Genomic DNA, 130676 nt, shown 5'->3' on the forward strand with positions numbered 1-130676 from the left:
ATCGACACACATACCATCCAATCGTGGAACACACATTCCAAGAAGATTACATGGGCTTGTCCACGTTTAATGAACATTAACATGCATGCACAACACTCGAACATTAACATGAACTAGTGTTAGCCCACGCGCAATGCGCGACACATAATATTTTTGTTCTAATTACATTGTGAATAAACTAAATAAAATAAAAATAAAATCTTTACATAAGATTAAAAAATATATATTTATATTGTATAATATATTAAATAATTATACATGTAAAATTAAATAAATTCTAAATTAAACCAACATGAAAATATTTGTTAATTATGACACTTATAGGTCTCCACATTGAAGAAAAATATCATCGTTACAACAAATATACTTCAGTACTATAATAATAATAAATTGGTATAAAATATTTAATACACAACTAAAACGTATGATGAGGACAATAATAAACAATAGATCGTAAGAATGTAAAAAACTTATATGTGAACAGCCTTCATTGTACAATTATAAGAATAGCAAAATAAAGAACAAATATAAAATAAAACCCAAACTCCAATATCCCGCTGACTCTTACCCAACCTTATTTTCCTTCTTAAACTCCAAATTAATGATTGATGCATATGCGCGAAAACAAATGTGATAGTTTATGATCTTCGTCTTCTTTGCTTCCTTTCATCATTTTGTTGGTTTAGGTGTTTTCTTTGCATGAAAACTATGGAGTAACGAAGTTGGCGACAAATATGTAAAGTTGTAGCTTCAAAATAATATAGATAGTCATAAATTTATGCAATTTCTATATTTGTGAAAAAAAGAACTATTATAGCATGGACGGAAAAATTAAAACAAAACCACAACAAATAAAACAATCTAACTAAGAAAAACTTAAATATGAACTAACATTACCGAAATAAAATAATATTACATAAATGTACTACTATAGGTAAAGAGTAATAACCATACCGAGAAATATTTTTCCTTTTGCAGAGAATTCATGATACAATGGGACAAAACAATGAGGAATAAATTATAACCTAACAAATGATACATATTCAAAGAAAAAAAGTTAAAAGTATTATGTACATTCCTGGGAACCGTGTCTTGAATTCTTGTTCCCTGCATCAAAAAAAATAAACAATGTATGATTTTAGTTTTAGTAAAAGACTTAAAAAATAGTAATAAGCTAAGCAACGACATGCATACCATCCGATCGTGGAACACACTCCAAGGAGATTACATTGGTTTGTCCAGGTTTAATGAATTTATAAACGCGCACGCACCGGCCTAAAATTACTGACTGTAGATCGTTAAAGAAATTCCATTATGTGAACAAATTTATATTTTAGCGGAAAGTTGTGATGAAGTGAAGAGAGAAATTGAAAAATGAAATAGCATCTTGCAATTGATACATATTTATAGATATATAAAGTATTGAAAAGGAATGATAAGTGTGACTGTTACAAATTAATAATTTGCATGATTACATTCATTTTTGTTTGTTTTTTTTACTTATGAGGAACTGTAGTGATAATTGATAAACGTAATCTAAGTTTATGGAATAAGAAGCGTTTTATTTTTATATATTAAAGTCCACAAGACCTAGAATTTAATTAGTTGACCTTTCAATATAATAACTCTAAAATTTATATAGGTTCATTAATCAATTAATAATTCTTAATTATAAAGAACAAATTAACGGCTGCATTTAAGATGTAACTGCCGTATATAATTTTATCATTGCGCATACAATGAATTAGTTATTTCATAAATATTCAAATTAATTCCATAATTTATAAATATTCTAGAATGAGGACAAAACTTATAAGTATTTCATAAGAAGGCCAAAACTCGCCTTTTATATATGTATAGATTCCATGATGTGAACAAATTTTTACTTTTGCCTCAAATTTTTACTCTTGCAAATTATACATATTTATAGATATAAAGTATTGAAAATGAATCATTAATGTGGCAGTTACAAAATAACACGGAACCATTGTATTTTGTCCAATCACTAATTTGAATATTGTGAGTCAACAAAGTAACTCCTAAATTGAGTGAGACTAATAATCATCAAAATAATTGTCAAAGTAACTGACAATGTAAAATAAATATAAATAAATATAATATGGTGATTAGTTATTCCATAAATATTTAAATTGATCCCATAACTTATAAATATTTTGGAATAAGGACACAACTTATAAATATTTTAAAAGAAGACCAAAACTCGCCTTTTATATATAAAACCGGAGTAAAACAAAAACCAGGAAGTTAAAAATATAACTCAAAATAAGTAAATTATCTTTTTCGCCCCTAAACGATGTCCAATGACCAATTCCGACACAACATTTTTGGCACATTTTCAGCGTCGCCGACGTCTATTGCTGGAATTGCATCACTTTATTTTGTTTGACGCTAGAATAGGAACCGACAAGGTCTGATAGAATGATCAAGTCATGACCATAGATCAAACAAATGTTGACAAATCTAGTTAATACATCAATGTTGAGACAATTTTGTTCAATGCATAAAGTTTAGCATGTGCTTTCCTATGTATGCGGTCCCAACAGTCATTATGAAGGATTGGGACTCATTTGGCACAATGCATAAAGTTTAGCACGTGCATTTCCCATTTATTCTATCAAATACTCCTTCCGTCCCACTTTATGATTCCAAGTCACTTTTGCACACTCGTTTTGTAAAAATCATAATAAATAGTTAAAGTGGAGAAATTGTTAAGTAAGAGAGAGAATAATGTAGATAAGAGTATTTTCTACACTAATATCTCTCTTACTCTGCTATTTCACTACTTTAACTATTTTTTATGATTTTTATGAAATGGGTGTACAAAAATGACCGAGACTCCTAAAGTTGGACGGATGGGGTAAATAGAAAGGTTTGGCATTAGCACATGTATTCCTAGTCCCTTTATTAGAATGGTGGTTGGCACACATTGTTATCAAATCATATAGTCAATTGGAGTGAGTAAAAGTTAAGAATATTATATGTATATATACAAGGCTAAAAATTAACCATGACACATCACAACCCCACTACTAAACATGAAGATCAACAAAACCAGCACCAAGTTGATCAAACCACTGACCCCAACTCCTCAAAACCTCAAGAACTACCACATTTCCTTTCTAGATCAGCATGTTGTGAAGAAGTACATTGCTGTTGTTCTCTGCTACCAATCGGCCCCCGACAACGGCCGGTTGGAAGAATCACTCGCCGAAACCCTAGTCCACTTTTACCCTCTCGCCGGAAGATACATCAAGACCGATCTCATGGTGGATTGCAATGACCAAGGCGCCGAGTTTATCGAAGCAGAAGCTCAAGACGATGTTGAAGTAACGGATATGATCGGGAAGACCGACACCATCCACCTCTGTCCAGAGCAATACTTTGGTCTGGACGAGGGTGCTGATGATCCGCTCCTGTCGATCCAGGTCACGCGTTTCTCGTGCGGTGGGGCCACCATCGCAGTCAGTGTTTCTCATAGGGTTTTCGACGTGTCATCTCTGGAGACATTCCTTTCTGCTTGGTCGAGCGTGAGTAAAACGGATGGAGGAGTCGTCCCGGTCATCCCATCTTTCGTGCTCGCCACGTTGCTTCCAAACAAGGATGAAAAATTCGGGCTGGATTCGAACAAGTGTCAAGGAAAGGAGCAAAAGATTGCTGTGAAGCGGCTTTTGTTCGAACAAAAGGCCTTAACGAGGCTCAAGAGTGAGAGAAGTATAACAATAGTCTCTTCTCACTATCAAAAATTGAGACGCAATTACTAGCGTTAGAAAATTATTAAAAACACAAAATAAACCGTCCAGAACAAATTATCTTAATAAAAAGACGCTTTCTAATTTTTTTTTGGGACACTAAAACACTTTATAAAGCGTTGGTGGTAAAATTAGATGCACAAATTAGCTTCTTTAATAGCATTAAAAAGTGTCCTTATCCGATTTTTTTTGTTGCAGTGTCTGGTGTTCGTGTAGCTTGTGCCGTCATAACAAAAGCCTTGATCCGTGTTGACCGCGCAACGCAAGGCAAGAGAAGAGACTTCGTCGTGTTTCAGCCAATCAACATGCGGGGGAGGACCAGCGCGTCGTCTCCTAAAAACGCTTGTGGGAACATGTCGTTTGGCTCATTCACACGACGCGTTTCTTCTTCTGAGGAGGAGCTCGGGATAGGGGAGCTCATGGATCTGATCAGGGACGGTGTGCGGAAGGGCATTGCCGAATACAAGGAGATACTAGATCCGCATCGAGACGGGCGCGATGTCATCATACATGTTCGCAACAAGAATATAAAAGAGGTGTTTAAACCTGAGACCTTTGTGGTTTCTTTTACAGATTGGAGCAAGTTTGGATTCTATGAAGTGGATTTTGGGTGGGGGAAGCCGATTTGGAGCGGCGTCGGGCCGCAGCGGCCGCGTGGGAACCAGACTATAATGATGAGAAGCAAAGAGGGAGATGGGATTGAGGCGTGGGTGCACTTGAATGAGGATGACATGGATTTGTTTGAGCAAGATGAGGAGATCAAATTATTTATATCCTAAAATAGTACTTTAATAACGTTTTTATGAATTCACTTTTGAAATAAGTCTTTGTTAGTGTTCAGCATTCCTATTTCTTAGCTAGTATCTGTTTAGATAGTGTTCCTTATTGTTATCTATTTTCAGTTATGATAATTTGACCTTGTGTTTTTAGAGGTCTTATAAATAGCACCTCATTTTAGTGGAATAAATAAGTCATTTTGAGTCATCTTCTTCTTCTGATACGTTTTTTGGCTACAAATATTATCTCATTCTGTGTTCTCTGCCTTCTTTTTCCAACATGTGTATCTTGCAATTATGGTATAAATAGTAGTAGTAATATTTTTATGTGTTATGTGTAAGTTTTCACAAATGTGAAAATAGAATAAGTTTTCATAAATATAATGAGTTTTCAGTTTTACTAAAAAATTTGATGTCAAAGTTCTATAAAAATGATCGAACCCAAAGAGAATTTCATAGAAACTTTAATGTAATATATTAACAAATAAAAAACTGTAAAATTTATTTTCTCCACTATTTATGTGAGATCCATATATAAGAGCATCTCCAATGGAGATAAGAATTGGAGATAAGCTAGTCACAGGCTAGCCACTGATGCAGTTTCAACGTAGAAATCGGGCAAAAGCCGGCGGTGTCAGATTGATTTGAAATTCGCACGGTACATGCGAAACGCAATTTGGGATCGAACTCATCACGACTTGGTCGAGATGATGGACGATGGATTTTGGTCATCTGACATCGTTTAGGGGGCGAAAACTGCAATTTACTGTTTTTATCGGCTTATTTTTAATTTTTAATTTTCTGTTTTATTTCCTTATGAACTTCTAGGGTTTTTTAAACGCTTATAAATAGCGTTGCTTTTGTTTTGGGCCGGAGTTGAATTTTTGATAATAATATTTCGTTTTTCATTGAAACTAGGGTTTCTCTGAATTTCTTCTCCGTTCAGTCAATTTCTCTATACGTTTTGCATCAGCCACTCTCTCTCCCTGCCACGTCATCAACACTAAAATTTCACCTGCCACATCATCATTTTAAGTAAATAGACTAGCCTAAGGCCACAGGCTAGCCGCAGTAAAAATAATTAAAAAACAACTAAATTTACGGAATTAAATATACGATAAATTACGGAATTAAATTTACGAGACATATTAATTTCATTTAAAAAAAAGTACATTCATTAAAAAAAATACATAATAAAGAAAAAAACTATCGCCGTGTAGTCTTTCGTGCCCACAACTCTTCAATTAAATCCTTTTGGAGTTGAATATGAGCATCCACTTGGCGCATGTCGGCATGTGCCTGGATGCGGCCGACTTCATCGTGAGGTACCCCACGTCGTACGTTAGGGGTGGCCATTCCGTGACTTGGACCGGCTGCATCAGTATCGTCATTGGCCCAATTAGTCAGTTGTACGCCTTCGTCTTCGACGATCATGTTGTGCATGATAATGCAGACGTACATTATATCAGCAATGCAACCGACATCCTACAAACGCGTTGGGCCCTTAATTGCCGCCCATCGAGACTGGAGCACACCAAATGCGCGCTCCACGTCCTTGCGCGCCGACTCCTGCCGTTCTGCAAAGTAGGTCTTCCTGTCATCATTTGCGTGCCTGAACGTCTTCACAAAGATGGGCCACCTAGGGTATATCCCATCCGCCAAGTGGTAGCCCATATCATGCCGGTTGTCGTTGGCCACAAAACTGACAGCCGGACCGATGCCCTGACACTGCTCGTTGAAAAGGGGCGACAAGTTGAGGATGTTTAGGTCGTTGTTCGACCCAGCTACCCCAAAATATGCGTGCCAAATCCATAACCGATAATCAGCTACGGCCTCGAGGATCATCGTGAGATTCTTTTCCTTGTAGCCGGTCGTGTAGGCCCCCTTCCAGGCAGTCGGACAGTTCTTCCACTCCCAATGCATACAATCTATGCTGCCTAACATCCCGGGGAATCCATGTTGCTCCCCGTGCATCTGCATCAGATCCTGACAATCTTGGGGGGTAGGGCTTCGAAGGTACTGATCACAGAATATTTCAATCACGTCCTGACAGAAAAACATCAGACATTCCAGGGCTGTCGACTCACCGATGTGGAGGTACTCATCCCACATGTCTGCTGCGCCTCTGTAGGCCAACTGCCTGATTGCCGCCATGCACTTTTGAGTAGGGGTGTGGCCGGGTTTGCCAGCCGCATCGTGCCTGAAGCGAAAACACAGATATCGCTGCTCCAAAGCGTCAACGATACGCATAAACAACTCCCTGCGCATTCTAAAACGCTGTATGAATAGGTTGGCCCCAAACCGCGGGTTATCTGAGAAGTAGTCGTCATATAGCCGCTGATGTGCAGCTACGTGATCCCGATCAATCACTGTTCGGGGGGTGGACAACAGGTCGAGGGCGAGGTACCGTCGGCTGCAAGGCCCTTTGCATGTACCGCTCTATCTCGCGGTTCATGTAGGCGTCCAATGACTCGTTCATTCGCCGTTCCTCCTCAGCATCCTCACCACTACCTCCACTACCACAACTACTACCACCCGCGTTACTCATTTTGCGTTGTTGCTCTTGTACATAAATTTAGATAGAGAGAAAACTCGTTAAAACAAGTGGTGCAAATGAAAATGACGTGAAAATCACGAATATATAGTGTTTCAAAAATTTTAAAAAAAATAATAATAAAAAATTGCGCTGGCTGATCGCTCGCTGATCGCCAGCCTGCAATGGCGGCCAGCGCATCGGCCAGCGCCTAGAAATTGGCGTGCGCTCACCTAATTTCTCGCCGATTCGGCGTTGGCCGGTTGCAGTAGTTCGGCTAGCCGACCGGCTAGCGCCGCGAATCGGCTAGCCGATGGGCAAGCCGCTATTGGAGATGCTCTAAATCGTGGCAACTAAAAAGGAAACAATGGGAAAACACAAAAATCAAAACAAAATTCGGACGATAATAAAATGATGTTTTCGTCTCTTAAACGATCTCCTATTGATTGAGTGCTTAGTTAGTTCCTTAGCCCATTTCACAAATTCAGTCTGAATTAAGTGATTTCTAGACAATGACATTTTCAGCTTAGACTATAACTACATTATCTGTCCTCATTAAGTTGTCTCAAGTGTTCTCTTCTTAAAAATAGATAAGCTTATCCCACTAATTGGGCTCATTGATCAGTCCTACACGACACGCAAATCCTACTCCACATGTTCATCTTGCATAAGTTAGGGCATCCACAATGGAGGCCTATCTCTGGAGCCCATTTCAGAGCCTATCTCTATTTTCTCATGCTACGTCAACAAACCTATCTCAGAGCTATCTCCCTGCAATGAGAGTCCATCCCAGAGTCTATCTCAGAGTCCATCTCATTTCTATATCATTACTATTTTTATATATTTCACTTTTAATTGTTGGTGTAAATTAAAGACAACGTAATATAAGGTAAAAAAACAAATTTCATTAATAACAAGCGAGTTTCCCGCAAGCAGGTTCGGAAACTAACCTCCTTGGCCGGGCAAACTGGTTCCCATCGTCGGAATTAGTGGACTCATCGGAATTTATTTGTTACAGAGAAGTAAAAAATTAAGATTGGAAAGGAATGAATGTGAATTGGGGAATAAGGTATATATAGTGTAGATGAGATGAACTAATTTTTTTTTAAAAAAAATAGATATCGGCCCTGCATCGGCCCGAAGATCTCGCAATGGAGGCCGATAGACAAGCCGATGAGGGCCGATATTGGCTGGGGCGATGCAACGACCTTGGGGCGGAGGCGGAAGGGAGTGGCCATCGTCTCCCTCTCCATAGTGGAAGCTAGGGCTGACAATTTTCAACACAACACGATAATCCGACACGAATCCGCACTAAATTATTGGGTTGGGGTCAAGCCTTATTGGGTGCGTGTCCTTATCGGGTTGACCCATTAAGAACCCGATAATTTCGGGTTGGATGCAGGTCGGATACAGATAACCCATTAAGAAATAATATTATTATTTTTATTATTATTTAAAAAAATATATATTACTTTAATTTTTTTATTTCTTGTAAATTAGGTCTAATTAGTAAAAAAAGAATTTTATCGTGTAAATTAGGTTGAAAAATAAGGTTTAATCGTGTAATATTAGGTTCGGTCGTTATCGTGTCGTTTCAATCCATGTTATATCGTGTCGGGTGTGGGTTGTGTTCAGATTTGAAGGTAGCAGGTCGGGTTCGTGTTCGGATTTACAATTTCCTTAACAGATCGGATTCGAGTTAGGCCTTATTGGGTTGGGTCGTTATCAGGTTGACCCGATAAAGGTCCAATCCGCACGATTCGCCAGCCCTAGTGGAAGCCGATTGGGGGTGGGGGAGGGGGAAGGGGGGAGCAATCAACCCCCATTGTGAGTGCTCTTAAGGGTTAGACTTAAATTACTCCTTCTGTCTCTTCAATATGTGTCCTACTTTGACTCAACATGAGTTTTAAAAAATGTAAAGGAAAGTGAGTTGAAAAAGTTAGTGCTAGGTGGATCATACCTTTTTATAATATAATATGAGGAAAATGATTTAATAGATTGTGAGGTCAATTACCAAAATAAGTAAAAGTGAAGTGAGACAATTAATAAGGGACAAACAAAATAAGATTAAAATAGTTATTTAAATCACCGAATTTGGTTAAAATCTGATCTATTCCAAAAAGCTTAAATTCCACTAATTAAATCACGAAGTTTCAGATTTTCTAGTTTATCCCATGGGTCTAATTTTAGGTGGAATACTTGCATCTCTACATTGAAATCCATCTTGAAATTTCAATCTATGTCAACAAAGATACTATCTAAAATTTGACTCATGGGGTAAACTACAAAAAAAAAAAACTTTGTAACTTAATTATCGGATTTCTAACTTTGTGAGATAGATCAGATTTTGACAAAACTTGATTATTTAAATGGCTATTTTCCCTATCAAGAAATATATAAATTATTTTATTTATATTTCTTGTTTATATATAAATGGGGAGTTATCAATTGCTAACTAATTAGCAATCCCAAACTAAGACTAAATCTTAGCCATTAGATTAGAAGATCTAGGGGTTGAAATAATGCCACATGGATTATATTTTTAATTAAGAAAATTAATAAATAAAATTAATAAATAAAATTAATAAATAAAATTAGAGAGTATTAATGTCAATTCCCTCTCATTAAAATCATCTTAAAACTTTAAATTTACGTAACTCTCTCGATTTAAATGATTTTTTCACAAAAAAATAGCAAATTAAAGATAATTTTATAAGGATTCCAACGAGATCCCAATTGCATATGTTCCAACGATGTTCGGATGATGAAATTTGATATTTAATATTTTTTATTTTAGTTTTCGTAAATGTTGATAACCAGATTTTTATCAACAAATACATAAAAAAATCTCAATAAAACAATGTAAAAATTTCAATAAATATGAGTTGATATTTCCTTGTACTAGTGTTGATATTCTTATGTCATATTGTTGATATTTGTAATACACTATGTTAATATAAAAAAACATTCACGAAAATTATCATATGATAACATAATGACGATATTACCCTTTTGTTGATATTTTGTCTACTATTTATTGAAATTCGTAAGATTTAATCTCATCCACTCATTTTAAAATCTAAAGGTGGAGATTTGGTCTTGATTTTAGATTAGGGTGCTATAAGCATTAGAATATGACCCATATATAAATTACTTAAATATATACATTATTTTATTTATATATCTTGAATTTTTTCCATTTCTCGTTCTTTATGTCCTACGGTATTCCGCCATTCATTTTACTGGTAATATTTCATAAATTTTGTTGTGAAAATAGAAATATTACTATTATTATTTAATAAATATAACTGAAGCATATCACTTGTTTAATAAATCTAATTGATATTTATTACTGAAAGTAAAAATTTAAGTGTATATGCAATATTTTACGATGTGGTGGAGATGGCCAGTGCCGAGCGCCATGTTGTAGGTCTGGACATATCAGGCATTGCCATTAAGAAAGCAATGAAAGTAAGAGATGATTTTATAAAAAAGTTTGCAACTTTCCTTGTAGATGTGATGAAATGTTATACAAAAAGACTTCGCAACGCCCTATTTTGATATCGGTGTAAACGAACTTTTGTGTGCCTATATCACTTGATCAATGTATCGAATTTGTACAATATTTTGCATCGAGGTTCTTGTGTGTAATCCACAGTAGTTATGATGGTTGCATTACATTGTAGTTGAAGTCTGGTTCAGCAAAGGCAGAGCACTGTACTTTCTTAAAGGGTGACTTCTTCACATGGTGTCCGGCTCAGTTGTTCGATCTCATATTTGATTACAAGTAAGTTTCCTCGCCCTAGGGACATGACATGCATTCATGCTGCATTTTCATTAAATCGACCTCTACAGGTTTTTTTGTGCCATTGAACCCGAGCTAAGATCGTCGTGGGCCAAGAAAATGTCCCAGCTTCTCAAACCAGATGGGGAGCTCATAACACTAATCAATCTGGTTAGTCAAAATATATATACTGCATACTTGAATTATAAATACTAATAACGCGGAAAAAACTTGCGTACGTATTTATTTGAAGCACTTATATCGTTTGCATGCTATTTTTTTTGTCAGATCGATGATCGTGAGGGTGGTCCTCCGTTTAACGTATCAGTTTCCGAGTAATTTCCACTTGTTTTTTCCCTACACTTCAGCTTTGAACTTGTCTGGTGTGGTTTTCATGATTTCGTTTATCTACACAGTTATGAAGAGGTGCTGCATCCTGTTGGTTTCGAAGCAACGTGTGTTTCAGACAACGAGTTGGCTATTCCTCGTCAAAAGGTAGATTGATTTCATGTGAATGTGGACAAGTCTTGTGATCGAAAACATCATATTTCTAACATCGATCGTTCTTGAACGCATGGCAGGGACACGAGAAGCTAGGAAGATGGAGAAGGAGAAGGGTTTCATCATATTCTGCAGAAAAACACAGGGACATGTTGACAAGTTGGGATGCTTGTCTATCTTGTTTCCTTTGTCTCGGCAATGAAAAGGGAGGCAAATAAACGGTTATTCATTGATGAGCTATACTTTGATTTATGAGAATGGAATGAACATAAAAAATGGTACCCGATTTTTTACTTTTGCATAAAAATAGTCAATTTTTTTATACAACATTTTTGATACCTGGTCCTAATATTTGCCCAAAAAAAGACGTTTTCACATGTTTGTCATGAAGGGCATTTTCGGGCATACCGAAAAAAATCTAAAATGGGAATATGCTCTATTTTCTTTTTAGTCCGTCCCACAAGAATATGCATTTAATAAAATTTGAAAACTCCTTTTTCTCTTATGAGGTGTGAATGTGATTCATTTTCCACTAACAATACTTTAATTACTTTTTCTCTCTACATCTCTATAACTTTACCAATTTTGCATTAAAATCCGTGTTAAAACCCAAAGTGTATATTCTTTTAGGATGAAGGGGTGTAAGTATATTATAAAAATCTTCTCTCTTTTTTCTCTTCTTCTTCCCTAACTAATTTGATGCATATAAAAATTGTGTTTTCTTCCACCTTTAACAATATGCCATACATTTTTCCATTTAAATTGCAAGTGCATTCCAATTGGCATGGATATAATATTTTCCTTTGTAAGGCTACTAAACTAATATTTCTAAATTCTAGTAACATGAAAATTTGCTACTTCACACAGTATAAAATTGGATATTACAATCTGAAGTCTTTCCATATTGCCAAAGCCACCCCATCGAATTCAGAAATTTTCAAATAATTAAACAACATATTATCATTGCAAATTAATTTATTTACAATTAATGTCATTTCACTATAAAAAAAGTCTACTTTCTACTAACATTTATTTTATTAATTATATATTACTATTCATGCCAAAATGTTTCTATTTAATTGATCAATATCTGGTTTTAACCTATACTTACTCCTATAAGTTCGTTGTAAATATTATGAATTCTTTGAAACCGCGAAAAACTTGTCCCTCTATTTTAGTTTCTCTGTGATCACAATCTGACATTTTCTTTCTGCATCCGACATTCACTCTCCCTCCCAATTTTCAATTCCCATCTCCCAACTTTGATCAAAACACTAAAATTGAAAATTCTTGAGAAAAAAGCAAAACAAAAATGGACGATCCACCCAAAGATCCCGACGCCAAGGCGGTAGATGAGGTATCCCAGTCGCCTCCGCGCCCGAAATCCAAGTTCTACAGCCAGCAGCTGCCCAAGACGAGCGGCAGCCACCACCCCCGCAACCACAGCCTCGACGGCGCCGACGTCATCGGCGCCTCTGACGAGGAAGACTTGTACCGCTATCCCGTCAACCACATGATGGAGACGGGTGATGGCGCCGACGCCAGCGAAGACGCTCAGATGCTGCCCAACGAGCCGCTGCCCGAGTTCATTGGCAGCGGCGGCGGCGTCGGGGTGTTCAAGGCCCCTATTAGAGCCGCGATGCACCCCACCCGCCCGCCGTGTATCGAGATTAGGCCTCACCCTTTGAGGGAATCTCAGGTTGGATATTTTAATTATCCATTGTCCAATTGTGTCAAAATATTGATTTTAATTAAATTTTTTAATATGGATGTTGAGATGAAAAGAAAGTTGGACAAATTGGAGAGTACACCTAGAGTTTTAATAAGAAATTGATAAAGTAAGAGATTGAGAAAAATGTAGATAAAGCATGAGTGAGAAACTTTTCATTTATAGAAATGAGACTATGTTATTTTTCGTGGACAGATAGAATATCAGTTAAAAAGATTGAAAAACCAACATGGTTGGCCTAGTGTTCAACATCTCATCCCTTAAGACCCTTGCCATGTAAATGGAGCAAACACTTGGCCAGTCCCTACCGCTTAGTGTCCTGACTTTTGGGACAAGAGATTAGTCTCTAGTTGTCGGTAGTATGGGACATATACATTCATTAAAGTAAGAAAGAGAGAATAAAGTAATAAAGTAAGATAGGTGTTGAAGTTTTGTTTTTAGCTAAAAAAGAAATTGATCATTTGTGGTGGGACAATTCAAAATGGAAAGTTGATCACTTGTGGAGTAGGGTTGTATGTTTGTATTCACAATTGAATTAGCTACTGTGCTTTGGTAAATAGAAGATACAAGGTGTGTGGATTTCAGAATTTTGTTTGTTTGGAAGTTTCTTAACAAAGAAATCAAATTTGTGATAGCAAAATGTTATGTAGTTTGTCATTGTGTACTTGTCTTTATAACAAGTCTATTAAGTGTAAAAGAATCTAGAAGTTTGTGGACTTCAACAGGGTGGAAAATTAATAAAGACGATTGCTAGCACAGACACACAGCTGTGGGGAGGGCAGGAAACTGGTGTAAGAGTGTGGAAATATTCGGACACATTCGAGCCGGGGAGTGTAACGGAGACAGCTGGGCGAAGGTTACCAAGGGGAGACGAGGAGGCCGCCATGTTTCACGAGTCAGCAAGCATGTCTCAAACACTCTGCTTGATGATTGACGAAGCAAGTAAGATGGTTTGGAGCGGACACAAAGACGGTAAGGTTCGTTCCTGGAAGATGGACCAGCAGTTCACCGATGGCAACACCTTCAAAGAAGGCTTGTCTTGGCAAGCACACAAAACTCCTGTTCTTTCCATGACAATGTCTTTCTACGGTAACCCCTTTCTTTAATCTTTCTCGTATTTGTTGTTTATACATGTGTTCCGTTTCTTATGATCTCTGGGCTTGTATGTGAAGGTGACATATGGACGGGTGCAGAGGGTGGGAATATAAGGATCTGGCCATGGGAAGCTCTAGAAAAATCGCTTGGACTAACGCAGGAGGAAAGGCGGATGGCTGCTGTGCTGATCGAGAGATCAATTATCGATTTGAGAGCTGAAGTCACCACTAACGGCGTATGCAACATGCCCTCTTCGGATGTGAAATATCTGTTATCTGACAATGTTCGAGCCAAGGTTTGGGCTGCAGCCTCTCAAACCTTTTCACTATGGTACCTGCTCTCTCTCGAATTCATCTGGCTCGAGAAAATCCAAAAGTCTGATCGTTTGTATTAAACAGGAACGCTCGGACGAGGGAGCTTCTTAAAGTGTTCAACCTAGAGGGTCAGATTGAGAATCGCGTAGACAATCCATCTCAAGACCAGCCAGTTGAAGACGGGGATAATGCGAAGTCCGTCTCCAAGGGAAAAAAGGATAAACCACAGGGCTTCCTGCAGAGGTCGCTCAATGCTCTGATAGGCGCTGCGGATGCTGTTCGTAGAGTAGCAAAGGGGGCGGGAGCTTTAGTCGAAGACACAAAGAAGATAGAAGCAATGATGATTGCTGCAGATGGTGTGATTTGGACGGGTTGTTCGAATGGATTGATAATCCTTTGGGACGGGAATGGGAACCGTATGCAGGATTTCACTCGGCACCCTGCTGCTGTACAAAGCTTCTGCTCTCACGGTTCGAGGATATGGGTTGGATACGCAACAGGCAACATCCAGATACTAGACCTCGAAGGGAACTTGGTAGCCGGCTGGGTTGCCCACAACGAGCCTGTTATAAAACTAGTCGTTGGCCACGGACATCTTTTTAGTTTAGCCACACACGGTGGTGTTCGGGGGTGGAACATATCCTCCCCTGCTACCATCGATAGCACGTTGCGCCAAGAACTATCGGAACGAGCAGATATGTATACAAGGCAGGACAAAGCGACCATTATGATTGCAACATGGAACGTTAGCCAAGGAAGAGCTTCTGAAACGGCCCTCAAGTCCTGGCTGGGATCTTCAGCAGTCTCCGACGTTGATATTGTAGTTGTCGGCCTGCAAGAGGTGGAGATGGGTGCTGGTTTTCTTGCCATGTCTGCAGCGAGAGAAACGGTACACCTCTAAGTACATCAAGTGTGTGATTTCGATGATTTTTTAAATTAGAATTTGACAATTGAGTTTGCTTTTTTTTAGGTAGGACTAGAAGGGAGCGCTGTGGGGCAATGGTGGCTAGATAATATCGGCAAGGCTTTAAACGAAAGAACTGTCTTCGAACGTGTCGGGTCAAGGCAGTTGGCTGCCTTGCTGATAGCGGTTTGGTATAGCTTTCATACTCTTAAGGGCATTTAATTTATTGATTCTATATGATTAGGGAAAAATTTTTGGGTGACATCGTTCTTCGTTTCAGGGTAAGAAAAACGGTGAGGCCCCATGTCGGGGACTTGGATGTTGCTGCGGTGGCATGTGGTCTAGGGCGAGCTATAGGAAATAAGGTGCGCCGCTCTAGTCGTCCCTTGACATCGAAATGGTAATTTATGTCGTCTCTACACTTGCAGGGAGGTGTAGGATTGAGGTTGAGAGTGTATGATCAGCTGATATGTTTTGTAAATTGTCATTTAGCTGCACATTTAGAAGCAGTAAACAAACGGAATGCTGATTTCGATCATATTTTCCGAACAATGACTTTCGGTCGGTCTACGCAAACCGCTGGTATGGTGCGATGCCTCTACTTGTCTTGCTCTCTTCTTCTCTGTGTATATTTATTTTGGCTGCTTTATTCGTTTGGCTTTCCGTGGCTCCTCATTTTCGCAGCTGGTGTTTCGTCGGCTAATCAGGCTGTCAAGAACTCAAATGTATGGTTTAGTTTTTTAGTTTGTTTGATTTTGTTAAGTTTTGGTTTGGGTGAAGTTGTGTGTTTTTCTCCAGCAAACAACACCTACTAGTCCTGAAGAGGCCAGGCCTGATCTTGCTGAAGCTGATATGGTCATCTTTAATGGCGATTTGAATTATCGCCTATTCGGCATAAGCTATGATGAAGCTCGGGACTTGGTTTCGCAGCGAAGCTTTGATTGGCTTCGCCAGAAAGATCAGCTACGCGCAGAGATGAAGGCTGGAAAAGTCTTCCAAGGGATGCGGGAGGCCATCCTTATGTTTCCTCCCACCTACAAGTTCGAGATAGGAAAACCGGGTTTAGGAGGTAAATTCAACGCCTTATGTGATTGTCTAATCCGACACGAGGTCCGAGGATATGCTGGTCTAACGGTATACGTTTCAGGTTATGACTCGGGTGAGAAGAAACGCATCCCGGCTTGGTGTGATAGAGTTCTGTATCGGGATAACAAAGATGGTACGACGACGAAAGAATGCAGCTTAGATTGCCCCGTGATCGCCTCCATATCCCAGTAAGGCTTGTTTCTCTTAAACACTACTTCTTGTTGTTGCTTAAATGGTAGTGATGTTTGGATGTTGCGTTCAAGGTACGACGCTTGTATGGACGTGGTTGAGAGCGATCACAAGCCCGTCCGTTGCAAGCTCAACGTCGACATTGCTCATGTCGATAAAGCAGTTAGGAGGCAGGAGTTTGCCAAGATCCTCATGACCAACGAGGAGATCAGGTCGAGCATCGAGGAGCTGCGTTTCGTCCCTGATACGTCGGTCAGCACCGACACCATCGAGCTCCAGAACCAGGACACATTCTGCTTCAAGATCACCAATCCAAGTCCCGAACACTGCGTCTTTTTCAAAATCGCGTGTCTAGGACTATGCGCCAATGCGGACCCCAACTGCCGTCCACGTGGCTCATTCGGTTTCCCACGTTGGCTCCACGTAAATCTCCACTTCTTAATTCGCACTCGTTTTGTAAAATAAGAGAAAAATGTTTACTTTTACTCTTTTTCTGCTTTAACTATTTATTACTATATAATTTTTCAAAACTAATAGAACAAATGAGGTACAATGCTAACTATCCCACAACAGGTGGCACCAGCGGCCGGCTTGATCAAGCCGGAGCAAGAGGCGGACGTATCGGTGCACCACGAGGAGTTGCACAAGTTGGAGGAGTTGACAGGGGGAGCTGCACAAAGCTGGTGGGCTGAAGACGGCAAGGACAAGGAGCTCACCTTGTTGGTGACAGTACAAGGCAGTTGCTCGACCGACGTCAAAACCCACCGTGTGACTCTCCGGCACCGCTCCATTCCACTCGGATAGATTAAACACAAGAAGCCACAAGGCTAACAGGAAGGTACATATTTGTAGAAATGGATATTCTTTAATGTGTTTAGATTCAGTAATATATCAAGGAAAGCGTGGTGATATTTTGGTAAAAATAATGGATTCGGACAATTTTTAAATATTTGGATCCTTTTAATTTTCAACCCTAAAAGAATTGTATTTTAATTAGTAAAAGTACTTATCTAAACATAAATATAAAGTTGATGAATTTTTAAGACTTGCATATACAGGCCTCAAAAAAAAATTTGCAGTCATTTTTGGACTAAAATTTTACGTGTTCCATATAGGCAACCCTACACCCTACGCTAGCCCCTCCCCAATTAAAAACATTAAATTGCACTATTCACTACTATTGAATGCATCGCTGCTCCACTTATGTCACCTAAAATTCATCTTTTGGCAGATTCATAATTTTTAGAATTTGGGGTGCGATAAATTTAATTGGATCAGTTTATGTCTCTTTGTTACGTTTTGGCTTCGCACGAACTCGGTCATCTGAAGGCCTTGAAAAATCACTTCAGAAGTCTTTCTTTCAGTTAGTGAATTTTCATATTATTATTTAGGAATATTTTAAGGATTGGACTCATAGGCAAAATTGTAGGTTTTTAATTATCAAATAAGTAGTTATTAATCTTGACTTGTATAACCTGATATAACTCTCTAAACCCCGTTTGGTAGTCGAGTTGGGATTTACCATGTCAGTTACCAAATGAGAAATCATTTAGTTTTATATGAATAAATATTTAAGCACCATATTTGGTATATTAAATTGTATTTTTGTTTGAATTGTAAGTCCACCAAAATACCTTTATTAAATCTAAATTAAAATGGAATGATGAAAATTTGAGGACAATAAGATAATTTAAGTCATTATCAACCAACCTACCAACTTGGTTGGTTAATTTAACACATCAAAACATAGAAAATGATATGTGCCAGAAAACTAACACGGACAAAAGATAATTTAATTTATATACCAAACATCAAGTAGAGCTAGGAGAAACATAGCTACTAATACCATTCCTAATGACTCGTGCTTGTATTAGACTATTATTATGAAAGAAAATAACGACAAGTAAGAAATCTTTAGCAATTTGGAATTACAACACCATTCGAAATGACTCCTGCATTTTCACAATGTGAAGCTGCATGCTGTTGGTTAGAAAATGTATTGATGTAATTTAGATGAATATCTTGCAGATATATACGTTCACACGGCTTCGTCCAACTGCAAATCAACACCAACGCGTCTTGAGTCCATGATGTGCCTGTGATGTTGTAGAATGAAACGTCGCTTAGTTTCACCCCAGAGTTCTGCAAAAGATGAACAATCACGTTTATGGATATTTCATAAATACTAGAAGGAGTAACTAATTAATCATGCAAGAATTTATACCCCATTTGGACAATTCTTCTCTGGGCAATACTCTTGATCAATGATTATAGGGTTGGAAACATTTTGCATTTGCAAATTTTCAAACTTGATGTCTCTTGCGTATCCATTGAATGGTTTAGCCCATGTTTTAATCCGAACTCCGTTTTCTGTTCCTGTGAAGATAGAGTTGTTTACGACAATGTGTTCCACTCCGCCTTCGTCTGGATTGCCTCCCATACTTCCAATGCTGATAATCATTTTGAAATTTCAAACATTATTCATCAAATTCAAACCTCACTATTAGAAGCTCTAAAAAGTAATCAAATGTTTAAACCCTTATTTTAGACGAAACCCTAAATGACTCATGCTTAAACCCTATTAGACGAAACCCTAAAGGATTCGTGTTTAAACCCTACTATTAGAAGCCCTAAGCAATGATTAAATGTCCATTTGTGTTTAATAATCAAGTTGAATTTGAGATAAACATACAATTTAAGACATCCGTACATACCTAATGCCATGGCCAGGGCCGCAAACAATGTTGTCCATGTACATTTGGGTGGTGCCGGGGCCAATGGAGATACAGTCGTCGCCGGTGGCAATATTAGCATGGCTGACACTAATATTATTCGAATTCCCAATGTGGATGCCATCGGTGTTGGGGCTATCACCGGGAGCCACAATTGTCAAATATTGAATTATCATGTTGTTGCATCCATTAATAAAAACATGGACTGCGTGGCTGTTATGTGATGTCAAACCATTGATTTCCACATCGTTGCAACTTTGGAACGAGAACGACTGCAATCACCATGAAATACATTACCAACTTTATTTGATAATAATAAGAAAATTTGTAAGTGATAATTGTATAAAACATTTTCGGCGCTTAAAAGAGAAAAAAGTACAACTAATAACCAAACCCTTGAGTTGAAACTTAAATTAGTGAAATTTGTATCTCATTTTTGCATAATTATAATAATAAAATGTGAGTAGAATGAATTACTATGATGAATATCTATTTAATATTTATAGTTAAAATAAATGGAGAATCTTAATTGCAGAATGACTTAAAAGGTAAATCTGACTCTTAAAAGGGAATTGAAAACAACCATTTTAAAAAAGAAATGATTCTAGTATAGTTGGAAAATTTGTGTCTATTTTTGTATATGAGTATAATAATAAAATGTGAGTAAATGACTTAGTGTGATGAATATGTATTTATCATCTATTGTAAAAATAAATGGAGAATGTTAAATGCAAAATGACTTAAATATCGTGACTCTCAAAAAGGGAATTGGAAACAACCATTTTCAAAAAAAAGGAAATGATTCTCATATCACAATACACAAATCGTAGATTTAAGAAATGAAAATCATACTCAAACAATATGTCAAAAAGGATAAAAAGTCGAGTTTACCCTTGCTCCAAAGGGGCAATTGGCTCCACTTCTTTTACATGCCCAATAACTTGTGCCTCTTGCATCAATATCGCCGCCAACAACTGATAATCCATTCACATATTCGAATCTTATCCAAGCTTGATCAGAGAGGAAAGACTTGTAATCATATGGAGCTACAAGAGCTCCAATTATTTGGAGCTGCATTTTACTCTTGCAAGCTCCGCCAAACACTATCGAGTTCACCAAGAACGTCCCCTTAGGGACGTACATGGTGGATTGCTCAACCGAGCTGCAGGGAGCCGCCCAAGCCTTGAGGAAGGCCGATGACGAGTCCGTCACCCCATCGCCCTTCGCTCCAAAATTTACCACGTTATAGAATGCCGCATTGCACGTATGCAATGTTGCAATCAGTGCAAGAACAATTGTGTGAGACAATTTAAGCATAATTAGGGTTTTTAGTGTGTGAGGAGGAACAGATTAGTTTGATTCTGTTGAAAAAAATAGAGTGGTGTTGCTGTAATTTATATAGTAGGGTGTGTGTTGAGACTATAATTAGCATGTATCTTATTGTCTAGCGGCTAATTAATACGAATAACTTTTTTATAAATGTGATAACGGATAATTATGTTAGTTTGTTAGAGAAAGGATCTTACTCTGAAATAGCATATGATACTCCTAACCCATATAATTGGCTCACTCAAGAATCTTTTGGTCATATAGCTAGAATGATAATTTGTAACGTATATACTTAATTGTAACTCATTAAATGTGCAGATCGTATATACTTCTTATGTTATTTTATGTATATTGAACATAAGTAGTTTGTACAGAATTGGGGCAGGAAGATAAAACCAGAATTATATCGAATAAATGGATTTGTCACAAGGATTAATTAGAAAGTTATTGAATGATAAAGTTCTTAATTAATTTGATAAATTTTAATTTTGGAAACGACTAACGAGGAGTAAAAATTCCATAATCATTCAAAATATTAGTACTATCATTAATAATAGAAATAAACCAATATATTTGACTATTTGAGTTATCAGAAATAAGGCTTTGTACGAAAGGAGGAGTACTATTTATGTTTGAAGATTTGGGTCACTTACTGTATATTCTTTTACTTAGTAACTCGAATTGGAGAAAAATTTATAAATCAGACTTTGATATCGATAATTTGCATAGTTGATACTGCAATGACTCGTAGTACCGATGAGAATTTAACTCCACGAGATATTGAACAAAAAGCAGTGGAATTCGCCTATTTCTTGTACAGATTGTGCTAGTATATATCATCAGTTACTAACATAAACTGATTTAATTAAAGACAATTAAAGTTTTACATACAAAACTAAATATATGCTTCAACTATCTCATGCAAAACTATTCCCAGTACTAATTAGATTAACATATCTTTATATATATCTCTTTCTCAAAACAAGCAGCTCGATGGTTCGACAATGCCGGCCACCGTGCCGGCGGCATTGGAGCATGTTGCTCGTGCAGCTTGGTTTTTGTAACTAAGGTTAATGTTTTCCAATTTTATGGCATGACATGGACTACTCTCACTGCACTCGAATTTCACGGCTACTTTTGTTGCCGATGTACCTTCAACGTCTTGGTAAGTCACATTTGAGATTTTCACCCCAGATACCTGTCAAATAAATACATAAATTAATAATATAATTGTTGGATATTGGACTCCTTGCTTTGGACTTCTATTATTATTCAGTTGGGCTGCTACTACTGTTGAGCCCATAAGATTAATTGTTGGCCCAAATCGAGCCTGGCCCGTTTACTTATCCAGAATGGCTGGATGTGTGCCACCTGGCTACTCCACGCGGATCACGGCTCACAGCCATTGGATGAGTGTTGTGTTTGTTAAATGAGAGAGACCGGTTAGTCTTCTCTGTATTCGATACTCTCTCTCTCTCTCTTGTTCCAGAAACCGCCTTCATCTCTCTCCCTTCTCTCTAAGATTCCGGCGACTCTTGCCGGAGTTCTCCTTCGAGCTTTCAGTTCCACCGATGATTCTCAGTCCCTAAGAGTTCTACCGATGTAGATTGAGTGTTAGGCAACTTCTTCGGTTTCCTTCTCTTTCTAGGGTTTGGTCGTTAGTCTGTGACCAATCCCGAAGTGCTTGGAGTGTATAGTAAGGGGTCTTGCGTTCTTGGCTGTGTTCTGGGGTTGTGTGGGTGAGTCCGCGTGTGAGATAGCCGTGGTGTGCGTTGGCCGGTGAGATCTAGGGTTCCACTGATCTCTGGTTTGAGTTCGTTCAACGGTGCTCTCCTTTGTGACTTGCTGTGAGGATTGGGGAGGTCTGAGGCCTAGTGCAGTCACTGCTGTGACCTGAGCCACTCGTGGCCCGATTATCTGACTTAGTCTCTTTTGTGTTTAGATCCTTCGGGATCAATCTCTTGTGTGACTAATCCAGCTACTAAGTGTGCAGGTACAACCAGAAAAAGATGGACTCTCAAGAACTAAGGAGTTCTTAAGCTTAGTCTAGGGTTTCTGTTTGTAACATTGTACTTAGTGTGTAATCAAGATACCACGGTTGTATTTGGCTTGTACCTCTGAGATTAGCCATCTCAGAACCAATCAATAAAAGAGGTCCCGGTAATTAGCGAATCCCGAGTGGTCTGATCCCTACACTAGCTAATTGATTCAGGATGCACTTTTCACATATGTCCTTTCAAAGATTCCTTTACTTTTCTCAAACCTGTGGAAAATGCTTTTGTGTCCATGGCTAATGACAAGAAGTGTAAAATCCTTGGCATTGGTACTGTGCTTTTAAAGTTTGAGAATGGATACTTGCTGCCTTTGAAAAATGTGAGATATGTGCCTGATCTGAACTATAATCTGCTGTCTTGCTCTTGCTTGAATCTGAGGGTTTTGAGGGTAAGTGGGGGCAGGGTATCATGAAGATCTGTAAGGGTGTACTATGCCTGTTTAAAGCTGTGAAAAAGTGTAATCTGTATGTGTGTACTGCTAAGCCTCTAACTAGTTATGATCATAGTGTAAATCTGGTTAAAATGGATAAGGCTTTAATGTGGCATAATAGACTTGGGCATATGAGTCGAAGGGGTTAAAACTTTTGAAAAATTCTGATATTTTGAGTGAGTTGGATTTCAAAAATGAGCTCCCCTTTTGTGAAACTTGTGTGATGGGAAAACAGCACAGGGTGTCTTTTCCCACCCCTGTGACTGAAAATGTTAGTCAAGCTGTCTTAGAGTACTTGCATATGGATGTTTGGCGCCCTGCCTCTGTTACTACCCACTCTGGATCTGTGTATTTCTTATCCATTGTGGATGATTTTTCAAGGAAAGTTTGGTGTTTTCTTTTAAAACACAAGTCTGATGTTTTTCAAACCTTCAAATTGGAGAGTTTTAATTGAAAATTAAACTGGAAAATGTATCAAGACCATTAGGACAGATAATGGCCTTGAGTTTTGCAATGCTCAAATGGATTCTTTGTGTCAAAAATCTGAGATTAGGAGACATAAAACTACTCCTTACACCCCTCAGCAAAATGGTGTTGCTGAGAGAATGAATAGGACTTTACTTGAAAAGGTTAGGTGTCTCTTGTCCAAAAGTGGTTTGTCCAAAAAATTTTGGGGTGAAGCTCTTTACACTGCTTGTTATTTGATAAATAGATCCCCTTCTGTTCCTCTAAAGGGCAGATGCCCTGAGCATGTTTTCACTGGTAGAAAACCCAATCTGTCACACCTAAGGGTGTTTGAGTGCAGTGCTTTTATTCATTCAAAAACTGACAAGTTAGATCCAAGGTCTAGGAAGGGTGTTTTTGTTGGCTATCCAGATGGTGTTAAGGGATATAGGGTGTGGGTTAGGGATGAACCTGGTTTCAAGGTTGTGGTAAGTAGGGATGTTATCTTCAATGAAGATGACTTCCCCTGTGGTGTCCCCAGGTCCCCTGCTTCTCCATCCTCAGATGGTGAACCTCTTAGTGAGGTGGAGCAATCTGAGGAGTGGCCCTCAAGTGAGGTGGAGTCCCAGGGCAGTGATGCTTCCACTGAGGTGGAGCAGGTGTGGAACTCTTCCCCTATCAACCCAGATCCTATACCCCCTGAGTCTCTAGAAAACCAAGACCCTGACCATGAAAATGTTTTTGATGGTGAGCCACAACCCAGTAATAATTTAGATTTTACACAATTATCAGTTAACTAGGGATAGAGCAAGAAGGGTTGGTAAAGTCCCTGATAGATTTGGTTCATTTGTGAATTTAGTTGCCCTAGCTTTTAATGTGTTTGAATCTGATGGAAATGAGCCTCAAACCTTTAAGTAGGCTCAAAAGTCCAAATACTGGGATTTATGGTTTAAAGCTATGCAAGAGGAAATCCACTCCCTATTTGTCAATAATACTTGGATCCTTGTGCCTCTGCCCCCTGGTGCCTCCGTAGTTGATTGCAGGTGGCTGTTTAAATTGAAAGATGAGATTGCGGGGTTGAGGTACAAGGCTAGGTTGGTTGCCAAAGGTTTTACTCAGCAAGAGAGGATTGATTATACAGAAATTTTTGCTCCTGTGGTTAAGTTTACTACTGTAAGAGTGATGCTTGCCTTATGTGCTCATTTTAATTGGGAATTAAAGCAAATGGATGTCAAAACTGCTTTTCTTCATGGTGACTTGGATAAACCTATATACATGAAACAACCAGAGGGTTTTGTGGATCCAAATTTTCCCAATCATGTGTGTTTGCTTAAAAAGGCTCTGTATGGTCTTAAACAATCTCCTAGGCAGTGGAACATTAAGTTTAATACATGCATGCAGAAGTTAGGATTTATTAGGAGTACCTTTGATGCCTGCTTGTATGTGAAAAACCTTGATAAAGTGCATGTGTTCTTGCTGTTGTATGTGGATGATATGTTGATTATGGGTCCTTGCATTAAGTCTATTAAACATGTGCAAAGTGCCTTATGTGAAAATTTTGACATGAAAGATCTTGGTGATGCTAAAAAGATTTTGGGGATCAATATCCTTAGGGATAGGAAGTCCTCCTCTCTGGTCCTTCATCAGGAATCTTATGTGCAAAAAATTCTTGAAAAGTTTAATATGCTTGGTGCTAAAATTGCTTCTGTTCCTTTAGCTGCTCATTTTATGCTAAGTAAGGACCTTTGTCCTACAACTGAATCTGAGGTTAAAGCTATGCAAAAGGTCCCTTATTCAAATGCTATTGGCTCTGTGATGTATCTTATGGTTAGTACTAGGCCTGATATTGCCTATGCTGTTTCTTGCTTGAGTAGATACATGTCTAACCCTGGGCCAGTGCATTGGGAAGCTCTTAAGTGGTTGCTTAGATACCTGAAAAATACTTCTAAGTATGGTTTGTGTTTTTCTAAGCATGATCAAGGTGTTGAGTTGTGTGGTTTTGTTGATTCTAACTATGCTAATGATAAGGATAAGAGGAAGTCCACAACTTCCTATGTGTTTCAGGTTTGCAGGTCTTGTGTTAGCTGGAAATCACAACTTCAACACATTGTAGCTCTGTCTACAACAGAATCAGAGTATATAGCCATTACAGAGGCTATGAAGGAGGCAATCTGGTTAAAGGGAGTTCTCTCTGAACTCAAATTTATTAAGTCTGCCCCTGTGTTGTTTTCTGATAGTCAGTCTGCCATTCAACTTTGTAAAAATCCTGTTTTCCATGATAGAACTAAGCATATAGATGTTAGGTTCCATTTTATTAGAGATGTTGTGAAAAAAGGTGAAGTTCTTTTACAAAAAGTGCATACTGATCATACCCTGCTGATATGGGTACTAAATGTCTCTCTGTGGATAAGTTGTTGTCATGCATCAAAAAATTGCACTTTGATTTTGGTTAGCATGTGCATTGTATGTCCCGAGGTAAAGACCTTGCTGACTCTTTGAAGTCACAAGACAGCTTAAGTCCTACAAAACTATTTGGTTTACCATCTGGTGTTTTGTTAGGCAACCTGGTATCTTCTATCTAATGAACTTTGTGTTCTTTGGTGATAGGAATGCCTTGTAGGCAATGATGAAACAGCAGTAGACCAAGGCTCTCCCCTGTTTCTCCAGAAGTAATCCAAAGGTGGAGAATGTTGGATATTGGACTCCTTGCTTTGGGCTTCTATTATTATTCAGTTGGGCTGCTACTACTGTTGAGCCCATAAGATTAATTGTTGGCCCAAATCGAGCCTGGCCCGTTTACTTATCCAGAATGGCTGGATGTGTGCCACCTGGCTACTCCACGCGGATCACGGCTCACAGCCGTTGGATGAGTGTTGTGTTTGTTAAGTGAGAGAGACCGGTTAGTCTTCTCTGTATTCGATACTCTCTCTCTCTCTCTTGTTCCAGAAACCGCCTTCATCTCTCTCCCTTCTCTCTAAGATTCCGGCGACTCTTGCCGGAGTTCTCCTTCGAGCTTTCAGTTCCACCGATGATTCTCAGTCCCTAAGAGTTCTACCGGTGTAGATTGAGTGTTAGGCAACTTCTTCGGTTTCCTTCTCTTTCTAGGGTTTGGTCGTTAGTCTGTGACCAATCCCGAAGTGCTTGGAGTGTATAGTGAGGGGTCTTGCGTTCTTGGCTGTGTTATGGGGTTGTGTGGGTGAGTCCGCGTGTGAGATAGTCGTGGTGTGCGTTGGCCGGTGAGATCTAGGGTTCCACTGATCTCTGGTTTGAGTTCGTTCAACGATGCTCTCCTTTGTGACTTGCTGTGAGGATTGGGGAGGTCTGAGGCCTAGTGCAGTCACTGCTGTGACCTGAGCCACTCGTGGCCCGATTATCTGACTTAGTCTCTTTTGTGTTTAGATCCTTCGGGATCAATCTCTTGTGTGACTAATCCAGCTACTAAGTGTGCAGGTACAACCAGAAAAGATGGACTCTCAAGAACTAAGGAGTTCTTAAGCTTAGTCTAGGGTTTCTGTTTGTAACATTGTACTTAGTGTGTAATCAAGATACCACGGTTGTATTTGGCTTGTACCTCTGAGATTAGCCATCTCAGAACCAATCAATAAAAGAGGTCCCGGTAATTAGCGAATCCCGAGTGGTCTGATCCCTACAATAATGAGTTGTGTTAGTGTGCTAACTAATTTACAGTAATAACTAATAACTTTCAATTCTATGTATTAAAATTATCTACACAAATCAACACAAAGACATAAGTTTATCAACACAAGAATATTGATAAATTTATGTCTTTGTGTTGATAATTTTTAACATACAAAATTGATACTAGTTATTAGTTATTACTAAAAATTAGTTAGTATTTGATCACATACCATAATATCTATCTATAAACTACATAATGTCGATGCAAAAGCGCATAAAGAATGATTGAACTTAATCAGATAAATTATAGTTTTTGAAAACAAAAGTAAGTATTAATCGAATTTATAAGTGACTAAAAAACCTAGTGACCCAGCGCAATTATAGATAAGCCCGAAATTCAAATGCTGTAAGTTGGTTTTTTTGCACGAGTTTATATGGGAGAAGTAGTACCTGGCTAGGACAATTCTTGTTACTCGGACAGTAGTTCTGATCAATGACTATAGGGTTTTGGACATTGGACATAATGGCATGTTGGAACAAAATATCATTTGCAAACCCTTTGCTTGGTCTTCCCCATGCCTTTATTCTCACTCCATTTTGTGTGTCTGTGAATATTACACTTTTCACTGTCACATTTTCTACCCCTTCCTCTTCAAAATCCTTACCTAGACTCCCTATGCTGAATCTCATAATTATCAAACAAAAATTTAATTGGTAGGAGATGTATTTTGGAAAACAAATTAATTTTGCAAATCAATTACCTAATGCCGTGGCCGGGGCCACAACCGACGCTCTCGATCCACAGATCAGTGGTACCCGGCCCTATCGAGATGCAGTCGTCTCCCGTGCCAATTTTCGAGTTCAAAATAGTTACCCCAGTCGACAATTGTACGTGAATTCCATCGGTGTTGGGACTATTTTCAGGGGCTAAAATAGTAACTCCTTGTAACATCACATTTTCGCAACCATTGATCACGATATGGAACATTTGGCTATTTAGGGATGTCAATCCCGAGACTGCTACATTTTTTGAATTCGTAATTCCCAGTGTCTGCATCCCAAAATAATTTCAGTAATACCAAAGAATAGAAACGATCAGGTCATCTCCAACCATCTAAGTTTATTTAATAATTTTTTTAATTTAAAATATAATTTACATGATATTATTTTAACCACAAGATCTCTTAATCTAATGACTAAAATTTGGTCTTAATTTGTGATAGCTAATTAATTAGCAATTAATTATAATTGTTTGTAATGCATACATATTTGATATATATGGATAATTTGAATAAAAATTACCCACAATAAATTAAATGTAAGAATTTACTTAACGATTTTCCAGTTGATAAAAAAATCATGATTTTCAAATAGTATAAAATATTATTAATTAATTACTAATTCGTAATTTGTTCGGATTCACGTACATATAAACTAACGCCGTCCACTTCTTCACTAACCTGAATTAACTCTATAATTACAAGGCAGTTAATTAATATCACAACATTTATGCTCAACTCAATTATACAATGTTATAAAATACTAGAGCTACAAAATTTAAAACAATTTATATGATCCAAATTAATTTATTATACATTGACATAGGGGCACACTATGGTACCACCTATATTAAAGTGACAATGTAACTCTATTCTTAACCGCCAGATCTCCTATATAGATGGTTTAGATTGGATTGTAGAAATAGAGTTGAGATTGCTTGGTTGTTATTATTGTGTTGCTTACCAAGGTAATTGTGTCTTTTTGTTGTTGGAATTAAATTCGAGACGGAAAGGAAACTCCCGGTTTTTATGGCCCTGATTCACTCTCTCTCTTCCACTCAGCTATAATGCACACCCACTCCGTGAAAAACTAAATCGTTTCTCTCTCCAAATCTTCCAAAACTATCTGCCGATTTTTTTTTTCATACATTTAATCAAACCCTACTTTGCGAGCGATTTGTGTCTCTTCTTCTCTGCGAGCGATAGTCACACCGGCGGTTTCTCTCTCCAAATCTCAGCAAAACTCTTTGTCAGCGATTTGTGTGTCTTCTTCTCTGCGAGCGATTGTCACACCGGCGGTTTCTCCCAAAATCGGCGCTTGAAGTTTGCAGCCAGTCTCTTCAACCTCCGTCTTCTCCATCCGAGCGTTTTGTGTTTCATTATTGATTAGTCTGACTGCTTATTGAAGGTTGAGGGTTTATTGAGTACTGATTATCCTCATTTGGGTTAACTTCGGACCTGTTTTCACCAACATTATTCCAAATATTCTGGGTTGAATATTCGTTTTTTTTTTCCTGGGTTATTTAATTGAATGAATCGTACTCAGTTGCTGGAATGCATTTGTATGAATCGGTTTTTGCTTGGTTAATCTTCTGAAATATTGTATTGGATGCTTTGGTCTAGTTTATATTTTGCTTTGTTCTATGTTGTTGTTTGCTTGGGTCATTAAAATGTATTTGTTTGCTTATTGAAGATTGATATTTTGTTTATTCTAATGTTAGGAAGTGTTGGGTGTCATTAAAATGTATTTGTTTACTTATTGAAGATTGATTCTTTGCTTATTCTAAAGTTAGAAAATGCTTGGTCTCATGACAGACATTGTTTCATACGCTTTTGTTACGTTTTTTTGGTCACTTAGATTGCTTGTTTTTACTGTTTTTTTGCTTTGTTTTATGTTGTTGTTTGCTTGGATATCATTAAAATGTATATGTTTGCTTATTGAAGATTGATATTTTGCTTATTCTAGAGTTAGGAAATGCTGAGTGTTATTAAAATGCATTTCATTGCTTATTGAAGATTGATTCTTTGCTTATACTAGAGTTAGAAAATGATTGGTCTCATGATAGACCTTGTTTCCTTAGGGTTCTTTTGTTGATTGATACTTGATCTATTTCTGGATTGCATTTGTATGAATCGGTGTTTTTTTGTTAATAGGAATTGTTGTGTTGGGCAGTAGGAATTGCTTGCTTTCAATGTAGACATGGTTCATGCGAATTGTTGTGTTGAGCGGTAGGAATTGCTTGCTTTCATTGTAGACATGGTTCCTGTGAATTGTTGTGATGAGCATTAAGAATTGCTGTGTTGAGCAGTAGGAACTGCTTGCTTTCATTGTAGTCACGGTTCCTGCGAATTGCTGTGATGAGCATTAACAATTGCTTGTTTTTATTGTGTTGGTTACTTTGTTGGAAAAAGATTTTGTACACATTTTATTAACGGGGTGCTGTTGGAATTCATACATATTAATGGCGCATTGTTACCTTGTAAGTGCTTTGTTTTAATGTAATTCTTGCTTGTCGTGATATAGATTCATCACCGTGTGTAATTCTGATGAGATGTGCTTTGTTCTATCTAATTCTTTGCTTGGTTGTTGTCCTAATTTGCTGTGATTGCTTGTTACTGACTGGCCAGTTGCTTGGTCAAAAATTATTATATGCTTGTTCTAAAATAAAATCTTTTTTTTTCTTATTTATTTTAGGACACGATTATACAATGGTGAGAAAGACGGCCGAAGAGGGATGCCAAAGACAAGCTGCTGAACTCGTAGTCGGATAGGAAATTAGTTAGTAATTCTAGGGAACTACTTATTTCATTTTGTTATGTTACTCCACTTTTATTGTTGAACACCGTATCTCAGTTGCATATTATTGCGCTAGAATGTTCTCTTATTTTAGTACATTTTATTATTTCATTTCGGATGTAGAATATCAGATGTTTTGCTTGAAGCTTATTTATTGGTGGGTTGGACGTTTAGAATTGCTTAGCAGTGGAGTGTATACTAAATTCGTCATTACTATTGCAAACAAAACGAATGATCGCATATTGCATGTTATTTTATACTAAATTGCTTTTTAATAATGTTCCGTCGCATACTATGGATACACTTTGACTAGCCATTATTGCTTCATCACGCTTTATGATTAAGACAAACAATTTGTGCTAAGGAATACCTATATTAGAAGAAGGTTTTAGATAGTACGTATAACCTATTGCTCGGTTACATTTATTTTATTGCTTGATTCTTATTCCAGAATAGCTTTACAAATATAGCATGTCCATCTGTAATTACTTCAATTCGAATAGTTCTTGATGTACTTTCATACTCCCTTCGTCCCGGATAATTCGTCCCAGTTTTCCATTTCGGTTTGTCCCACATAATTTGTCTCATTTCACTTTTACCATTTTTGGCAGTGGACCTCATATTCCACTAACTCATTCCTACTCACATTTTGTTATAAAACTAATATATAAAGGTAGGACCCATATTCCACTAACTTTTTCAACCCACTTTTCATTACAATTCTTAAAACCCGTGCCCGGTCAAAGTTAACTGAATTATCCGGGACGGAGGGAGTAATTAACATAGAGTTAGCACTGCAACTCCTTGGATTTATAAGTTTATTTCCGTTGGCTATGTTTATGGATTTCCTTGGTTTGCAAAACATAAATTTATTTTCCTTGCATATATCAAAGTGTTAACATATTTTTCAACACGGAAAAAAGCACAGCCAACCAAGCAATACATAAACTTGAAATGAAGCAGCTAATATTCACCATCCAAAGCGGAAAACCAAATTCTAAAACCAAGCAATCCGTAAACCAAAACAAAGCAATATTCTGAACACATCCAAATCAAAACAAAGTTATTGCCATTTTTATAAAACAATGACAGTCACCACTCAAGGTTTGGGGAACTCTGCCACCATCTTTTCAACATCAACGGCTCCCTTCTTCTGTGCCTCTTCAAGGTGGTCGTCTGTGCTTTTTAATGAATCCTTCACGTGCATGAATGTGATCCATTTCAATCCCATACTTCAACTCTTCCCTGTTGCACACAATATATTGCCAAGTAACAAACTCACGTGAAGATTTGGTTCCATGTTTCCGTGTGTCGATTCACGAGCATAAGCATCATAGAAAGCAATTTCGGTGTTCAAGGTGTCGAATTTCTTGCCAAAGAATGGTTTTAATTTGTCATCGCAATCGGGCACACAAGGAACTGCGTAGGATATAGAATGAGCTTTAGCTACAAATGAGGCAAGCAATACATGGTATTCAGTCAGGCGCACATGCAATGCAAAATCTGAATTAAAGCACAACAAGCACTGCCATGCAAACATAGAAGCAATACAGTATTTAAAGCGCTGCAATTGGTCATCTATTACTAATTTTAGAAAAGCAAGCAAGGATATTTTTTAACAACAATCAAATGCAAATGGAGCCCAGCAATTAAGCAACCCACCATATTTAACCAAGCAATGAAATTTTTAACTAATTAAGCAACACAACATGCTTAACCAAGCAATAGGCACAACTAAGCAACACAACATGCTTAACCAAGCAATGTAGCATAACAAATCAAATTCGTGAATTTGATGACAAATTCATAAACTTCATCAAATTCGTGAACTCCCTGACAAATTCATAAATTTCATTTACGAGTTCAACTAGGAAGATGCATATTCGGTAGTCCACATATCAAATTCGTGAAATTGAGTTCGGGTATAAAAAATTCACAACTACACGATTGCATAAAAATAATCACAAATCGAAAACCAACAAACTGTGAATACACTAACCATCTTCAAAATCAGTGAAATGAATATCGGCGGGAACTTCTTCTCCATGGATTGACTACTGACTGAAGATTGAAGAAAAAATCACGGAGAACAGAATGCAAATGGCGCAGAAGATAAAAAGAATTGCAGAGACTGAATATAACGGTGGCGGTTTTTGGCTAAAGATTTGATAGATTAATGCTGAAAATAGAAGAAAGAGAGAAGGAAGAGAAAGACCGTAATTTGCGTGAAGAGAGAAACAACTGGAATTGTTATTCCTAGTTATAGCCTTTTGCATTTTTTTAATTATTTTTTTAAGAAAATTGAGCCTGCCAAGTGTCACTTTAAAATTGCATCTCACGCCAAATCTAACGCCTCAGATTGGTGGTATGGTGTCACCCAAAATTGCATTGTCATTTTAGCATTTCCCCATTGGCATATTTTACAAACTTTTGAACAAGTTATTATAAAGTTCATGTGATACAAAATAGCATGATTGCAATAGTCAATAGAGAAATATATTTATTTTCAATGCATGTTAAAGTTAAAGTTATTAGTATTTTAAATAAAAGGTCTATGGTTCAGTACAAACTTCAATAAAACTGTTGATGATATCGTACCGTGGCACCATCGGGGCACTTGTTGCCACTCATCTTGCAAGCCCACAAGGCGGCACCATGACCATCGAGGACGCCGCCTTGTATGGAGACGCCGTGGGCCCCTTCGAAGAGGAGCCAGTTGGCGGCACCTCCAATGGAACCATAGTCGGATATTGGAGCGACTAGGGTGCCGTTGATGCGGAACGTCACGGCATTGTTGTTGCACGGACCCTTGAAGTGTAGGTCTTTTAGGAGGAATCTGCCTTGTGGCACATAAATTGTGGGTGGGGTTATGGAGGCACAAGCTAAGGTCCATGCTTTCAACATCGAATTTGTGGACTCGATTTCGCCGTTGGGATTTGCTCCTAAATCCACAATGTTGTACGTGGCTGATTGTGATTGGTGGAAGTATACAATGAAAAGTGTCTTGAAAAGAATGGTTGAAGGTTTAGCCATGTGCGTGGTAATGATTCTTGGCAATTTAATTAGTATGTGTTGTGTGTGTGAAATGAAAATTGATGAGGAGATTTGGAAGTGTTGGGCATAGTAGTGGGGGTTGTGGAAGTTCAATATGGTATTTATAGTTAATAAATGAATGCAAGAAGGTGCGATGTAGTAAAAATTCAATAGTCCGGATATATTGCCATGCAACATGCCTAATGAATTATGATGATAGAAAGAAAGTAAAAGATAAATTGATAATATTTTTGCAGATGTGAATGGTTCGACATATCATGTGACAATATGTTCAATAATTCACACAAGAGGTAAATCGTAATATTTGGACAAAAAGGATTTGATGAACTCAGAACTATAAAGTATTGACGGAATTTTAGTGCGGAGCTTTTGTTCCAAGAGAAAGCCATATATTTTTAAATGAGGCTCAGTGATATCCTTTGTTTAGGCTCGTGATGACTTGAACCTTCGATCCTATTAGATAGCCGAAAAACGTGTTATTAGTTGAGTTGTGTTTTATCATGTTAGTGGAAATAATTCCCAAGGTGATATTTTGATTTTTATTTTGCTTATTTCAAATGTATATAAGATGTACTAATAATATACATCATAGCGCACACATATCAGATGAATTTTAGAAGTAAGTTAGGAGGAATATTGATGGTAGTGTCGGACTTTATAAATGAAATTAATTCTTTAACTTATACTTAGATAATATTGTTATTTTCTTTGTGGATTTTTTCGGATTTTGGCACCATATATGCATCTTTGAATTCCACTATATAATATTCCTGTTTATGATTTAATGATTCATTTTATTATTTTAGGATGTTCACGATTTAATTACATCAGACTATAATTCTTAAATAAAATTAGTTGTATTTTCCATCTCAAAAAGATGGTCGATGTCGATGCAAGATGACAATTTACAATAAAAATTAGTGTTTTATATCATTATTAGTATTATCATATTAATATACTAAAAGTTTATTCATTTTTCTTTATTGATTTAGTTATTTAAGATAGCTAATTAAATACGTTTATTTTTAACATAAAATATAAGAAAAAAGTAAACTTAAAAGTATTGAGCGCTTGTCTTTAATAAAGAGAATACACCTGCCCACATTTTGAATTATAGTTTTAGATTTTTGGCATATTAAACAAATCATTGCAATAATAACAGTCTAAATGAAATAGACACATTTAGGCCATCTCCAACTATTTACGTCAAACTCAAACCCATTTTTGAGTATATGTCACACCAAAAAGTAGTTTTACTTCAACCATTTACATCATCTTTAAGTTTACACCATTTTTAAGTATTTCTCTAACAAAATTTTGGAGTAAATACCATATTTGGTGTTATTCCATTGAAAAACCTAAAAATGAATTTAAGTTTAGTGTACAGTTGGAGAAATTATCTACACCAAAAATAAGTTTTAGGATACGGTTGGAGATGATCTTAAACGACCAACAAAATGGCGTGGTGGAATTGTTTTCCACATTAATCGCCTAGAATTGAACATATTTTTAATTGATAGTGGATAAGTGGGTACCACACGTCCGCACAAAATCTTGGATACCTCTATTTTGTTGTAAATAACAAAATTATTGTGATGATATAGCTGGTCATAAATAGTACTACTAGTACTACAATATAAAAAAATATAGATATTATAAATATTAGTAATAATTTAATGTCATATTTAATGCTTAAATAATTTTACACCATTATAATTTCTATTTAATTGTATGTGTACAATTCTTTTATTCGAATATTATGTTTTTCAGAAGTTAAAAGGCCAAAAGTGGTCCTAAACATATGACCGTTTTATCAATTTGGTCCTTAACATTATCTTTTTGATTATTTAGTCCCTCACAAATGAACTCCGACCTGAATCAGTCCTCCAATTGACGGAACCGTCAATAATAGGCGGTCAACGTCATTTCCGCAGCCAACCTCAACTTCGGCAACCTTCTAGCAGCCTGCACTCTCCCCCTCTTCAACCTCAGCTTCGACAACACCTTCAACCTTTCCCCCCCCCCCCTTCGCCGCCAACTACTCCGGCCCCTTCAACTACACCTGCTCCAACGCCGCCTTCTGATTCCCCGCCTCCGCCAACGGCACCCAATCCGACTGCATCGCCGCCGTCTGGCTCGCTGATTCACTTGGATTTTACATGACTTTAGAGGGTAGCTTTACTTGGTTTTGATCATATATTGTGTACTTTGAGACATGGTTATAGCTACTTCTCTATTATGTTGGTATTTTGACCATTTTGTGAAGAATGTGTAGAAAAATGTCCAAAATATGTGGATGTCCAGCTGCTCAATGTTCGAGACAGCTTAGCTGGAGATTTTGAAGTTCGATTCACATGTAATGCATACCATTCTCTTCATCTTCGAAAGAGCTTCGCGTGGATATCTTAAACGTCTCAATCAGAGTTCGGTAGAAGAAGTTATGGCCGTTTTACCAAGACTGCGCAGAGCAGTGACATAGCTGGCGACCCGCCAGGTTCGCATGCAAACGAACCTGGCGACTCGCCAGCAATCCACGAAAAAAACGCCGTAAGCAGCTGGCGACTCGCCAGCTTCGACGCACACCCAACCTGGCGACCCGCCAGCTTCGTCGGACAGCTTATTTCGGGCCCAAAGTCAACCCTAGGTATATATATGCCTAGGAAACGCCTCCGAACACAACTTACACGCCTTCAACCCCAAAAATACTACTTTTTCACCTAAGAAGAAGAGAAGAACGAGCAGAGGACGAGTATTCATCGCAAGATTGAAGACGAGACCTCCAATCCGCCCAATCCAATTCTAGGAGTTTCTACTTTTAGTTTTATTCTTGTTCAAACAATGTTTTTGATTATTTCTTTGAATATTTCTTTGACTTTTGTGATGAACATGAGTAGCTAAATCCTTCGTAGAGTTCTACGGGGGAGATACAATGATTCTTATGTTTAATTGATTTCCTTTTTCTATGCCTTGGCTCATGTGGTTACTTTTGATTTCTTCTGTGCTTATACATTTATCTGACTGATCACCTTATAAATGCATGTGGATTTTACTACAACAACTGAGAAGTGAGTAGTTTAATTTGAAAGAGAAGAAATTGACGTCTTTGCCAATATAATCGAGAGATTTGAGCCTTTGAATGAAGCTAAGTATCTTAGGAGCTATTAGGAGTTGTTGCCTTAGTTCTAGGAAGGAGACTTCGGTTCTAGGTAGCAATCTACAAATTATATGCTTTGAGAAAAGATATAGTTTTACCTTAGTGATATCTTAATAACCCTTGAGACCCTTTGTTGGCATGGTTAGGAAGTTAGTTGAGCATAGGATAGTTGTTATCGATCCCGTAGGATTCTACCCTTCTCATCCTTGATCTACATTCGTTTTCTTATTTGCTTTCAGTTCTCTAGTTGTTTTAAATTGTTTTTATCTTGCTTTAAAGTAGATTTAGAAAACCCAAACTTTCCGATTCATCTAGATAGTAGTTGAGGTCGGTTCGTGGTAATTAGGTTAACACTGATTGTCTCTGTGGATACGATACTCTTTGCCTACATTAGCCCCGTACACTTGCGGGTATAATTGTGTTAAAATAAGTCGAGTCACTCGCCGGCGCCGAGCTCCTCCGCACCAGCACCCCCTAGTCCACCCCCGACTGCGTCTCCCGGTCCTTCAACAAGGACGTCACCCGCTTCTCCGCCCTCCTCCGTCGCCCCAAACTGACCCTCTCCGTCATGCTAGACAGCTAGAGAACACTGTTGATGATTTCTACACCGGCGCATTCAACGTCAACATCACCTTCCTCTTCTACAACGTCCGAAATTCCCTAATCAAAAACCGCCGCTCGCTCAATTCGATCCCTAGAAAAATCATAAAACGCAATCACCGGTGGCGGTCAGCCGCGCTCAAGAGCAACAGATTGAACATCACGCGCGGCCATGGCGTCTACCGCGAGATCCTCGTCACTCTCGACGGAAACGTTATGCGGTAGGATTGGGTGTTGTTGGCGGAGGCGGAGAATCAGAAGGCGACATTGCAGCAGGTGTAGTTGAGGGGGGCGGAGTAGTTGGCGACGAAGGGGGGGGGAGGTTGAAGGTGTTGCCGAAGCTGAGGTTGAAGAGGGGGAGAGTGAAGGCTGCTAGAAGGTTGCCGAAGCTGAGGTTGGCGGCGGAAATGACGTTGACCGCCTATTATTGACTGTTCCGTCAATTGGAGGACCGATTCAGGTCGGAGTTCATTTGTGAGGGACCAAATAATCAAAAAGATAATGTTAAGGACCAAATTGATAAAACGGCCATATGTTGGGGACCTCTTTTGGCCTTTACTCTTTTCAGAATTATTCGTAATTCAATGCTTTACTAAATATTATATATAATCTTGACAATAGTGTTATAGTTAAGTTATTGCAATATAATGTACGGGAAATGAAATGCCACACTCTGTATTTTGTATGAGCTCCTTATGTAAACACTACCCGTGCTCGACGCACATTTAACGTTATTTATTTTGTTTTATATATTTAGTTTAATTCAAATACATTAAAAATGTTACGGACATTTTTAATTTAAAAATTCATAAAAATCAATCTAAATCCGATGCATGTTTAACTTTGTTTGTTTTTATGAATTTTTAAAATTAAAATAGTCAATAAAACTTTTAATGTATTAAAATTAAGCTAAATATATAAAAAAACGTGCGCCGAACGACAGTGATGCTTATATAAGATATGCAACATAAGTCATGTAAAACCAACTAATCAAAGTACTTTACATGAGCCCTCTTGCCTTAAAGATCAAGACTTGCAATATGAATATATCTTTCAGTGGTTTTCTAGTTTTGAACTTAAATATTTCAACTGTTCTGTTTGTGTCAAATTCTATTCCATTAAAGTTAAAAGTTGGATTTATTTTCAGTTGTTTCCAACTAGGATTAGAAGTTGAGTTAGGTCTTTTTTTGTTGCATATAGGCCTTAATTAATGTCAATGTAAATGGTAGCTTTTTTTTGAAAAAATTAACAAACAGGTTTTAGAAACTTGAGTTTCCAATTTGTTTATTTCGTTTCTCTCATATGTTCGGTCATTCTCGAGAGTGATTCAACATCATTTGGTATCAGCTTCCAGGTTAAGCACAAATGATCTAACGAAGATGTAGACTTGGTGGTCGTAACATTCATGTAAGGGACAAGGAGATGTCCCCCAAACGAACAGTGGCGGATCCAGAAACTTTGATTCGGAGGTGCAATTTTTATAGAGGTTTAAAGCTTTAAAATTTGGCTCCTGTATTAATTGTGAATTATGAATATCTTATATACTAGTTGTAAATACCTAATATAAATATAGATACAGAAATACACAATAAATAAAATATTTTGAAAGAGAAAAAAAGTATTTGAATAAAGTTTCATTACTAAAAAAAACGTGAAAGGAAAAATATAATACAACGATAGTCAAATATTAGGAAATGATAAATATTTAGAAATTCTATATATGATTAGAAATAATAATACAAACGACTAACATAAATTAATTCTATATATGATTAGAAATAATAATACAAACTACTAACATAAATTATTTGTTAAAGATTTGATTTCTAAATGAATAAAACTTGAATTCAAAAAGTAGAAAACAAACTGCGTATACTGGGAGTCGACCTTGTGCCACTCCATAGGCTTAACCTTTACTCAGCCGCCGTGCCACTACTACTGTAAACAAATGTTTGTGTCAAAATATACTAAACGAGTATTGTTTGGGGGTACAACTGTTCTACATTGGCTCTGCCACTGCAAACGAAGATGACTCTCAACAACATCATCGACGGCGTACTGTAGAGAACGATGCATTGTGGAGATAAATTCAACAACTTCAACCACGCCTTGTGTGTTTGGAGATTTTTTTATTGATCATGTTGCAAAAATTGGTGAGGACAGTGATATCAATAAACCTTTTGTGCAAGACTCGAGGTCGAGTCTTTTTTAAGAAGGGAAGAATGATGCATGTGTTAGCCCTCTTGCGTTAAAGATGAAGACTTATAGTATGAGTTTATCTTTTACACCCACGGTCCCCCATTTTTTTGTCAGTCCCCCATTTATTGTCCACTTTCACTTTTACTAAATGTTAGAGGTAGAGTCACCTTCCACTAACTCATTCCACTCATATTTTATTATACAACTACCAATATACTCCCTCTGTCCCATTAGAAATGAAACGTTTTCCTTTTTAGTTTGTCCCATTAAAAATGAAACATTTCCTAAAATGGAAACATCTCTATCTCTACTTTTTCATCTCTCTTACTTTACTCTCTCTCCATTAACTCACAAAACAACACTACATAAAAACCTGTACCGATTCCCAAATGTTGCATATTTAGTGGGACGGATGAAGTATAAAAATGAGACTCACATTCTACTAACATTTTCTACTCATCTTCTTTATTTCTTAAAACTTCGTGCCTAACACAAAGTGGACTAAAAATGGGGGATGGAGTAGTTGTTTTCTAGTTTGAATTTAATTTTACATATTTTGTTTGCGTCAAATTCTTCCCTTTAATGGAATGAATTTATTTGCACTAGTTATGCTCTTAGGATTAGAAGTTGAGTATAGATATATAATTCTATCCCCTTAAGGTTATCATAAGGATTTTTTAAAGGCCTTATTATTAATGTTAATGGCAACTTTTTTGGAAATTTAATAAACAGGATTTAGAAACTTAGAATTTTTCTATCGGTAGGTTTTGTTTTCCTCATATGTTCGGTCATTCTAAAAAACGTCGGCATCATCCATGGACACAACCATAAACTAAAATTTAATTTGTTCAAAAAAAAAAATTATTAAAATCAATAAGAATGCGTTAAATAAATTATCTGCATCAATATGTAGCAAGTAAAAGTGAGTGTATCATCTGCGTTCAAACACACCTTTATAAAAACTGGTGTTTTAGACGGATAGATGCTTGATATATCAACTATCATTGCTGAAAGGTAGCAAATCATATCCCACATCGGAGAATGAACAAGATTTGCAAGTGTATAAATGAGATACCTCTACTCCATTAGTATGAGGCCTTTTTGGGAGTACCCCAAGAGCAAAACCGTGAGGGCTTTGCCCAAAGCGGACAATATCATACTAATATGGAGTTCGGGTGTGCACCACCGAGACCCAATAGTTGTATCAGAGCCCTGGTTCAGGGCTGGGCCTGTGTGGCTCGGGGTTTGGTGGTTGCGCTTGCAAGTTTTCCGATGTGACGGTCTCGACCAAGACCTGTGGTGACCAGGCAGCGGCGGATCCAGGTGGGGTCGGGCGGGGTCGGCCGACCCCACCACCGGCGACGGAGTGCCACCAGGAACCTACTTTCTTCCGCCTCCGACCCTCCGGCATCCGTGACTCCGCCCCCACCACACGCAGTGTCGAACGATGTGAGGCAGCCAGAGCATCACGGAAGGGGAGGCTGTTGCGAGAACGAAGGAGTTGGAGGGGAAGAGAAGAGTCCTTGCGTGTTATGTTTTCGAAGGGAGAGAAATGATAATGGAGATGTCATTATTGTTTTTGCTTTTCCCTATAATTACTCGTGAATTACACTGCAATATACATGCCCACATAATTTGACTAAATTTTAAAGATTAAATATCTTAAATTGTTACCTAATCGTAAAATGGGCTTTGAATTTTTTTATATGATCAAAATCAACTTATCTAAATTAAACACATACTTATAAAGTAAATATTTCTTAATTTCTTTTAATTTTAGTTTTATAATTTAAATTTCAAACCTTAATATTCATATTCGGTTTTTTTAATACTTAAAAAATTGGGGTGTTATAAAAAAATTACCATCCCATTATAAGTGAAGTGTATTCCTCTTTGGAGCTTTTCTTTTATGCCAAAAACAACACGTTGTCTCTCTTTTTTACTTTATTCTCTCTCCTATTGTTTCTCTTTACTTTTTTCCAATCCTACCATAAGCGACTCATATTCTTTTTTAATAGTACGTTCCAACTAAGGTATGTTTTTTTTTTGTCAAGACACATTGTTCTCGCTTACTTTATTTTCTATTTCCACTTTTATATTTATCTCACCTCACTTTATTCTTTCTCCACATAAACATCTTTTTCTTAAATTCTGTATTTAAAAGAAACGCCTCCCTTGTAACGAGATGAAGAAAGTGGGAAAAGTTGTTTTAAGATACCTCGCATGAATTATTTAAATTAAAATATATGTTGGTAAAAAAGTTATTATTTTAAATATTTACTATCTTGTTCGACCCCACGATATTTAGTTTCTGGATCCGCCTTGTGACCAGGTGACCTGTAACATGGGGTAGACATGTGGTCTGTGGTCTGGTGGTCTTGGTTTGAGGGGAGGATTGAAAGGGAGCAAACCATATCCCACATCGGAGAATGAACAAGACTACGTAACCATGTGACAGTCTCGACTATGAGGCCTTTTGGGGAGTACCCCAAGAGCAAAACCGTGAGGGCTTTGCCCAAAACGGACAATATTATACTAATGTGGAGTTCGGGTGTACACCACCGAGACCCAACAATTACATTATAATATTGCATAAGGTTTTAAAGCTAAACTGTTAAAGCTTGTTGTTTTACACATGTTGGAAATAATTAAATACTACTATAGTTTTCTCTCTTTATTTGTTTCCTATTTCTTTTCTTTATTCCACTGTGAACGTAATTCGGTTGTGAACGTTATGCCCATTAAATAGGTTATACAATATTCTCAGTTTTTTTTATGAAGGAATCATGCATATTCTAAGTTGATAATAAACGAAATATTAAGCTACTCTTTATTTGTTCCGACACAACAAATTCTTCAATTATAAGTCAAATATGGCTTTTAATTCTTTTCCTTGTTGGGAAGAAAGGAATTACTTGCCATTTCAATTTCGTTAGATACTGCACCCAACAAATAATTCCCATTCCTCTGGATAATTTCACTAAATCTTGGTACGCTACTTTGCTAAGTAGTACAGAATTAGCCAAGTAGAATTTTGTTTGAAGTCAATCAGATAATATGCGGTCCTTTTTAAAACAGCATGTGGACAAATATAAATCGATCATTTGTGGATAAGATTTTATAATTAAGCGTGAGATTTTAGGCAGCGTTCTTTTGTAAGTATAAGGAAGAGAATAAAGTAAGAAAGAGGGAAAAAGTAATTCTATATTTAGAAATATGTCATTGAGATTTAGAAATCCTAAAAAGGAAAATGTTTGACTTAGAGAAGGACGGAGGGAGCATTGTGTGTATATTGTGTTGTGTGTGTAGGGTGTGTATTTTGTGTATAGTGAGTGCAGTGCGTGGATTGTGTGTATTTTGTGTTTGGTATGTGTTGTGTGTGTATTGTGTGTGTAGTGTGTGTATATTGTGTGCAGTGTGTAGTGTGTGGGTTATGTGTATTTTTTGTATGGTATGTGTGGCGTGTGTATTGTGTGTATAGTGTGTTTGTAATGTGTGTAGTGTGTGTATAGCGTGTGTATAGTGTGTTTGTAATGTGTGTAGTGTGTGTATAGCGTGTGTAGAGTGTGCATTTGCGAAGTGAGTATTTTGTGTGTCTGTGTGTATAGTATGTGTATTTTGTGTAAAGTGTGTGGGAGTGTGTATTTTGTTTATTTTGTGTATGCATAGATTCTTCAAATTCAGTTGCATATCAATTACTTCATTTTATCAAACATAGGACTTGGATTTAAATTAAAATTCTTCCAATTCAATTCTAATTTTGTGTAGCAAAAGGAGCCTAAGAGAATTTGAATAAAGAACCTAAAAGGCATTCACTTGTATCTTAAGGAACATAACCAATATACAATATGGTTGTACGTTATAAGAAATAATGTGAGCAATAGTAAAAATATAAAGCATTATTTGGCCCACAATGTTCAATTGCTTCATATCATGGTTGAAAGAGACCACACAAAATGGAATCGAGTGTCCCAAACACCCTACGCCGAAGGTTCGTGAGCTGTTCATCAAATCTCGATCCAAAGAGTCTTCTACAACACATCTTCACAATATTCCAAACTATTTTAATCCCCAACAAGCCAAGTGACATGCCCACGACCACATGAATGATTCCGGTAAGCGATCGCGTTTGCGTATTCGGCACGCTGACCAGCACCGAACCACCGTAGCTGACCGCAATAGCTGCGAGCGACACCCAAATTGCGTAGACGGTGAAAACAAAGAGAGCGGACGGCCCAATCGGAAATGGAACCGCGACCAAGAAGATTGTGATGAGGGACGAAACAAAAGCTGTGGCGTTTGCTCGTACCAAGTGTTTGTATATCTTGGGATAAGTGGTCGCAATCACGACTTCCCCGGCTTTGTGTGATGACGTGTCGACCTGCCACACCTGTGAAGTATGGTGGACTCTAATTGTGATTAGGCTTGATTAAGTTGGCTGGGCCGATTTAATTCAGAGGCCCAAGTGTTTATTGGTGACCCATGATTGGTTTTGGCCCAATAACTTAGAGGGATGCTCCGATGGCTGCCACGTGGATGCCTCACTCGGATCTTGGATGAAGGCCGTTGGATCTGTTGGTGTGTTAGTTTAGAGTCTGGTGACTTTTTGCTTTCTCTCATTCGACACCAGACTCTCTCTCTCTCTTGTGTGAGCTGCTTCTGCTTCTCTCTCTTCTCTCTCTTTGGATTCCGGCACCTATCGCCGACCATCTCATCCGATCTTCTGTTTCCCTCGTTGGTTCTCGGTTCTAGAGAGAATCATCAGTTTAGTTTCTGAGTGAGTGTGTGAGTCTTTGAGCATTCCTTCTCAGATCTAGGGTTTGTCCAACCTCTTCGTTGGATTCTTGAGAGATTGGAGGTTTCCTTGAGAGTTCTTGTGTTGTAGAGAAGAGCCCTGTGGTTGTTGTGAGTTCTGTGTGACTCAGGTGGTCTCTTGTGTAGTAGCAGTCGGAGTATCCCTAGGGTTAGGGTTCGGTTACTTCGCGGTGCTCCCTTGAGACTTGTTGGTGAAGATTGAGGAGGTCCTTGGCCCTGTGAAGTCGTGTGTGTGCGACCTGAGCTATATCCTAAATCTTCTGAACTTTGTTGCTATTTCAGTTTAGATCCGCAAGGATCTTGCGTTTGATTACTAATACTTCTACTTAGTGTGCAGGTGTTTAATCGGATCAAGCTTGTGGAGTCCAGCCTGGTTGAAGGCTTGACTAGGTTGGTTGCAAAGGGTTTTACACAGCAAGAGGGGGCAGACTATACATAAATTTTTGCTCCTATGGTTAAGTTTACTATTGTGAGAGTGATGCTTGCCTTATGTGCTCATTTTAATTGGGAATTAAAGCAAATGGATGTCAAAACTGCTTTTCTTCATGGTGACTTGGATAAACCCATTTACATGAAACAACCAGAGGGTTTTGTGGATCCAAACTTTCCCAATCATGTGTGTTTACTTAAGAAAGCTTTGTATGGTCTTAAACAATCTCCAAGGCAGTGGAATATTAAGTTCAATACTTGCATGCAGAAGTTAGGCTTTGTTAGGAGCTCCTTTGATGTTTGTTTGTATGTGAAAGATCTTGATAAAGTGTCTGTGTTCTTGCTGCTGTATGTGGATGATATGCTTATCATGGGTCCTTGCATGAAGTCTGTTAAACATGTGCAATCTGCTATCTGTGATAATTTTGACATGAAAGACCTTGGTGATGCCAAAAAGATTTTGAGGATCAATATCCTTAGGGATAGGAAGTCCTCATCTCTGATTCTTCATCAGGAACCTTATGTGCAAAAAATTCTTGAAAAGTTTAATATGCTTGGTGCAAAAACTGCTTCTGTTCCTCTAGCTGCTCATTTTTTGCTAAGTAAGGACTTGTGTCCTAAGTCTGAGTCTGATGTGAAAGCTATGAAGAAGGTCCCTTATTCTAATGTTATAGGTTTTGTTATGTATCTCATGGTTAGTACTAGACCTGATATTGTCTATGCTGTTTCTTGCTTAAGTAGATACATGTCTAATCCTGGACCTGTGCATTAGGAGGCTCTTAAATGGTTGCTTAGGTATCTGAAACATACTTCCAAGTATGGTCTGTGTTTTTCTAAGTGTGATGATGGTGTTGAGCTATGTGGTTTTGTTGATTCTAACTATGCTAATGACAAGGACAAGAGAAAGTCCACTACTTCTTATGTGTTTACTGTGTGTAGGTTTTGTATTAGTTGGAAATCACAATTGCAGCACATAGTTGCCCTCTCCACTACTGAGTCAGAATATATAGCCATCCCAGAGGCTATGAAGGAGGCTATTTGGTTAAAGGGAGTTCTCTCTGAACTCAAATTCTTGCATAATACTCCTGCTGTTTATTCTGATAGTCAGTCTGCTATTCAATTGTGCAAAAATCCTGTTTTTCATGATAGAACTAAACATATAGATGTTAGGTTCCATTTCATTAGAGATGTTGTTGAAAAATGTGAGGTTTTGTTGCATAAAGTGCATACTGATAAAAACCCTGCAGACATGGGCACTAAGTGCTTGCCTGTGGAGAAACTGCTTTCTTGCATTAAAAGGCTGCATTTTGATTGTGGTTAGCATGTGCATATGCATGTCCCGGGGGGAAAGACCTTGATGATTCATTAAGTCTTGGCTTAGTTGAAATCACAAGGCAGTAAAAGTCCTATAAGACAAATTGGCTTGCCATCTGGTGTCTTATTAGGCAACCTGGCCTTATCTCTTGACTAATGAGCTTTAAAACTCTTTGGTGTCTTGAGTGGGCTTTGTAGGCTATGATGAAAGCAACACATGACCGTGGCTCTCCTCTATTTACCCAATTTAGTCCAAGGTGGAGTATGTGAAGTATGATGGACTCTAATTGTGATTGGGCTTGATTAAGTTGGCTGGGCCGATTTAATTCAGAGGCCGAAGTGTTTATTGGTGACCCATGATTGGTTTTGTCCCAATAACTTAGAGGGATGCTCCGATGGCTGCCACGTGGATGCCTCACTCGGATCTTGGATGAAGGCCGTTGGATCTGTTGGTGTGTTAGTTTAGAGTCTGGTGACTCTTTGCTTTCTCTCATTCGACACCAGACTCTCTCTCTCTCTTGTGTGAGCTGCTTCTGCTTCTCTCTCTTCTCTCTCTTTGGATTCCGGCACCTATCGCCGACCATCTCATCCGATCTTCTGTTTCCCTCGTTGGTTCTCGGTTCTAGAGAGAATCATCGGTTTAGTTTCTGAGTGTGTGAGTCTTTGAGCATTCCTTCTCAGATCTAGGGTTTGTCCAACCTCTTCGTTGGATTCTTGAGAGATTGGAGGTTTCCTTGAGAGTTCTTGTGTTGTAGAGAAGAGCCCTGTGGTTGTTGTGAGTTCTGTGTGACTCAGGTGGTCTCTTGTGTAGTAGCAGTCGGAGTATCCCTAGGGTTAGGGTTCGGTTACTTCGCGGTGCTCCCTTGAGACTTGTTGGTGAAGATTGAGGAGGTCCTTGGCCCTGTGAAGTCGTGTGTGTGCGACCTGAGCCATATCCTAAATCTTCTGAACTTTGTTGCTATTTCAGTTTAGATCCGCAAGGATCTTGCATTTGATTACTAATACTTCTACTTAGTGTGCAGGTGTTTAATCGGATCAAGCTTGTGGAGTCCAGCCTGGTTGAAGGCTTGACTAGTAGCTAGGGTTCCTGATTTGTACTCTCTGTACTTAGTGTATTTTGTAATTTTGCTAACTTGTAGCTATTGTTGTACTTGGCTTGTAATTTCTGAGATTAGCCGTCTCAGAGATAAATCAATAAAGAGGTCCCGGTAATTAGCGAATCCCGAGTGATCTGATCCCTACAACACCCCACCTGGGGGGGCTCACGGCCGCCTGGAACGCCATGGTTGTGATCAGGGTCATCACCACCATGGTCTGCTCTCTCTTCTTTGATAAGTATCGATAAATTTTGGACTGAATAACATTTGTCCTGAAATTAGTGATGATATAATGCTTTCACTTTCCTCTTCTTTCAAGAGTTCCACTGCTGTTCTGCCCATCGAATTCCTTGCTTTCTTCTCTACTAATTTATTGATCTCTACCAAGTACTTGACCATCTGCGCGTGAGATTCTAATTATTGATTATTGGTCGTTGACTGCAGTTCGGATTTTAAGAAATATAAAGGAAACTGAATTGAAAAAGTTAATGGTATATTGAGTTCTACTTTTATGTAGTACTCCCTTTGTCCACCATAAAACGTCACAAGTTATTGGAATGTGGGACCCATTACCAAAAATAGGTGTGACAAGTATTGGCAGACGAAGAGAGTAGTATATAATCAAACATGAATAAAAATGAGTTAGTGGACCAAAAATAGTAAAAATAAAGTGGAACAATTAAGAGTAAATGACAATTTTAGTCCTTAACATATAACAAAATACGAATTTGGGCCAAACCATTCACTTTTGAAAAACAGGTCCATAACAAATGAAATCCTTGTCGGAGTGTTTTTTTTGACGATTTTGCCAAAAACTAACGGTCACACAACTGTGCAATTAGCGTTGACCGTTAGTTTTTTGACGGAACCGTAAAAAAAGGAGTACTTTGGTGACAGATTCATTTGTTATGGACCTATTTTTAAAAAAGTGAATGTTTTGGACTAAATTCATATTCTGGTCATATGATTAGGATCAAAATTGACCTTTACTCAACAATTAATAATGAACATGTATGAATTGGTGGATCAACCAAAGTTGAAGGGGCTCTTATAATTATTGATACTCCCAACGTCCTAGAAAGATTGTCCCATTTCCTTTTTCACACTCGCTTTGCAAAAATAATAATATATAGTTAAAGTAGAGAGATAGTAAAGTAAAAGAGAATAATGTAGAGAATAGTCTTACCTACATTATTCTTTCTCTTATTTTACCCTATTTCAACTTTACCTATTTATTATAATTTTTGCCAAACGGGTACAAAAAATGAACTGGGACAATCTTTCTGGGACAGAGGGAGTATGAATGAAGAGTTGTGACATGTGACTCACCTCAACTTGTTGGGTCCTAACAGCCCAATGCAAGAGTGTCTCTCCATCATCATCTTTGGCATACACAAGGTCACGCAACTTGTCCGCCAAAAACTCCAGTGCCCTAAGCTGGCGATGTTTCATGCACAAATGCAGCACAGTTTGACCGCGGTGCACTCTCTCCATAACAGACAAAAGATCCTCTTCAAGCAGCTCTTCCAATATCTCAACATGCCCTTTCTTGGCTGCAACTTGAACTGGGTTCAGGCCTTGCTCGTCTCGCCACCAGCACATCTCCGGGGCTACTGATAACAATCTTCTCACGATTTCAAGGTTTCCTTCTTCCAGTGCAATGTGAAGAGGAGATGATTTTTGGGAGTCAGAAATCCGGGCTAGCCCCGGAGCACCTCTTCAACGATGGCTACTTGGCCCCGTAGCATTGCTACGTGTACGTAGAAGATTTCTCGAACATGGATACGAAACTATTTCAACAAGATACGGATCTTGTTGAAGCAGTTGTTGAAATTTTGTTGCGTCTCCTTTCGATGGAGCATCATAAACCTTCTTCACAAATCATTCTTTCAACCTTATATATGAATTGTATCGTACTATTATTATATAGATATACGGACTTCTTCTGCATTATTCATATAATTTACTTTTGCATGTGGAAAGTAAAGCTTTTGGTTTACACATGAGGGCATATACTTTTGTTTCTATATTTGTATCCGATTCTAGATGCTTTTCTTTTCTTTTTCCTACATTTATTTGATTTATGATATAAATGGAGTAAAATAATTGACAAAGAAGAGATCTATGACTAATAATTAACGAGTAGTATGAGTTAGTTAGAATAAGATACATTAATAAAGAAAATATGTGTGAGTAGAAAACAAAGAGACAAAATCAGTTTATTATATAAATATAAAAATTATATAAAGTTTAATTGTGTATTATCATATGAAAAAAATCGAGGACACTTTTACATATATTTATGTATTGATTGTTATCATATAATTCTGACGGATGTATACCATTAAATTTTCTATGAATTTAGATAAGACTTATACATTATGAAACAAAATTAAACCTAGGTTTGAATTTAAATAGGTATATATATATATATAGGGTTTTGATCTATAAAGACCAGATTTAAATACAGAAATGCAGAACACGGTCATACGTAAGGCATTTTTAGGTCATAGTTAGTTTATTTTTAGGTCATGCTAACAAAGCATGACCTAAAATGATCTTAACATGACATAAACCCAAATCTTATAATATGACCTAAAACTACTTAATTATGACCTTCCGTGTTTTGGGTTAATTATTGACCATTAGATCATCTAATCCTAGGGCCAAGATTTGGGCTGCATTTCTGGATTTAAACACATACTTGTTTTGATCATCTCCCTATATATATATATATATATATATATATATATATATATATATATATATATAGGGATGTACTAAGATGACAACCCTCTTTATTGTAACACCATACCACCATTTTAGGCCATTGGATCTGAAAATCGTGTGCTTGTCATGCTGCCACGTGTAAAAACACGGAGGGGTAAAATAGGAAATTTCTAATTTTACGTTACCAGATTGCTGTGTTGTTCATTGAATATTGCAGTCTTACCACAACAATATTGCAGTTTACCACAACTACAATATCTAATGCAGTAGACTGCAATATCTAATACAGTAGACTGCAAACCCGTGTTTTTTCACGAAACTTAATCCTAGGCGTCCATAGACGAGATCTAACGGACTATATTGGTGGTATGGTGTTATCCTATCTATGGTGGCACCATAGTGCACCCCTATATATATATATATATATATATATATATATATATAGGGGAGTGTTATATTGCTAACTCAATACCTAATTGCTAACTACAACTAAATAATAGCCATTAGATATTCAAATTAAGGGCCTAGATCATCAACCAAGAAATATCAATACGATAAAAAAAAACGCCAATAAAGCCATATGATTAATTCCATAAAATATCAATAGGGGTATTAACTACATGTTTAGTTATAACTAACTTTTAAAAGAAATCCCAAAACTCTAAATTCATATAACATATATCAAATTAAAGATAATTTTATAAGGATTCCAACGATTTCATATATCCATATGTTCCGACGTCAAAATTTGAAAAAAAATTCAAAAATTTTTCAATTTTTTCGTAAAGCAGAAATGTCAACAGACTATATAAAATATGTCAATATAATACATATAGAATGTCAATATAAGCAATGGGTTAACATTCTTAAAGCATCGTGTTGACATTCTCAAAGCATTGTGTTGATATTTCCGGAACACTAAATTGATATTTTCATCTAAAACCCTAATTTGGCGTTTTTTTTATCTTTTTTTATTTTATTAATAAAAACGAAAATTACACGTGGCAAATTGTAGACCACACGTTTTCTAAAATCCTATGGCCTTAAATTAGTTGTAGTTAGCAATTAAATGATGAGTTAGCAATTGATCACTCCCCTATATATATATATAGTAGGATTGTATAGGTTTGTGTTAAAATGACAACCCCTCTTAAAGTGACACCGTGACACCGCTTATACAGCAATATTATAAACGCTACACAACAATATTACAAACACTACACAGCAATATATAGATTGATGTATAGTGTGTCGGATATTGTGGACAAGAAAAATTGCTGGATAAAGACCAGCAAATTGCTGACCGAGTTTTTCAGATTTTTTTTAATTTTTTTTTGCCACGTGGCAGCTTATTATTCGTCCACGTGTACAAATGATTGGCTAGGAATGGTGGTATGGTGTTATTTTAAGGGGTGGTAGCACCCTAACATGCCCCGGATTGTATATTTATAAATGATAGAGATTGAATATTGAATATAAATAAAATTTTATACATAATTATAATCTAAAAGTAATTTCAATATACCAAAAAGTTATAAAAAATAGTCAAGCAATTAATACAAATTTAAATTTGATTTTAAAAATATATACAAATATACGTAGTACAATAAATTTAAAGTCTAAATTAGAACCCAGCTTTAAAGTATGATAAATTTAAAGTCCCCTTCAACGGTACCCTACTCCTTCCGCCCTTCCATGCGCCGCCGCCGCCCGCTTGCCTCGACGTCTGTGATTCGCCGCCCACTTGCTTCCTCCACACCCGCCACACTGCATAGCTCACCCAGCCATCGTTCCTTGCCTTCGTCACCCGCCGCACTGCTGCCCAGCCGCCCTCACACGCCAGCTGTGGTGAGCTCCGGCAGCAACCACCGACATCTCCTCGTCACCTCACCTGCTAGCCGTCGTCTGATTCCAAGCAGAGCCACACCTGCTATACTGCAATCATTAAACCAAAAAATCAGTCCACAAAATGCAGATTCTAATTAAACCAAAAAATCAGTCCACAAAATGCAGATTCTAGTGCATCTATTTAAATATGTTTTAAATCTTCTTTAAGAAGTTTGCATTTGATTGGACCATTTTTTGTCCAATTATTTTTGACATAGCTCTAGGCAGTACAGTCAGAATCCACTCACAATTCTATCCATTTCGCAAAATGACCAAAAGGGTAAATAAAATAGCTTCACTGTTTCCCGCCAAAAAGGGCAAAATGGTCTTTTCACCAAACTGACACTTTAGATTAGGATAGAGGATAGATTTTGTGCATTTTGAGACATGATTATATCTATTCTCTATGATGTTGGTATTGTGATCACTTTATGAAGAATGTGTAGAAAAATAGGTTGAAAACGAGCTTTAAATGGCAAAAGGAAGGATCCGGTGTCGAAATGCAGAAATTCTACACAACTGGTGACTCACCAGCTTCGTGAAGACACCAACCTGACGACTCGCCGGGATTGCACTGGGACTTACCGAGAGGTGCTGGCGACTCACCAGCTTCGCCACAGAATGAACCTGGCGACACGCCAGATTCGCCGACAAATTGTAATGATGGAAACACGAGCCCTAATTGCAAAATATGGAAGACATGCCTCCTACAGGAAGAATCCATTAAATTTTTTTATCGGCTTATTGGTAATCCATGATTAACTTCCTTTCGTAGTACCCTACCCCCAGGGGAATTCGAATCCCCGCTGCCTCCTTGAAAGAGAGATGTCCTAAACAACTAGACGATGGGGGCCACCTTGACCAACCGCCCTCATCTCTATCGAATTTTAATATCAGAATAGTGGATATGATTATAATTCATTGGCTCCCAATGATGAATTTCATAATAACAAAGAAAAATTAATTTGTAGGAGATGTATTTTGGAACACAAATTAATTACCTAATGCCGAGACTGTGGCCACAACCGACGCCCTCGATCCACATATCGGTGGTGCCCGGCCCTATCGATATGCAGTCGTCGCCCGTGCCAATTTTTGAATTCAAAATAGTTACCCCAATCGACAATTGTACATGAATTCCATCGGTGTTGGGACTATTTTCAGGGGCTAAAATAGTGACTCCTTGTAAAATCACATTTTCGCACATATTGATCACGATATGAAACATTTGCCTATTTAGAGATGTCATTCCAGAGACTCTTACATTTTTCGAATTCGTAACTAATCCCAATGTCTCCATCCCAATATAATTTCAGTAACACCAAAAATAGAAACGGTCACAAGAATTAGAAGTGTTTATTTCAGTTATATATTTGTAATACATACATATTTGAATTATATAGGGAGATTTTGAATAAAAATTACACACAATAAATGTAAGAATTTACATCACGATTTTCCAATTGGTAACGAAATCACAATTTTCAAATATAAAATATTACTCCCTCCGTCCCACAAAAGATGTCACACTTTCCTTTTTAGTTTGTTCCATAAAAGATGTCACATTTCCCTTTTTGGAAAAAGTTCTCTCTTACATGAATATAAAAATTATATATTCTCTCCATTTAACACACAAAACAAAACCTCCTAAAATCTCGTGTCGTCCCACAAGTGTGACATCTTTTGTGGGACGGAGGGAGTATTAATTAATTGGTAATTCATAATTTATTCGGATTCACGTACGTAACTACGGCTGTCCAGTTCTTCACTAACCTGAATTTAACTCATTATAGTTGCAACAGTTATGCTCAACTCAACTATCATGTTATAAAAAAACTGTCCAGTTCTTCACTAACCTGAATTTAACTCATTATAGTTGCAACAGTTATGCTCAACTCAACTATCATGTTATAAAAAAACTAGAGCTACAAAATTTAAAACAATTTATATGATCTCATTTATTATACATTGACATGTTTTACAAACTTTTGAACAAGTTATTATATGTTCATGTAACACAAAATAGCATAATTGCAATAGAGAAATATATTTATTTTCAGCACATTAAGTTAAGTTGTTACTAGTATTTTAACTAAGAGGTATATGGTTCAATACAAAATTCAATCGAACTCATGTTCATGACACGTACCGTGGCACCATCCGGGCACTTGTTGCTACTCATCATGTAAGCCTACAAGGCGGCACCATGACCGTCGAGGACGCCGCCTTGTGGGGTCCACTACCAAAAATAGTAAAAGTGAAAGGTGACAAAATTTTTAAGAACAAACGAAAATGAAAATAAGTAACAAATTTTCAGAGATGGAGAAAGTAATTTTTAATTTTAGTGGGAGTAATGTACACGAATGAAGCATATGTTAAAATAGGATACAAACAAAGACACAAAAGTATAACTAATTAAGCCAACATATGTAAACCACAAGCTTTACTTTCCACATGCAAAAGTAAAGCAAATGAACATTGTAGAAGATGACCTTATATGTATATAATGATAATATAGAGTACAATTCATATATGTATTAATGTCTTAATCAACAATATAGTAGAGTAGTTTGAAAGAATGATTGGTGAAGAACTTTATGATGCTGCATCGAAAGGAGACGTAACAAAATTTAAACAACTACTTCAACAAGATCCATATCTTGTTGAAAGAGTTTCGTATCCATGTTCGAGAAATCTTCTACACGTAGCAACGCTACGGGGCCAAGTAGCCATCATTGAAGAGGTGCTCAAGATCAATCCGGGGCTAGCTCGGATTTCCGACTCCCAAAAATCTTCTCCTCTTCACATTGCAGTGGAAGAAGGGAATCTTGAAATCACGAAAAGATTGCTATCAGTAGCCCCGGAGATGTGCTGGTGGCGAGACGAGCAAGGCCTGAACCCAGTTCAAATTGCAGCCGTGAAAGGGCATGTTGAGATATTGGAAAAGCTGCTTGAAGAGGATCCTTTGCCGGTTATGGAAAGAGGGCACCGCGGTCAAACTGTGCTGCATTTGTGCGTGAAACATCGTCAGCTTAGGGCATTGAAGTTTTTGGTGGACAAGTTGGGTGACCTTGTGTATGCTAAAGATGATGATGGGGAGACCCTCTTGCATTGGGCTGCTAGGACCAAACAAGTTGAGGTGAGTCACAAGTCACAACTTTTTATTCATCTAACATTGTTACTTTACTTTCACAACTGTCAATTTTATTACTTTGGGTGATCCACCACTTTATACATGTTACTCCCTTCGTCCCCTATTATGTGTCTCAGTTTTGCGTTTTGGAATGTTCTTTATTAATTGTCCCATTTTATTTTTACTATTTTTTGTCCACTAATCAATGTCATTCATGTTTTATTATAATACTAATATGTAAAAAGTAGGATTCATGTAACACGACTTTTTCATTTCTTAAAACCCATGCCCGGTCAAAATGTGACAAAATTTAAGGGACGGAGGGAGTACATTTTTCGGCTATTGGTTGCAAATATGAGGACTTATGGCCAAGTTTCAGATTATTCCATAAACTTAAAACTTGATCATAAAAATTACGAACTTTGATTGGATTAACGGTAGGGAAAAACAACGATTGCGCTATGTTATTCATGTCCATCGAATTTGTTCCTCTTCTTCAATTATATATATGTTCAAATTTCATGATTTTTACGGCCAATAATTGACCATATTTTTTCTTCGTGCAATCTCACAGATGGTAAAATACTTGGTGGAGAGCAATAAAGTAGAGAAGGAATCAAAGAATTCGATGGGCAGAACAGCAGTGGGAATCTTGAAAGAGAGCCATGATGACAGTGAAGGAATCATATCAATAATTGCACCACCAAAAGCAATGTCAAGGAAAAAAACAAATCCAATATTACTCGAATACTTATCAAAGAAGAGAGAGCAGACAATGGTGGTGATGACCCTGATCGCAACCATGGCCTTCCAGGCGGCCGTGAGCCCCCCTGGCGGGGTGTGGCAGGATGACACGTCATCACACAGAGCCGGGGAAGCCGTGATTGCAACCACTCATCCCAAGATATACAAACACTTGGTACGAGCAAACACCACCGCTTTTGTCTCGTCTCTCATCACAATCTTCTTGGTCGCAGTTCCGTTTCCGATCGGGCGCGGCGCTCTCTTTGTTTTCACCACCTACGTGATGAGGGTGTCGATGGCGGCTATTTCGGTCAGCTACGGAGGTTCGGTGCTGGTCAGTGCGCCGAATACGCAGACGCGATCGCTTACCGGAATCATTAATGTGGTCCTCGCCGTGTCGCTTGGCTTATTCGGGATTAAGCTTGTGCGGAATATTGTGATGATGTGTTGTAGGAGACTCTTTGGTTCGAGGTTCGTTGATGATGATCTCTCGTACCTTCGGGTTAGGATGTTTCAGACACTCAATTCCATTTTGTGTGGTCTTCTTACACCTGACCCATGATTTTTTTTATTTTTATTTTCCATACTATGGCAGAGTGAGAAATGAACTTATTTGGGCTGGATTACCAAATTCTTCATTTTCTTGTTGGAACACTTTGACTATGCATTATGGATGTTTATTATTGTGTGCATGTGTAGGTCAAGCGATAGAGTGGTTGATGCTTGAATCGAAGGTCATTAGTTTGAGTCTACCGTGGTGTAGTTTTTAAAATTTATATTTAAATACTAGTATGAAGCAATTGAGCATTGTGGGACACATGATGCTTTATTTTAACTATTGCTCACTTTATCACTTCATAACTTCGGTACAACCAACTATATTATATACTTATATTGCTTAAGAGCATTTGCAATAGCTACGTTCCTCCCAAAGTCCTCTAAAAAATTTCTCCCGCCACATTATCGCGTCTCTCCCACAGTCCCTTCCCAGTTCCCCCCAATGCCGTAGCCCTTCCATTGCTCTCCCAACAGCCCTCCCATTTAATTCATTTTATCAAATTAATTGTTCGTGTTTTTATCAAATATTAAAAAACAACAAATACGAAATTAGAACTGAATATACACACAACAAAATACAATTAATTCTCTACACTATCTACTCTCTTCTACTCTTTACGTGTGCCTTACCAAACCGTCTATGCCTCTCTCGATCACCATCTTTAAGATGATATACATAAGCTATACCAGCATATTAGTCAGCTGGTATGATGTTTATTCCAGAAGATCATTTTATTCTTAATGTTGGACTATGTAATGAGATAGTCGATGTTGAATAAATGTCCTGTTTCGTCACATGAGGAGGTGCAGGGGCTTGAAGCTTTCAAGAAGGAGCTTAGTGGGTTACCTGATGAAGAAAGTGCCTTTATTCAGCCTAAAATACCATTGAAATTTGAACATCTCTCCACATAAAGCCTAAACCAACTTATGGTTTCAAATTATGTACAAGCCTAATAACACTTGAAAATTCAAAGGCTTGTTTGATCAATTATTGGCGATTAATCGTCCTGTCGACAATTCTGACAAAGGGCATTGGTTCTTGCGTGGATTAGGCAGTCAATATTCATCCTTTGCTGACATACGACTCGCTCTTACTCCCATGCCTCTGTTTCGCAATATCTTGCATTACTTAGGTGGATAATGGATTTCGATGTCCTTAATTTGCTCGACTTTTTCATATCGGTTGAGTTTTATTAGTAATTTCTTTTGGCAATATTTCCTTGGGTAAGACTTTGAACCAGTCTGTCCAGTTAAAACTCTGCTTAAGCCCTTGTTTCCCACATTGTTTTAATATGTCTTTCTTAAGTAAGCTATATAGATTTCTCCAAATTGAAGTTTCACACATTGCCCTATTTTTATTATTGTTTCTCATGGGTGCATTACTTTTCGAACAAATGGAACATGGTTTTAACATGAAAAATATCCTAAAGACCCTACATTTCCTGAAGGATTGTTGTGGATAAGCAACGTTTGCCATTGTAAGACAAGTTTTAAATGAGTTATAATGTTAAATTTCTTTCTCCCTTGAGGCCAAAAATAACATGAAAAGGAATGGAAAATTCTCTGTGTATTTCAGAATATGTTTATGCTCCAAAAGTACATTGGATCTTGAGTACCTCCAAGTTGTTGATGTTGGAGTTTATTGAAATCGATCAACTTTGGTACTTATTAAAGCCTCAATTTCAAACCCTCACAAAATAGGTCCAAATTTTTATGTGATGACCCTTCTCCCCCCAATGAATCTTGCAACTTCTTACGCACTTTCTCAACCTCGCACTTCATCCGAAGAGCAGAGTTTCCCTTCATCACGACATCGATCTTCTCAGCAACTTCCTCCCTCGTCACGCGCCCTCCATCGCATAAATTCACCCCAATCTTCCAATCATCCACCACAAGCTTCCGGTTCGTAGGCTGATCAACAAGAAACGGATAACAAATCATCGGAACACCATGCCACATGCTCTCCAGAACCGAGTTCCATCCACAGTGCGTCAGAAAACCTCCCGTGGCAGGGCTGGCCAGAACCCCGCCCTGGTCGCACCATGGCACGACCAGTCCTCGATTTCCCATCCCATCTTTAAAATCACTAGGTAGAAATTTTTTTTCTTGATCATGAATATTATCATCCTTGATCACCCAGATGAAGTAAACTTTACTCATGAGAAGGCCGTAAGCAAACTCCGCGACTTCTTCCTTATCAGCAATGAAATTGATGCTACCGAAGGAGATGTAGAGGACTGATGAGGGGGGCTTGGAACTCAACCACTCTGTGCAATCTGTGTGGGGCCTGAGGCTCCGGGCCAGGCTTGCGTCGTAGAAATTGATCGGGCCGATGGGGAAAGATGGAAGGATTTGATTCAGGGCTGAAAGGGTGTCGGATTCGAGCTCTTCAACTGTGTTGTATAGGATGAAGTCTGCTTGCTTCACATGATCGAATGACTTCACTTCAATCTCAGTTAACATTGGAATCATGTCTGGGTATTGCACATACGACATCAGATCTCTTGGTCTCATTGATCCTACTCCTGGTATGTAGTTTATGATGCCCTCCTCGCCTTTACCTGAAATTGTTACCATATAGATATTGCAATACTTTGTATAAGTATGATTTGATATGAGAAACTTTTACATTTTACATATTTTTAATACTATGTTCACAAATAAGGAAATATCCAATTACTTGATACAAAGACTACAATTTACCATTATTAACATGCCACTCTACTAAATTGTACTGTACTTCGTCCTGGAGTCCTTTACTCGCCATGATTTTAAGAATGTCAGTGGAATATAAGTATCTACTTACAATTTATAGTAAATTTATAGTAAAAGTAAAAAAAGGCCCTAATTATGGGACATACCAAAATAGCAAAAAGAAACTCTAATTTTACACAAGGAGTATTCGGGTACGACACCTCCTCCAAACTAAGCAGTGTTATCCTACCAATCAGTCCTCGTGTTAGTTTGTTATAATAGACCTACAAATCCTCTAAAATCAGTACACCCTCCGTTTTTAGGAGTCTCGTTTAACTATTTTAGTATGTCTAATATTAGGAGTTCCGGTTCACTTTTACTATAAATAGTATGTAGATTTCACATTCCACTAACGCATTCCACTCACATTTTATTATAAAACTAATATATGAAAATGGGTTTCACATTTTACTACTCCCTCCGTCCCGGCTAAGATGACATATTTCTTGGCCGGCACGGGATTTAGGAGTTATTGGTTAATGTATTTAATTGGAGAGAGAAAAAGTAGGTGTAAGTATTAAAATAGAAAGAGAAAGAAAGATGAATATTTTAATATGGATGAGAAAAAGTGTTTAGATGTATTAATTGAAGAGAGAAAGTTTCGAAAAAAGGAAATGTGTCATTTTAGTCTGGACAAATCAAAAATGAAAACGTATCATCTTAAGTGGGACGGAGAGAGTATCTTTTTCAACTAATTTTTTATATATTTTAAAAATCGGTCCTGAACTCAAATGACACTCCTAATGACGAATCGAGGGATTACATGTAGTCTATATTATTAATTTACATATCGATCCTACAAAGTAAATAATGTTGTTTCATCATACTCAATGATAGTGGACCACAATTACCGCGATTACTCTGATTAAAGAATGAAAGTATTTTGCAAAGAAGGAACATACCATGTTGAGGGGGGAAATGGGCATTTTGTCTAAGTAGATCAAAGTGATAGTTGATTGCAAACACAGTAGCCGGCTGTGTCCAAAGAGAAACGTTAAGCAGGCCATATTTCTCACAAATCGGCGTCGCCACCCAAGAGAAGAAGGTGTCGGTGATCATAATCGACGGCGGCGAATCTCCGCTGCTCGCGACGATCCCGGCGACCAGTCCATCCACGCGCCCCGGGAAATCGAGAAACATGGTCTTCCAGTAGTCGGTGTAGTTGCGGTCGACGTCGTTGCCGTCCCTGTCGAAGTCGACAGGAAATCCGTCGGAGACAGGGGCGTAGCGTATGTCGAGGCCCGCGTTTCGGGCTCCGGTGAAGATGTCTTCATCGGCGTGGAGATTGTGAGCTTTGGAGATGGAGTGATGGTTGAATTCGAGGGGGATGAAGGTGATGATGAGGTTTTTTGATGCGAGGTTTAGGCATAGATTGATCATCGGAGTAATGTGGCCTTGATATGGGTATGGAATCACAATCGCGTGTGGCTTTGAATTTGCCATCTTTCGACTTTGCAGATAGAGAGAATGAGAGAGAGGGAGACAAAAGTTTCGATATGATGTTGTCACATTACTCTACATAATTTAATTGTCGATTTACCAACTCTTCAAATTACTCTCATCGTTTCTATTAATTTTATTACATTCATATTTTATTACTCCTTATAATAAAACTAAAAGTTCTCTATCGATTCATCAATACCTATAACAAATTTCATGTTTAGTTTATTATTTTTGCTACTTTTTTATAATATCATATTCCCATTAGTCAACTCATTACACTCATAATAAAATATACCATATTACTCTACCTAATTCCACTCATAATTTTATTATGAAAGTATAATAGTAGGACACACATTCTACTAACTCTTTCTATTAAATTTACTTTATCTCTCACTCCGAATGGAGCATTTTTGTTTAGCAAGATATTTTATATACTCCTTCTGTCCTATTCAAGATGACCACCTTTCTTTTTTTGTTTGTCCAAATCAAGATGACCACTTTCCAATTATGGAAATAACCTCCTCTCTCCTCTCTCATTAAAATATTCAAATACTTTTTTCTCTCTACTTTATTCCACCTAACAACACTTCCTAAAATCCCGCGTCACTCAGAAATGTGTCCATTTTGAGTGGGACGGAGGGAGTACGTAGTTTATTTTATGAGTTTAGTGGAGAGACAATAAAAGAAAAAGAATAAAATATAGATAGTGATGTTTCAATTTTAGGAAATATGTGAGGCATCCAAAAATAATAAAATTGTTATTTAGAGAGGGACGGGGTAAGTATTTTTTGACACTCGAGCCGGGTTAACTGATGACAAGTAATAGTGGACAAATGTAGTGTATAAAGATAAAGTTCATACTCCATTAGCTTTTTTCCAATCGTTGCCATTATAATTCTTAAAATGCGAACCGAATCAAACTGAGACAATTAATGATGAACGAGGGAGTACTAGCGAATATTGAAATTATGTACTATTTATATATTATAAATTAACTGTGTAATACTCTCTCTGTCTACTATTCATTAAAAAATGAGACATTTAATCATGGACGGAGGGAGTATATGCTCTAAATAGAATATTTTTAATTTAGCGAGAGATTTTATATAGAGTTATTTTGTAAGTAAAGTAAAGATAATAAGAATGGAAGAAAAAGTAGAAAAGTGATGTTTCTATTTTAAAAAACGTATCATTTAAAACAGCGCATTCCAAAAAGAAAAATGTACAGTACGTATATCATTTTGAATAAGACTATGGGAATATATATAATTTACATTGAAGGAATCATACACGCATTTCACGATTTATATTGCGTATTGACTCGAAAATCTTTTGGTTGAATATGAATTAATTATCGATGGTTAGGTGCATCAGTAGATCAATTTCCCGAGATAAATTGATATTTTAAGAGGGATATATTTTATTTGTAGTAATTGATATACAAGCCTCGACGACAATTGAGAGTCATACAATCTTCATAATACATAATCCAAAGAGGAAAACGTTATATTTTTAGTAGAATTTTATTTTTAATAGTAGTCAGTATATAATTTTTATCGACGGAATCATACATGTATTTCACGATTTATATTCATATTGACTCGAAAATCTTTTGGTTGAATTGATTATCGATGGTTAGGTGTATCAGTAGATCAATTTCCCGAGATAAATTGATATTTTAAGAGTATATATTTTATTAGTAATTGAATATACAAGCCTCGACAACAATTGAAGGTCACTGACATCGATGATATGTGAATATATAGATTTTTATCAGTTTTCAATGTATAATGCACGATCTTAATTTTTAAAGATCAGTAATAGTAACTTTTAACATTTACAAGCTGTAAATGATTTTAAAGATCGGTTAAGACACATGATCACGAATCAAGTCGTTAAGAGGAATAAGCTTCCATGGCATTAGGGCCTAAGCTATAAATTGCACTGCAAATCAATTTTTTCACATTCCAATTCATCGATACAAATCTCCACCATGGAAGCTCGTCACAACATAGCCTTACTACCTCCTCCGGGCTTCTTAGGCCACCTAATTCCCTTCATCGAACTCGCAAAGAAACTCGTCTTCAACCACAACTGCACCATCACCCTCATCATTCCCGACTACGGCGACGGCTCTCCGGTTACCCTCCAATCTTCACTCCTCCAAGGAATTCCGGCTGCCATCACCCCCGTCTTCCTCCCCCCGGTCTCCACGGCCGACCTCCCCGATGACGCCAACCCCGAGATCCTCCTCCAAGCCCGCCTCGTCCGGTCCCTCCCGGCTCTCCGCGACATCCTCTCCCGTCTCAGAGAGTCGGGAGCCCCGGCCCGGGCCCTCGTGGTCGATCTCTTCGCCCCCGACGCCATCGACGTAGCCAGGGAGTTCGGCATCCCTGCCTACGTCTTCTACGTCGTTGCAGCCATCGACGCGTTGCTCTCCTTGACCCTGCCGGAGCTCAACTCGTCTTGCACGTTTCGCAACGATATTAAACAGGCGGAGCCGGTGAAGCTGCCAGGGTCTTTAACCCTGGAGGTTAAAGACTTTCCAGACACATTTACGGACTGCAGAGTCCATAAATGTGCCATGGATCTCAGAGAGATGTATCTCTCTGCGGACGCGATTCTTGTCAACACTTTTTATGAGCTCGAACCGGATGCGTTTCGACATCTAGAGAGACGCCGCCCTGGCATCCCCCAAGTTGTCCCGGTTGGGCCGCTGATCCGATGGATCGATAATAGTGAATCGGATCGGTCATCGGCCTATTTGAAATGGCTGGATAATCAGCCACGGAACTCGGTTTTATTCGTCTCGTTCGGAAGTGGAGGGACGCTCTCGGTCGAGCAGATCACTGAGTTAGCGGTAGGGCTGGAAATTAGCGAGCAGAGGTTTCTCTGGGTGGTGAGAAGCCCCCAGGAGAACGCGGCCGCTGCCTATTTAAAAGTTGGTGGCCGCGACCCCAGGGACCCTCTAGCGTTTTTGCCGGAAGGATTCCTGGAGAGGACCCAGGGGCGCGGGCTAGCTGTGGCCTCCTGGGTCTCTCAAATCCAGGTGCTGAGCCATAGCTCAACAGGTGGATTTCTGACGCACTGTGGGTGGAACTCGATACTGGAGAGCACAGTCCATGGCGTGCCACTGATCGCGTGGCCAATCTGCTTCGAGCAGAAGCTCAACGCGACAGTGGTGGCGGATGGACTGAAGGGGGGGATTAGGGTTCGGGAGAACGAGAAAGGGATAGTGGAGAGAGAGGAGATATCGTGTGCGGTGAAACAGCTCATGGGAGGTGAGGAAGGAATTAAAATTCGAAATAAGATTTCCCAATTAAAAATTGCTGCTGAAAATGCTATCGGTAAAGATGGATCTTCTACAAAGGCACTTGTTCAAATTGTCAAGAGCTGGAGCGCTTCAAAATAGACATTCCTACATTAAAGTTACATTCAATGTTTAATAAACATCAAATGCAAATGTCAACACTATCCAATATGCATGTTTCTCTGCTCACAATAATTTGACACCTTTTAGATGTTTCATTTATAATTTCTAAACCTTTTCCTATAATTTTATTGACTAAGTACTATGATTTTAAATTTATTAATTATTTTAAATTTAACGAGCACATATTACTAAACACTCTTATACATTATTTATTTAACTACAATCAATGTGGCAAATGGAAGTTGTATAGATACTAACGAATTTAATGATTGTATGTTTTTTTATAGTTTGTAAGTTTTGAATACGTTGACAAACGATTGGGAACAAGAATTAAACAAGAATGAGTTGCGAAAACGAAAATAGGAATCTTAATGATCTTGGTTGAGAGAGAAAACGAAGAGAGTGAGCTGAAATCTAACAGACTAAACAAACTTTTAAACCTAATTCAAAGTTCACAACTTAATACAGACACTTCTGATATTACTTCAGATATTTCTTATCACTTTCTAACTCCTTTAATTTTTCTTTTTTAAACAACCTTCCTTTCTTTTCTTTTTTCTTCTTTTTAAATATCCTTTCTAAATTTTGGCACACTTGATTTTCTTCTAATTTTCCCAATACACACTTTTGCATCACATTAAATTTCACTACTTTCCATTATCTCTTCGATTCCTTCATAACATACAATCACAGGAATTTTCCCCATTACATTAGCTTCCAAAAAAAGGCTCAAAGTTTCCACAGGGCTAACAAAGTTAAAATGGAACATATATTAAGGGTCCTAAAAGTAGCTGAAAGCCTTGCCTAACGTTTTTAATCAACTTAAGCACTATACAAATTTAGGCAAACAAGGAGCAAGTTCTAAAAAAAAAATGCATGTATGCAGATAAAAAACAAAAGAAAAAATTTAAACTCAAATCTCGCATGATTCAAGACGAAAAAACAACTCACTAATTATGAACATTTTCACCAAACCATGAAATAAAGGCATCAATTCATACTCAATAAAAATGGTGGAAAGAGCATTGCCAACCCAGTTTAATATGTCCCTAAACACGCGAGTTTCTAAAATTCTTCAAGTTATGCTTATGACATGTTTTTCCTTTGGCTATATTTGGTTGACGAAAAAATAAAGTTGATAAGGAAAATGATTCATGGGAAATTGAATCTCGAGAATACGATTCCTAATAACTTTACTTTCCTTTGTTTTGGAAAATATCAATATTTTAAATTTTATATTTGATTTAAACACCAAGCTAAAAATACACTTAATATTTTTTTATTTGTAAAAAAATATACAAAATTTTTAATAAACTATTCATTACAAATGATAATAATTTTATTATTATATTTATTATTATTATGATGCATAGTTTAAATATGGATCATTCGTCATAATATATATTGATATAATTGTAATTTTTTTTTATGATATAATTGTAATTATAGTTACATGGAGTATTATATCATAAATGACTAAAATATTAATATAATAATAATTATTATTATATTATAATAGTTATGGATATTATAATTAAATAAATTTTGTAATTGAAAATTTCACTATGATTTTGATTAATTATTAATTAATAAATTATTATTATTATTATTTACTATTTAATAAATAATTATATTTTAATTGTTTAATAAATTATTTTTATTATTATGATAATAATAACAATAATATATAAATATAGTAATAATATAGTTATAATTGAGATAATTTAAATTATAGTTATTTATTATACTGAAATTAAGTATGATTTACAATTTAAAATTATTTTAAAACATTTTATTTAATAATAATAATAATAATAACAATAATATATTACAATAAATATGTAAGAATTCTAAATTTGGGAAAAAGAATACCTTAGAAATTTTAAAATTTAGAGTCTTGGAAAATTGTACTCCCTCCGTTTTTAAAAATAGCAACTATTTCCATTTTGTGCAGGTTCCTTAAAAATAGAAATTTTAGAATCTTTCTATTTTAGGACATGGACCTCACAATCCACTAATTCTACTTTCACTACTTTTTCTCTTCCTTTCTCTTACTTTACTCATTTTTCTTTTCTTCTCTCTTACTTTACCAATTCTTCTCACTTACTTTACCAATTGTTCATTAATATCCTTACCGTTTCAAATGTTTCTATTTTTTGAATACGGTCGTTTCAAATGTTTCTATTTCCTTAAAAATAGAAATTTTAGAATATTTCTATTCCAGGACATGGACCCACAATCCACTAACTCTACTTTCACTACTTTTTCTCTTCCTCTCTCTTACTCTACTCATTTTTCTTTTCCTCTTTCTTACTTTACCAATTCTTCTCAATTACTTTACCAATTGTGCATTAAAACCCGTGTCATTTCAAAGGTTTCTATTTTTTGAATACGGAGGGAGTACTAACTTTCCTTGTTCTCGATATTTGATTACTTTCCCAGTTCGATTAGAAATCGAAACAAAAATAGAAATTTGAATTTAAGGAATCAGATTACTTTCCCAGACAGAATCCTGACAACAATACATGGCCTTTGGGTTTTCTAACCTTAAAGTAACTAATAATGCAAATAAATCTTAATCTCACAGTCCACCATGTCAACTCCCAAACTTATTCAAAATCAAGTGAAGAATAAGTTTGTATAGTCTGTAGGAATGTGAGATAAACTAAGAAAACAATTGACTGAGTCTAGTAGCTGCGAGTTTCAATAAAACATGAAAACAAGAATTAAAATTAACACAAAAATAACATAAAACTTTAAGAATAACATAAAAAAGTCAGAAATAACATTGTTTTAACAAAAACATGAATAAAAAGATAACAATGTTGGTTTGCCTCTCAACAAACGCTTGTTTTTCATCGTTAGCTTGATGTTCTTCATTCAATCATTTTGAGGAGGAGATAGCAAATGGGTGTTGAGCTTATCAAAGATATCTGTCAAGTAGGATAAGTCGCCTTTCATATTTAGGCCCTCTTGTCTCGCCTCGGTGGCCATTCTCTGCAGCTCGGCAATTTGTTGCCATTGTTGAACATCTTGGAGCCTTTGGCTCTCCCAAAATTGATGCTCCACCGTCCTCCAATCATAGACCATCTTCCAATTTTGGCGGTTGTGATCATTCAATTGTTGTTGCTCCGTCCATTGATTGTCCTAAGTTTGAGACATGTTTCGCATGTAGGAGTACATCTCATCAAGGTGGCCTTGGTCGACTTCGATTCGACCTATTTTGGCGCGATGATGCTTAACCTCTCCTTTTCTTCGTCGCAAGGCAACTCATGAGTGCCTCCTCGTTGGTTGCTTGACTCTCCACCTTCGAATGGTGCGATGGGACCAAAATTGGGATCATTCGTCGGATCATAGATTGGAGTAGTCCTCGGCATGGTTCTCCTGTGGAAGTGACCTCGAATTGGAGTAGTCGTTATGGCCCTTTAGTGCATAGGGCGATTGAGCTTACAATAAGTTTGGTTGTCACATCCCTCACCTTTTGCCAAGTATGGATTTGGGACTGGAAAATGGTCATCATTGCCTTAGAGAAAGAATCCCTGGCCATTGTTATCGATCCTTAAGAACTCCATAGAAAAAAGAATCTCATACGTGATGAAGTTCTCGCCCATGTTGGGATTTAGATCATCAAAAAGAACCTCAATGTGCTCCTCAAGCCGTGATCAAACCGTCACAACAAATAACCCCAATGTCCCTCGTGAGGATGCAGTCAAAATAGTTGATAACCATAACTCCAACATTGAACCTCAATGAACCACATCACCTCTAGCTCGGTGTTAGACATCCCACAACCATCTACTCGAACAAAGATAAGTTGTGTCATAGCGCGGTAGAGGTATCTAAGGACGGGGTTGCGGATGGTCGTGGACTTTTACTCTTGCAAGACTTAAAATCGTTCGTCTCTTCCTTGATGGAGATTGTCCTCCATATCTCGGGGTAGTTGTACTTGACCTCATCGGTCCGGCTCATGGAAGTTGGAAAGTTTGCACAACTCCTCCATGGTGAGGGAATGGTTGTGGTTTCCGAGATAGAGTCGATTCTCTCCGGGGTGCGGGTGCGCCAATCTCTCGTCACCTCCAATGTGTATTTTCTGTATGAGGGCCACCTCCCCCTAAACACATTCACTAGGCCTTCACCACCTCCAACATTGTAAAGTGACCAAAAGTCCTCTGTGATCCCCAAGGTAGCTATAGGTAGCTTGTGAGGGTATCTCGACATCATAGAACCTCGAGCCTATATTTATTCACATGTCTCCTTGTCCTCAGCGCTGTTAAGGTGGAGCCATAGTTCCTTGCCTTCTCGTATTTTGCGTGGGGTGTTTTCATAAATATGAGGCAAAACCAATATGCAACTAGCTAATGGTTATTCTCCAAAATTGTACTCCCTCCATCCCTAAAGAATATGCACTTTGGGTTCGACACGGGTTTTAATGCAAAATTTGTAAAGTAACAGACATGTAGAGAGATAAAGTAATTAAAGTATTATTAGTGGAGAATGGGTCCCACCTCACTAGAGAAAAAGTGTTTCCAAAATTTGAAAGTGCATATTTTTATGAGACAGACTAAAAAAAAAGAGTGCACATTCTTGCAGGACAGAGGGATCCAAAGTATTGCCCAAATAATCATTTGCAATAAGAATAGGGCATACAAGTTTGAACAATAATCATCCCCCAACATATATATATATCCCCTATTCGAAGAGATACCTAGACAATAGTAATCATTAACCAAGCACTCTTATGAATCAATAAATACATAATTCATAGAAATAATAACAGTCTCAAAATGCTATGATTATTTGTGAAAAAAAGCAAATGGAGAAAGTAAATAGAATGTGAGACTCATTTTAAGTGTTCCCTCCTTCCGCCATTACTTGTCACACTTACTTTTTACTAGTTTTGGTAATGAACTCCATATTTCACTAACTCATTCTTCTCATATTTTATTATAAAATTAAGTATATAAGTATATGATACATGTTCTACTAACTTTTTCAACACACTTTCTATTACATTTCTTAAAACTTGTTGTCAAATTTAATGTTTAATGTTGAGTGAAAAAAGTAAACGGTGGACAGAGAGGGTATTATTAGTTTTATAATAGATTGTGTCTGAATAAAAAGTTAATGGAATTTGAAGGGAAAAAAGTTAATGATTCTTGAAATAGTAGACAGCTCAAAATGGCATAATGACTCTTTAAATATTGGACGAAGGAAGCAATGAAGTAAGACAAAGTAAGATGACGAATAAAACAGTCTTCAGGTTCTGATTTGGTAGCATTTGATGGAGACATATGATCTGTGACATCCCTAACCCGAAACCTACATTATTTTGCATATCATCATATTGCATATTATATTGTCATTTATGCTACAGAGATATGAAGTGTATCATAGAGAATATATTTATTTTTATGATTGACTCGGTATAGTCGTATATATAGATAGTTTTGATTCAGGAGAATTTTAAGTAGGAGAGTGTATATAGTATATAATTAAATTAATGTATATGCTATAATTATTTAAATATATGTGCATGTGTATATAGTACTAGTACTTATACGTACTTATAATATAATATATATGTATGCTTTAGGATAAAAAGTTACATGCATTAAATAAATTGCTATGTACGTTTTGTTAATATAATTACTACATTGTTATATTATTATTTATGTAGTTGACGTACGTGCTGCATTTTTAGATAAGAGCAAGACACTTGTAATTATAACATTCATTTAATTGGTATGAGTCAGGCAAAATGGCCGACGTACATAATTGTGTACAAATATATATACATATACCTATTGAATAAAAAGGGTTCAGAAGGAAAACAAAAGTTAGAGAAAAAAGTTTCGTACCGGGTGTTATAAATCAAGAGTCGAATCAGGAGTTTGATAAGTTTATCAATCGTGACCAGGTGTGTATAAATCACACTTTTAATTTTACATATTTTTATGTGATTGATTGCTATGTGTTAAATTGGAGTGAATATTTGAATTATACGTTGTGAGCTTGAAATGGTTATGTGTTATTTGATATTGATGGTGAAATGTGATGTGGATATGTGATTTGTGCAAAATATATGTTTACCTATAGTATTGGAATTAATTGATGGAATATATGGTTATGTGATTGGTGCAATGGATATGTTTGATGTATCATATTAGAATCATTTGAATCATGGGATTAAAGAGGATATGTGACACTCTTGCTCTGAATCTGATATACAATGGCAAAAGACCTACGGGTCATATACAATGATAATAGACCTACGGGTCAATACAAAGAGCAAAGAGGGACCTTCGTGGAAAGGTCATATCAAAGAGGGGCCTTCGTGGAAAGGTCAAAATATGCAAAGAGGGGCCTTCGTGGAAAGGTCAAATCAAAGAGGGACCTTCGTGGAAAGGTCAAATAAATATAAGGGACCTACGGGTCGTATACAATGGAAATCCTGGGCAGATACCAGGCTTGATGTGTCACAGAATAATAAAAAGAATGGAGAGACATATGCATATGAATGTTAAATTGTTTATGATATTTATTACTTCCGGTGATATATGTTGGTAAATGAATGTATTTGATATTTGTATATGGAATTAAAGGTAAGGTTTATATGCACTGAGTTGTGGCTCATATAAACCACTAATATTTTTCAGGAATAAGATATCAATGATGTGTGGGTTGATGTGAGTTACAGTTATTATAAGGGTCGGCGGCTGACACGTTTTGGCAACCTTCTCCTCCTCATCGTTTTTGCATGTAGATAAATGTACAGTATATAGAGTGGTGAGAGGGTCCCACTGCTTTTCAGAATGTTTGAAATATGTACTTGATAAATGTTGATTTTTGAAATTATATAATATGTTTCTGAATTTATTTATAGTAAGTGCATAAATCATAAGGGTTGGGATGTGACATGATCATTGTGTTACTTGAACTTTAATTTGGACGCCTTATCGTCCATTGATATTTCTCTTCCTGCCACATCATCCAGCACTAAAATAACTCCTGCCACATCATCAGGACAAGCAACTGGACAAGCAATAGGCTAGCCACATGCTAGCCACATCATCAGCACTATTTAAAAAATAATAACTAAATTTTACAGAATTAAACACAAAATGCGGAATTAAACATACGACACATATACGGGAAAATTCATTAATTTCATTAAAATAAAAAAATTAAATAAATTAAAAAAATACCATGATAAAAAAAATACACAAAACCAAAAAAACTATCGCCGTGCAGTCCTCCGCGCCCACAACTCTTTAATTAAATCCTTTTGGAGTTATATATGCGCATCCACTTGGCGCATGTCGGCATGTGCCTGGAGGCGGCCAGTTTCATCGTGAGGTACCCCCCTTCGTACGTTGGGGGTGGCCACGCCGTGGCTTGGACCGGCTTCATCGTCATTGGCCCAATTAGACAGTTGTACACCTTCATCTTCGAATATCATGTTGTGCATGATAATACAGGCGTACATTATAGAAGCAATGCAGTCGACATGCCACAAACGCGTTGGACCCCTAATTGCCGCCCATCGAGCCTGGAGCACACCAAATGCGCGCTCCACGTCCTTGCGCGCCGAATCCTGTCGTTCCGCAAAGTAGGCCTTCCTGTCCTCATTTGCGCATCTAATCGTCTTCACAAAGATGGGCCACCTAGGGTATATCCCATCTGCCAAGTAGTAGCCCATATCATGCCGGTTGCCATTGGCGAAAAAACTGATGGCCGGACCGACGCCCTGGCACTGCTCGTTGAAAAGGGGCTACGAGTTGAGGACGTTGAGGTCGTTGTTTGACCCGGCTACCCCAAAATACGCGTGCCAAATCCACAGCCGGTAATCGGCTACGGCCTCGAGGATCATCGTGGGATTCTTTCCCTTGTAGCCGGTGGTGTAGAACCCCTTCCAGGTAGTGGGACAGTTCTTCCACTCCCAATGCATACAATCTATGCTGCCTAACATCCCCGGGAACGCATGCTTCTCCCTGTGCATCTGCATCAGATCCTGGCAGTCTCCGAGGGTAGGTTTTCGAATATACTGGTCCTGGAATATTTCAACGACGCCCTCACAGAAATGCTTCAGACACTTCAGGGCAGACGTCTCACCGATGTGGAGGTAATCATCCCACATGTCTGCCGCGCCTCCGTAGGCCAACTGCCTGATTGCCGCAGTGTACTTTTGAATAGGGGTGTGGCCGGGTCTGCCAGCCGCATCCTGCCTGAAGCGAAAGCATTTATATCGACGCTCCAAAGCGTCAACGATACGCATAAACAACTCCATGCGCATCCTAAAATGCCGCCTGAACATGTTGGCGTTAAACCGCGGCCGCTCTGCGAAGTAGTCGTCATATAGCCGCTGATTTGCAGCTACGTGATCCCGAGCAATCACTGCTCGGCGGTGGACAACGGGTGGAGGTCGAAGTGCCGCCGAGCCCTTTGTAGCAGCCGGTCTATCTCACCCTCCGTATAGGCCTCCAATGCTTCGTCCATTTGCCGTTCGTACTCCTCATCACTACTACCACCCGCGTTACTCATTTCGCGTTGTTGCTCTTGTACAGAAATTAAGAGAGGGAGAGAACTCGTCAAAACAAGTGATGCGAATGAAAATGACGTGAAAATCGCGTATATATAGTGTTTCGAAAATTTAATAAAAATAAAATATAAAAAATTGCGCTGGCCGATCGCCAGCCTACAATGGCGGCGAGCGCATCGGCGAACGCATCGGCCAGCGCCTGAGAATCGGCGAGCGCGCTCGCCGATTGTAATGGTTAGGCGAGCGGACCGGCTAGTGCCGGGTATCGGCTAGCCGGTCGCTCGCCGATTAAAGTGGATGCCCTTACCTTGTGATATTCATTGCATTTTTCATGGTCATCATTGTGATTTCCAATTTGTCAATTCATTGGGACAAAATTTTCATTAAGCTCTTTGTTTCGCCAATGAAATACGCAAGAATGTTGGATGATTGAATAATCCAATTATTGAGTTTTTCTGTGCTTAAAATTGCAGTGATGTTTGTGGGCTAATTTGATATACCAATGCTACCTGAGTGGAATTTTTTTTCATAGGTTATAAATCAAGCATTTAGGTTACTAAATAAATGTTTAAGGACTCTTTTTTTATCAGTTAATATATTCTGATTTATGTTTTTAAATACATTATTTAAGCTTTAAAAAATGTAATTCGTTTTGATATATCAACTAAAATCAAGCGACACAAACAAAAGTATCCTAAAAAAATAAAATATTAAGATGTCATGGACAATTGTGCCTTAAATTTTAGGGTGCTTTTCTTTGCACCATAAATTTGGCCTTTTCTTCAAAATTTTCAATTCAATCAATTGTATATTTAATTTTTTGTCCTTATAACATAAGTTTGTTGTAGTATGACAATATATTGATGTTACGCATTTACAACTTATACTATTAGACTCATTATTAAACCTTATTAAACCTTATTAAACACTAATAATAATGTAAATTCTATTAGTCGATACTATTTTATTTACCAATTATGCATTAATTCTCTTGCTATTTTAAATATATATTTTCTTTTTAAACGCAAGGGGTATATATTCTCAAAGTGTGGTCTCTACAATGATATTCAATGATTTATAATAGTTCAAAAAATTGATACTCTCTCTGTCCCAAAAAAGTTGAGTCATTCCATTTTTTAAACTCGTTTTGAAAAAATCGTAACAAATAGTTAAAGTCGATAAATAACAAAGTAAAATCGAAAATAATGTAGAGGAGACTTTTATCTACGTTATTCTCGATTTTACTTTACTATTTATTTACTCAAACTATTTATTACGATTTTTTCAAAACGAGTGAAAAAATAAAGTAAGTCAATTACTTAGGACATAAGGATTTCAGTGTACTAATATTTTATAAATTTAAAAAATTGATAGTAACTTTTAGAGTCATGATTTCAGTGTATTAAATTTTATTTATGAGATAGACGAAATTATGATTGACAAATTAATTTATTAGTATTTTATTTTTAAAATTTTGACGTTTGGGCCGTTTGGTTTGCATGAGATTACAATATAACAATACCTACTGCGTGGACAGTGAGAATCCATTGAAATCCTATAAATATTTTCGGAGCTACTGGATCGAAGCATAAACTTACTAGTATACGATCTATCATTGTTTTAAATGTCATTTTCACTAAAGGTAATAAATAAATTCAACCACCAAACAATGTTTGATTTACAATAGAAGAAATAGATCTAAACAAGGATTACTCGATCATAGATTGATTATTACGAACTCAATTCTCATATCGGTTATGAGAATAATTTACGTGGGGTATATAGATTAAATGGGCTCTTTCTTCAAACAGACTAGTCTTTTGTGATCGGTTCTCCTGTTTAGTCTGTATCAGTTAATGCTTTCATTGAGAGCCCAACGGCTCGGAATGGTGGCCGGACAACAAACTCGCCTTAACGAACGAGTACATTTGGGTCTGACGGTGGCCGGGCAAAGAATCTGTCGTGATCAACGAGAACTCAGAATGGTGGCCTGACAAGAACAACCCAGACCAATGTGGCCATGACCAACGAGGACGTTGGCCCTTAAACGAGGGTCAAATGTTACAGACTCAATTACCACATCGGTTGTGAGAGCAGTTGGTGTGGGTATATATACAAAATGAGCTATTTCTCTCTTAATAAACTAGTCTTTTGGGATGAGTTCTCTTGTTTGGTCTATATCATTGATATATAACATACTCCCTCCACCCCGCTCTAAGTTGAATAGTTATAATTCGGCATAAATATTTTATATAGTGTTGTTTAGTGGTTAAATGAAGAGAGAATAAAGTATTCCTTCCGTTCTATACTAGTAAATTTATTTTGTTATTTTGCTAAGTTCTGTAGTAGTGGAGTCATTTCATTTTTTTAGTAAAAGTCAACACATTTATTTCCAGTTATTTTACTCTCTCTTATTTTATTATATCTTCAGTTCTCTATTTTTTTTCCCTTTTTACTTTATTCTTCCTTTACTTAACTCACTTACCATAATTTTTCATAATTTCCATGTCGAAAAGAAATGTCTATACTATTATGAAACGGAGGAAGTAAAAATAAGAATAAAAGTAAAGAAAAAAATTTAAAAAAATGAAACAATAAGAGAAATATAGAATATTACCATTTTAAATACTCTTATAAAAGTGTCTCATTATAGTGAGACGGTCAAAAAAGTAATATGCTTCACCCAAACTTTGGCTATGAAATTTCTAATTATTATAAACATTTGTCATGTCTCTTGTTTAATTTATTACCAATAATTCATTTGTTGATTTCCGTATTTTAGACTTGATTCCCACAGACAGTATTCATTTCATACAAAATTACAAATAACAAGGTGCAATGATGTTTGGACCATTTCTTTCAATGGCAAACCTGCGTGGGCAGAAAGTCAATTGAATTCCCTTTTAAAATGAGTTATGAGTTCTTTTCAAGTTGATATCGTGCCAAAAACATAAATTTCAACGTCATTTGATTATTGAATTAATGTTTGGTTACCCACTCCATTACATTTATAAATATTTGTCAGGTCTCTTATTAAATATTAAGACTATGATACTTCGAAAATGACGACATATAAACAACTAAACAAGTGTCAAGCATGCAGAATATATTTAATTCTTCAATACTACTCCCTATAATACCGATATCTGCTGCTAACAGCAATATACAGCATAGTGGCAAACACAAATATCACTACCATTCAGTAAATTCAGTTCATTGTCATTTTTTGGACCATTAAAACTTTATTACTTCTTTTGTGCCATCCTAATTGAAGCGCTCCCATATGCATAATTTTTAAAAAATTATATTTAGTAGATTAGGTGAAAAGAATAGAGTAACGGATAAAATAAAGCAGAAAGATTAAACGAAAATTAAGTAAAAAATAGAATAAAGTAAGAAAATAAATTGTTTTTTCGCTAAAAAAAAAGTGTATACCATGTAATGACACGATTATTATCTTCTCTGCCCTTTATAAGGTTTTTTTAAGTGACGAGTGACTTATTTTTAATACCAAGATAGAATAAAATAAAATCCAATTTTATTGTGTTTTTTCTATTTCATAATCTCGTGAACATCGGAGAAATCTAATTTAATAAACTACTACTTAATAATTAATATATGTCTGTGGCAGTAGTGCGATATGAAAGGATCAATTAAATGTTCCGCCATTTGAGTCTCATACATACCTTCACGATGAGTCATACAAAAATATTTATTAAGGGTTTGAGCCATCGTGTTAGTTTTTCTTAAATTGTTAACTTGTTAACTCATTAATAATAATGTATTAAAAATATTAACATGATGATACTGAAATGTTAATACGATTTATTTAAATATCAATACAGTTTATTAAAATATCAACATATAATTAATGTGATCGTATTGACATTTTTAATAGATAACAAGTTAAGTAATTTAAAAAAAAAGTTATCATTTTAACGTATCTCAATTAATTAATATGAAATCAAATACATGTATGGTTAGTTGAGATTTTACTACTTAGATAATCGTGAGTGTTCTTCCTCCACGTGATTTGAGTCTCGTACATAACATCATGATGAGTCATATAAACACTAATTAATGTGAAATATTAGTATGGTTAGTGGAGTTTTTTCTACTTTTAACAATCGTGAGTATTCTTCTTTGAAGTGAAATCCAAATCTATTAATTACGATGCGTGTATGTGAGAATAATCAGTAGTGGGATATTAATTACGTTAGAGCACACGAAAGCAAAGGAAAACGAAATTATTGAGATTTTCCCTAGTGAAGTTCTAGGGTTTGTAAAAGATTAAGAAAATGAAAGTTTGTTCATTATTCTCATTGTCCTAGTGAAGTTCTAAGGTTTGTAAAGGTGAGAACACGAAATTTTGTTCATGATCCTCAATGACTCGAACTAATAGGATTTTATAATTTACAAAATCCCACCGGCTTGATTCGGACTCAGGAAAGAATCAATAAGAAAACACGAGAAGAATGACACAAATCTAATCCAACCACATAAGTGAGTCTTTCCTTATAAAGAAAAAAAAAATCATCTCTCTTACTTTATTTTTCCATCTTTTTTATTCTTTTCACTCATCTACTTTTCTCTCTCTCATACTTTACTCTCTCCAATTTAACTCTTTAATTATCAATTTTTTAAATCATGTGCTCAAAAGAAGTGACTCACTTATGGTGGGACGGCGAGAGCAATAATCAAATTTTCCAAAAAATAATGAAACATAAATAAGGAAATAAATCCAGCACTATCTCCTATCGCAAACTGAAATCGTGATATCTTCCGGAATTGGTAATCTTCCTTTTTAGTCTTTCCTGCTTCTCTTCGAATTTGTTGCGCCTTATGTGAAGCAAATTGTAGTCCTTTATTGCATTATTTTAACACACATTATTATGTGAAAAACTGACTCATTTTGATAAATTGTATGACAAAAGATAGAGCTATAAGTGAGAGTGAGGAAAGGAAAAAAGGTTTGAATCTGAACAACAATTATCCCTCAATGATAAATTTCAAATGCTCCTACAAGGCCATCATTGCATTCATCTTCAAAAGAGCCTCGTGTATATGCCTCGCACGTCTAAATCGGAGTCTTGTAGAAGGAAATATGATTGTTTTATGAAGACTGCACATTGCAGTGAAAAACACGCGACCAGGAGATTTGGGGCGTGTCGCGAGTCGGTAAAACGCCCGAGTAGGGTTATGGAACATGAACTTCTTTAACTGAATATTTATGATTTGCTTTTAGTTCTTATCTTTAGTGATTATTCTTATCCTTGTTGAGTTGATCATAAAAACTTAATTTGGGAATTGTCATGTCTCTTTAACTTAGAATAAGGAACAAACAAAGACAAGGAGCCTTCAGCCTATAATCGACTAGAGGATAAAACGTGGGTGGATCCCTTGTGTTGAATCGTGTCTAAAGCCACAAATTTATCACTTTTTAGTTAGATTTAGTACTCCTCCCTTTGGGTTCGATACCCTTTTGTACGTCTGTATACTTGCAGAAGTAGTATTTTTAGAGAATTAAAACTCGTTTTGTGAACTTAAATCACACCCTAAAAATCACAACAGCGCCTCACGTCCTTTTTGGTTGTTTGGATGTCGTCATTAGTTGTTTCGATGGGTTTTAAATGAGAGCCTCATCGAGTTGAGGTGCGACTACGCTTGACGGGAGGGATGTATTAAGGAGTCCCTATCAAACCCTCCAAAACAACCGCCTTGTCTTAAAGGTGGACGTATGGAAAATTTGCCTTTAACTCTCCATTTATTCCCACTATGGAGTAGATGACGTGTCAGTTGACTCTTTCACTAACCATTGCTCTCGTGGAACGCGATTGACGAGTATAGAATCCATAGTACGAACGAGAGAGTCAATGGGCTGTCAGCATCGAATATGAACCAGAAGGATGGTAGTGGCCAAGTCTTCCTGCGGAGGAACAAACAACCTTAAAAGCGAGACATGAAACGTGTCATGGATTGTACTATCAACGGGTAACCATTATAGTGAATGGCCTTTAAAATCGACGTCTGAGCTTTGCTGAAAGAGGTTTCCGACCAAATGCTAACGATACGATTGGATGCGAAGTAATAGCCTGATCCCAATGCTAAACTCAACATCTTTTCGGTGACGATTTGCGTAGTTCACCACTTCTCGTTTATAGTGAGCTATTTTCCCTGAGCGCGCGCAATATCTTTTCCATTTCCGACAAAATGTCCACCATGATGTTGTGCGACGACCTAGGGTAAGTGGAAAAAAGAATTGGGGGTTCTTTAACATAAAGATCTTGAAAAAGGTATGAAGCACAACTGCAAACACATCCAACACATCCAATATAACAAAATTGTCAGAGTAAGAGGAAAGCATCTGGAAAGCTTGGTTCGTCAAGACGAAGACTTCCATTTGCTCGAATATTCTTCGTGACATTAACTATCTTGTTGTTCACGTTTTCGTTGTTTACTATCGAAGTTTTTACTAGTTTACTCGGACATGAGTTGATAAATACCTTTGTAGGGTTTTTGGTGAAAACTACTTGTTTATGTTTTGGTTCATGATATTGAACCTTTTTTCCAAGCTCTTGTGAATTTTTTTTTTATCATTTTTGTACTTTAGCTAAATTAATAAAGATATGGTTAGTTTTACGTGGTAAACGTGATGACCATGAAGGGACTGGCAACGGAAGCGTGCGGTGTTTAAGCACAACAAATAAATCAGATAATCAAGATCTATTTAGCAGAATATTTTGACAAATTCTATTCGTGCAATTATCACATGTATCATGCTCATAACTCAAATAAATCATGCTTTAGAATAATTGAAACCTAAAACATGCTTTTCTGCGGTTTAGCTATTTTTCCTTGATGATTTTCCAAAGAATCGAAGATAGCTAGCGCCTTCTCCACGTAAAGATCTTTAGTACTAAACCACGGATCTTCTGTCTGGTTCCCGGACTGATATCAGGGTGGGCTGATCTCACCAGTATACTAGGACTTAAATAAAGAAGACGGAAAACCAATCTCACTGAGGAGAAAAATCGTCCCTCACGGAAAGGGGGGCGAAAATTTTGTGTAAAAAACAATTGTGATTTATGTCTCCTTTATTCACCTATTTATACAACATCGGAGAGGCAAGAGGATATGCACAAATGGCTTAGGGAGGAGAAATGATTGGGGGAATGCTCATTCAGAGCTTCTCTTAGCTCGGATATTACTTCAAGTTCTAGCTTAGATTTCTACACACTTGGGACGGGGAGGATTGCTGGTGTTGGTGTTATTTCTACGTTATAGCTGCTGAGTACCACCACTCTTGAGGAGTGAAGAAACAATCTCGTAATTCTGTCTATTTTTAGTATCGTGTTTTGGATACCATTAAATTCTGTGTAAATTTGGGATGCTTGTTGATGTTGTTCGATCAGATTTGATGTTTGAGGGTTGAAGTTGTTTTTGCGTTGATGTTATGAATGATCTGTGGATGTCTTCGTGAATCTGATGTTTGCCTATTGTTGAATCTAGCATAAATCTGTTTTATAGTTGAATTCTGTGTCTTACTATCGAGGTTTCAACTAAAATGTTCGGATCTGGTTTGTTTAATGATTCTCGCATTCAGTAGTAGTAATAGGGTGTTGGATTTAGCTTATTTTTTGTGCCTCGCATTGAAAGAGCTTTTAAACTGAAGTACTCAGAGTTCACATGCATATTAAAACACGTAGAGTTGTGCAACTTGATTAAGTCAGACAATAGATGGTTCATGCTGGCTAACAAATACTGGTCGCTGGGTATGCGAACAGAGAGACTCGGGGCTTTCAAGACCTTAACCCACAATACCATTAAACTAGTAAAGGGAGGTAAGGGTCGAATCCCTCAGGGACAGAGGCGAGTGGAGTTAGGATTGAGACATTTGGGAGATTGGCTGCGGCCACGCTTTTCAGTGGGTTAAGTTTATACTAAGGAAAAGAGAACTGATCAACTAACTATACTAAACTGATCAATCTAGACTAAACTACTCATAACTAGTGAACAAGTAACTTGATCAACTAAGCTCAGAACGGAAGGGTAAAAGTAACTTGGGACCACTGACACAAAATAAGCGCACTACCTAAAAAGCTGTAAACATCGAAATAGTGACAGAGACTACAGTTCTAACAAACTACTACCTTCTTCTTCTAAACAGAGCAACAAACATAAAAACAGAAATAAGATAAAACGAACACAGATCCATATGAAATCGACGTAAAGAAAACAGATCTAAAATATCTAACCTATTCTCTTGCAAGTTGACGAACTAAAATGTAAATTTACCTACGAGAAAACATAAACAAGGCAGAACTAAAACTAACGAAAGCAATCAAAATAGAGAACATCAGATCCAACACAACTTGCATCAAAAACTCCATTTCATAAAAGATCTTCAATAAACGTAAGTAAAACAGAATTCCAAACAAGGATTTAAAGATCGATTAACAACTGAAAAGTAACTAGAGTAGCAACTAGAAGAAAAACATCAAAAGCAACTGAGCTACGGAAAAGATGAACTAAAAACATAATAGAAATTGTTTTAACCCCTCGGGGTGCAACAAAAACTCCAACTACGAAGACTTCTACGCAGATCCAGGTGCCTCCTTCCTTGACGAGGAAGAAGAGATGAAAGTAGAGGTGGGAATGACGCTTCTGCTTCTAACTTCTTACTCCATGCTATGAGGTGAAAATGAGGTGACTGAAGGTGATGATGGTGTCCAACTCCCTTCTTGTGTGGACTCTCTCCATATTTATAGGATGATATTGGGCCCAATTCCTTGGGTAAGTCCATCATGTCTTGATATTTATGCCCTTGAGATGGCATCTTTTCATCTCTCTCCTCTAATCACATGTGGTAAACTCCACTTGATCAACTTGTCGCCTGGGCAGGCTTCACTGTTTGTGCGCAACTGATCAACTTTGCTTCATTTCTGGCCATTTTTCACTTCTTCCCCGAGTTGATCAAGTTGTTCATGCACTTGCCACTTGTACACTTTATAGCCCCTTCACACTCAAATTTACCACTCTTTTCCCATATTATAAGCCATGTTAGTGTAATAAACACTGCAAAATCATGCTTGTAACAAGCCATATCTATGATGTTGGATTTGAGATAGATTTGAGTTTAGGTAAGTAGATCTAGAGCAATCTGTTTTTCGTTTTGCATGATTATAGTTCAGATTTGTTTTACGTATTCCCAGCTTGGTCAATTTAGTTTAGATCTAAAGTCTTAGTAGAATTTCATAGTTCAATTTGCTTACAATTTGATCAGTTTAAAGTCACTAGTTCTTAGGTTAGTTTAGTCCGAGTTGACCCTTTCACAGTAGACATAGGTCAGTATAGTTCAAGTTGGTCAAACAAGCTTTCGTCAGTCAGTCAAGTAGGAGTCAGTCAAGTAGGGTAGACGTTCCCACACCGTTTGCGTAGCAGCAGCCATTCCTCAAGATGTTTGCAACAAATGAGAAAACACATCATCTCTGTGGGATTTGACCCTCACTTCCATTTACTAATTCATAATATTGTGGGTTAAGGTTCTTTGAAGTGCAATTTTATTTTAATTAGTGCAGCCAACGACAACGTAGATTTAGTCCTTAGAGATCGTCTTGATCAGTCTGTCGATTTTCTCTAGCTCAGTTTGCGACTTTTCAGCTTGATCAATTTGCTTTGCTTGCACACTAGATTTACAATAACTTGTACAACTTTCATTAGACAACAAATCGTCTGATTGTATCCCAAATTTGTATCTCGATCTTAGAGTGAACTAAGCTTATAAAAATATATAGGGGTCGTATAAAGAAGAGACATAATCCTACTAGGATAGGGAGAATAAATTTTTGATCTATACTCCTAAAGTGGAGATGAAAGTTTCTATCCTTAGAATGTATCTGTCTCTCATTTATTCTCTTATTTATAAAATCATGTTGGATCAGCCAGAGAAGTATGAAGGTTTGGATTTGGGCCACACTTATTTGACTTTAGTTAATCAAATTTAGCCTCAATTTAATACAAGTCCATATAAAATACTCCTCCCGTCCCATTTTTTTCTAGCACGGATTTTAAGAAATGTTAAGAAAAGTGGGTGGAAGAGAGTTCGTGGAATAGAGTTCACACTTGAATATATACTCCCTCCGTCCCAAGGAAGATGACCCCTTCCTTGGACGGCACGGAATTTTATGCAATTTTATTTTGTGTGTGAAGAGGAGAGACTAAAGTAAGAGAATAGGAATAAAGAAGAGATAAATGTATTTCCATTTTAGTAATTGAACATCTTGATTGGGAAAAAAAAAAAAAAAATTGGTCCCGTGGATTGAGTATTAGTTTTAAATCACTCTCCACTAAGTATCTTGGTGTCTTTTCAGTTGATATATATCATTATAATAGCCATAACTTATTAATGTTTTAACGCATCAAATCCAACAAATTTAGCATCTAATCCAACAAATAAGATTAAGGCATCAAGTGCGTAGATTAAGGCAAATTTAGTATCAACCACTCCATGTTCTTTTCCTGACTTATATTTAGTAATGTATGAGAATTTCTCAATGAATTCCACCCAACTTTTGTATGCATCTTATTTAATTTATTCCTTGTCAAGTGCTTCGACAACTCGTGGACGGTGGTATGAATGACAAATTTATTAGCATATAGATATTGCTGCCAAGTTTGTAAAACACGAGCCAATGGGTACATCTCTATATCGTACTCTTTTTTTCCCTAAAAAGTATGAACTATTTCCTTTTTAGTCTATCTTCATTTTACAGTAGTGGTGTAACAGCCCGACATTTCTAGGGTATAATAAATGCGACAACTGTTAACTAGGCGAACTTAAGGCGACAAGAATGTAGACTAGGGTTTCATTTAAAGAGATTTGACCAAGTATTTAATGAAGATCAAGGGAATAAGTCAACGGCTTAAATACGAAAAATCAAGATTTAATAGATAACATAGGTTAAGCTCAAAAGTCAAGGGTTTATTGTAACTCCAACAAAACGCAATAATTCACCATATTCTAATTCGAAGAAATAAGTTCAAACCAACCAAAGATAATAAGTTTCAAAATATTCAGCGGAAGCATTCCAATAGAAAGCGAAGCCATGTATGAGGACACGACTACACTCAAAATCCCAACCATCCATATTATTCGATTCAACTGTCTCAACACCACCGACCGCCCATCGCCGCTCAACCTGCACATAGGGAAAACACATGCAGGGCTGAGTATTTTAAAATACTCAGTGGACTCATGCCAAAACATTTTATAGTTATGCCACCCTTACCATAGTGAACTCGAGGTTTAGCATTTAATTTAAAAGATAGCATCGAGTATCACAAAATATTTCATGGACTGGCCAGTCAAACAATACCTCTCATTTTCTCATCAATCAACATTTCATATGGTGCGACGAAGTGTGGCCACACTTTCGCCCACGAGACCGGCCGACTAGCAAGGACGGCTCCCGATCTCCCGTGTACACTAGCCTGATAGGGTTTGCGGCCCTACTCAGACCCGAATTCGTTTATATAGCCCTATAGCCTAATGGAGCGCACTCGCAAACTAGGCATCAGGCACACACAATATCCAAAATAATCATAGGCATGGCATAACAGTTTAATCCATCCTTATCGCTCCACTTTCATATATTTGCAACATAAGAGAGAGTTTAAGAATAAAGCCCACCTCGATTTCCTTCGATTTCAACTACGTACTTCTTCTTGTTATCGCACCGGGAACGCGAGCTATCACCTTTAGTTCATGTATTTCAAATAAGTCTCAAATCATGGATCAAAATATGCATGTTCTCACATTTCCCTTTTTCCAGCGATTATTTTCAATATTATCAATCGAAATCAAAGTATGATTATCATATCGTTTCTATTCACACAACAACTCTAGATTTAACATCAAATCGTGTCACGCATGAGTGTCTTCCACACACAACACACGCACACACACACGCACACACACACGCACACACACACCACACATACACATGCATCCAAATTCACCGATTAATTTCCCCTTCACTCGTTCTAAATGCATGTGGACTCAAGAACACGATTGATCGGTATAAGAAGAGAAGATCAAAAATAAAAATACCTTTTCAAGAGAACAATCGGTAGGAAACAAGTAGGATCTTGATTCTTCAACAAATTCTCGAATTGCAGCTTAAATGCTTCTCCAAAAGATGAAGAATTAATGGAGAAAGTAGAAGAAAAATTTTGAGAGAGTGGGAGAGAGGGAGAGATCGAAATTGAGGGAGTGGGGGGCGTGATTTGTGATGCTAGGGTTAGATTTTCACTCTTATTTATAGAGTGCAAGATATAATATCTTTAATTAAATAAATTAAAGATTTGGAGAGATTTGAGGGAAAGTGGCGTTAAAACCGTTGAGGAAAAGGAGGATTTCGAATTTCTTAGGCTATTTAATTAGCCTATGATTAAATTTGAATATTTCACGGAGTAGAATAAAATATCACGGAGCATGAAAATAATAATAATCTCCCAAAAATATGGTAGTAGGCGTGATTTTCAAATTCCTACTCCAAGGAATTTATTGAAATCCTAATTTAATTAGGATATGGTAAGATCTTCTTAGATTTGGCAAGATATGCTAGGATATTTGAATTTATTTATGGAAGAGAATAAACAAGGGATCAAATAATATAATAAAAAATAATCCATTCTCCCATAGTATAAGGGATTTTCGAAAATCCCATTATATGACAAGGGTTTCGAAAATTTCATCAACAAAATAAGGAATATTCGGACTTTGGATTTAATTCGGATAATTATCCCAAGCAATAATTAAATCCAAGAAAAATAGGATTTCTTTCCAATAATTAGGAGTGGTCGAAAATTCCACATAATTAAATAATGCTCCTATTTAATTCTCACTCATCCCTTAGGTTCCCACATCAAAATATCCACATATTCGAATTTCACCTCCACTTCACATTTTCCAACGACTTTGACCATTCCACGGCCACGTCATATTTTCCACAATATTGACTATTCAATAGTCACGTCACATATTCAACAAGTTGACCATTCAACTCAATCTCAATTCCAAATCGCAATTAGGTCACAAAGAACATTGCAATTAATCATCCATCATTTAATTCCACATAATCATAGCATTAAAAGCATTTAATGCCAAAATTTTATATCTTGAAAATTAGGGTTCGAAAAAGCGGGATGTTACAAGTGGAAGCGGTTTTTTTCGTCACGCAATCTCAGAAAAATATGTCTTAATTAAGTGAGTTTAGTAAAAGAAAAATAAAGTAAGAAATGAAATGGGTGAGAGATGAAGAGAGAATTAAAGTAAGAGAGAGTAAAGTAAGAGAACAAATATGTTGTTTTTTATTAAAAAAAGGAAAGGACTCCACTATAATACAATGTACCATAATGAAAAAATGACTCTATCATTTGAGGGAGTAAGAGAAAGAAAAAAAATGATTGAAATTAAGTAGTACCAGATGGTAAGACCCTTAAATAATAAATAAACAAAGAAAGGAGAAAAATACTGTCATCAATGAATATGGGCTTTACTCTATGAATAGGAGGGAGTACATTGTTCTCATGTATCATAAATGTGTTACTAATTGTTATACCTTCAATCTACTCCTTCTCTACTCCTTCTGTCTCATTGAAGATGAATCATTTTTCTTTTTGGTTTGTCCCAATCAAGATAACCCATTACTTAAAATGGAAATTCCTTTATCTCTACTTTATTCCCTCTCTCTTACTTTACTCTCTCCACTTAACACACAAAATAAAATTGCATAGAATCTTGTGACGCCCAAGGAAGGGGTCATCTTCCTTGGGACGGAGGGAGTATTATCTATCTATTTGTTATACCTTCACAATCAATCTATCTATCTGTAAGTAGATGCCGGAGTAGTCATATATGTTCACAAATATTGCTCAATCTACTAGAAAATAGAAATCAATGGCTGAATCCATTAAACCACACGCAATCATGGTGGAATTCTTATTCCAAGGCCACATTAACCCTTTTGCGAATCTTGCCATTGGCCTCGCTTCAAAGGGTTGTACCGTCACTTATGTCCAAACCGAGTTCATCCACAATCAGATGTCTCAGGCCAGCCAAAACCCCGGCTTCCTCTTCTCGACTGCTCGTGGCTCGGGTCTCGATATCCGTCACAAAACCATTTCTGACGGATTCCCGTTGGATTTCGACCGGGATTTAAATTTCGACGAATTTTTCAGCTCTATAGTGCGGGACTTCCCCACCCGCGTGGACGAGCTGGTCGGGAGGATCGTGAGGACGGAGCGAGGGCGTGACACGTCGACCTTCTTGGTCGCGGACGCTTATTATACTTGGCCGCCGGAAGTGGCGGTCAAGTACAACTTGGTGTATGTGTCCTTCTGGCCTTCACCAGCTGAACGGCTGTCGGTCGGCCATCATTTGGCTCTGCTCGAAGAGAAGGGCACTCCCATCACCTATGGTATGCACCTCATCTTTTCTTCAACTTCAACTTATTAATTTGCGTAACGTTTTTTTTTTTTTTTTTTACTGTAAAATGGTTGTCCCTGTATCCCACTATAGTTTCATTTTTTTATTTGGAATATCTAAACTAAATTCAGTTACTTATTTTTTTTTATAAAATATCTAATTCGTCTAAATTTATTTCCACTCTTACTTTACTTTCTATTATCTCTCATACTTTATTTTTTTCTTATTTTATATTAATTTCATTTAATTTATTTAATATAATTTCGTAATCTCCATATTCAATAGAAATACATCAGTTTATTTAGGACAAAGGAAGTATTCCTTTTTGCAGTGACGGATCCAGAATTTTCAATTTGGGAATGCAATATATAAGTACAGTGCTTCAGAACTTCAAAATTCGGCTTTATCATAAATTAAGATTAACATTATACTATATCTTAATACTTGAATTTAAAATATATAACAGTGACGCAATGTTTGTTGTATACAAAAAAGATGTACTATGTCAATTGACTTCAATTTTTATAATTTTTTTTTTAAAAATAAGAGCACTAAGGTAATATATGTCAATTTACTTTAATTTTTATGGATAAAAAATAAAAGCCATGTAATACAAAATACTAGACTAGTGTAATATTTATTAAAATAATATATATTTTGTCAATTGACTACAGTAAAATATATTGTATAAAAAATAAACAAAATTGGTAACTGACGCTGAGAGAAATCGAAGACGGGCCTCCAAAAGCGAATGTTTACCTAAAATATAAACTCCCTCCGTCACAGTAAGATGACACATTCCTTGGCCAGCACGAGATTTTAGGAGTTATTGGTTAATGTGTTTAATTTGAGAGAGAAAAGGTGTGTGTAAGTATTAAAATATAAGAGAAAGAGAAATGAATATTTTAATAGGAGTGGGAAAAATGGTTAGGTGTATTAATTGGAGAGAGAAAGTTTCCAAAAATAAAAATGTGTCATCTTAGTTGGGACAAACTTAAAAGGAAAACATATCATCTTAAGTGTGACGGAGGGAGTAGTTACGAAGAAATTTGGAGGTACAATGATACCCCTTATTCCATGTGGCTCGGCCACTGCCTTTTTGGATTGTAGTGCACTAACAGATGCGAATTTGCCATTAGGGATTAATCCTCTGGCCATCGGCAAGGGGGATAAGATAACCTTAGAAAGTACTCCTTTCGTCCGCCATTTATAGTCTCATTTTGACTCGACACGAGTTTGAATAAATTATTTGACTTTGTAAAGAAAATGAGAAAATGAGTTAGTGTTGGATCCCACTTTTATATATTAATTTAATAATATAATGTGAGTGTAATGAGTTAGGTGAATAGTTGAATCCATTTACTTAGAATGAAGAAAAAAAGGGGAAATGGGACATCAAATTGCGGATATCCTGAAACGGTAAAATGAGATATAATTTCACGTATGCATGAGTACTAAAAAAAGTATATAACTTAAATAAGGCTTACATTTTCATGTTTTGAAAAAATCTTATTTGCTTTGGAGAATTAATCTTATCTTTGAAACCTAACAAATTTCCCGTTGATGACATGTTATTAGATAATTACAAGGATCATATAGAGGAAATAACAGAAGTTGTGAAGTCAAAAAATATAGGAGATGTCATCAAATACAGCTCTCCTAGAGATGCCCCTTTCTGCCCAGAAATCTTGATGGAGACAATAATGAAAGCACATCTTCAAGTAAGAAAAGCCCATTTCATACTCTGCAACACAGTGGAGGAGCTCGAACCACACACCCTTTCAACTCTAAACCAAAAGCAGTACCTCCCAACTTATGCAATCGGCCCCACTAGTCTACTTTCTTCAACCTTGGCACCAGTGAGCAGCCTAATACCCGAGGTGGACTGTCTCGAATGGCTAAGTTCCAAGCCCCCTCGTTCGGTTCTTTTCATCGCATTTGGCAGCATTGCTCCGGTCGAGAAAAATGTGATCCGAGAGATTGCTCATGGACTAGCCACCAGTGGGGCGAATTTCGTGTGGGTTCTGAGGCCGGATATGGTGATAAATGAGGAGAACGACGACGTTCTCCCGCCAGGGTTTGAGGAAGAAATTGTTGGCCGAGGGCTAATAGTTCCCTGGTGTGATCAACGTAAGGTGCTAGCAAGCCCGGCTGTCGGGGGATTCCTGACGCACTGCGGATGGAGCTCGATTCTCGAGAGCATGTGGTTTGGAGTTCCCATGCTCTGCTACCCGATTTTGGCGGATCAGCCTAATAATAGGAATATGGTGGTGTGTGATTGGAAGATCGGGATGAATCTTTGCGACGAGCAAGAGATTTCGAGGCGGGAAGTGGAGGAGAAGATCAAGGGTTTAATGAGGAGTGGAAATGAGGTGAGAATGGAGATGAAGAAAGTGAAGGAGCTTGTGCATAATGCATTGGGCCAAGATGGATCATCCCATGCTAATATGAATAGGTTTCTGAGTGATTTGAAGAAAAAGATGTGCATGATGGAAAAATAAATTTTTAGAATAGACATCCTTGTGTTTTATTTGGAGCAATTTGGTTTTGATCTAATTTTGCCAAAAATGGGTGTTAGACAAGAAATTGTCACATTTCACAGAAAAAGATGTGCATAATGGGAAAATAAATTTTTAGAATAGACATCCTTGTGTTTTATTTGGAGCAATTTGGTTTTGATCTAATTTTGCAAAAAATGGGTGTTAGACAATAAATTGTCACATATCACTTGACTATTTTAATATTTCTCCCTATTTCCATGAAATAATATCCACATTTATTTTTTTTATTTTTGGTAAATGGATCTAACTTTCCACTAACTCATTAGATCACATGCTATTATAAAACTAATAAATAAAGTGGAACCTACATTCTATTAACTTTTTCAACTCACTTTTCTTTACATTTCTTAAAACATGCACTGAGTAATAGTAGGACTTTAAATCGTGGACAGAAGGAGTATAACAATAAAAAAAACCGAGGTTGCATTGCGAACTAAAATTGGGGTTGCAAAGTACTCCATCCGTCCACGAACAGGAGTCCTCTTTGTTACATTTTAATTCGTCTGCAAATAGGAGTCTCTATAAATTTTTACTACTATAAATGGTAATAGGGTCTCATATTTCATTAACTCATTCTACTCACATTTCATTTAAAACTAATATATATAAGTGAGACTTATATTTTATTAACTTTTTTCATCTACTTTTCTTAATATTTATTAAAATTCGTGCAACCAAGAAATGAGACTTCTAATGACGGACGGACGGAGAGAGTAGCATCCAATCGAATGATTGGAGCATGTATCATAAACAAAAGAGTTATGTACGAAACATTAATATTATGAAGTACTATATGTCATATGAAACAAAAATAATTACATGTATAAGTCGTGCACGACTTTCGCTATGATTATTAAGGAAAAAACTTGCTACTCTATGCTATATGAATAATATGATACTGATGAGGATTCTTATTGTTGAACCCTTGCATAATCCCAAAGATGTACCTCAAGTAGTGTTTGACCTCAATTTAAATTAAGATAAACAAGGATAAGTAAAGCCTAGGCTCAAAAACTAGACTCAAAATGGATTTGGATGGAGAGAACGAGATGGATAGAAATGTGTTAAGAAGGAGGAATCTTCTTTGGGACCTAAGACCTCTCCTAAGAAAATGGAGGCAACCCTAGGCTTCTTTCACAAAAGCAAATACTCTATTTGGCTCCACGTTTATGACTATAAACCATAAATGCATACCTCTACTTGATTTAATCTAAGACTAAATCAAACAACCTACAAGTAGGAATTTGGATAAAAATCTCACAAGGGAGATGCTCTCAAAGGAGTCTTCAAAATATCATTCATCAAAGTCTATCAACAAAAGTCTTACAAAATAGTATTTATACCTAGGGTTGGAATCCCAAGAAAATGGTTCAAAAACACGAAATTCGGCTAAAAACAGTTAAAACGCCTGGTCGGGCGTTTTGGACGTGAAATTGCTCGGCCGGGCGAACTCTCTAGACTCCTCGCCTTTTGTCGCAAACGCCCGGTCAGGTGTTTTGGAAAGGTGAAATCACCCGACTGGGTAAACTCTCTGGAATCCGCCGCTGCTTTGTCAAACGCCCGGTCGGGCGTTTTGGGATGGTGAGTTCGCCCAGTCGGGCATTTTGGAAGGGTGGATTCGCCCCATCGGGCGTTCCTTCTGCCTCCTCCATTGGGCTCCGCATGTAGTTTGAGATGCTCTCTCAAAGCTTTTGTCTCATGGATCTCGTGACAGGCCTTCCGGGCAGCCTATGGGGAGTCATGGTCGCGTCCGCCTTGGCCTTGGACCCCCAGTTCGTATCAGATACTCCCTCCGTCTCTTAAATTTTGTTACAGTTTGACCGGGCAAAATTTTAAGAAATACTCCCTCCGTCCAGCAATAGAAGTCCCGTTTTTCCGTTTTGGGACGTCCGGGAATAGGAGTCCCGGTTCTACTTACCATATTTGGACAATCTAATTACCCTACTCATTCACTTAAATTTCAAAAATGCCATCCAAAAACCCCCCAAATTGATTCCCTAATTTCCATTCTCTCTCTCTCATTCTCCCATTCTCTCTCGGAAAACCTAATCCTCCACCGCCTCCACCACGCTGCCTCCACCGTGCCGCCGCCATCGCCATCGCCATCGCCATCGCCTCCTTATCGTCCGTCGCCTCCACCACGCTGCCTCTACCACGCCGCCTCCACCGTCTCCTCATCGCCTACCGCCTCCACCGCGCCGCCTCCTCCACCCCATATCGAACCATAATCGGTCATCTCCTTCTCTCTATAATACAATCCAAAAATTGTCCCTTATCTCTCTCTCTCGGCGAACCCTAATCCCTTTCCTCTTCTTAAAATTAATTGTTGTGTTAAGTGTAATTAGGTTTTTTCGACTGGTTCTGTGCCTGATTTGGACAAAGATCCAAAACATTGTTGTATTGGAGTATTAATTTCAAAAAAAATTGTTCTTGAAAAATCTGTTCTTGTTGCCTCTATACGGTTTTTGATCTTTGATTTAAGTTTGGTGCTAGATTTGATTCATTAATCTCATCTTTTGAAATCGATTCAGATTGGGTTTGATTTAAAGTGTGGTTTTTGCTGCGTGTATTGCCTTGAGCTGGTTTGGTTTGGTTTGGTTTGGCTCCGTTCTTGGTGTTTAAATCTTCGTATTGTGACTGCAATTAGTGAGTTTTGTTTACTTTGATTGTGGGATAATTTGGAATAAAAACAGTGATAAAAAAACTAAAATCAAAAAATTATTGCACCATAAAAGATGAATTTATAAATTAAATATTTTAAGTGGACCCAAAATTCTACTATCACACATCATTTAATACACACTCCAAAATTTTCTTAAAACCCGTGCCTTTTAGAAATGGGACTGCTATTGCTGGACGGAGGGAGTATAATGGTAAGTGGATTGAAAAAAGTTAGTAGGTCGTGAACCCTACTTTTAAAGTATTAGTTTTATATTAAAATGTGAGTGGGAATGAGTTAGTGGAATGTGGGGTCCATTACCAAAAATGATAAAAAAAAAGTGAAATGTGACAAAATTTATGGGACAAACGAAAATAGAAAAATATGACAAACTTTCAAGGACGGGGGAGCAAAATATTTTGTTTTTACGGTTATTTTCTAACTTGTGAATGATAATAATTAATCAGCCGCCAGATTTTGTTGATTTACGATGAAAGAAATAAAACAAAACACTGTATATTCGACGATCGATAGACCATGTATACTTTGTCTAACCATGGGTAGTGATAAAATGCAAACTCAAATATTGTACAAATTCTAAACTTTTCAACACTGTCAACACAACGTCAACACAATATCAACCAAATAGCAACACGGTGTAAACCGTTGACACTGTGTTGATATTTTCTATTGTTGTTATTTCATAATCTACGGTTCAGATCATAGTTTAGAGTTTATAAACTATTTAGAGTTTTATTTGATTACATTCCGTCTAACCATTATACGGAGTACTCCCTCTGTCCCATTAAAAATGAAACATTTTCCTTTTTTGGTTGTCTCATTAAAAATGAAACGTTTCCTAAAATGGAAACAACTCTATCTCTACTTTTTCATCTCTCTTACTTTACTCTCTCTTCATCAACTCACAAAACAACACTATATAAAATCCCGTGCCGATTCACAAATGTTGCATTTTAAGTGGGATGAAGGGAGTATTATTTATTGACGCAATGAAATACGAAGTCATGCAGACACAAACATAAACATTAATTTTTGAAGCAATAAAATAATCCAATTGTTGATTTTCCTAATAGTATATTTTATAGTAGTTGATTACAGACTTACAGTATTAAACATAAATACAAAACACAAGTTACAAGTACCCTTCTCAAACACTGAAACGGAAATTAATGCCGAAGTAGTTTATGTCTATAGTTGAAGTGATGTTTGGAGACTGATTCACGTGAAATCCCATTCATTTGTTTTTTTCGACTTTGATAATCGTTCAAGGCCATTTTCTGAGATCATGAAACACCTTTTAATTTTTTAAATTCATGAAACACCTTTCAAGATGTGTACCGACTTTGAAAATCGTTCAAGGCCATTTTGTAAGATCATGAAACACCTTTTAATTTTTTAAATTCATGAAACACCTTTCAAGATGTATACCTGGGAGTAATCAGTAGGGGACATCAATTTCAAATTCCACCTGATTTGATGTCCCACTATTTTCAAGGTGCATGGAGTATAATTTTATTTTTATGTTGAACGAAGAGAATAAATCACGGAGAGTGACTAAAATAAAATAAAATAAAAAATTATTTGCAGTAATGAGACTTCTTACATGGGACAAATTAAAAAAACAGATTATTTTTACTATCTCTAATGGGACAAATTAAAAAAAACAGATTATGTGATATAAATGGTTAATAAATTAAGAGAGATGAAAAGAGAATAAACTAAGATAGAGAGGTTCTTTTTGTCAAAATAGAAATGACTCAATTATCATGGAACTTTCCAAAATAGAAAAATAATTCAATAACATGGGTCAAAGGGAGTAGTAGACAGTGGATGAAAAAGGTTAGTGGAAAGTGAGTCCTACTTTTATATACTTCCTTCGTCCCATAAAAATATGAGAATATGTGGAACAATAATTAACACATAATTCGTAAAGTAAGAGAGAGGAGAAGAAGGGTGGTTAGTGGACCCATATTATTATTAGTGTTTAATGAGTTGTAATGGTATAAGTAATAAATAAATTGATGTGTATATGGATAATGAGTTTGAGACAATTTCTTATAAATGGAAATGTCCATATTTTATGAGACGGATGAAAATGAAAGTTGTACATATTTCTATGGGACGGGAGAAGTATTAGTTTTGTAGGGAAATGTGGATGAATAAAGTTAGGGAAACGATGAAATTCATTACCAAAGATAATATTCATTAATGAAAATAGCAAAATATAACTATTACCGGTGGACGGAAAGTCTTAATTAATTAATATGTGTTAAAGGGAAATTAATTTTAAATTCAGCATAACTTGAGCTCGTACTATTTTCAAGGTGTCATATATTTTTTATATTTTTTTATTATGGCTTAGTTATGAACTCAAATTCGGGTTGGTAAATTATTTGAATTTTTTTTTATTATGGATTAGTTATGAACTCAAATTAGGGTTGGTAAATTATTTGAATTTTTTTTATTATGGATTGTGAAGTACCATCCGATTGAATGATTGGAGCATGTGTCGAACTTATACATCATCATAAACAAGACTTATTATATGCGAAAGAAGAAATATTTTGAAGTAGTATGTCATATGAAACAAAAATAGCAAAGTCTTGCACGACTTAAGCTATGATTATTAAGTTGTAGATACTAGATAGTGGCTCGAATTATTAACTTACTAAATTAAATATACTATATGATCAAATATTTTGTTTTAATGTCAGTTTCGATCTACATTAAATATTGCATGTAGCTTGTGAATGATAATAATTAAATTCACAGCCACCAAACTTTGTTGATTTACAACAAAACGGCGAATATTCGACAAACGATCGCTAGACCATACTTGGGCTAACCGCTCTATTTTATTATATATGAACTTTTACAATGTAAAATTAGTCATGTCTCTTATTTAATTAGTACTTGCAATGATCTACGCTAGTCATGCAGACACAACTATAAACATAAATTATTAATGCAATAGAATAATCCAATTGTTGATTTTCCTCGTATACTATTTGATTCCACATTTTTCCTCGTATACTATCACCAAGTCATGCAGACACAAGTTCCCAAGTCATATACATACGGGTTGGACCCCTCGTTGTGGTGAAAAGCACAGCAAAAGGTGTTGTTAAACACACCTTAATATTATTTTTAAATTATAGTAATTATTTTTTCTAAAAAATATTAGAATGACTGTAAAAGTACCCCTAATCGTGTATTCCACCTCAACAGGAATCCAAATCTGATAGATACCGAGCAGCTGCGTGGACATTGAATCAAGTGAAATCCAATTTAATTTATTTTTTCTACTTTAATTTGATAATCGTGTTTGATCATTCCGTGATATCAAAGAAATCCCATTTAATCAATTAAGATGTGTACGTGAGAGTAGATCATTAAGTACAAAAAGTCAAATAATTTTTTAAAATCCATATCTGGTCAAATTAGAACAAACTTTAAAGTATCGAAGGAGCAAGATGTATGAGATCTCAAATGAAATCCCATTCAAATAATTATGATGTGGGATTCAATTTAGAATTCCACGTGATTTGAGCTCATACAATTTTTAAGGTGCCATCCTTGTAATTAATATTATAAGAACTGTTATCGAAATGCAATCTCATATAATTAATTAAGATGTATATGTGGCGGTTAGAATAGTGATATATGACAATCAGTCAATCACTTCTTAAATGCATCTCTTTCAGAATTAAATAGATAGACAGCATATTGAACTGGATAAATAATTTTTTAAGTTAATCTTTTTTATTATTTGTGATTGTTATTTTGTATTTATTTCCTGAAAATATTTGGATTGTTCGATTGAAAAGTATGTTAATGGTTCCACTTTCTATCCTTTAGTTTCGAAAATCCATCAATTCATTACTCATATAATTTAAATATGTAAGAGATTATTCAGAGCACACTAGACTAGAGGAAATAAAGCCACACAATAACAATTTAAGAAGACAAAATTGGACTCCTATCCATCAGATGTACTTACTAGGTAGTTGAGTAGATGTGCTTACTAGGTATTCCCTCTGTCCGCGAATGGGAGTCCCGTTTTTTCATTTTAGTCCCTCCACGAATAAGAGTCCCGGTTCACTTTTATCATAAATGGTACTAGGGTCCCACCTCCACCTAACTCCTTTCACTTACATATCATTTAAAACTAATATATATAAGTGGGACCCCTATTCCACTAACTTTCTTCCACCCACTTTTCTTTACATTTCTTAAAACTCGTGCCGTAAACAAATGGGACTCTTATTCGTGGACGGAGGGAGTAGTTGATACAGATGCTGTATTGATAACTAGGCCCAAAGAAATCAAAAGTCTAGCTCTTTGGCTGTCGTTCAAACATTTGCAATAAAAATAGTCTAATAAATTTTCATCAACTGAAACATTTGCAATAAACATTGTCAGCTACATGTAGGCCTATCAAAATGGATTTCGGGTATTGGATACCCGAAACCCGATTTTTTGGGTATCGGATCGGGATCGGGTAGTGAGAATTTTGGATTATCGGGTATCGGATTACCTGATATCCGATCGGGTATACCCGAATTATCCAATTTATTTTCTAAAATTAATAAATTATATTTTTATTATAATTAAATGTAATTTAATTTCTTAACTATAATTTAATTAATACTCCCTCTGTCCCATTAGAAATGAAACGTTTTCCTTATTAGGTTGTCCCAATAAAAATGAAACGTTTCATAAAATGAAAACAACACTCTCTCTACTTTTTCTTCTCTCTTACTTTACTCTCTCTTCATTAACTCACAAAACACCACTACATAAAATCTTGTGCCGGAAACCAAATGTTGCATATTTATTGGGACGGAGGGAGTACTTAGCATATAAAATATGTAATTTAAATTTTTAATTTTATTGACTTGTGATATTTATAATTTTGAATTTTTGATGATATTACTGTTAGATTTTGATCCTTATGAATTATTGAATTGTGATATTCATAAAGGATGAATGTTCGAACTTATGAATTTTGATGGTTATTGACTTATTGTGGATGGATGAAAAGTTATGAATTTTGTATTTTTCAAAGTTTGTAGTTATTTTTTGGGTTTTTGGCCTTAAAAACCATAAACATTCCCCGAATTCCGGTTTTTTCCATGAACTTTCAAATTTGTTTTTAAAACCATCAACTTTCTATTGGTATGCGATTTCCCACGGCGGGTCAGAGGCGTGTCAGCGGTGAACGCCGACATGTATACGTGTCATAAATAATCCTATTCGGCATATCAAGGGATAACTGGATCCTATTTGGCAGAATCATGGTGATATGGAAATTAAATAGGAGTATATAATAATATGAAAATCATAGCTGGATCATATTTTCATATATAATAAAAAAATCCAATTTAGAAGATAAAATCATAGTACATTCTTCTTCGTTAATCGCTCTTTTCACACTCCTACGCCAGCTGCTGACAATCAATCGCGGCCGCAAATTAGTTCAAAAAGTAGCGGAGCCGCCTCCTCGCCACCGTGGACCAAAACATATGCAAAAGCAACTGCGGCCAATAATTTTAGAGGGAATAAATAAAGGTAGCAATAAAATAGAATAATATCATATTCCAATCAACTCCATTTTCAACTCTCGTTGCTCTATTATTTTCTCTTTCCACTTTACCAAACCTAATCCTCTTCTACTACTCCATTTCAAATTCAAAATTCCATTTTATTTTATGCTTTTTTGAATAAAATAATTTAATTTGCTGCTGAAGTAGTCGCGCTAAAATTGATTGTTTTTGATAAAAAAAAAATCAAAAAACTATATGCGCCAAAGCAGGGGTATTCTTGAGCGAGGAGAAGATGTGCGTTACATCTTGAGCGGTGGATGAATGGTCGGTGAGTACTTTTATTGGGGAAAGCAGCGAAAATGGTGGTGCGGAAGGTGGGGAAGTATGAGGTGGGGCGGGCGATTGGGGAAAGGACATTTGCGAAGGTGAAGTTCGCGCAGAACACGGAGACTGGGGATAGCTTGTATATGAAAATGCTCCAATGGAGGTTAAATCGGGCTTAAATGCTCCAATAAACATGATACGTATATTAAATTAGGGTGTGCACAAAACGACGCCGTTGCCCAGTCATTTTTACAGCGTCCACATTGGACAATTTTGTGCCGGAATTTAAGTGGAAATTGGGTATTCGGGTCGGGCTGGCAAATCGTATACGAATCGAAAGTTGATGGTTTTAAAAACAAATTTGAAAGTTCGTGGGAAAAACCGGAATTTGGGAAAAGTTTATGGTTTTTAAGCCAAAAACCCTTATTTTTTTTAAAATTCGAACTACTACAAGAATTTTGTATTCCTAAAAGTTTGTAGTTATTTTCTCTTAAATTCGAGCTAATATAAGAATTTTGTATTTCTAAAAGTTTGTAGTTATTTTTACTTGAATATTAGTACTTCAACTTTGTATTAAATTTGAATTAAATAAATTCTTAAAGTTTGTAGTTAATTTTCAAAAAAAAAAAAAATCAATATCACAATTGGGACTGGATATCCGATTTTTCGGGACTGGATACCCGAGTCGGGTATCCGGGTACCTGAAATAAAATTCGGGTCGGGTATGGGGTATTGAATTTCGGGAATTTCGGGATCGGATATCCGAAAATTTCAGATCGGGTATCCGCGGATACCCAATTTGACAGGCTTAGCTACATACATTCGGTGCATTTCCAGCTAAAATGACTCCAATATTGTCTTAAATTATTAACTAATACATCCTTGGTCCATGTTCACTTTCTATATTTATAAATAAATTCGTCTTTCCTCTCTAAAATACTATTCAACTATTTTTTTTCTTTTTACTTATTCCACCTAACAACTCCTCCTAAAATTTTATGTCACTTAAGAATGTGGACATCATGAGTGGGATCCAGTGAGTACCGTATTTCCTAAATTACTTCCTCCTTCTTTCATTACTCGACTAGTAATGGTATTTGGTATATTTGTTTCTTCTACAAATACACTGTCCACACTATATTACATAGAATGTAACTAAATGCAAGCGATAAATATACAAATTTCAAACTATGATCTGGACTGACAGCAACAAAAAATGTTAACAGTATCAAATTGACATTGTGTTGAAATTAAAATATTGAAATTTTACTTTGAGTTGACACTGTGTTTAGGAGCTTGGAGTATTTACAATATATATGTGATGTTCGGTTTGCTATATAAAATAGTACTATCAAGATATAATCTAGAATTGAGTTGTGAGATTATTTTAGTTGGAGGGGATTAGCTATCATTAATTATCCCATGATTATCCATCTAGGATTGAGTTGTTAGATTGATTCTCATGAACCAAACAAACTACATACTTAATCACGAAATACAATCTTGCCAACCGAACGACCCATTAAAAGTTGTATCATCACTACCCTATATTACACTCAGCAAATAAAAATATAAATGTTCTGAATAAAATCTTCAACTGAAATTCCCATCTTTCAATAGGTTGTTAACGGTAGCACGTTTTCTTAATATCAGAACAACAAATACTGGTGATCCATAACTCGATCTCCTTTTCGTTATATGAAGATGATAGTATCTTATAACTACTATCAAAATACTTATATGCTGAATAACTTTCATTTTTGTGCAGTATCCCTGCTAAAATCCCGTAAGAAATCTGAATCATTTTTAAAGGAAGTTTGTATTATATAAGAAAACAAACATCTGAAATCTGACACAGTTTTAAAAGAAATTTAAATCAGTTTTCAATTCTGAAAGGAATCTAACTTTTTTTTTAAGAAAATCATGAAACCTGAAGGAAGCATTACCTCAATTTTTTAGATCTAACTCAAGTTTCAAGACACCAGAAAGGAATCTAACATTTGTTAAGAAAATAAAGGAATGCCTCGATAGACAATCTACAAGTAATCTGATAGGAATCTAATGAAGTCTGTTTAGCTGGCTAGAATGATACATAATTTTTCACGCTTTTCTCTAAATCGAAATCTTAACACGAATATCTAATCACCATTATTAGCCTACAACGATACTCACTTCACTCTGCGTTTCATAGTACTCGTGTTGATCCACGCGCTTTGCGCGACACTAAATTCTATAAATTTGATATTAAGAATAAATTAAATAAAATAAAAATAGCATTATTACATAAAATAAAGAAATAAAAAATATACTATAGTGACAATATGTTAAAAAAAATGATAAATAGCTATAATAAGTGTTCAATTAAATCAACATGAAGATATTTGTTAATTAAAACACTTATTAGAGCATCCGCAATGGTGCTTAGGCTAGCAATAGGCCAGTCATTCTCTCCCCTGCCACGTCAGCAACACTAAAAAATCCACCTGCCACATCAGATTTAGGCCAGCCATAGGCCAGCCGCAATAAAAATAATTCAAAATATACTACATTTACGGAATTAAAATTACGATTAAATTACCGAATTAAATTTACGAGACATATACGGGAAAATTCATTAATTTTATATAAAAAAAAAGTACATTAACTAAAAATCAAAAAAATTACATAATAAAAAAAAATCCGGGCTTTCACACACGAGCCACCGCCCCACTCTACTCCTCACTAATTTATCAAAATATTATACGGAGTAGATAGTTAGTTAGCTTTACGTGATTTCTTACGAAAAAAGAATTTCTATAAGCTAAGAAAAAAAAATATTTAAATAAAACTAACAAAAGTAAAACAAATTGATATTAAAAAACCTTAAAATGAACTAACACCAACGAAATAGAGAATGCTCAAAATAGGATTAAAAATTGTTATTTTCCTTTCACCATCTCTCACACGATTCTCTCCCCACAATCTCCGACTCGCATCTTTAGCTCTTCGCCTTTCACTCTTTCTTATAGGATTATATCTTCACCACCTACGTCTCCAGCTCCATTATTGTTGCGGGAGAACCCATGCTGCAGGCCGGGTGTTGAATACTTTGAGAAAAGCGGTATGAAATTTACTATTGTATGAAAATAGTCTGTACAGTATACATTAAATGCATTTATATAGCTAATCAATAATAATTAATTGATAAGTTAAGTAAAAACGTTTTGAGAAATAAATGGTATAATCATATTAATTATATGCTCTTAATTGATTATTAATTAATTTAAATTAATTTGACAGTTTTATAAAACGTAGAGACGGACTATAGTATAGACCTATTCACTAATTAAAAATTTTTTGTAATTGTGAGTAAATAACTGAAATTGGTTTTAAAAAAATAGATTTCTTTATATTTTTTTTTGCTTTATCATGTGTTTTTTAAATTATCAAACTATTTGAAAAAAAATGCACGTCCTCTTCATCATTTTTTTAGCTATAATTTATTAATGGCCCTTGTTCCTAAATTACATCCTTAAAATTCTCCTTATGTACCCTCAAAGCTTGCCCTTTATATTGTAAAGATTTATTAAAAATTTTATATATCAAAATTCGTTGCCAACTAAAAATAAATAAAATGAGTTTAAAATCTAAAGATCCATGTTGTTTTTTTCATATAAATATTTATTCATGGCAGTTACTTACTACAAATATTTAAATTTATTGAGAACTATCCAAAATTTATAAATATTCACAATCTAGTATAAAACTCATAAATATTCAAAATTAGTTCAAAACTCATAAATATTTAAAATCATGCCCAAATTTTATCAATATTCAAAATAGAGGCCAAAACTCGTCTTTTATATATTTATAGATAGATAACCTACGTAACATTACGTAGTGATGTCGGTGTAGCCTACAACATGTATATTGTCCCGAATAGCCCACTAAATATATAGGGTTAGGATTTAAAAATTTTCAACACGATAATTATAACTTCATTAGCCCATAACTCGATAGGGCTAGACCCGAAACCCGATGGACTGACCTGGTGAGTTAGACTAAGTATTATTTCTTCATAATTCGACATTTCATTAATTTATTTTCAAAATATAAATAAGTATAAAAAAAATTCATTTTTATTTTTATAATACATATATATGTTAGATTTTTATTATTACAATAATAAATTAATTAATAAAAAATTCATATTAATTATACTAAATATTCTGTTTCCAAAATATGTTTTATTTTCTCTAAATATATTTAATTTTTATTTTATTTATATAAATCTTAAATTAGTATTTAATTATGTTTGACTTAAACATATATCTTAATATTTCATAATTAGATGTTTTACATCCATAAATATGATGACTAATTTTTATTACTCCCTCCGTCCCACTTAAGATGGCCACATTCTTGAGTGATACGGTATTTTAGGAAGTGTTATTAGGTGGAATAAAGTAGGGAGAAAAAAGGTATATGAATATTTTAATGAAGAGAGAAGAGGTTATTTCCAAAATTGGAAAGTGGTCATCTTGAATGGGACAAACAAAAAAGGAAAGATGGTCATCATGATTGAGACGGAGGGAGTATTACTTTTTGGATTGATCAACCGATTAGCTCGTTGGACTGGTCCAAAATCCGAACATTTAGGATTAGGTTTGAATATTTACAACTTGATAAAATCATAACTCGATTAGCCCGAAACCCGCTGGACTAACTGGATTGACATCCGTATTACTCACTCATTCTCTTGTAGTTGTACAGTAATATCATATGTGAACCACAGAAGAAATATGAATGGAACTAGCTTTTAACAAAAGTTGGTGGGATTAAACTTTTATTCTCTTGTGCTTACAAAAAGAAAAAAAAATTAAAAATTCACTAATAGGCCACATAGAAGAGAATAAGAAGACACATCCCTATTTAAGTTGACGCATGCTACCTTAATTTCTGCACAATTCGAGTAGCAATCTAAAGAGGTAATCCCTTATAAAACACCATTTACTATTTTAACTATACAATCTTAATCATACGCATATTTTGTGATATCTCAGGATTTGATTTCTGTAGCAAGCAACAGCCATGCAGGTGAAGATCGTGAGCAAAAGGCTTGTTAAGCCACGTACCCCAACTCCACAAAACCTCAGAAACTACCACATCTCATTCATGGACGAACTCAATCCCACCATGAACGTTGTCGGAATTTTCTACTACAACTCCCCCTCCGCCGCCGCCGCGAACCTCGAGCATCTCCATCAATCCCTGTCCGATATCTTGCCGTCTTTCTACCCTTTCGCGGGGCGGTACATGAAGCAAGATCGCGCCGTTGATTGCAGCGACCAAGGCGCCCTCCTCATCGAGGCGGACGTTGATCTCCAAATGCTTGAGACTATGAAGCTCGACGTCGTCGAGGAGCTCAACGACATTCTACCCTGCGAAATCGGGGCAGCAGACGACGAGACGGACCCTGTCTTGCTCGTCCAGTTCAACAAGTTTAAATGCGGTGGTTTGGCAATCAGTATTTGCATTTCCCATAGGGTCGTTGATGCGTGCTCCCTGGGCACGTTCGTCTCTGCATGGACGAATTCTGCCAGGGGAGAAAATAGGGAAGAAATATGTCCAGTCTTTGACGGGCCAGTTTTCTTCCCTGGAAAACATTTCCCTGCACCTGAGTTTGGGACAACCCGGGGCAGGGAAAATGGCCTCTATAACATCATTTGCAAGAGGTTCTTGTTTAACAAAAATACAATTTCTGGCCTCAAGGAGAGGGTTTTCAAGCCCAATGAGCAATCCCGACCCCCTTCAAGGGTCGGGGTAGTCTCAGGACTCATAGTCAAGGCCATTGACCGTGCTCGGGCCCAGGTGGGCCCGGCTACAGATTTATTCGTGGCGCAGGCTGTCAACATCCGCGAGAGGACCGTGCCACCGCTCTCCAAACATTCTTGTGGAAATTTGGTAGCTCTGTCTATCACAGAACTATCAACAGAGGAGACAAAGAAGATGGGGCTTGAAGACTATGTTCGCGTGCTAGGGAGCGATGCGAGGAAGACAGTGCGCGATTGCGCGGGACTGATAAGTGAGGAAGGGCACAGGGAATGGATTGAGGCATCTCATGAGGCGTCGGAGATATCTCTGAGGGAGGATGTGAATGTTGTGTGGGTGACTGATTGGAGCAAGTTTGGATTCTACGAGGCCGATTTCGGGTTTGGGAAGCCGGAGTGGGCGAGTGTGGCTAATGTGGTGGTGAAGAACCATGTTCTGTTGATGGACACCAAAGAGGGAGATGGGATTGAGGCATGGGTGCAGCTTGAAGAAACTGACATGCCTTATGTCGAAGCCCAAATCAGAAATTTCATTTCTGCTTAGTTTGGTTCAAACAAAACTTTGTATTGTGTAATATGTATTTTCGTTTCCCTTGTTTTACCAAATAATCGGTTCTTCTTTCATGGAAGTTCCAACTTTGATCTGTATAAATAAACCCTATGAGTATACTATTGTAATATTTCACCAATTCCTTATCATGGTTGCATTTACTTCCTCATCAGCTATGTTCGATACGGTTCAGTTGCATTGGGGGAGACGAGTTCGAACCGCTAACAACGATACTTGTCATATTTACTTTTTATATTAAATTTGGTAATTAATGTACCTTACAAGTTACTAACAATCGAATTTAAAAATGTACAATAAAAATGAAAAAGTATGATCCACATTCTACTAATTTTTTACATCCATTTTTTTTTTACAGGATATGATCAATTGCTATCTATTTCCTCCGTCCCACTCAAGATGTCCACATTCTTGAATATCACGAGATTTTAGGAGGAATGGAAAAGAAGTTAAATATTTTAATGTGGAAAGAAGACAGACAGATTTATTTCCAAATAATAGATCGTGGACATTTTAAGGGGGACAAACATCTTGAATGGGATTAGGCGGGGGGGAGTATTTGCTAATTGGTAACTACTACCAATTTCCACCCATTAAATGTAAATGATCTAGTAGTATCCAGTGGTGCCACGTAGAAATTCTTTTTATATTAACTAATTCGAAAAGGACCTTTTCGTTATTTCTTATACATGTCAGTTTTCATCGTTCTCTTGATGTAAACACCTAACAGTAATAATGTTAACTAAATGTTGTGAATATGTCGACTTAATTTGATTGACATGGAACGTGCATATGATTGACATTATATGTACATGTGTTGACATGAGTTTGAAAGTTGAAAATATATAAAATTCAAATAAAATTATTAAATTTTTTCATTAAAACATATGCAATTAGGATCATGTTAGAATCCTTATAAAACTACCTCTAATTTGATACTCCCTCCGTCCTGGATAATTTGTCTCATTTTTCCATTTCGGTCCGTCCCACATAATTTGTCTCATTTCACTTTTTACCATTTTTGGTAGTGGACCTCATATTCTACTCACACATTTCTACTCACATTTTATTATAAAACTAATACTCCATCCGTCCACAAAAAATAGAGCACAATTACCATATTTGGCCGTCCACAAAAAAATAGATCATAATCATTTATGGAAAGATTCTCTCTTACTTTTCTCCTTCCCTATTACTTTTTTCTCCTTCTCTCTTACCCCACATTCCACTAACACTACTTCTCTCTTACTTTTTCTCATTCTCTCTTACTTTTTTTCCCTTCTCTCTTACTTACCAATTCTACATTAAAACTCGTGTCATACACATTTTTGTAACAGCCCGCCTCCCTAGGGTACAATAAATGCGGCGACTGCTACCAAAACGGACTTAAAAGAAGTAAACATAGACTAGGGTTTCATTTAAAGAGTTTTGACCAAACATAGGGCCCCATAGCCCAATGGAGCGAACTCTCGAACTGGGCATCAGGCGCACAATATCACAACAAAACAGACATAGGCATGACAAAACAGTTAAACCACCCTTATTTCTCCACATTCATAAATTTGCACATAAAAGAGTTTAAGAGTAAAGCCCACCTCGACTGCTTAGATTTCAAGTATGTTCTTTCCTTTGTTATCCTGCTTCGCAACCGAGGTTTCACCTTTTAATCACATAGGCATATATCACAAATCAGATTCAACCACGAACTCCTAACTCATGCATGTCTCAACGCTTTCCCTTTTCCCATCGATTTATCTTAACATCATCAATCAAGGCCATGTTCATCACATAAGTTCCATTCGCATATCAACTCTAGATCTAACATCAACATATGTCACACAAGAGTATTTTGCCAACAAACACACAACACACACACACGCAACACGCACACACACACGCCACGCACACACACGCCACACACACACACACACCTACATGTTTTCCATATTCCCTTTATCCCACTTTCACTCAAACAAGATGCATGAGGGTTCAAGAATACCGATTAATCGGTTAGAAAGAAGAGGAATCGAGTAGAAAGAAGAAGATTAATATGAGAATACCTTTTTGAGAAAAACGAATGGTAGAAACAAAGTAAAGACTTGGTTCTTCAAAAATCTTGAGGTTCAAACTCCATTTCTTCTCAAAGGATGGAGGATTATTGGAGAAAAGTAGAAGAAAATTGAGAGAGTGTGAAAAGAGGGAGGGGGCGAAAATTGTGATGGCTAGGGTTAGGGGTTTCTCTTATTTATAGTGCTCAATAAAATCTTTAGGTAAATAAATAGAATATTTGGTAAGATTTGATTCTACACAATTAAAATATTGTGCTCAAGGCATGTAATTTTCGAAAATTATGGCCCTTATTTAGCCAAGATTTCGTTTGGTATATTTTACGGAGTAGAATAAAATATCACGGAGCAAAATAAAAATAAGAATTCTCCCAACTAGGGATTGGAAATAGGCGTGTAGTAGGCCTTTTAAATAAGGAATGGATTTTTAATATTAACTAAAACAAGATATGACAAGATCTCTTGAGGTATGGAAAGATTTGGTAGAATATTCAAATTCTAGGTATGGAAGGAAATCAAATAAGGGATCAATTAAAATAAAATAAATTCTTCCTTCCCAAGAATAGGTGATTTTCGAAAATCACCTTAGAAATAATAGGGTGCGATTTTTCTCATTAAGAGATAGAGAATAATTGGGTTTTGGATTTAATTTGGATAAATATCCCAAAAATTAAATTAAATCCGGAAAAATAGAATTCCTTCTCCAAAGAGTCAAGGGGTTCGAAAATCTCAAGAATTAGGTGGCTAGTATTTATGGAAATTTTCCCTAATATTCTCACCCACCCTTAAACAAATAATTCACCTCATAATTCCTTTAGTTCAAATATTCACATGCCACGTCATATATTCAACAAGTTTGACTTTTCAAACTCCAACGCAACCCTAGACACAACTCGGTCATAGAAACTCATGCAATAAATTCATTCATCGTTTAGTTCACGTCTCCCACGTCATCAAAATTAGGGCTCGAAAAAGCGGGTGTTACAATTTTGCTCTATTTTTTGTGGACGGAGAGAGTATAGGACTCACATTCCATTAACTTTTTCAACTCACTTTTCATTATATTTCTTAAAACTCGTACCCAGTCAAAGTGAGACGAATTATCTAGGACGGAGGGAGTATATATTTTGTGAAAAAAATGTTTAAATCGAGATAATTATATAAGTTTGAAGCTTTGAGATATTTTTAAAAAAATTAGTTGTAACTAACAAAATTCTATTTATATTAATACCCATGATTAACTTTGTTAAACAACCGGTTGAAATTGAGTGTACTCTGGTCGACGTTGTTATAAAAGCCAGTAGATATTGCGCGAAAATTGATCCTGACCGTTTAATTTTAGATCGGATGGACTAGATTTTGTAGTAGTTATCAATTTAACGTTTAGAATTTCTTAAAATTCTTAAATCCCGAGCCGAGTCAACGATAGAAATATAAAATTGGAGAAATTTATTTCTAGTGATAAATTAAAAAAATAAAAAAAAATAAAACTTGAATTGAGATAAAAAAAATGTGATTGCATTAAAAATATAAAAGTATTCATATTCCATTAATTTTTTATATCTATTTTTCTTTGTATGGCTTGATATCCTAGCTAGGTTAGCGATAGAAATATGAACTTGGAGAAATTTGTTTATGGTGATGATTTAAAAAATTAGTTGTACTCCGTCCGTTCACCATTTAAAGAGCCGTTTTAATTTGGCATAGGTTTTAAGAGCTTGATTAACTTTGTGAAAAAAAGTAAAGAGAGAAAGTGAGTAGAATGTGAGACCCATTTATAGTACTCCCTCCACCATATAAAAATATAGACTTTGGGGATGTCACGGTTTTAATGAAAAATCGATATAGTAGGAGAGATGTAGAAAGAAAAAGTGATTGAAGTATTGTTAATGGAGTATGGGCCCGCCTTATAAGAGAGAAAAAGACTTGTCAAAAATAGAAAGAGGTTATTTTTGTGGGACAGATTAAAATGGAAAAAGAAAACTATTTTTATGGGACGAGGGGAGTATTAGTTTTAGAGTGAATTTAAAAAATAGTACTTGATCTTTCACTTTTGTATAAAAATAGTATCTGATCTTTGTTTTACATCATTTTTTCGTGCCTTGTGACAAAAATAACCATATGTGTCAAACATGTGATTTTTGGACCATAGAGGGTATATTTGAAAATTTCAATTAAATAGTACTCCCCGTCCCATTGAAGATGACTCACTTTCCTTTTTGGTTTGTCCCAACCAAGATGACCCATTACCTAAAATGGAAACACCTTTATCTCTACTTTATTCCTTCTCTCTTACTTTACTCTCTCCTCTTAACACACAAAAATTAACTGCATAAAATCCCGTGCCACCCAAGGAAGGGGTCATCTTTCTTGGGACGGAGGGAGTACCAAACATGTGATTTCTTCTTCTTTTTTCCTTTCTTTTTCCCTTTTTCTTCTTAGTTTCTATTTTCTCTTCTTTTTGTTTTCTTCATTTTCTTCTTTCTATTTAGTGTTTTATACATGCATCTAATTGACATTCATAATATAAATTAAGGATAAAACATCTAATTAAATCAATTTCTTAAACTAATTAAATTAATTGAATATTTTTAATATAATTATTTTATATTATAAATATGATTCATAATTACATTATTATTTTTGGGTATTTGCATGTAAATGTTTAAATTTTTTTTATCAAACTCTAGTTTTATATACAAAATTTTAATTTTTGTCGAATTTAGATTACGAGTGTCCAAGAAATAAGAATAAATCCATAGTTTGGCTATAAATCAAAACAAATCAATGGTTCAATATTGTATACATGGATTTTTAAAATAGTAAGCAAAATAATAATTGACAATATGTAAAAATTTAGAGGCAAATAACCTAGTTTATTAATTTTAGCTAATGTAAATAACGGTGGGTCATATTGATTTTTTTATTTTAGGTAATGTAATAATGGTGGCTCATTGTAGTATTATCTCCATTTCACTTATTCGTCTTATTTAAATAAATGATAAAATGAAAATATTATTACCTTATATCTGGAATTACAATACTCTCTATATCCCAAATAATAGGGGACAATGGACATCATGGTGTGATACTGTCATGTATTTTGTGAGTAGATAAATGACCACATTTCAGTCTTTTTCATGTTATTTAATTTACAAAATAAAATTAAAATTTTATAAATTAATTTTATAATAAAATATGAGATAAATAAGTTGGTATAAATCTGTGACCTATTTTCTTAAAATAATAAGATAGTATCTAAATAAAAATATATGCGCATGCACTTCAGGTCCGGTACAATATTTATTAGTAAAATGGGATTTCACTGATACGAAGGAAGCACCACCCACAATTATTAAACTGGAAAAAGCTCAATAATCCATACTAATAGATCTCGTATCATTAAAAATAGTACTCTCTCCCGTTTGTCTTATTGAAAAATGATCCCATTTTTTTGATTGATTTGTCTCAATCAAAATTATCCATTAATAAAATAAAAATATATTTATTCTATTTTATTATATTTTTTAATTTATTTTTTTTTCGTTTAATATAAAATTAAATAGTATAAAATTTTGGTACCACCCAAGAAAAAAAAAACATCTTGAAGCTAGTCTGTAAGATGGTCAAATCACGTGGAATGTTAAATTGATTCCTATTACTCATTACTGCCGCATACACATCATAATTAATTAATTAAATGGGATTTCACTGATATCATGAAAAGGCCACATACGATTATCAAATAGAAAACTCAAAAATAATGGAATTTCACTTGATTTTTGTGTTTTGTGTCTACATAGTCGTGAACGTAACCGCCAAACATCACCTCAACTTTAGTCATAAACTAATTGACCTAGTTTTTCGTTTGATTTCGATACATAAATGTGTGTGTGTGTCTGCATAGTTACTTGTGTCTGCTTAACTTGAGAACTTGCGTCCATGTAGAAATCAACTGTTAAACATATAATGAAAATCAACAATTGGATTATTTTATTGCATCAATAATTAATGTCTATATTTGTGTGGGCACGACGTGTATTTCATTGCATCAATATTTACTTATGGGCACGACGCGTATTTCATTGCATCAATATTTACTTACTCCATCAATCTCGTTTTTAAATGACACATTTTCTTTTTAAAACATCGCATTCTAAATAACATATACATTTAAATATAAAAACATTTCTTTAATAGTGTATTTTACTTTATTCTTCTCATTTTACACACAAAATAATAGTATAAAATTTTCTGCCAAGTTAAAAATGCTCAACTTAAAATGTAATGTAATGGGGGGAAGTAATAATATAATAGGACTCATAGCTGATTACAATGAAAATTTTCAAATACGATTAATTAATTACATATCTAGAAATTTAATAAGTGAATGTTGAACGTTTACAAAAAAATATATGATAATAGTTTTATTTAATAAAATATTTAATTTTAAATAGGAGTATAATATATACTTCTTTCGTTCCATAAAAATAGGCTAATTGAAGATGACAAGGGTTTCAAAGCATAATTGATAAAGTAAAAGACAAGGAAAAAGTATTTGAAGTAATGTAGTGGATGGTGAAATCCATAAATAATAAGGTAAAACTGAAAGAGAATTTTTTTTTCATAAATGGATATGGACTATTTCTATGGGATGAAGAAAAAAGAAATTTGGCTTATTTTTATGGGATGGATTGAGTATAATACATCGGATACTAATTATAATATAAAAAGTCAATAATTCCTATTTTCAAATTTATTTAAATTAAATCACAATTACAACCTGAGTACCTATATTTAATCATAATTTATACTTATATAATTTTAAATTGAATAAATAAATAAAGTATCGAGCTTCTATTACTCTCCTTTAATAATTAATCATTTAATTAATAAAAAAAGTTAGAACATATTTAAATACCCCCTCCATCCCCGATTAAGAGTCACAATTTTCCATTTCGGTCCGTCCCCAATTAAGAGTCACACTTCATTTTTTATCATAAATAGTAAGTAGGTCTTATATTCTACTAACTCAATTCAATCACATTTTATTATAAAACCAATATAAAAAAATGCGTTCCACATTTTCCTAATTTTGTCAATCAACTTTTCTTTACATTTCTTAAAACTCGTGCCCGGTCAAAATATGACTCTTAATCGGAGACGGAGGAGTACATATTTTAATATAAATTTGATTTGTAACTGGAAGTAGTAGATTTGTATTAAATGGATGTACGCAAATTTAAAGGAAATGAACTCTTAGCAATATAAATTGGGTTAGGAAAATAATATTCCTCCCGTCCATCATTAGTTGTCACAATCATTTTTGTCCGTTCATGAAAAACTATCTTATTAATTTGGAATTGTTAACTTAAATAATTTAATATTATGATTTGGTTACATTTTTTCATTGTTATAAATGTGGACTCGAGGAAGATCAATAATTGGGTTAATTAACAATACATGATTCTTGGCGTATCATCAATACTTTACTAACCTTAAAAAAGACATATACAAATTATTTATTTATAATAAAATGGAGTGGTTAACCGAATAGGTACTATATTAATTTACACGTAATTTCCAACTACTAGATCTCGTATCATTTAAATATATCACCTTGATGCCTATGTATGAGACACAAATCACATGGAAATTTGAATGATTCTCTGATTTTCGATTACTCCCACGTACACATCTCAATTAAATAAATAGGATTTCAATGATATCAAGGAATACCACTTACGTGTGCGATTTTCTGCAGCAGGTGAGTAGTTGTGTTTTATGTTAGTACATGCGTAAAAATCTAAATTCGTTTTGTTTAATAATCCAAGAGTATTTTATCCTCTATAATATATGAAAGACATAACAAATATTAATAATAATAATAAATTTCATAATCATATAGATTTGTTAATCAGATGTTTACACTTATTTACATCTAATAGATCTTATTTGAATTACAGATGACTCATCTTGAGTTTTACGCAAGAGACTCAAATCATGTGGAAGGTTTGAACTTTGAAGTTAACGTATGAGACTCAAATCACGTGGAAATTTTATTTAATTCTTTGATATCCCAGACACATCTTAATTAAATTCATAAACTTCATCAAATTTTACTTATCCAACTTTAAAACTGGCATTAATTTTTTTTTTTTGAATGCTATTAGTTTATTTTCATTTTGCAATTACAATGTCATATTACTATACTATGCAGCAGTAGTATTAGAAATTAGTCATTCATTCCCTTAAAAGGTCTTCCATCTCCATCACGTGGATAGGTAACACAACAGATAAAAAGATAAAATGTATCATCAATATGGAGTCATAGACCCGTCTTGATACCAAATTAGAAATGGACTATCACTTCCTTAAAAAGGAGAAAAAATTCACTGGTCAAGGCATACCAAGTGGCAGTGTGACATGGTATGCCCCACCAATAAATCATTGATATATAGATATATAGAGGCCCTACTATATACATTCTTTTATTTTAAAAAAAATAGAAACTATTATAAAATTTGAAAAATGTCCAAAAATTTAGGAATTTCTATGTTTAATACTCCATAACTTATATAGTACTTGTAATATACTTACATCCCTTGTGACCAAATTTATTACACTATAAGATATAAATTGTTCCGTCCTTTATTTATGAATAAAAAAATTAATGTAATAAAAAAATATAAGAAATAGTATTATGTTTTGTTTTTAGAATTTGTTCATTAGTAGACAAACGAGAATTTCATATTCCAAAATTAATTTCAGATCACTTGCTTACATGGACGGAACCAGAAAGCTTAATTAGTCAGGGCTAAATTTTTTAAAAAATAATAGAATTATTAAAACATTCAAAATAATAATAACACTATAAATAATATATATACATATAATTCAGTTTTTTTTTGTTTGGTTTGTAAAAATATCAAATCACACCATAAAACAAGTGGAACTAAGTTTAAAAAATTAATGTTTTTATTGAAATTAAAAAACATGTTATCATAATAAAGAAATATTTTTACTACTATTGATCTACACATAAAATCAATACCCTCCTTTTAATACAGTATAGTATAGAAGTTCATTGGATAAGAATTTTTGTGCAGGATTAGTTTTAATTATTTATTTCAACTATTTTTTATATATAATGATATACTACTGGAATTTAAATCTAATTTAACATTTTTAATACAACAATCTCTCAAAAACAAATTACGAAGCCCAATGAAGTTGAAGAAATAACATTTAAAGCCCACCACTTAAAGCCTTCTTCGCCAATGTTTTATCTCTCTACTTCTGAAAATCACACACACCAGTCGAGAAAACAATTGAGCGGAGAGCGGCCATGAGCGCGGAGTTACTGGGTCCGGCTCCGACCAAGACCCCGCTAGAAAGGCGGCTTGGCCATAAATAAAATTCAGAGACATTGTTTTAATTATGCGATATTATGAATACTTATAGTTCATTTTTATACTTATTTTATGGAAACATTTAAGTTTTGACTAGTTGCAAAATCAGAACAAATCTATGATTCGATAAATTATAATGAAATTTCAAAGATATGTGAAAAACAAGATTAATTAAATGCTAAGTAATCCATTAATTAAACGGGTCCGCGTACCTTTATTTTGGGAAAATTGAACCGGGTTATACCCGATTACCAGATTTCCTATTCTGAAAATTAAAACAGTGTGTATTCCTTACCATTTCTCTCCCTCTATCTTTTCTACATTTCATAATTTTGTTTGGATTTATACATTGTTATAATTATATTTTGTATTATACAAATTCTCTGACTCAATGGAGAATACACATGTTTGTCGATATATCACACACTTTGTGAGAAGAAGATATGTTTTTGTTTAATATCCAGCCCACTTATGAGTTCAGTAGTAATATTTTTTCAATGGTCCCTAAAAAAATTGTGAACTATCTTAATAGTTCATAATCTTATCAAAAAATGCATCAATGGACCCTAAATAAATTTTATATTTCAGTACGATAAGACTAAAGTAATCATAGACATCAAAAATGTGAAATTTTAATTATTGAGGGCATTTTGAACCTTAAATACTAATATATTGTTTTTGTAATTTTAAAACTCAGTCTATACGAAGAAAAAATTAAATTCAATAGTAACTTTTTTTAATAAAAATATTAAAGTGAATTATAGAAAATTCTTTTTACATTGGGATTTATTTTTACTTAAAATATTTAATTATATTTTTTAAATTTGAGAAGGAAAAATATTATAGTGAACTATAGTAATTTTTTATCTAAAAAATGATACTTAAATATTTAAATGTTACTATACTTAAGTGAAAACAAATATTTTAGTTACATTAATTAAAATATAGTATAGTGAAAAAAATTTGAAGTATAATAATTAAAATTTAAGTGAATTATATCTAATGTAATTAAAGCGAACTGTTTCAAGCAATTATTGTGAATTGTAATTCAAAATAAAATGTTTTATGTTGTAAAAATATAAAATCAACTAGTACATGAAATGTACATTATTTCTGCCCTGAGAGGTGATTTTATATATATTCAAAAATATTGCAAGATTGAAGATGTACCAAAATTGTGATTTCCAAATATAAAAAATGCCCTTCATGGCATTTAGGGGATTTTTCGAATGCAAATGGGTATAAAAGACCGACGGATACTAACAATGTGATTTTTAGAGACCAAAAAGGCTATAAAATTCTCTTAAGGATCATTGGTGCATTTTTCAACAAGATCAGGGACTATTAGGGTAGTTCACTGTAGATTTTAATGCACAATTAGTAAAATAATAAAGAAGTAGAAATAAAAAGTAATTAAAGTGTTGTTAGTGGAGAATGAGTCGGGTTTAGAAAGTGCATATTCTTGTGAGACGGATTAAAAAGGAAATAATACATATTCTTGATAGACGGAGGGAGTAACCAACAACATTGTTTTTTCTTCATACTCGGCTCGAGCATTTGGTACTCGATTGGTCGGATAAGGATACCAACATCGGGTAATTGGGTACCTGAAGGCTGAAATAGATTTAGGTTGGGTAATAGGTATAGACTTAGGGCAATTTTTGAGATCGGATATCCGATTTTTCGGGTCAAGTATCCAGAGACATCTTATTAGACACTTCTACTCAAATATATACTGATGAATTTAAGTCCGACACTACTTCGGTATTTCCTCCTCTAGTACTTCTTGTGTAAGTTTGTAGTGGCAATTTATTTCTCGTCATTTATAATCTACATATATTACAGCGTATGGAAAATGACAATAAACAAAAGATTTGATCATTATGCTATATAAAGAAATAAGTCAATAATTCAATTAATAATCATTAATCAAGAGTGTAAGTCGTGCAAGACATATACATTGTGATTTGTTATACTCCCTTTGTCCCACCGAAAATATTCACAATTCCTTTTTATTTTGTCTTATTTAAAATATTTACTTTTGATATTTGAAAAGAAATTCATTTTTCATTTTTTTTAATTAAAGTATTCGACTACCTTTTTTTCTATTTACTTCACCTTAGAACTTGATAAGTCGTATTCTAAGCCTTGGTTACTGGTCAGTATGTCGTGAAATACATGTATTATCTGCAAAACAGTTGCTTAAGTGTGCAGGATTGAAGGATCCAAGTCAGTAGGTGACGATTCGTGTGACGCAAGTGAAAAGGACACTAGAAGGGTGCGATACTGACCAGAATGCATGCCAGAGAAAAGGCTCGAGATGGAGAAGGAGGATAGCTGGGATGATTATTTTACAAGGGCAAAAAGGTCAAAATGCGGGAGAAGTCTACCCTAAAAGCAAGGGCAAGCCTCCCTATAAAAGAAGCCATTTGGAGAGAGAGAAGCGCGAAAAAGCCAAGCTCGACAGTCATACTTAGTAGAATTTTCTCTAGAAAATCAATCCTTCAGCATTATCCTACCTCTCGTTCCTCGCCACAGCTATGGTCACTTGACGTCCAAGAGTCTGCCGGAGAAGTCATCAGTTCGCCTTTCCAGCCAGTTATCACAGTAGTATAGTAGTATCATCGCCCGGAGTGGCAAAAACAATCTTAATCGCTTTCTTAGTTAAAGTTTACTTGTTTTCATCGTTAGTTATTTTGCAAACACTTATCGCTGTTGCTCTTTTGAATTACCTTGTTATTTTCCAACATTTACATTATGAAGTTTCTATTTCGCATGTCGCTTTGGTTCGAGTTTGCTTCATTCTGCCTAGGAAAGTTAGATTTAGTCATTGCTTTCAATTTCTAAGTTTTATTTCTTGTCGAGAGCTGTTGATTTGAAGTTGTAGCTAAGTTAGTCAAGTTTTCGTGCATGAGTTTCTTTTCTGCGCCGTGATTACCACCTTGCATGTCAGTCAGTAGAAGTAAAAGTTGCAGTTTACCGTTTAATTTAAGTTTAAGCATTTTAATCGATGGATCTTGAGTTTGAATTCATGAATCTGAAGTTTAGTTATGGTGTCTGTGTTCATATGATTTTTGTCAATACTTGGTGAAGAAGAAAACGTCGAAATCAACTTTATTTGGTCCACTTTTACATTTAAGTTACTTTTTACTTTTGTTCCCTACTTTTCAGAGGTACTATCCAGACTTGTCAGAAAGCCCCCAGCCATCAGATACACCTTGTTGTCTAACTTTCCTCTTTTAGTAACTGTCTACTTTCCATATGTCTCTGATACACCTTGTCCCCTATTTTTCACGAACACTCCCACATGTCTGTTATTTTCCCGCCTACTAGTCAGTAGAGTACTACCTTATTTCCTGTCTAGGTAAAATCTCAACCCAAGCGTGGTAGCTAACCAAACACCCAGGAAAGTCACCACAGTTATCTAAACGTGTCCATCCTCGTGGGATTTGACCCTTACCTCCGCTATACTAATCAGTAGAAGTGGGTTGAGGAAATTTGTTTGAAGTCAGGTCTTGGTTGTCGTATCAACGACTCAGCTGGGTCGGGAATCTCTTCCAGATCAGTTGGATACACTCCAATTCCACATGTGAAACCATCGAGGATAGAGAGCCGGCCACTTCAAAATGGCGCCGTTGCCGGGGATGGATGGCGTTCATACCTGTTATTGTGTGTGATCTTTTTAGTGTACATACTGTTTATAATTTTTCTTTTCTTTTTGTTTCCAGTTTATGAGAAGTGGCTCGGCTCCTGGGCAGTGGAGACCAAGGATACTTCCCAGAGGAACAATACTCGTTACCACTCGTTCTGGCCCGTCGACAGCACTGTCCGACCTAGGCACGAGTAGCGACGAAGAAAAAGAGGAGCTAGAGTACCAGCTCCCGGAGCTTCCACCCCAACCAGTAAGGACACTAGTGAGGATGGCTGACCATGGTGAGGACGATCCCGAGCTCGCGACACTTACCGCACATGCCGACGGAGATCCCCCACAAGCCATAGTGGTCACCCCAAGCCAGACCGCCTGTGATGTGAAACCCCACGTTATCGCAATCTTACCGACGTACTGTGGGAAGAGCTACGAGGGACCATACGAATTCTTAAATGAGTTCTGCAAAATCTGTAAGGCACAGAGGCGGCCAGCAGGAGCGAGCGAGGACGATTACAGACTGAAGGCCCTGCCTTTTGTCCTGAAGGGACAGGCCAACACTTGGTTCATGCGCCTGCCAGCCGACTCTATCAATACATGGGCTGATTTCAAGTCAGTTTTCCTAGCCGAATTTTTCCCATCTTCGAAGACAAGTGCATTGAAGAGGAAAATATCGTGCATAAGGCAAGAATATGATGAAACCCTGAGCGAGTACTGGGAGAAGTACATGAGCCTTCTGGAGTCATGCCCCAACCATCGCATGAAGGAGATAGAGGTGCACCACACCTTCTATGAGGGGATGAACAAAGAAACCAAGGATCTGACAAATTCATCGTCTGGAGGTGATTTCACCCAGTTGAGAGTGAGTGAAGCCAAAAAGGTGCTACGCAAGCTGTTGAATGCGAAGAAGACGTACGACAACGCGAGAGAGGGGTACAGCAGAGAAAGGGTAGCGAGTGCTTCGGCTACTGACCAGAAGGAACAGATGGACTTGAAGATGGAGGAATTAAAGAAGGAACTGCTGACTGCAATCAAACAGAACACTCCACCACCTTCTCCAACTGGAGGCTAAGAAGCCCCAGCACTACCGTATGATCAGCCGGACAACTCGCCGGATGTGGAGCAAGCGAATGCCGCAGGATACTACAATTCCAACGGCAATTGGATTCCGGGGAAGCAAAGGGATGCACCGTGGAGGGACCACCAAAATTTCCGATGGGGAGATGGAAATCAGAATCAGAACCAAAATCAGGTTCCAAATCAACCCAACCCCCAACCGAACCAATATCCCAACCGCTGACCAACAAACCTTGACTACCAGTCTAACTGGGTAGGAAGAAACCAGCATCCTCAGAACCAAAACTCTCAAAACCAGAACCCGAACCCTACCTATGTGCCACCCCATCAGCGAAACTACCAAAACCAAAACCACAATCAAAACCAGAACCAGCACCAATTTAACCCAGGGCCTCAACATAATACACACCACCAAAACCAAGGTCAGTACCAGCACAACTACGATCAGTATAACCCTCCTGCCCAGTATAACCAGTACCCACCGAACCAAAACCAACAAAATTTCTCAGGCTACCAGTCAAACCCACCACCTCAGTATAACCAGCATCAGAGCTCGAGCCAATTCCATCACCCAAACAGGTCGAGGAGGTCCGTGGAGGACATGATGGGAGAAATGCTTGCCTCGCAGCAAAGCATTAAAAATGACTTGCAGTCCAGTAATGAAACAATGCAAGGAATGCAAAGTGCCTAGAAGGAGCATAGGGCAAATATGGATATGATGAACAGGCAGTTGGCCCAGCTCGCTAACTCAGTGGGCGAAATGAAGGGGAACTCAGGGAAACTCCCATCTACAGTCCATGTACCGGAAAAGGCAAATGTGAGCAAGATTACACTGCGGTCCGGAACAGCTTACAACGGACCTCAGCTCAAGAACCCTGTCGGGGAGTCTACTAGAGAAGGGGTGCTGAGCGACGTCATCCCAGCGGAAGAGCTCAAGCTCTGCCTCAGATGGAGGATCCGTTTTTTCTAAACAAGGAGCCTACCGTGGAAGAAAGGGAGGGAGAAACACAACCTGGGAATGAGCAACCGGGAGGGGTAATACCCACATCAGACCCGCGAACCCGGGAGGCACAAACGGGAAATCCACAAGGATTGACTGGAGAGGCTAAGGGAGAAAAACCGTTTCCATACCGGTTTGTGACGAAAAGGAAGAAGGAAAACCCTGTGGATTTCATGTCAATCTTTGGGAAGCTGGATGTCACCATACCATTTCTCCAAGCCGTGAGACTGCCCCCCCTGCGGAAGTTTATAAAAGAGTTCATAGCTGGGAAAGCCCAGGAGGATGGAAAGATCATGGTGGAAGGAATAGTCTCAGCCATTGTACAGGAGAAGCTACCACCCAAGAGTGCCGACCCAGGTATGTTCACCCTACCCATAACGATTGGAGATGTGAAAATCGAGCATGCAATGTGTGATTTGGGAGCATCTATCAATGTTATGCCGTTATCCATTTATAATCAGTTAAAAGGGGTAAAATTGTCAAATACTAGGGTGTTAATCCAACTGGCTGATAGGTCGTGTATCAATCCTGAGGGTGTGTTAGAAAATGTGTTGGTCAGGATACAGAACTTTACTTATCCTGCGGATTTTTATGTCATTAAAATGAGTGAACCAGAAGCTAGGGAGTCTAGCGGGATATTGTTAGGAAGACCATTTTTAAGAACGGCTAAGACAATTGTGGATATGGCCGAAGGGACAATATGCATTGACTTTAATGGTGAGAAATTTGTCTTTGACATCAACGAAGCCATGAAGAGACCAATAGATTATGAAAATCTATGTTATGTTGATGTAATTGACCCCCTAGTCCAAGAATTTCTTGAGACCGAATTATTGCAGGAAAAGCTCCAAGCCTTGGATGTGTATGCCCAGGCTGATGTGGAAGCAGCCGCATGGTGTGATATGATCAGTAGCCGAGGGTTGACTGACGAAGAGATCGAGGAAGCAATTATGGAATTCTGTCAGAAGTCAGAACTAGCAGGATCCGTAGGGGCCGTGGTACCGGCCAGTATGAAGGAAAAATCAGATGCTGAACAGGAACAAGAGGAGGATTCAAAGAAGAACCCTTTACCTACAGACACACTACCCCCGCAAGTGGAGTTGAAAAAATTGCCAGCAAACCTTAAGTATGCCTACCTAGGGGAGGAAGACTCATTCCCCGTAATCATCAACAGCGGGTTGACTGAAGAACAAGAGGCAAGATTACTGACCGTGCTGAGCAAAAACAAGAAGGCTATTGGATGGAGCCTTACGGACCTGGTAGGTATAAGCCCGGACGTCTGCATGCACCACATTAGGCTAGAGGATGGAGCCAAGACGCATAGGGACTCTCAAAGAAAGGTGAATCCAAACATGCGAGAAGAGATACTGAAGGAAATCTTGAAGTTGCTCTCACTGGGCATTATATACTCGGTGCCAGACAGTGAATGGGTTAGCCCAATCCATATGGTCCCCAAGAAGTCAGGGATCCAGGTGATTAAGAATGAGAGGAATGAACTAGTGCCCACCAGACTAGTTACTGGTTGGCGAATGTGTATAGATTACCGAAAGCTGAACGCTGCAACCAGGAAGGACCACTTCCCCCTGCCATTCATCGATCAAATGCTGGAGCGACTGGCTGGGAGGAAGTACTTCTGCTTTTTGGATGGGTACAGTGGATACTTTCAAATCTATGTGAACCCGGAGGACCAGGATAAGACCACGTTCACGTGCCCGTTTGGAACCTATGCGTATAGGCGTATGCCATTTGGCCTATGCAACGCCCCCGGTACTTTCCAACGGTGTATGATGAGCATATTCTCGGACTTGATTGAAGATTGTATAGAGATCTTTATGGATGATTTCACTGTCTGTGGAGACTCTTTCGACTCGTGCTTGCAACATTTGGATATGGTGCTAGGAAGGTGTCAAGCAAAGAGTCTGGTCTTGAACTTTGAGAAATGCCACTTTATGGTTACAGAAGGAATTTTCCTAGGACACGTGGTGTCGGAAAAAGGAATCCAGGTGGATCAAGCTAAGGTGGATGTCATATCCAAACTACCCTTCCCTACTGATCAGAAAGGAATAAGAGGTTTCCTTGGCCATGCGGGATTTTATCGAAGATTTATCAAGGATTTCGCCAAGATTGCCCAACCACTCACCAGGCTTCTCCAGAACGAGGTAGAATTCGTCTTCGATGAGCATTGCAAGGCTGCTTTTAACCTCCTTAAGGAAAAATTGATTTCTGCACCGATCATTCAGGCTCCTGACTGGGATCACCCCTTCGAGGTGATGTGCGATGCCAGTGACTATGCAGTGGGGGCCGTGCTGGGTCAGAAGATAGACGGAAAAAGGTACGTGATATTCTATGCATCAAAAACCCTGAATCAAGCCAACGAAATTATGACACCACCGAGAAGGAGATGTTGGCGGTTGTCTATTCATTCGAGAAGTTCAGGCAGTACCTACTGGGATCCAGAGTCATCGTCTATACTGATTATGCGGCGATCAAGTATCTCATTGCGAAGAAGGAGTCAAAGCCCCGACTAATCAGATGGGTGCTGCTTTTACAAGAATTCGACTGGGAGGTAGAAGACAAGAAGGGAGTCGAGAACAAGGTAGCGGACCACTTGAGCAGAATAATACAAGAAGGGAACAGTGAAGATGTAAGGGATCGATTCCCGGAAGAGCATTTATGTGAAGTAACTTTCTCCGCAAGGAAGATCAATTGGGAAGAAGTGATGAGACTTACTGGTCAGGACGCAACAACCAAGGGTAAGGAAAAAGTGGGACAGGAACCCTGGTATGCGGACTTGGCAAACTACTTAGTAACAGGAGAACTGCCAATGGTGCCAAACGTAACAAAGGCTCAGAGGATGAAGATCAAGAGCGATGCAAGGTATTATTTCTGGGATGACCCATACTTGTGGAAGGCAGGAGCAGACCAGGTCATTAGAAGATGTGTTCCTGACTGGGAGCAACGGGATGTACTGACGCACTGCCATTCCTTAGCATGTGGAGGGCATTTCGAGCCTAGGAAGACTGCCAGAAAAGTGCTAGATAGCGGATTCTACTGGCCAACCCTGAATAGAGATGCATACGAGTTCTGCAAGGGTTGTGACCGTTGCCAACTGACCGGTGGAATCTCCGCAAGAGATGAAATGCCGCAAGTTCCAGTAATAGTTTGTGAGGTGTTTGATATCTGGGGTATGGACTTCATGGGTCCTTTTCCCTCATCTTATGAGAACTCCTACATCTTAGTGGCAGTTGACTACGTGTCGAAATGAATAGAAGCCAAGGCCACAAGCACTTGTGAATCTAAAGAAGTCACAAAGTTCCTCAAGAGTCATATATTCAGCCGGTTTGGGATACCAAGAGCAATCATCTCTGATCAAGGGACTCACTTCTGCAACCGAACGGTCGAAGCATTGATGAAGAAGTACGGAGTTCATCACCGCCTATCCAGTCCTTACCACCCCCAAGCCAACGGGCAGGCGGAGATCTCAAACAGGGAAATAAAGAGCATTTTAGAGAAGACAGTCAACCCCTCCAGAAAAGATTGGAGCATAAGGTTGGAAGATGCTCTGTGGGCATATCGGACAACATACAAAACTCCTATAGGGATGTCCCCCTATCGCATCGTCTTTGGGAAAATGTGTCACTTGCCAGTGGGAATTGAGCATCGAGCATACTGGGCAGTACAACAGGTTAATGTGGATGCTAAGGCCTGTGAAGAGGAAAGGAAGCTGCAACTGCAAGAGCTGGAAGAGCTCAGATTGGAGTCATTCGACTCAGCCATGTGGTACAAGGAGAAAACAAAGATGTGGCACGACAAAAATCTGAGAACCAAGGATCTTCAGGTTGGTCAGAAAGTACTACTCTTCCAGTCAAGACTGAAGCTAATGCCTGGGAAGCTCAAATCCAAATGGGCAGGACCTTATATTATCACTGCATTACGTGCTAATGGAGCGGTCGAGATTTCAGGGAGTATCCCTAACTCTGAACCTTTTATCGTTAATGGACATAGATTAAAAATATATAGGGAAAATGAAGAAGTGTGTGTAGTGGAAGAAATTCCACTACACTTTAAGAGCATCTAAATGACCAGTAGGAAAGGGATTTGAAGTTCCACCTGGTTAACGTCATATGTAATGTACTTACTGACCAGGTAAAACTTCAAATACCCTTAGTAATGATGTAAATATTGTAAATATTTGGTAATTTAATTAAGTCAAGAAAGAAAAACAACAAATTTTTTTTTCGGATCTTAAATATTAATTCGGAGTTCGTACTGACCACGAGGATGCCACTTAGGTGAAACTCTGAATTATATTAAAGAGCCTTTTATTTACTTTTTCTATTTCTAGCTAATTGAGAAAGAGGGAGTTGAGTAAAGTTTGAATTTTGGGTGTGTTGCAGCTTTGCAGGCGAGTGCAGAGACTGGGAGGCGCGTGAGGCAGGGACGTGACAAGCAACGTCCAATCGGCTGCCAGCAAGCACAACCACCTCCCACACGAAGCGTCTCAACCGAACGACCGCCCGCAACCGGTCAAAACCCTCAACTGCCTACCACCCTATAAAACACCCCATCGCCTACTCCCCTTCACTTTACAAACCCTCACCTGCACTCTCTCTCCCACAACCGCAACCCCCACTCCGAAAAACTACCACACACTAAAGAAACCGCCGCAAACCACCGCCGGTACAGCCATGGCAAAGAAGAAGGCAACCATCAACCGAGCATATACCACCGGCGGGGCCTTGTCTGAACCCCAGCCAGCAGCCGAATCGAGGCCGCCAAGCCCACAACGATCACAACCACCGCCGACGACACAAATTCCGGCGATGGTTCCTTTAGATGCACTGGCGGCGTTTCTAAGCCAACAGGACCCCAATAGAGACTGGACAGCAACCCTAGCCGGATTTGGCTTAACCAGAGGAATGCCGGCGACATCAAACCCTACCCCAACCACAACCACAGAAAATCCACCCACCACCACCCCAAAAACCTCAATTCCAACGTCCGAAAATATTTCCCCGACAATTGCTGCACAAGAAGAACCCTCCCACCCTTCTCTCTTACACCAAACAGAGCCGCTAGACGTCAGCCCTCTCTCCACCTATCAAGATCCCAACTGGGAAGAAACAGAAGACAAGGAGAGTGGAGGGGGAGCAAGCGAGAGCGAGAAAGGTGAAGCAGAGGAGATTAGGGCCACTGAGAAAAAAATCGATGTAGCGAAGGAGGAGATAGATTTGAACGAGTCGGCCAGGAAGCAAGGGATAATGACAGCGGAAGAATTTCAAGCGGTTTTGGGTAAAGGGGATCGTATCGTGGTGAACCCTGAAGGGGTGGCTGAGGTACTGGACCTCGCATCCCAGTCAGTAGGGAAAGAGGAAGTAACAAAGGAAGCGGAAAAGTCGGAAGGGGTAGTCTACAAATCAGTGGAGGAGAGGACAGAAGAACAACCGGAAAAGGCAGAACAACCTAAGGAGGAAGGCCAAGAGCCAGAAACACATCAAGAGGAAGCCTTAGTGGTGACTAAACCCAAGCCAGTAAAGAGGAGGCTAGTGTTGAAAAACGACCCCAAGGCGGAAAGGCAGAAACCCCAAAGAGTGTCATAGAGATGTTTAGGAAAGTGGACGTCCAACAAGGCAGGAGCAAACACCGCAGCAGATGCAGTGGAGGTTTTGAGTGATGACGAGAAAACTACTCCTACAAAACCTGGGGAAGAGCCCTCGAATGCTAGCCAGGAGGACACCCAATTGGCAACAGGGACAGTATCAGCAACGCCGACTGACCAGGAGGAGAATACTGACAAGGTGGCTGAGGGTCTGGACCTCGCATCAGAGTCAGTAGGTCGGGAGGAGGCAGCAAGAAGTAATACTAGTGCCCGCATGGTGGCCGAGCCTACCGCCCAGGAGGACACTTCAACACAAGCCGACGAGGAGGCAGAAGCAATGGATGTCGAAGAGACTAAGTACACTCAAGAAAGGAAGAGGAAGGGGAAGGCCCCTGTCAAGAAGAAACAAGTAAAGAAGAAGCAGCGCACTGCCAATGCAAGCATAGTGATCAGAGAGCCAGAAGAGAAAGAGAGATCGAGTGACACAGACTACACTTCCAGCGAGGATTCTGACTCAGAGAGTGATATCTCTCTGGAAGGAGAAGACTGTCACGAGCAGCAGCTCCCAGACAACCACTTTGAACTAGTCCACCCTCCGGTAGAAAGGATCGTGTACCGGCGGTGGAGGGTAACGCTCACTGATGAGCTTATGGAGGACATGAAACACTTCGACACCCAAAAGCTTCAAGATGCATTTGACGACAAGGATGACAGTAGCAAGCAAGTCAAGTGCGGAAAGGTACTCCATATACCCTCTTTGGATGAGTTGTCTGTACGTGATTCTTTCCTGGCCAGTATAGAGGCATTGGGCTTTGAGTGGCTGTTAGATAATAGGGACCCGGAGATATCTGTAAGATTAGCGAAGGAGTTTTTCACCACGTTTAGGTTCCAAGTAACCACAGACCTAGACGAGGTGTCAATCTCCTTTAGGATATTCGGTGGTGAACTGTCGATGAGTTTGATAGAGTGGACTGTCAGATTGGGAATGTGTAGCCTGGAGGAGGCTATAGGTCCGGACTGGAGAAGCCGTGAGAGGGGGGGTACCGAGGCGACATATAAAATTTGAGCCCCAGGAAGCCTGGGAGGAGCTAACCCACCCCAACGCTGGCCAGTTCGCCTCCACAAAATCCAGATCCACCCACTTCAACAATTCCATGCTACGATTGGTGCAGCTTTACTTAGGCTACAACCTGCTGGGGCAGAGTAACTCAGCCGCCAGAACGTCCATGACGGAATTATTCCTAGTGTGGTGTGCTAAGCGTGGAAGAAAACTACACTTGGGATTTTGGATAGCCTACCAATGCCATCTAATAGCCACCTACCCAGCCAGAAACTTGTCCCTCTGCAACATCCTAGGAGCTTTCGTGCGCAACAACATAATCATAACAGAGGCAGAGGACCTGTCTCCAATGTACGTGGTCGACGCTCCTGGCCTATTTGATGTACCCTTCTTTGTCCGCACCAACTTGGTATACTACAGAGAAGGAGTGCCCCAGTTCTACCCAATGGGAGAAGCCCCTGGGGGAAGGGCACAACAAGGCCAGGAGGTGCAAGCTGCCCCGATCGACCAAGCGCAGAGGCTGAGGCAAGAGAATCTGGAGCGGGCAGTGAATGAGCTGGCTGAGGAGAACAGACAATCGAGGGTGGAGATGGCGAAATTGACAGCCCTAATGGAGAGCGTACTAAAGGAGTTGGCAAGAGGAAAAGCAAGCAATGAAGCTGGACCAAGCGGACATGGAGGACAGGAAGCTGGAACCACTGGACCTGAGGAAGAAGAAGGTGATGAGCAAGAGGAGGACGATGACAACCAACCCGGACCTGCTGAGAAAGAACCAACGGACCCACCTGCACAGACCCCTGCACCACGAAGGAGCAGGAGGAACATCTGATCGAACCACCCCAACTGACCAGTTAGTTTTTCTTTTTAATTTTTTTTAAGCGTTTCTTTTATTATGTTATTATGTTTTTCTTTGTGTTTAGTCGTGAGCATGTTACCTCACACTTAGCCTACTGCGTAGTCTAAGTGTGAGGAGTTTTATATGTTTATATATCATGTTGTAAATATTTTGTTCTGTTTTGTACATCTATGTTTATATCTGAAACTCTCCCACTTAGCCTATTGCATAGTCTAAGTGTGAGAAGTTTTTAGATATAATATGTGTTTGTTATAAGTGGGTGTCCGTCATACTAGCCATTCCCACGTTTCACTTCACAGCCCGTATCTGGGGCAGACACTTGTGAAGTGAGAGGGGGGAGCTAATGGCCAGTATGATATGTATTGATATGAGCCTCGCTGGCTCGCGGAACTCTCGTGACACCTCTCCGAACGAATCAGCCACTCGCTGACCGTATGGCCTGCAATATAGGTCGCAAAAGGGTTGCGACATGGCACCCCGCAACTTATAGCATTTGTAACTCGAACATGCTTCGGAATATGGATGAAAATTGCAAGAACTTGTTGTAGACATAGCATTCCTACAACTTTACAATACGGATGGATATGGATTCGACGAGAAATATGGTGGTGAATATGGAATGAATGACGCCACAATCGAATATGAACGTTCGATTGATAAGTCGATAAACTATTCGAAAACGAACACTTTGCTACAAGAATTCGAATAGGAAAATTCAAGAGTGAAAACTCAAGAAAGACACACGATTTTATTCATCAATAATCTTCTCCTCAAATGCGTATACATCTTATGCCTTTTATAGGAAAAATAATTAACTAAAACTAAACTAAATGATAGTCTCAAATCTAACTAAATCCTATTAAAACAAATCAAACATAAATCCTAACTAAAACTAGACACTAAATAATTAAATATTCCCAAACTAATTCCTAATTCTAATCAGCAAAGAATCCGAAAACTAATTTACAATTCTATCTTTTAGATTATAATAATAAACACTATATTTTTTTTTAATATCAAACTCATATCTTCACGATTGATCTCTATATCAATCGACCATACTTATCTCTTTCTCTTTGCTGTGGAGATCAATCGACCATACTTATCTCTTTCTCTTTGCTTTTGTGTTTATCTTCTCATGTTCAGCCAACTCAATACTTCGGGCCACGATATATTTCCTCTTCTCGTGCGTAGCTTCAGGGCCGAGACGAGGATCACATCATGTATATACGTGTTATTTGAGTCAGTGCATGTTAGTTTTTTTTAGGGTTTGTTTAGGTCTAGGAATTATGTGTTATGTTTTATGAATGGGCTTAAAACTCAACTGCCTCGAACTGACGGTGAGGGGAATTGAGGGAGATAAGGCATGCCGGAAAATAGAAACCACCTCCTCCAGTAACCCCTAGTCAGTATAGATGATGCAAGTATGAAGGAAAAACCCATCCCTTAGGTCATACACAAAAGCCCTCTTAAAACAGTGAGTTAGAAGCCAAAAGTGGAACTACTTTCCACTAAATACTGAAAAAGAAGAGAGGCTACCACATGATGTCTAGGGCAAGGTGACCGCGTGTAGCAAACCCTGAAGGCAGTAGGAAACCCCCCTCGCAAAAAAAAAAAAAAAAAAAAAAAAAAAAAAAAAAACCCTACCCTTAGAACCCCATTTTCTAGCCTGACTTATACCCCGAAATAACCCATCAGCCACTGGAACTGTGTGCGTGCAAGGCATAAGGCAAGGAGGCAACTGCCCAGGAGGACATACAAAAGGAACCAGCTGAAGAAAAGAAAAGCAAAGAAAGAAGGAGAAAATCGATCTGGAATTTCCAGGTCCAAAAAAATAAAGAAGGAATAAGGGTGGCAAAGCCACAAAGAAGAAAATTGAAGAAAATGGTCGCAGATACTTGACCACAAAAAGACGAAGGAGGAAGAAGGAATAAGGGTGGCGAAGCCACAAGGAAGCTACTGACCAGTTGGAGGCCAATGTCAGAAATTGTCCGGCCGAAGAAGAAGCCCTAGCCAGATGCCCGAATGCACACAGTTCTCCCTCATAAAATAAGTAGTTAGGTTTTGAACCTTAGAGCCTTAGGGACAACTACCCCAAACACTACAAGCCACTAGCCCCATTACAAGCCTTAAAGACCTTCGGGAGCTGCATGTGAGATCTGAGTCCGAAACATCTGTGGTTTAGCATTGAGAGAAAACAGTCCTAACATCCCCTGTGAGGAATGAGTGACTGAGTGAACCCAGTGTTTGACCTAGGATTGGGTGATCTTGACAAGCAGATATACTGATTGGGGAAGAAAAGGGGGGCGGCGGAAGTTCAAGGCTGCCTAAGGCCGGATTGGACCTAATCTCGAGGGGAAGGGTGGTTGAAAATATAGCCTGTTCTATGTGTTCAAGTTAACTATATGTGTATGTGTTTGTGTCGTTAGTGTTTTCTTTTCTTTTGCGTCAGAGTCTTGAGTCTAGCTAGGTAGAGTCGGTCAGGGGGAGTAACCAGACTCGAATTCGACTTATTTCTTTTTGTTTGTCTTCACGCTTGAGGACAAGCATGTGGTAAGTGTGAGCAGTTTGATAAGTCGTATTCTAAGCCTTGGTTACTGGTCAGTATGTCGTGAAATACATGTATTATCTGCAAAACAGTTGCTTAAGTGTGCAGGATTGAAGGATCCAAGTCAGTAGGTGACGATTCGTGTGACGCAAGTGAAAAAGACACTAGAAGGGTGCGATACTGACCAGAATGCATGCCAGAGAAAAGGCTCGAGATGGAGAAGGAGGATAGCTGGGATGATTATTTTACAAGGGCAAAAAGGTCAAAATGCGGGAGAAGTCTACCCTAAAAGCAAGGGCAAGCCTCCCTATAAAAGAAGCCATTTGGAGAGAGAGAAGCGCGAAAAAGCCAAGCTCGACAGTCATACTTAGTAGAATTCTCTCTAGAAAATCAATCCTTTAGCATTATCCTACCTCTCGTTCCTCGCCACAGCTATGGTCACTTGACGTCCAAGAGTCTGCCGGAGAAGTCATCAGTTCGCCTTTCCAGCCAGTTATCGCAGTAGTATAGTAGAATCATCGCCCGGAGTGGCAAAAACAATCTTAATCGCTTTCTTAGTTAAAGTTTACTTGTTTTCATCGTTAGTTATTTTGCAAACACTTATCGTTGTTGCTCTTTTGAAGTACCTTGTTATTTTCCAACATTTACATTATGAAGTTTCTAT

General features: G+C 37.0%; 8 protein-coding genes and 3 pseudogenes across 10 annotated transcripts; 7 read left to right on the forward strand and 4 right to left on the reverse strand.

Annotated features, from left to right (window-relative positions):
* The first annotated feature begins 3040 nt into the window (after nucleotides 1-3040).
* LOC125203195 (pelargonidin 3-O-(6-caffeoylglucoside) 5-O-(6-O-malonylglucoside) 4'''-malonyltransferase) lies at nucleotides 3041-4825 on the forward strand. The gene is made up of 2 exons (XM_048101501.2): nucleotides 3041-3732; nucleotides 3969-4825. The coding sequence occupies exons 1-2, from the start codon at nucleotides 3057-3059 to the stop codon at nucleotides 4547-4549; spliced, it is 1257 nt and encodes a 418-aa protein (XP_047957458.1). The 5' UTR covers nucleotides 3041-3056; the 3' UTR covers nucleotides 4550-4825.
* A 5647-nt stretch (nucleotides 4826-10472) lies between these two features.
* LOC125206128 (thiocyanate methyltransferase 1-like) lies at nucleotides 10473-11582 on the forward strand. Its single transcript, XM_048105422.1, has 6 exons — nucleotides 10473-10550; nucleotides 10766-10866; nucleotides 10935-11034; nucleotides 11152-11198; nucleotides 11280-11358; nucleotides 11445-11582. Exons 1-6 carry the CDS (start codon nucleotides 10482-10484, stop codon nucleotides 11580-11582), a joined length of 534 nt encoding a protein of 177 aa, XP_047961379.1. The 5' UTR covers nucleotides 10473-10481.
* A 1036-nt stretch (nucleotides 11583-12618) lies between these two features.
* Nucleotides 12619-18986, forward strand: LOC125207766 (type I inositol polyphosphate 5-phosphatase 12-like). Of its 3 annotated transcripts, none has more exons than XM_089060311.1 (11): nucleotides 12619-13063; nucleotides 13819-14182; nucleotides 14266-14518; nucleotides 14587-15391; nucleotides 15473-15597; nucleotides 15687-15771; nucleotides 15835-16131; nucleotides 16205-16475; nucleotides 16554-16680; nucleotides 16756-17104; nucleotides 17255-17652. In XM_089060311.1, the coding sequence occupies exons 1-11, from the start codon at nucleotides 12677-12679 to the stop codon at nucleotides 17483-17485; spliced, it is 3294 nt and encodes a 1097-aa protein (XP_088916437.1). In that variant the 5' UTR covers nucleotides 12619-12676; the 3' UTR covers nucleotides 17486-17652. The 3 variants fall into 3 exon arrangements, with proteins under 3 accessions (XP_088916437.1, XP_047963201.1, XP_088916436.1); XM_048107244.2 differs by lacking the exon at nucleotides 12619-13063 and having other exon boundaries at nucleotides 13815-14182; nucleotides 15835-15988; nucleotides 16091-16131; XM_089060310.1 differs by lacking the exon at nucleotides 12619-13063 and adding an exon at nucleotides 18710-18986 and having other exon boundaries at nucleotides 13868-14182; nucleotides 17255-17519.
* Nucleotides 18596-20730, reverse strand: LOC125206130 (polygalacturonase-like; annotated as a pseudogene).
* Nucleotides 20731-21718: 988 nt separating this feature from the next.
* On the reverse strand, nucleotides 21719-33942 carry LOC125206131 (polygalacturonase-like). Its single transcript, XM_048105424.2, has 4 exons — nucleotides 33484-33942; nucleotides 28071-28360; nucleotides 27760-27988; nucleotides 21719-21940 (listed from the first exon to the last, which is right to left on the reverse strand). Exons 1-4 carry the CDS (start codon nucleotides 33916-33918, stop codon nucleotides 21719-21721), a joined length of 1176 nt encoding a protein of 391 aa, XP_047961381.1. The 5' UTR covers nucleotides 33919-33942.
* Nucleotides 33943-43823: 9881 nt separating this feature from the next.
* On the reverse strand, nucleotides 43824-52424 carry LOC125206132 (uncharacterized; annotated as a pseudogene).
* A 2303-nt stretch (nucleotides 52425-54727) lies between these two features.
* LOC125206133 (uncharacterized) lies at nucleotides 54728-56733 on the forward strand. Its single transcript, XM_089060523.1, has 2 exons — nucleotides 54728-55303; nucleotides 55872-56733. Exons 1-2 carry the CDS (start codon nucleotides 54743-54745, stop codon nucleotides 56601-56603), a joined length of 1293 nt encoding a protein of 430 aa, XP_088916649.1. The 5' UTR covers nucleotides 54728-54742; the 3' UTR covers nucleotides 56604-56733.
* Nucleotides 56734-58149: 1416 nt separating this feature from the next.
* On the reverse strand, nucleotides 58150-60843 carry LOC125207509 (UDP-glycosyltransferase 86A1-like). Its single transcript, XM_048106884.2, has 2 exons — nucleotides 60256-60843; nucleotides 58150-59160 (listed from the first exon to the last, which is right to left on the reverse strand). The coding sequence occupies exons 1-2, from the start codon at nucleotides 60794-60796 to the stop codon at nucleotides 58268-58270; spliced, it is 1434 nt and encodes a 477-aa protein (XP_047962841.1). The 5' UTR covers nucleotides 60797-60843; the 3' UTR covers nucleotides 58150-58267.
* Nucleotides 60844-62703: 1860 nt separating this feature from the next.
* LOC125207510 (hydroquinone glucosyltransferase pseudogene) lies at nucleotides 62704-64342 on the forward strand (annotated as a pseudogene).
* Nucleotides 64343-86662: 22320 nt separating this feature from the next.
* LOC125204923 (UDP-glycosyltransferase 86A1-like) lies at nucleotides 86663-89904 on the forward strand. Its single transcript, XM_048103696.2, has 2 exons — nucleotides 86663-87251; nucleotides 88838-89904. The coding sequence occupies exons 1-2, from the start codon at nucleotides 86732-86734 to the stop codon at nucleotides 89758-89760; spliced, it is 1443 nt and encodes a 480-aa protein (XP_047959653.1). The 5' UTR covers nucleotides 86663-86731; the 3' UTR covers nucleotides 89761-89904.
* Nucleotides 89905-103263: 13359 nt separating this feature from the next.
* LOC125204907 (pelargonidin 3-O-(6-caffeoylglucoside) 5-O-(6-O-malonylglucoside) 4'''-malonyltransferase-like) lies at nucleotides 103264-104876 on the forward strand. Its single transcript, XM_048103680.2, has 2 exons — nucleotides 103264-103337; nucleotides 103413-104876. Exon 2 carries the CDS (start codon nucleotides 103441-103443, stop codon nucleotides 104722-104724), a length of 1284 nt encoding a protein of 427 aa, XP_047959637.1. The 5' UTR covers nucleotides 103264-103337; nucleotides 103413-103440; the 3' UTR covers nucleotides 104725-104876.
* Nucleotides 104877-130676: the final 25800 nt, after the last annotated feature.

Source organism: Salvia hispanica, chromosome 6, assembly GCF_029641045.1.
Source record: "Salvia hispanica isolate PSC_SH4W2 chromosome 6, Shi_PSC_v1, whole genome shotgun sequence".
NCBI lineage: Eukaryota > Viridiplantae > Streptophyta > Magnoliopsida > Lamiales > Lamiaceae > Salvia > Salvia hispanica.

Excerpts from the sequence above, each read along its gene's own strand:
- LOC125206131 (XM_048105424.2), bottom strand. The coding sequence starts at position 33,918 with ATGGCTAAACCTTCAACCATTCTTTTCAAGACACTTTTCATTGTATAC. Across the intron at positions 28,361-33,483 it reads AGTGCCCCGATGGTGCCACG|ACACTGGGAATTACGAATTC; the intron begins GTACGATATCAT and ends TTTGGGATGCAG. Across the intron at positions 27,989-28,070 it reads GGCCCCGGCCACGGCATTAG|CATAGGGAGTCTAGGTAAGG; the intron begins GTAATTGATTTG and ends TATGAGATTCAG.
- LOC125207766 (XM_089060311.1), top strand. The coding sequence starts at position 12,677 with ATGGACGATCCACCCAAAGATCCCGACGCCAAGGCGGTAGATGAGGTA. Across the intron at positions 14,183-14,265 it reads CATGACAATGTCTTTCTACG|GTGACATATGGACGGGTGCA; the intron begins GTAACCCCTTTC and ends TTGTATGTGAAG. Across the intron at positions 14,519-14,586 it reads TCTCAAACCTTTTCACTATG|GAACGCTCGGACGAGGGAGC; the intron begins GTACCTGCTCTC and ends TGTATTAAACAG.
- LOC125204923 (XM_048103696.2), top strand. The coding sequence starts at position 86,732 with ATGGCTGAATCCATTAAACCACACGCAATCATGGTGGAATTCTTATTC. Across the intron at positions 87,252-88,837 it reads GGGCACTCCCATCACCTATG|ATAATTACAAGGATCATATA; the intron begins GTATGCACCTCA and ends ACATGTTATTAG.
- LOC125204907 (XM_048103680.2), top strand. The coding sequence starts at position 103,441 with ATGCAGGTGAAGATCGTGAGCAAAAGGCTTGTTAAGCCACGTACCCCA.
- LOC125206133 (XM_089060523.1), top strand. The coding sequence starts at position 54,743 with ATGATTGGTGAAGAACTTTATGATGCTGCATCGAAAGGAGACGTAACA. Across the intron at positions 55,304-55,871 it reads CTAGGACCAAACAAGTTGAG|ATGGTAAAATACTTGGTGGA; the intron begins GTGAGTCACAAG and ends GCAATCTCACAG.
- LOC125207509 (XM_048106884.2), bottom strand. The coding sequence starts at position 60,796 with ATGGCAAATTCAAAGCCACACGCGATTGTGATTCCATACCCATATCAA. Across the intron at positions 59,161-60,255 it reads CCATTTCCCCCCTCAACATG|GTAAAGGCGAGGAGGGCATC; the intron begins GTATGTTCCTTC and ends TAACAATTTCAG.
- LOC125203195 (XM_048101501.2), top strand. The coding sequence starts at position 3,057 with ATGAAGATCAACAAAACCAGCACCAAGTTGATCAAACCACTGACCCCA. Across the intron at positions 3,733-3,968 it reads GAGGCTCAAGAGTGAGAGAA|TGTCTGGTGTTCGTGTAGCT; the intron begins GTATAACAATAG and ends TTTTTGTTGCAG.
- LOC125206128 (XM_048105422.1), top strand. The coding sequence starts at position 10,482 with ATGGCCAGTGCCGAGCGCCATGTTGTAGGTCTGGACATATCAGGCATT. Across the intron at positions 10,867-10,934 it reads GATCTCATATTTGATTACAA|GTTTTTTTGTGCCATTGAAC; the intron begins GTAAGTTTCCTC and ends CGACCTCTACAG. Across the intron at positions 11,359-11,444 it reads TGGCTATTCCTCGTCAAAAG|GGACACGAGAAGCTAGGAAG; the intron begins GTAGATTGATTT and ends AACGCATGGCAG.